We start from the raw sequence: 144,179 nt of genomic DNA, 5'->3' as shown, positions 1-144,179 counted from the left end.
GAGATCATCCGTGGTTTTGGGGTGAGTTGTCATCTATACGCTGATGATACACAGCTGTATATCTCCACCCCTAACCACCCCAACGAGGCTGTTGAAGTGATGTCCCAGTGTCTGGAGGCCGTACGGGTCTGGATGGGGAGAAACAGACTCAGGCTCAATCCCACCAAGACCGAGTGGCTGTGGATGCCGGCAGCCGGGTACAGTCAGCTAACTCCATCGCTGATTGTTGGGGGTGAGTCGTTGGCCCCCACGGAGAGAGCTTGCAATCTGGGCGCCCTCCTGGATGTACGGCTATCTTTAGAAGAACATATGACGGCCGTCGCCAGGGGGGCTTTTTATCAGGTTCGCCTGATACGCCAGTTGTGCCCCTTTCTGGACCGGGCTTCCTTGTGCACGGTCACTCATGCCCTTATTACATCCCGCCTGGACTACTGCTATGCTCTCTACATGGGGCTCCCCTTGAAGAGTACCCGGAGGCTCCAACTGGTCCAGAATGCGGCTGCGGGGGTGATAGAGGGAGCACCTCATGGCTCCCATGTGACACCTCTCCTGCGCAGTCTGCACTGGCTCCCGGTGGTCTTCCGGGTCCAATTCAAGGTGCTTGTTATCACCTTTAAAGTGCTCCATGGCTTAGGACTGGGGTATCTATGGGACTGCCTACTGCCACCAGTAGCCTCCCACCAACCAGTGCGCTCTCACAGAGAGGGTCTCCTTCGGATACCATCAGTCAAACAATGTCGGCTGGCGACCTCCAGGGGGAGGGCCTTCTCTGTGGGGTCTCCTGCCCTCTGGAATGAGCTGCCTCCGGGGCTCCGTCAACTCCCCGACCTCCGGACCTTCCGCCGTGAGCTGAAGACGTTGTTGTTTCGACATGCAGGACTAGCTTAAACGTAGTTTTAAATTGGGGTTTTACATTGGGGTTTTTAAATGGGCTTTTTAATCGTATTTAAAATTTTTAGGCCATATATTGAATTAGTTTTTTATACTGTTTTTAACCTGTATTATATGTATTGTGGTTTTTACTGGCTGTGAACCGCCCTGAGTCCTTTGGGAGAAGGGCGGTATACAAATGTAATAAATAATAATAATAAAATAATGAAAAGATGAAAGGTGGGGTTTCTTTAGGTTGCAACTCCATGTATGGGCTGTTCTTAGGCTGTATATTGAGCTAGTCAGGAGACTTCTACCCTTTGGTTTAGATGGGATTGCAGGGAATTGTCTGGGGCAGGGAGGGTCTGATGCGATTAGTGTCAGGGTGCCGATAGATGCCATAATTAAATCATGATTCTCGAGCCAAGCTTCAAAAGAAATCCAGTTACTTATTCGGAGCTTCATGTCGGCAGGTTCCCAAGTGAAGCCAGCTCTGACCCAATGTATTTACGCTCCAATTATGACCCTGTTTCCCCCCTCCCCCCAGGGTGTGTCCTCAATCACATTCGCCAACGGAGCAATTTCGCAGGTTGTAGAGGTCACTCCCCTTGCTACTGTAGGTAACCCTGGGATACAGCCTTGAGGGAGATAAGCGTGGAATGTCCATCTGTTTTTGACTGCTGTGCAGTTTTGCCGGTTTCCCATCCCCCCCTGGCTTATGGCAACTCAAGAGCAGGCCAGGGATGCTTTGCGAATTGACAATCAGGCAAAGAGAAGAACTGAGTTTGGCCCTGGTAACGTCTAAAGGACAGGAAGAAAAGATGGGTGCCATCTCCCTTTTGGTTTTGATAGCCAAATCTGGCCTTAGGTTGTGCCTCGGTTCACCTTCTCAAAAAGCAACTGAGTCGGAAGATCATTTAGAAGCAGTTTATTAGGGTACCCTGATAAAGTGGGATCTCCCTCTTTATCTCCCTCGAGACCCATCTTACATTTCTTTTTATAGTTAACACAACAAAGAAAAATGAAAGAGGAAAGTTGGTTGGGGAAGATAAGAATAACCTCGCTTCGCACAGTAAATCAACCACAAATTTTTTTGAGGTCAGTTAACCAAATGCCCATTGACACTAAGAATTTTTTTTTCCTATCAGGATTTAGGATCCAGCCATCCTTTTGTCACTTATCATTTCAGTTTAGGAATGTTAGAAGCTATCTAATCCATCCACACAACCATAGGATAAAAGTTGTCCTACATTCCAGTCTGTAATGAGCCTGAATATAGAAAATAAATCAAATTAAAATGCAAAGTAATTGTGTTAGTTAACAAATTACAAAATCCATGTCATGCTGCCACTTCGTTGTTAAGTCTGTTTTTCTCCATTGTAGAGACATGTCAAAACTTCCTCTGAGCTTTGTTCTTGCTCTGTCTTCACAAATTCACACTGGACAGGTTAAAAGGTAAAGGTAAAGGTTCCCTTCACACCTATGTGCTAGTCGTTGCCGACTCCAGGGGGCGGTGCTCATCTCCGTTTCAAAGCCGAAGAGCCAGCACTGTCCGAAGACGTCTCCGAGGTCATGTGGCTGGCATGACTCAACACCAAAGGCGCATGGAATGCTGTTACCTTCCCACCAAAGGTGGTCACTATTTTTCTACTTGCATTTTTTACGTGCTTTTGAACTGCTAGGTTGGCAGAAGCTGGGACAAGTAACGGGAGCTCACCCCGTAACACAGAACTAGGGATTCGAACTGCTGAACTGCCGATCTTTTGATCGGCAAGCTCAGCGTCTTAGCCACTGAGCCATCGCATACCAGACAGGTTATGGTTCTACAAAATTTGAGCATCTTTGGGATATACAATCATTTCATTATTTAAAGGGGTATATTTATTTCTTGTTCAATCCCGGCCCTAAAATGAAATATTTAGCTTTATTTCATGGGTGGATTGCACAAATTGATTTAGCATTTGTGGTGTGGGTCATTGTATGGTACTTTGAGAGCAACTGTTTTAGCTGGATTTAGCATGAACCAAGGAAAATCAGAAATTGTCAAAGAAGTCCTTCAGCATATCAAATGGAATATCTTAGCAATGTGAACTTAGATGAACTAGAATGAGTGACACATGAAATTGTGTCATTCGGGGAATGGATCCATAAGAAAGAAAAGAGTGGAATTATACTCAAAAAGGATGTCATTAAACACATATGTGCTCAGCGATAAGTCAATAAATTACAGGGTCATACATACTAATTTTATTAAATATCCAGTAAATATCATTATTATACAATCATAAGCACCTTTTGCAGATGCACTACGGGGAAAAATCTTGAGTGTTTCTGTAACAAACCTTAAATGCTAAATTTAATATAAAAAAAGATGTACTACCAATATATAATTGGAATGTGGAAATGGAATATCCTGGAATCACAGAAAGATTTGGACTGGGTTGATGCAGCGATGCAGGAGATAAGTTGTGAGGACAATTCCTTCTTTTATTGCCAACCAGATGAACAGCATCAGAATCAAATTATTATTATTATTATTATTATTTATTAGATTTCTATACCGCCCTTCTCCCGAAGGACTCAGGGCGGTTTACAGCCAAATAAAACACAAACAATATACAGTTAAGAACAAAATTAAAAAACTTATTATACAGTTGGCCGAAATTATAAAAACATTTAAAATCTAAAAACCCACTAAAATTCATCTAGAAATTTAGAAATTTAAAAATTTAACAAAAAACTTAGGCCAGCCCCGCGCGAGTAAATAAATACGTTTTCAACTCGCGGCGAAAGGTCCGAAGATCAGGTATTTGGCGCAAGCCAGGGGGAAGTTCGTTCCAGAGGGTAGGAACCCCCACAGAGAAGGATCTTCCCCTGGGGGCCGCCAGCCGGCAGTGTTTGGCGGACGGCACCCTGAGAAGTCCCTCTCTGTGTGAGCGTACGGATCGGTGGGAGGCATGGGGTAACAGTAGGCGGTCCCGTAAGTACCCAGGCCCCAAGCCATGGATAATATAAATAAAATAAAGTAATAAGAAACAGACAATAGATAAATATTGCATCTAGCTTTGGTCACCACAATGTAAAAAAAGATGCTGAGAGTCTAGAAAGAGTGCAGAGAAGAGCAAGAAAGATGATTAGGGGACTGGAAGCTAGAACATATGAAGAACGATTGCAGGAATTGGGTATGTGTAGTAACTAGTTTAATCAGTGGTGAAATCCAAGTGTTTTTACTACCGGTTCTGTGGGCGTGGCTTGGTAGGTGTGGTGTGGCTTGGTGGGTGTGGCTTGGTGGGCGTAGCAGAGGAAAGACTCTGCAAAATCTCCATTCTCACCCACTTTGGAGCCAGCCCGAGGTGGTATTTGCCAGTTCTCCAAACTACTTAAAATTTCCACTACCGGTTCTCTGAACTGGTCAAAATTTTCACTACTGGTTCTCCAGAACCTGTCAGAACCTGCTGGATTTCACCCCTGAGTTTAATGAAAAGAAGGATTAGGGGTGACATGATAGCAGTGTTCCAATATCTCAGGAGTTGCCACAAAGAAGAGGGTGTCAAGCTATTTTCCAAAGCACCCAATGGCAGGATAAGAAACTATGGATGGAAACTAATCAAGGAGAGAAGCAACCTAGAACTAAGGAGAAATTTTCTGACAGTCAGAGCAATTAATCACTTGCCTTCAGAAGTTTCGAATGCTTCAATACTGGAAATTTTTAAGAGGGGATTGGACAACCATCTGAAATGGTATAGGGTTTCATGCCTGAGCATGGGTTGAAGAGAAGACCTCTAAGGTCCCTTCCAACTCTGTTATTCTGTATGCTGTAAATATGGTACAATACCATCAGGATATTTTCTGATGTAATTTTTGGAATAGGCCAAGAATTTGTCGCATCCAATACATGGATCATTCTAATCTAGAGCATTAAAAAGAATAGCTGTGCCAGCAACATTTGACTTAGAGGAGCATTAAGGTGACCAACTTTTTTACAATGAGAAGGAGGACACAAATAAATTGAAGGAAAATAAATATTGTAAATAAAAGAAACATTTTATTCATTGCAACAATAATACAGAATACACTATAATATGATAAATGCATATAAATGCCAAATACTTTGGCCACCTAATGAGAAAGAAGGACTCACTGGAGAAGAGCCTAATGCTGGGAAAGAGTGAGGGCAAAAGAGGAAGGGGACAACAGAGAACGAGGTGGCTGGATGGAGTCACTGAAGCAGTAGGCATGAGTTTAAATGGACTCCAGAGGATGGTAGAAGACAGGAAGGCCTGGAGGAATGCTGTCCATGGGGTCGCGATGGGTCGGACATGACTTTGCAACTAACAGCAACAACAACAATGATAAATGCATAATAAAAAAACATTTGTAACAACATTTTATGTTGTATTTATGCTTACATGCCTACTAATTATTATTTAAATAAGTACTTTTCCATTGAGTGAATATTTTTTGTCAATGTATCATCTTCTAACAATATATTGGAAATATCTGAACAAGAAATATCCTTCATATTGAATTTTAGGGCAAGTGCTGCAGCTAGAGTATCAACATTCAATCTCGATTTCTCACTTTTCCAAAAATCATTAGCAATTGAATAAATAAAAATAATCATTAAAACTTAAACAATAACATAAGAGAATAAACTTGTAAATAAAATTATACATATTTGGAAATTATTAAATGTGCCATCAAAGAGGGCGCTGCGTGCCATCTCTGGCATGCGTGCGATAGGTTCGCCTTCACAGCACTAGATAAAATACCAACTGAAATGTTTAAAAGGAAATATGCAGGACAAATAAATAGTTAGTGTACTAACAGTTGTGCATCAACCAATACAGACCACAGCTGTATGACCAAGATATTGGAACACACACACAGACAGTACCTATAGCAAAGAAAGGAAATGCTAGAAAATATGCATTGAATGAAATTACTGAACCATTTCATTAAGTCCTCATGTTTATGAAGTTTTGCTTAAGATCTTACAAAGAAAAATAGAACCAGACATATCAGCAGAGAGTAATGCCAAAAGAACAGGCAAGTTGCAGAAATGGTAAACAATACCAGATACCTAATCAGATAAATATGAAAAATGAAAAAAGCAAGACAATGCAAGAAGAATTTTATTTTTCCTTCATCGAATACTGAATACACACAGAATCATGTATATTCATGTAGAGATCATGCCTAAACAGTGAATTCATTCATTTGTAGGTTCATTCATTCATTCATTCATTCATTCATTCATTCATTCATTCATTCATTTCTCTAGATATAAAGGGCAATTTCTTGGGGAAAATAGAGAAAGAGTCAATACCATCTATCAGTCTAAACCAGGAATGGGCTGCTGGGGGTTCGCAGGGGTTCAGGAGAACCTCTAGCTAAGATTCTGTGCAGTTCGGAGAACCCCCAAATCCCACTCCTGCCTGGCTCCGCCCACCCCGCCCCTCCTAGGAGTCCCCATGTGGCCCATTTTGGATGCAGGTAAGTGCAGGGTGTGCACAGAGCCTCAGGGAGGGTGAAAAATGGGCCTAGCCTCCAGAGGGCCTCCGGAGCCTCGGGAGGGCGTTTTTGCCCTCCCGGAGGCTCAAGGAAAGCCTCTGAAGCCCAGAGAAGGCAACCCCCATCCCCGCCGTGATTCAGGAGGCTGACTAGGCCACACCCACCATGGCCACACCCACCCAGCAACCAGGCAGAGAACCCCTTGCTAAAAATTTTGAAGCCCATCCCTGGTCTAAACTGCTGCTCGTGACTTTCTTGAATAATTTTTCTTTAATTCTTTACTTTTAGTACATCTTCATTGGTGAAAATATGGTTGCAGAGAGACCCCTCCCCATCCTCCTCCTCCCTTATTTATACCAGGGGTGAAATCTACTTACCTTCCTTACTGGTTTGGAATGCACACACTGCTCATGCGCACGCACGAAGCGAGCACATGCGCACACCTTCTGCGCAAGTGCAAAAACTTCTGTGCATGCGCAGAAGGTAAAAAACACATTACTTCCTGGTTAAAACCAGGAAGTAATGACACCCAGGCGGGTGGGTGGAGCTTGGCTCCACCATCGCTACCGGATTGCCAAACCACCAGCCAGGATTGCTACCGGATGGTGAGATTTGGTCAGAACAGGGAGCATTTCACCCCTGATACTATACTGTTATGTGGAGATAAATGAAAGCCCTTTTTTGTTGGGAAAGACTGATTGCTGAATTCTCTGTCTATGATATTCAGAAGTACTCAGCAAATTTAAAAAAATGAAGAAATCTAAGAATTTTTTTTTAATTGGCCAAGTGTGATTGGACACACAAGGAATTTGTCTTGGTGCAGATGCTCTCAGTGTACATAAAAGAAAAGATACCTTCATCAAGGTTTTTTAAGCAATTTAGATACAGAGGAGGAGGTGGAGGAGAAAGAGGAGAGAGGAGAATAGAATAGAATAGAATAGAATAGAATAGAATAGAATAGAATAGAATAGAATAGAATAGAATTTTTATTGGCCAAGTGTGATTGGACACACAAGGAATTTGTCTTGGTGCAGATGCTCTCAGTGTACATAAAAGAAAAGATACTTTCATCAAGGTACAACATTTACAACACAATCTAGCTTCCTAACATAGCTTGGATTTATAACAGCACAGTGCAGGGTTTTTCTTTACCAGTTGTACCTTTGTATAGATTCCCATTTATCCAGGTCTCTCGACATGGGAGCAATTTATCAGATACTTTGGGAGGCAGGACTTAAATCACAGGCTGACATCTTAACTTTATTTATCTCCCCTTACCTGGTGGATGACTCATTGGAAGGTGTTCACCCGTAGGAAATGTTCCACAGCTTTTTTTAAAGATGCCATGCTAGATCAGATGAAAAGTTGATCTACTGTAGGAAAAGATGAGGCAGAGCTGGAGGACAGAGTTAAATGCGTCATCAGTTTAGAGTCCTTGCATTGCCGCAAGAGATCCCAATTCCAACCCTCTTGATACCTGTTGACCCTTATCTAGAGCCAATTTGGTGCTGACGGTGAGTTAACCAGATTAATGTTAGGCACAAAGAAGGGGATCATTCATAAAGTTGCACACAGAAACATTTATTTAAATTTGTACGCAATAATTCAGTCAACTAACCATCCACCACTAATTCCGAGGCTAGCTTTTCTTGTAGCAAGACAAGGATTCTAAACTGATGATGCATTTAACTTCACCCCCTCCCCCAGCTCTGACTGCTGTGCTTCCATCACTATGTCAACAAGGACCCTGGAAAGCTTCTAAATATGGCATTGTATAAAGACCTTCTACAGTCTTCCAGTATTATACAGGAGTAGAATGTTCACCCATTTGAGCATTCCTTTTTCAAATGTCTATTCTCTTCCTCTGGAATATATTTAATAGAAAAGAAATATGTAATATCACTGTGCTAATTTTCTAAATAAAATCTACATGGCAGATTTTGAATATGCAGAAAATGTGATTTGTTTATAAAGCAAGCAAACATTTCAACACCATCCTTCCTCCCACTCTCGTCCTAGGGTAGATTCTAACTACAGTTAAAATGAACAAATAAAAACGGAACATTTAAAAACCAGGAGAAAAGTGTTGCAGTCAATATATAACACGATACATTTAAAGCGGTAAAATGCACAACCTACAGACCTGCTGATACCCTTGCCTAGCAGTCTGGGGTACAGGTTCTTGAATAATGTATTTAAGAAAAATATTTCTTTAGCATATTGAACTGTGTCAGTTAATAACCGTTGTTAGATTGTCATGAACTTCCTTTAAAAAAAAACAAACCCTGATCTAAACTAATGACTATTATGACACCTTGTGGCAGTGAACTGTATAAATGAACCAAGACATCAAAGGAATCAGCAAACCAGAACTCTAAAATGATTTAATTGCCATCTTTCCCTAAAGAATCCTGGGAAATGTAATTTAGGGACAGGGAGCAGAGGTTTGTATGTCAGAACATAATGAAGGTGCAGTTTTCTAGACTCCTTGGAAAAACCATGCTAGTAAAATCTTGGGTCAAAAATCCTTGCAAATTTCCTATATATAATAGGATACTACACTGTGCTTTTCTGACTTGAGGCAATCAATAACTTCCTTTAAGAATAGTAACCCAAAGGTGCCTTTTTTTCCAAGAAACAACTGGACTTTCTTGTTTTTCTTAGAAGATGTTTTACTTCTCATCCAAGAAGCTTCTTCAGATCTGACTGGATGGTGGAAAATGGAAGGATTTATATACCTTGCAGAGAGCTGGTCATTTGCATCCTTTTAGAAAGTCGTTGAGGCCACTTGGAGATTTGTCTATGTCCTCAGGGTCACCTGAGTAGTGCGTGAAATTTGCATTACCCATTTGCACTACTCAGGTGCCCTAAGGACACAGACAAACCTCCAAATGGCCTCAACGACCCTCTAAAACAGGGCTGGTCAACCTTTTTATACCTACTGCCCACTTTTGTATCTCTGTTAGTAGTAAAATTTTCTAACTGCCCACTGGTTCCACAGTAATGTGCCGTGTATCGTCATCTGCGCATGCCTCTCGCGCATCGTGGACTGGGTTTGGGGGGGGGCGCCGGCTACCAGCTCTGCTTGTCTGTTACAGCTGGGTGGTGTGGGGGGAGATGCGCGAGCTATTCTTTATTTTTATTTATTTATTTATTTTGTCACAACATCATACAAAAAGATTATATAGTATATAAACATATATATGAGTAAATGTTAGGAGGTATAAGCATATATATATATAGGAAGAAGAAAAGAAAAACAATAGGACAGGAATGGTAGGCACGTTTGTGCACTTATGCACGCCCCTTATGGTCCTCTTAGGAATGGGGTGAGGTCAATAGTAGAAAGTTTTCTGGGACAAGGCTCTTTTGTTTGCGGTCGCATTATAGCGCCATTTAGTTTCACTTACGTAACGTGAACTAAACTTATGCGCGGGCGATACAAATAGTATATTTTCAGAAATTTAAATTGTCACGGGGAATTTTATGAAAACATAATGAAAATGTTTTTAAATAATGCTATGAAAATTTTTTAAAAAGTCAATTAAATTTTAAAAAAGGAAAGTGCTTCAGTATCAGACAAAACCCCTACCGCCCACCATGAAAGCTGGAATGCCCACTAATGGGCGGTAGGGACCAGGTTGACTACCATTGCTCTAAAAGAATGCAAATGACCAGCTTTCTGTCTGCAATTCCCCACCATCCAGTCAGAGCTGAAGAAGCGTCTTGGATGAGAAGTGAAACATCTTCTAAGAAAAAACAAGAAAGTCCAGTTGCCTCTTGAAAAAGCACCTTTGGGACAACCATGACCTGGATTGTTGAGGATCTCCATAGTCCTTAAGAATATTGAGTTTATTAATATGCCCAACATCTATACTAAAGATGGATGACATAATTTAGATGAAAAAATCACTAATGTATCAATAGAAGAGAATATCTGTAACTCAGGCATGAACTGTATGATCCTCGATGCTCTCTGAGCTTGGTTGTTTTTTTAATAGACATTTTGTTTACCCAACTAGGTAACATCCTCAGTGCAAGACGAGAAATGGGTTTTACTCTCTGTCAGTGGTGAAATGTAAAATTTGTTACTACCGGTTCTGTAGGCGTGGCTGGGTGGGTGGGGTAATGTGACTAGGTGGGCATGGCCAACTTTTTAATTTTTTTTTTACTTTTAAAAGCATTTTTTCTACCACCTCTTCAGCCAAAGAGATTGTAGAAAAAAGGCTTTTAAAAGGCTCTGACAATCCCAGCTGAGCTGCATGATCATCAGAGGCTTTTTTTTTAACTTTTAAAAGCATTTTTTTGGCTGAAGAAAAAATGCTTTTAAAAGTAAAAAAAAACATTCTCTGATGATCGCGTGGCACAGCTGGGCATGGGCGGGGGGGGAGGGATTTTTGCTACCGGTTCTCCAAACCACCCGCTGCCATCGCTACCGGATCGGGTGATCCGGTCCGAACCGAGAGCATTTCACCCCTGCTCTCTGTGTATATACAAGTGACCTGCCCTGTCAGTATTTGTGGGAATGTTCAACAGCTTGATTAGGCTGTTGTTTACTGTTTGATTTCTTGTCTTGTTGGTAGTTCCTTGTCTGGGATTTTGTTTACTGCTTGATTGTTCATCTGATATTAATCCCTACTGGCTCATATTAATCCAGGATGGGTATACCAGGGTTAATATCCACTGTAGGCAGACAGAAAGCAAACCCCACTGTAGAGCGCGCACAGAGACTTGGGGAGGGTGAAAAATGGGCGTACTGGAAGTTTGGGAAGGACGGAAACAGGCTCATTTCAAGTCTCCAGAGGTCTCCAGAGGCTGGGGAGGCCATTTTTGCTCTCCCAAAGGCTCGAAGAAAACCACCAAAGTTCAGGGAGGGCAAAATGCCCCCACACCGTGGTGCAGGAGCCCAACAACCATGGCCATACCTACCCAGCAACTAGGCAGAGAACCCCTTGCTAAAAATTTTGAAAGCCACCCCTGGTTACCTAGTTGAGTAACGACACATTGAGTAAAGACACATCTGCAAGCAAACAGCCAAGCTAAGAGAGCACCAGGATCTTACCTAATATATATTTCTGGAAATCTGTTGTGACACTGATGCTCTGCCCTGAACAAAGCAACTGTTGTGGTCCATCAGCAGCCTACGGAGCTAGCAATGGAGTCGGACAGCGATGAGGCTGAAGTGAGGCCAGGGCCATTGGGAAGTGAGGTGCAGACTCCAGAGCCTCCAAAGACCGATAGTAGTGAGGCAGAGGAACAGGAGGAGCCTGTTCCTAATGCACGCATGAGAAGAGCTGCCAGAAGGCAAAAGCAGCTCAAGCAGAGACGACAACTTGGGAGTAGGGCCAAGAGATGATTGGCCCTTCCCATAAGGCTTAAAACAGACCAGCACTGGTATTTCAGTTTTGCCAGAAAACAACATTGTAGCTGCGTCTTCTGCTCCATCTTCTGCTTCGTGTACGTCTTTGTTTTTGTGGCTTCTGGACATTTTCCAGAAAGGGCCTTTGGCAGTTTGCCTAACTGGACTAAGGTTTGTGAGATAACTGAGGAATTTGTGTTGGGAGGCATTTGTTTTGAGTTGAACGTGGCTGGGAATGAAGTAATTCCCAGCTGTTCGAATAAAGTTTGTTTTTCCATGGACTAAGTTTATTACTACCTACTTGGGTCTAGGTCACAACAACAACCCAAGGCTAGGAGCCTCCAACCCTGGCAACTTTAAGACCTGTGGACTTCAACTCCCAGAATTCCTCAGATAGCTGTGCTGGCTGGAGCATTCTGGAAGTTGAAGTCCACACGTCTTAAACTTTCCAAGGTTGGAGATAATGGCAGTAGAGCATTATTTCTCAACCTTAGCAACTTTTAAGATATATGGACTTCAACTCTCAGGATTCCCTAGCCAGCCCAGCTGTAGAGACCAGTGTGGATAGATAGTCAAAAAGATAGCAGAGCTGAAGACCTAAATTAGATTTCCTGACATGGAATATGCAAACCAAAATGTAGTTGTAATTCTTGTTCAGTTCAGCTGGAAGAGAAATGGGACTCGTACCCAAGCACTCCAGCCGAAGAGTCTGTTGAAAGGATGTTGAGTTGATTAGTTCGTTCCGCTGTCTCTTGAAAATCGTGCCACTATGTCAGACAAACAAGGATCAATCTTGAAACGGCAGTAGCAGCACCTGTTCTTATTACAGCTGTGCATGAAATATTCGTGAAACTTCCCCTTCACGTTTTAGTTAGCATCTTTCTGCGCATGTCAACCAAGTAATTTCCTCTTGATATTTTTTTCCCTCACAGCTGTGTCTTATACTGCTCGGTCACAGCTATCTTTCAAGGTCTATCCCCTTCTTTAAGGAATGGATGCAGGGATGCGCTCGTATCTTTCATTTTCTCGTTTTTTTCTTTCTTTCTTCTTGTCTTAATAGCGGTGGCGGCTGTGTTCGCTGGTTGTTTCTGCATAATGAAGTACTACTAAACCGAAGAGTCACTTGTGGCAGGTAGCACAGAAATTTCAATAAAGTAAAACTCTCAGTATTATCAAAATTATACATTTAGTGGTGCTAGCGTGGCCTAGAAAACGATGAGGACAGGCTCATCACATTAAATGAGAAGAAATAGTGGAATTAGCCTGAATCTAATTACAAACCACACTATCTAATGTAAAAACATATGACTGTTTTTTCACTCCCATTCATTTGGGCTAGTAATTAGTTTTGGCCTCTAAAATGCCACCCTTTAATCATCCAAACACAGATGTGATTTGCCGTGCTATTTAATCTTGCTTTAATGAAGAACTAATGGACGCATCGCAAATTACTTTCCCTGTTGGAGAAAAATTCTATTTCCTGCTTTTCAAAAGATCAAGAGTATCTTGCGATAATAGCCCAAACTGCCCTGGCAGCAGCATTGGGTAGAGCAAACAAGCTCTTTTTTTTTTTTTTTTACTCAACTCCCAATTCAATGGAGAAAAAGAGGCTACAATTAGCAACAAAGCAGGGGAAACGCGGCTTTACAGCCGAATCGCTTTCTGTAGCTCAACCCCCGGCAACCACTGCCTTGTTAGAGCCAGGTCTAAAGTGTCAGGCGCGAACAATGTGGCGTGATAAATTACTCTCTTCAAACAGCTGCACTGCTAATTTTCAATTATACATACAAATGGCTCTCAGATTGGGAGAAAATGGAGCCCATGGTGGGGGGGGGAACGTTTGTACGTTTCTGGGTTGGGTGCGGAGTGTGAAGGTGGGAGAGTAGAAGGACCCCAAAAAGGAGGTCGGTTTTTGGATGTCCAGGTTTCAAGGACATTAGGGGACTGGAGGCTAAAACATATGAAGATCAGTTGCAGGAACTCGGTATGTCTAGTTTAATGAAAAGAAGGACTAGGGGAGACATGATAGCAGTGTTCCAATATCTCAGGGGTTGCCACAAAGAAGAGGGAGTCAAACTATTCTCCAAAGCACCTGAGGGTAGAAAAGAAGCAATGGGTGGAAACTAATCAAGGAGAGAAGCAACTTAGAACTAAGAAGAAATTTCCTGACAGTTAGAACAATCAATAAGTGAACAACTTGCCTGCAGAAGTTGTGAATGCTCCAACACTGGAAATTTTTAAGAAAATGTTGGATAGCCATTTGTCTGAAATGGTGTAGGGTTTCCTGCCTGGGCAGGGGGGTTGGATGAGAAGACCTCCAAGGTCCCTTCCAACTCTGTTATTATGTTATCCCTTGAGATGCAACCAGCCTCCATCAGGGGATGGAGAACTGCTCCAACCGTCATAAGTACTTGTTGATAGACAAGCATCCCCATTTTGACCATGGGGATGCTACAATAGTTGTAAGTGAGAGAACTGGTCATTTCTTTTTTTCCCCCAATGCTGCTGTAACTTCGAACAGTCGCTAAACGAATGGCATTAAGTCGAGAGCTACCTGAACACCACCACAATTTAGATCTCAAGATGGGAAATGATTCTCCGTCCATCCGTGCTCATAAAACATGGATGTTCATGGCTCGATATCATCAATGCTTGCTGGAGGCAAGGTTCAAACAAATAATAGATGGCAGTTGCAGCAGAGCGATCAAACCGTTGACTCCTTTCTACATGTCTATAGAGATTCTCAGTCAGGGTTGTCCCAAAGGTGCTTTTTCAAGAGGCAATTGGACTTCCTGGTTTCTCTTTGAAGACGTTTCGCTTCTCATTCAAGAAGCTGAAAAAACATCTTCAAAGAAAAACCAGAAAGTCCAGTTGCCTCTTGAAAAAGCACCTTTGGGACTCCTTTCTATGTACATCCATGTTTTGTTCACTTCTAGAGGGTTATGTTGCTGTGACTGCTATCTTCAACCCTGCTCATATCATTATGGGCTTTACTTAGCACCAAAACTTTGATGGCTGCACTGAACTATACCTAATAGTAAATTGTTCTTCCTTGTTATGTGAGATTTGGTCAGCATATGTACATGGGTTCTTGTTGTGACCCAGGCCCAAGTAAGTAGTAATAACCTTAGTCCGTGGAAAAACAAACTTTATTTGAACAGTTGGGAATTACTTCATTCCCAGCATCATTCAAGTCAAAGTAAAACAAATGCCTCCCAACACAAATTCCTCAGTTATCTCACAAACCTTAGTCCAATTAGGCAAACTGTCAAAGGCCCTTCCTGGCAAACGTCCAGAAGCCAAAAAAACAAAGACATATATGAAGCAGAAGACGGAGCAGAAGACGCAGCTACAATGTTGTTTTCTGGCAAAGCTGAAACACCGGTGCTGGTCTGTTTTAAGCCTTATGGGAGGGGCCAATCATCTCTTGGCCCTACTCCTGAGTTGTCCTTTCTGCTTCAGCTGCTTTTGCCTTCTGGCAGCTCTTCTCATGCGTGCATTAGGAACCGGCTCCTCCTGTTCCTCTGCCTCACTACTATCAGTCTCTGGAGGCTCTGAAGTCCGCAACTCACTTCCCGAAGGCCCTGGCCTCGCCTCAGCTCATCACTGTCTGACTCCATTGCCAGCTCCATAGGCTGCTGATGGACCACAACAGTTCTTTGTGTAGAAGTTCCTGATCCTTCAATATGTGATATCCCCAGCAATATGGGCCAACTATCCAGAGTGGTCCGCTTCTTGTTAGTGACACATTTTACCTTTTATCTCAGCAACTATGCCACTTGACAGGGAAAGTACACCAGTGACATTCACAGAAGGAGGGATCAACTAGCATGACAGCTTGTATTTTGCTGTAGGATTTCAGCAAGATAATCTTGGAGGTCTTCAAGAGGAACATGAAGGGGAACAAGTTTGGCCTAGTGGTTAAGACAACAGGTAGGAAACCTGTGAGTTCTAGTCCCACCTTAGCCATGAAAGCCAGCTGCCTGACTTCGGGCCAATTGCCAGAATAGAATAGAATAGAATAGAATAGAATAGAATAGAATAGAATAGAATAGAATAGACTCTGCAAGAGACCTTGGAGGTCTTCTATTCCAGCATGCATGGAACCCATACATGCCCCTCCCCTCCCCCGAAACCCAAAGACCAGCTGGCCGGTAGGAGGCGGGCGAGATGCGTGGTGGAGCTGAACTGGGGTGACGGCTCATGTGCCTACAGCGTGCCATAGGTTCGCCATCATGGGCCTATGCCATTTCAGATAAGTGACATCTTCTTAAAAACCTCCAGTGATGAAGCATCCACAACATCTGGTGGCAAGCTGTTCCACTAGTTAATTTGTCCTCACTGTTAAGAAGTTTCTCCTTAATTCCAAGTTGCTTCTCTCCTTGATTAGTTTCTTGTCCTGCCCTCTGGTGCGTTGAAGAATAATTTGACCCCCTCTTCTTTGTGGCAGCCCCTCAAATCCTGGACTGCTGCTATCATGTCACTCCTAATTCTTCTTTTCTTTAGACTAGCCAAACCCAAAACATGCAGAGTTCTAGTCCTGCCTAAGGCATGAAAGCCAACTGGGAGACTTTGGGCCCATCATTAGGAGGCTGTGAATTTTAGTCCCACCTTTGGCATCATAGCTAGCTGGGTGACTTTGGATCAGTCACTCTCTCTCAGTCCAATTCACCTCACAGGGTCGTTATGGTGTTACAAATTGGAAAAGGGAGGAGCATAAGCTATGTTTGTCGCTTAATGTTATTTATAAAACAATAATATAATATATAATAATATAACAACAGAGTTGGAAGGGACCTTGGAGGCCTTCTAACCCTACACCATCTCAGTCAGATGGTTATCCAACATTTTCTTAAAAAATTCTTTAAAATTTCCAGTGTTATAAATAAATAAATATGTTATAAATATGTTATAAATATGTTATAAATAAAGAGAGGATAAAAATAAAAAAGTAAATAATATTTAGGGTTCATCGGACTTTGCCCACCCATGATCTAAAACAGTCCCCTACATTAAGTACTGTTAGGCTGTAGGAAGTTAGCACCCACTGTTGTGACCCAGGCCCCAGTAGGTAGTAGGAAACTCAGTCAGTGTAAAAACAAACAAACTTTATTCAAACAGCTGAGAATTACTTCATTCTCAGCATAGTTCAATTAAATTAAAGCAATTCCTCCCAACACAAATTCCTCAGTCCTATCCCCAACCTTGGTCCAATTAGGCAAACTGCCACAGGCCTTTCTTGTCAAAAGTTCAGAAGACACCGATACAAAATAAATGCAAGAAGACGAAGCTATCAACGTTGTTTTCCGGCAAAGCCCAAATGCCATTGCTGGTCTTTTAAGCCTTATGGGAGGGGCAAATAATCTCTTGGCCCTACGCCTGAGTCATCCTCTTTGCCCGAGCTGCTCTTGCCTTCTGGCAGCTCTTCTCATGTGTGCATTAGGAACAGGCTCGTCCTGTTCCTCTGCCTCACTACTGTCAGTCTCTGGAGGCTCTGGAGTCCGCACCTCACTCCTTGATGGCCCTGGCCCCACTTCAGCCTCCAATGCAGAGCCCTCATCCAGGCCTTTCCCAGCCTCCAGGACTGGCCCATGCCCTTCCTCAGCCTCATCGCTATCCGACTCCGTTGCCAGCTCCACAGGCTGCTGGCCAACCACAACACTAATCCCTCTCCTAGGAAAATGAGATATTTTAGGAAATATTAAAAGGGCAGAATATTTCCCCCAAAAAGCGAGGCAGAACCTCAGCCCCCTCCCACCTTTGTCAATGGGCCATTAAGACCTGAGCCAGTCCATTATACATAATAAAGATAGGATTAGCCCTCTACCCATCTCGCAACAGAACTCACCACATGGCACCTGGGGAGATTGCATCACCCAGCAAGGCTCAACCAAGCTTGGGACACAGGACAGAGTACAGAGTTACCCCTGCATGGCCCCAAGGGAGTCTGACAACCAATCAGAATACAAGCTCAAATTTCAAAGCTCAACAGAGGGCATAAAGCCAAGGCACTTTCAGCATCTCGCCCCTTTTTCTGCTCAGGAACTCAAGCCATGTGATCCTGTCCACCATTAAACCATCTTTCCAAGCAGTCTCCATGTTTCCAGTGTCTTTTTCCCCACTCGGAACTGAACCCAAAAGGATATTTCTTCCAACAAGGCCTTCAGAGACATTGGCCCAAGTGTTGTACCAATACTTGTGCAAACTCCCAGCGTTATATCTCTTTTCTGTAATCCCAAACTTTCTTATGAATTTCCCATACATTTAGTTTCTCCTTTTGCCTCTAGTATATAGATTAGTTGCCAGAAATCAAGTACTATAATTTCATTATTCCCTTCCTGTTTAAGACTATTTTTTTCTTTCTTCTTCTTTTTTTTTTTTAAAGTAAGCTTAACCAAAATTAAACAGGATGTTTTTTGATCATCGCCGGCAAGTCTCATTTTACATTTCTCATGTTGATTTGCAGCTGATGGCTAAAAACATCTTATACTGATTTTGTTTGTTTGGAGGGCAAATGATAAAACGTTCTACCCCAATTAGTAATGACAATTTTTATCCCCAGAAATGTATATGGCTAATGTAATGGTATTTGTTGTCGTTTCAACATCTTGGCCGTAATTGAAACAGGACAACCAGTACTAATTCTTGCTGTCATATTTTTTTTTAAAGGGAAATAAAGCTTTTAAATAATCGTCAAGGTTTTCATTCATTGCTGGCACACTCCTTGGAGTGCACCCTCATCAAAACAGCTAAACAAAAGCTAACTAAGGTTCTGGTTTCTAATCTTTTTAGGAAACACACTCTCTGCCTTCTGTGAAAACGTGTTCAGAATGCTGGTTTGCCAAGCTGTCAAGTTGCTCAAGAAATTGCCGTTCCAAATATGCGGTGGGCACCAGGTTGGGGAAATGGGTCCGTGTAATTTTTTAACTAAAAAGAATGTCTCTAAAATTCAGAGAAGCATTAAAAGTAGATAAAAAGAAGGTGTGTGTGTGTGTGGGGGGGGGGGAAATGGCATTAAATATTTTCGTTCCTTTATCACTGATCTTGAAGCAGGACCCCAATGCTTTATAATACAAGTGCTTTATGTTTATTTGTTAGGATTATAACAAGATGTATTAGAGATAGAAGTCGATGTGTCACGTAAAAGCGGAAGTATATTGCTTTTTTTTTTTTTTTTTGCGTTTATATCCCACCCTTCTCCGAAGACTCAGGGCAGCTTACACTATGTTAGCAATAGTCTTCATCCATTTGTATATTATATACAAAGTCAACTTATTGCCCCCAACAATCTGGGTCCTCATTTTACCTACCTTATAAAGGATGGAAGGCTGAGTCAACCTTGGGCCTGGTGGGACTTGAACCTGCAGTAATTGCAAGCAGCTGTGTTAATAACAGACTGTCTTAACAGCCTGAGCCACCAGAGGCTTGGCAGGGGTGTGGTGTTGCAAGCTTTCTGTAAAGCACAGGAATATTTCTACATGCTGTTCTTTGTAACCTGTTCCAGTAACTATATGTGGTAAGAAAGGAGCATCGATAGCAACGTATGCATCAACATATGTATCCGGATGGTGTATGATAATAGTAGTCCATATATGGGCTTTTGTCTGTGACAAACAGTTAGGATAACTTCTTCTTTTTCTTATGTGATACCTGTAACCAAAGGTATAAAAGATTATGCTTGAGCCTTGCTCGAGGCTCAGACCTTTGTTTTCCACGTGAGTGGGGGGTCTGTGTCCTATTTGCGCAAATAATAAATTAATTCTTGTTTCTCAAATCCTTCGTGGTCTTGTCTCCTCATTTTAAGACAAAAGTTTTCTATTACAATCTGATTTTACATTTCAAGTCCAATAAGCATTCATGCTTTCCAATACTGTTTACCAACCAAATACCGAACAGGGTTCAGGTTTAAAAAAAAAATTACAGAATAACAGACGTGGAAATGATCTTGGAGGTCTTCTAGTCCAACTTTGCTCAAGAAGGTTGGACCTTCCCTATACCAGGGATGTCCAAACTTGGCCCCTTGAAGAGTGGTGGGCTTCAACTCCCAGAATTCCTCAGCCAGCAACTTGTTCATATTTATAGCTCATGCTGGCTGGGGAATTCTGGGAGTTGAAGCCCACCACTCTTCAAGGGGCCAAGTTTGAACACCCCTGCCCTGTACCATTTCAGACAAAGGCTGTCCAATCTCTTCTTTAAAAACTCCCCTGATGGTGCAGTCACAACTTCTGAAATCAAGATGTCCCACTGATTGATTCTTCTCACTGTCAGGAAATTTCTCCTTAGTTCTAGGTTGCTTCTCTCCTTGATTAGTTTCCATTCGTTGTTTCTTGCTCCATCTTCAGGTGCTTTGGAGAACAGCTTGATCATTCTTCTTTGTTGCAACTCTTTAGATATTTTTTAGATAAGAGGGTTTTTTTTTACTTGAATTTTATTTAATTTTGCACCAAGGAGGAGCCATTGCTAAAGCCAACCATGCTGGAGAACATTTGTCCAGAATTCAACATTCCCCTTTTAGGGAAGTTGTTGAAAAGATAGTTGTGCAGCAACTTCAGAGGATCCTGGGTGAAGCAGATTATCTGGACCCCTTTCATTTGTTTTTCAGGCCTAAAACAACAATGGTTACACTTCGAATGGCCTCTGAATTGAATAGAATGGGATCATTGTTCTACTCTACACTGAGCCATGGTGGCGCAGTGGGTAGAGTACAGTACTGCAGGCTACTTCTGCTGATTGCCGGCTGCCTGCAATTTGGCAGTTCGAATCTTACCAGGCTCAAGGTTGACTCAGCCTTCCATCCTTCTGAGGTGGGTAAAATGAGGACCCAGATTGCTGAGGTCAATATGCTGACTGTGTAAACCACTTAGAGAGGACTGTAAAGTACTGTAAAGTGGTATATATGTCTAAGTGCTATTGCTATTGCTATACTTTTAATGGCCTCTGGACTGAATGGGATGGGGGAAGCGCATCCATCATTGCTCTGCTTGACTTCTCAGCAGCCTTTGATACTAATATGGACCATATTATCCTTCTGGATCGGTTGAGGCGGTTGAAGATGATTGTGTTGCTTCGCTTTCTTCCTCTGTGACAGGCGCACCTAGCTCAACGCACATCACATCTCATCCCTGCACCATGAACTGCACTGGTTACCAGTTTGCTTTCAGATTTAATTTAATTTAAGGTACTAACAATAACCTATAAAGCGCTACCTGGCATGGGGCCAGTGGTGGGATTCAGCCAGTTCGCATCACTTCGGGAGAACCGGTTGTTAACTTTCTGAGCAGTTTGGCAAACTGGTTGTTGGAAGAAATCATTAGGGCCGGTTGTTAAATTATTTGAATTCCACCACTGCATGGGGCTGAGTTATTAAGTGACCGCATCTCCCCAATTCCATCTCCCCATTCCATCAGGTACAGCAGGAAGGGCATGTTATAGGTTCTTTCCATGAAGGATGTCGTTTGATGGGATCCAGGAGGAGAACCTTTTCAGTTGAGGCCTCCAACTTTTGGGACATCATTCCTCCTGAGGTCAGATTGCCCCCAATTTTGTTGGTCTTCTTAGAAGAATCTGAAGATGTGGCTTTGTCATTTGGTCTGGGGAGCTGATAATGGTGGTACGGACGGAGCTTGTAAAATGAGCGGTGATGACACAATGGTTAGAATGCAGTACTGCAGACCGACTCTGCCCACTGCCAGGAGTTCGATACTGACCAGCTCAAGGTTGACTCAGCCTTCCATCCTTTTGACGTCAGTAAAATGAGGACCCAGATTGCTGGAGGCAATGCGCTGACTCTGTAAACTGCTTAGAGTGGGCTGTAAGTACTGTGAATGCTTTTGCTATTTTTTTATAGCAAAAATGCTATTTAATAGCTAAATGCTATTGCTCTTCTGTTTTGATGCTTCTGACATTTTTTATTATATTAACCTTTTCATGCTTCTTCTTGTCATGAATTTTGTTACTTTTGTGTGGGGTTTTTTTTTTTTTCATTTTGTAAGCCACCCAGAGACGTATATGAGACAGGTGGCTATATAAATAAAATAAATATAAATAAATCTCAATTCCTTATGTCCCGATAAGGAAAAGCGTGTACATTTACATACTTCCCCATATTTGTTTTGCTTGCATTTGTCATATTTCTAAACAGAGCGAAGTAATTAAGAAAATAATGAATTGGCAATCTGTATTAGCCGTGCGGTTTTTTTTGAACAAACTTTCATCCTCCTTGTGGCTACTGATTACATGATAAGGAAGGAAGGAAATGTATCAGTGGATGCACTTGTTTTTAATTAGTATTTTTAATGAGCCTCAGGTGGTATCTTTCTATGTTGGAATCAAAGTTTCATTCTTCTGTTTGCTGGGACAAATCAATGACCTTCTCCACTATCTTTAAATCAGGGGTCTCCAACCTTGGTCTCTTTAAGACCTGTGGACTTCAACTCCCAGAGTTCCTCAGCCAGCAAAGCTGGCTGAGGAACTCTGGGAGTTGAAGTCCAAAAGTCTTAAAGGGACCAAGGTTGGAGACCCCTGTTTTAAATGGATGAGTCACGTACCAGGAAGTTTAATATGCATATCAGTATATTATAGGATGAGGAGGTAATCTTTCTGTGATTTATTTATTTTTAAAAAAAAATAGTCATCAAGAAAACAAAGTATTTTTGCACGTGCAAAATATAACATTTAATCTCATAAGGCCAAAGCATGCATTAAAATAACGAGAAATGGACATATTGTGCCATGCATGCTTGTAAGTATTGTATCAGGACCAGTCTTTTCTTTAAAAAAAAACCCCAGTGATGAAGCACCCCCAACTTCTGGTGGGAAGCCGTTCCACAGGTAAATTGTCCTCAATGTTAGGAAGTTTCTCCTCAATTCCAGGTTGCTTCTCTCCTTGATTAGTTTCCATCCATTGTTTCTTGTCCTGCCTTCTGGTGCTTTGGAAAGTAAGTTGACCTCCTCTTCTTTGTGGCAGCCCCTCAAGTACTGGAAGACTTCTATCATCAGTGGTGGGTTTCAATTTTTTTTACTACCGGTTCTATGGGTGTGGCTTGGTAGGCGTGGCATGGCTTGGTGGGTGTGGCTTGGTGGGCATGGCAGGGGAAGGCTACTGTAAAATCTCCATTCCCTCCACAATCAAGGGGAAAGATACTGCAAAATCCCTATTTCCTCCCGATCAGCTGGGACTTGGGAGGCAGAGAATAGATGGGGGCGGGGCCAGCCAGAATTTTTACTACCGGTACTCAAAATTTCTGATACCGGTTCTCTAGAACTGCTCAGAACCTCCTAAAACCTACCTCTGGCTATCATGTCCTTCTTTTCTCTTGACTGGCCAGACCCAATTCCAGCAACGTTCTTCATATGGTTTAGTCTCTGGGCCTTTAATCATCTTAGTTGCTCTTCTTCGCACTTTTTCCGAAGTCTTCTTTTAAGGGCTTTTTAAAAGTCTTTTAAAAAATCTTGTTAAAGGGCTTCTGGCTATTCCCTTCAAGGCCATCTTCAGCTTGTAGCTCCGTTTTATGGCTCTATCAGCATGGGCTAACCGGTCCTTTAGAAATAAGAATTGTAGGACGTTAGCACCCACCACTCTCCTAGAAGAATGAAATATTCTAGGAAATATTAAAAAGGCAGAATATTATATTTCCCTGGATGAGAAATGGAGAAACATGTTTTGTAGGCTGGAAGCAGACTCACTCTTAATAGCCCCCACCCTCCTCAATAGCCCACAGCAGATGTCAGCACTTAAGAGATAAAGACATAGCTAGGTCTATTCATAAGCAAATGCCCTCACCCAAGATCCAACAAAGGTAGGTTTAGCCCTCAGCCATAATAGGAATCGCCTCAAACCCTCTTCGTTACATCATCACCCAGCAAGATTCAACCAATCCTGGGACTTAAGACAACCTACGAAGTTACCCCTGCATGGCCCCATGGGAGTCTGACAACCAGTCAGAATACAAGCTCAAATTCAAAGCCAATCAGAGGATCTAAATCTCTCTCTCTCTCTCTCTGTCTCATCTATCTATCTATCTATCTATCTATCTATCTATCTATCTATCTATCTATCTATCTATCTATCTATCTATCTCCCCCTCCTTCCCCCTCCCTCCCACTCTTCCTCCCCCACCTGTACTTTTTTGCCCAGGACCTCAAACCATGCGGCCCTGTCCACCATTAAAAACCATCTTTTCAATCAGTATAGTGACCAGACGTCCCGCTTTTGGCGGGACAGTCCCACTTTTTAATAATTTGTCCCACGTCCCGCGGCAATTCCAAAAAGTCCCGATTTTTTTTTTTGTTTCACTCCCATTCTGAAATTGGGAGGCGGCAACACAAGAGGAGGAGGCGGAGAAGGGGGAGTGGCGGAGAAGAGGGTGCGAAAGGGAGGAGAGACACCGCTTGACTTCACCCGAGAGGAAGAGAAGAGCCGAGAGGAGAGCTGAGGAGAGCCGAGCCTGCCTGGAAGAGCGGAGAAGCTCCTCCTCCTTCAGGAAGGTGGCAAGACTCAGCGCGCATGCGCAGCTTCCCCTCCCCCCGGTCAATGGTGTCGCGCTTTGCCATTGCTGAAATCTGATCACTTTCCAATCGGCCACCATGTTTCCAGTATCTTTCTCCCCACTTGGAACTGAACCCAGATGGACATTTCTTCCAACAGAACAATACCTTCCTATAAAGAAACCATCCTCTGGCAGCCTTTCAGGTAGTAGATCTCTTCAACAGGAGACTGTATTTGGTAAAATAGGACATAGGCCACCCTGTCTAATAGCCATGACTGAAGATGCAGCTGTAAACCCACTTAAGAGAGAATAAGACCTCTTGAACTCTTTGGAGCTTATATTTGAGTAAATATGCATAGGATTGCTTTGCATCCCCATTAAATATAAACTCTGCCACTGAATGCTGCTAAGTTGCCCAGCTAGCACTTATTCAGCACAATCTATGGAGCTCAGTGGCTGTGGTCCTGCTTACATTTAGCAGGAAATCTTTGCATTAGGATTAACTCCTCTTTTTACAATTATCAGGCTGATGTATTAGAAGCGCCACTAGAGCTTTTCAGGAAATTTCCATTTTGTTTTCTGCACCAACCTCTTGATCAGTTCAGAGACAATCCCCTTCTATATTAACTCCTGGAATTCTTTCAGAACCTCCTTCTGTTTAAGTAAGCACTTCAAATAGTGTGCCGGGTTTGTTATTCAGGTGAATATGCAAGACTCGGCCACTCTACGCCCACCCTACTGTGAGCAAATGGTAAATAGCGTTGTTTTTGAATGATTTTGTTGCTCATTTTTGCATTTTAAGGAGATTAGATAGTGCTTCTCATTTCAACACCACCACAATAACACTTGATAGGCAATCTTAAAGCCCCCACAATTATGGGAAGACGACTCGAATTAAGGCAACCAGAAACACACAGCCCACCATCCGAAGGCATTTCTGCCCTGAAAACCTGCTCGGTTCAATTGTAACGACAAAGAAGCACAAGATGGCAAAAGATGAGTCCATAAATAGTTAATATGAGCGATCATCTGATCGTGGGAGATATATATTTCTTAATTTATTAATGATAGTACTTCTTTCTAATTTTGTGTAATGTGAAGATAGGAAGTGATATGCTTACTTAAAGAGAAGAGTTCGCTCTTGAAGAATTGTCAAAGAAAACGCCTCTCTTTCAACATAATCTCTGTTTTAAAAGACTCTCTGATCCAAATTGGTGTTTTAGAAAAAGGGTGACAAGAAGTGGGTCACAACTGCCAATCAATTGTTAGTATTACAGAATCGGTATTGGTATGAAGAGGACCCAGGTCATCTGGTAGCTGACTGTCCCTCAAAGTCACAGCATTTAATTTAAATTGATTATTTATAAAGTTGCCTATGTAAACTTACACTAACATGTTCAGATTGTCAGCAACTAGGAAATGTATGGATTAGCACATTAGCCACCAGTTCGTTGCCTGCGCATGCGCAGTGTGCGCCAAACACACGCAGCATGTGCACATGTGGCACCAAATGAACGCTGTGTGTGTGTGTGTGCATGTGCAGTGCGCACTAAATGCACGCTGTGCATGCATGCATACACAGTACGTACCAAACACATGCTTCGCATGGAAAAAGGACACTTAACAAGTAGAACAACAAGGGGGAGGAACAGCTGCGCTGCGCGATTTAGATTTGCTCAAAAGCAGGATTTCCTGCTTTAAATTGCGCGGCATAGCTGATCGTCAGAAATATCAGTTCGGACGAACCTGTAGCTTTTTTTTAAAATACCGGTTCACCTGAACTGGTAGCTTTTATCACTACCGCTTCGCCCGAATCGGTGCAAGCCAGTAGGATTTCACCACTGGATTTGCCCAAATCCATCCTCTATGGATGGGTGCATGGTGGGGCACTTTTTCACATCTTCCATTTCACTGATTTTTTTTTCACTGATTAAGAAAGAATAGTCTCTATTATTGTTCATAGCTTTTATTGCATATTTCTGTAAGATATGTTGCTTTTTACATAGATAGCCCAGATGCGCCTCTGAAGTATATATTTATCTGTTGTACCTTTTTTTCAAAAGTATATGTTTTTAAACAGACAGGTAACCCTAAGATACACAATTATTTCAAACTTAAGAGTCTTTTTTTCCCCAGATGTAAATCTTGCAATTAATTATCGCCCAACCCACCTTTGGATTTTGAACCACAGAATGTTAAACTCTGGAAAGCTGCATGTGAGCCTGCTGATCTGTGCCATGAGAAAGACCCTTTTAGTGAATTGGGACCATTTAATTAGGACACAGATTCATACAAGTTCTTTTTCACGCTCCCTAACGCAAATCTGCATTTCCTTCATTGGTAAAATGGCCATTTCATGGTGCCATTTTTCCCTAATGAGTTCCGAATCTTCAGAGGTGAATTTTTAAGTTTATGTAATCTGAACTGAAATTGCGGAATAAAATCAGAGAAGTTGGCAGACATGAAAGTGAAAAGAAACTTCCAAAGGCCAAGAAACAGAAAAAAGTAAAAATGGATGTCAGAACAAATAGTGGAAATTGAAGAAAGAAAGAAAGAAAGAAAGAAAGAAAGAAAGAAAGAGAAAAGAAAAGAAAAGAAAAGAAAGAGAAAAGAAAAGAAAAGAAAAGAAAAGCCAAAGCCAAAGGCAAATATATCAGGGAAGAATTTAACAAAGAATTTCAGACAGCCGCTAGAAAAGACAAGAAACATCATTACAAATACATCTGTAAAGACACTTGAAGATAAAAAAAAAAGACATAGAAAAGCAAGAAAACTCTTCCAAAATATCTCTAGATTTAGAAGAAGGTTCTGGCCTCAAACTGGTATCCTAAAAGACACCAGTGGAGAGATAATGACTGATTCAAAAAAAAAAAATCAAACAAAGATGGAAGACTGTCTATGGAGATTCTCAGTCGTCCAGATCATGGTTGTCCCAAAGCGCTGAAGAAGCTTCTTGGATGAGACATGAAACGTCTTCAAAGTAAAACCAGAAAGTCCAGTTGCCTCTTGAAAAAGTTCTTTTGGGAAAGATGGAAGAAATATAATGAAATCCTGTGCAGTAGAAATATCAACATCCAAAGTACTTTAAAACAGTATTACTCAATCTTGTCAACTTTAAGATGTGTGGACTTCAACATATTTTGTGGAGTTGAAGTCCACACATCTTTGTTGTGTCTCGTCCAATCTCACCTCAGCCGGAGTCTTCTTATCTGCTTCCGAACACGGAGGAATGTTCTAGTATGCCTCCCGGCCCCAGCCCTGGCTCCATGCCCAGACAGGCTGAAGAGGAAGAAATACCTCCAGCCCCCAGCTCTGGCTCCATGCCCAGGCAAACGGAGCAACTAGACCCCTCCCCCTCCTCCACAGCATGTGAGCCTGAGGGAGGTCAATTACCAACAGCTGCCGACTGGAGTGACCCTCGCGTCAGAAGACTTGATAGGCGGAGGCAACAGAAGGAAGGGAGGGGCAGGCCTGGATAAGTGCTGAGTCATGGAGCCACACCCCATGGCCTATATAAAGGATCTGCTTTCTGGCATTCTCTGAGTCAGGCAAAGTCTAAACATATCTTGCTGAAGTCACTTTCTGGTCTCCTGCCTGCCCTGAGGACTTTGCTAGGACTTTGGCAGAGCTGCAGAGGCACGCCTGAGTCGGATTTCCTTGACCCGGCCGTCAGAGGAGTGGGACACGACAATCTTAAAGTTGCCAAAGTTGAGAAACAATGTCTTAGATTAGAAGATATTGGTTATTTTAAAAAGCATCTAATATCAGAAGGTGAAATTAGATCTGCACTTTGGTGTTTTCCAAGTCGGAAGGCTACAAAAACTGATGGAATATCTACAGAGGTCAAAACAAATGCAAGCTGCAAAAGAAGAAGCTGTGAAGATTTTAGCGATGCCAGTAACTCTGATACAGTGGCCAGTTAGTTTGGAAGAGGTCAGTCAACATTACAATCCAAAAAAAAAAGGAGACTTAACAAAGAATGCACATTATTGCAGGATATAAATTTCAGATGCTAGCAAAATAACACTCAGGATCATCCAATGAGAATCAGAGACCCAAATGGAAAAAAGAGATGGTAGATATTCAAACTGGCTTTACAAAAACTGATAAACACTATAGATTATTGCTGATGCACGCAGGATCATTGAAATAGTCAACAAACGCCAGAAATAAATTGATATGGCTTCATTGATTATGAAAATGCCTTTGGCTGTGTCAGTTACAGAAATAGCAATAAGTGCTATTGCTATTTCTGTAACTGACACAACCAAAGGTATTTTCATAATGCCTTCACAGTGCTTTACAGCCCTCTTTAAGGGGTTTACAGAGTCAGCATATTGCCCCCAACAATCTGGGTTCTCATTTTACAGACCTCGGAAGGATGGAAGGCTGATTCAACCTGCCAAATTTCAGGCAGCCGGCAGTGGTAGCCTGCAGAAGTAGCCTGCAGTACTGCATTCTAACCACTGCACCACCACAGCTCTGTTGCGTCAAGCTGTGGAAAATGGAAATCCTAGGACTTCTCATTGTCCTTACGTAAAACCTATACCAGTGGTTCTTCACCATGGACTCCCTTTAAATATCTTTTGTGGCCATAGATCATGGCCACACCCACCCACGCACCAAGATTCAACTCAAGATTTAAGTCATCATTAAATCCTTTAAATCAGGGGTCTCCAACCTTGGCAATTTTAAGACTTGTGAACTTCAACTCCCAGCTTTGCTGGCTGAGGAACTCTGGAAGTTGAAGTCCACAAGTCTTAAAGTCATAATATTTCTTCAAGCCTTTGTGGACCCCTTGTGATGCTTTTAAAATTGAGGACAGTATACCGACGATACTACTTGGATAGCTGAAAATGCAAATGTTCTGCAAGTTTAAGTACAGGGAATCCCTGATTTCAAGGTAAAGGTTCCCCTCGCACATATGTGCTAGTTGTTCCTGACTCTAGGGAGCAGTGCTCATCTCCGTTTCAAAGCCGAAAAGCCAGCGCTGTCCGAAGATGTCTCCATGGTCATGTGGCCGGCATGACGAAATGCCAAAGGCCCACTGAACGCTGTTACTTTCCCACCAAAGGTGGTCCCTATTTTTCTACTTGCATTTTTGATGTGTTTTCGAACTGCTAGGTTGGCAGAAGCTGGGACAAGGAACGGGAGCTCACCCCGTTACGCGGCATTAGGGATTCGAACCGCTGAACTGCCGACCTTTCAATCAACAAGCTCAAAGTCTTAGCCACTAAGTCACCTTATGTCCTTGACTTACAGCCATTCATTTAGTGACTGTTCCAAGTTACAACAGCATTGAAAAAAGTGACTTATGGCCACTTTTCACACTTACCAACTTTGTGGCATTCCTATTGTCACATGAACAAAATTCAGTCAGTTTGTAAGTGGCATGCATTTATTTTTTATTTCATTTTATGTATAAATTGTATTAATTTTTTTACTAATTACACGTAACTGGCATGTATTTATGATTATGTATTTATACCCAGTATCCTGGGATCATATGATCACCACAATTGGGAGGCTGTGAGTTCGATCCTAAGTAGAAGCCAATATTTCTCTCTCTCTGGGCACAATGGAAATACATCTGCTGAACAAAACTCCACATGGACAAATTAACGAAAGAAATTAAAGAAAAGGAAGATAGAGAATATTATGTAATATGGGATAAATGGTACAAGTAGCTAGAGACTAGAAAATATGAATAGTGATGAAAGGGGAGAAACAATAAGTGCAAGATGTATGTAAGATAGTGTATAAAATGTACAGATTTAATATTATAAGTGATAGGAATTATAGAGTAATAAGGGATAATGGGACAAGAAGGATATAAATATTATAAAGGGAATTGGGAGAAAATGTAAATATCAGGAGATCACCCCTATGAAACAGTGGTAAAAAGGGAATGTACGTTATGTGTTTTGTGTTTGTTATGTTGTGTTGTGTTATAAATAAAAAACTTATTAAAAAAATAGAAATAAAACTCATTAAAAAAAATAGAAATAAAACTCCACATCGGCGACAGGAAGGGCACCCAGCCATTGAAACACTCTGCTAGCTCCATTCAATTCCCCAGACTCCACCCTGCAAGGGATTATGGGGTGGTTAAATGATGATGATGATGATGATGGTGTGATCACCTTTTGTGACCTTCTGACAAGGAAGGTTAATGGGGAAGCCGGATTCACTTAAGCACATTTTTAAAAAAAAAAAGTTTTTTCTTTTAAAATTACTAACTCATCCATATTATTTTAATACTTCCCCAAGTAATCTCATCTCTTAACTAAGCAATTGTTCTTTGGAATGTAGAGCAGGGGTCTCCACCCTTGGCAACTTTAAGCCTGGAGGACTTCAACTCCCAGAATTCCCCAGCCAGCTGGCTGGGGAATTCTGAGAGTTGAAGTCCTCCAGGCTTAAAGTTGCCAAAGTTTGGAGACCCCTGTCGTAGAGCATAATTGCCAGACAAAAGTGGGAGGGGAGCTTCAAATGAAATTTGAAATTTATTGGGGGGTGGGTTTCAAATAAAATACTATTCTGACTTCTGTTGTCTTTTCTCACCTATCCCCATAGCAATATAAAAACAGGAAAATGGAGGGTGGGGGAAGGAAAGAAATAGCAAATTGTGAGATGCCTCTTGGGGAGGGGAGGCTGAAGTGGGATTTTATTCCTTCTAGTTTATAATCATTACAGAAATTTAAACCTCAAGCCATTTCATTCCAGGCTTATACTAAGCTTGTTAGTGGTTTCTGATGCCGGGTGTGATAGTGCCCAAGTATTACCATAAAGCAGCAGAATTAACTATGATCTTCAGAAGCTTGAAAGTGGGTGACAGAAGTCTGCAATTTGGTGCACTGAATATTATGATAACATTCTACATTAAATGTTTATAATCTACTTACAGCTGAGCTTCACGTATATTTGATACATCTGCGTTTTGCCCGGTACTGAATATCACAGCTATTATGGCTTTCCAGAATGACAACATTCATAAATTTCTCCTCTCCATTTTTTATTTTTTATTTAAAAAAAAAAAACACAGAAAGGAAATCAAGAAACAAAAACAGAGAAGTTTTATTTCATCCCAATAAGGAAAGGAAAGGCTAATTTGTGGATGCAGCCACATTTTAAGGAAATATGCACAGAGTGATAGACTCAAGATCACGTGAAGTGTTAATACCACTTTATAATGCCTTGGTAAGACCACACTTGGAATGTTGCATCCAGTTTTGGTTGCCACGATGTAAAAAAAGATGTTGAGAACCTAGAAAGAATGTAGAGAAGAGCAACAAAGACGATTATGGGACTGGAGGCGAAAACATATGAAGAACAATTGCAGGAACTGGGCATGTCTAGTTTAATGAAAAACAGGACTAGGGGAGACATGATAGCAGTGTTCCGATATCTCAGGGGCTGCCACAAAGAAGAGGGAGTCAAACTATTCTCCAAAGCACCTGAGGGTAGAACAAGAAGCAATGGGTGGAAACTGATCAAGGAGAGAAGCAACTTAGAACTAAGGAGAAATTTCCTGACAATTAGAACAATTAATAAGTGGAACAACTTGCTTGCAGAAGTTGTGAATGCTCCAACACTGGAAATTTTTAAAAAGATGTTGGATAACCATTTGTCTGAAGTAGTGTAGGGTTTCTTGCCTGGGCAGGGGGTTGGACTAGAAGACCTCCAAGGTCCCTTCCAACTCTGTCATCATCATCATCATCATCATCATCATCATCATCATCATCATCATCATCATCATTATTATTATTATTATTATTATTATTATTATTATTATTATGTGCTAAGGGACTTTGCAAACTGTCTCAAACCACTGTCAAGTCATCCCCTCCTATTGTTGAAATTTAGGTTGTGGGAGCTTTGGGGAAGCACAAAACACTAGTTTAATATTTCATTAAAATGAAATTAAAAGCAAAACTGGCTGGGGAATTCTGGGAGTTGAAGTCCACCAGGCTTAAAGTTGCCAAGGTTGGAGACCCCTGTTTTAAAGCACTTTGCACACCAAAAGCACAAGGAAATTCTTACGATAACATGCAGGTGGGATAGAAAAGTAAAGATGGCAGTCTGACCCTTTGACCCTTTGTATGTACAGTACATGAACACATGTAAACAAGAGGCAGGATTTTGATCACACATCTGTAGTTGCTGTCATTGATCCTTCTCCAAGAAGGCTCTGGACTGGATGAGTAGAGTAGACCAACATTTAAGAGCAGTGGTGGTGCAGTGGTTAGAATGCAGTACTGCCGGCTGCCTGCAATTTTGCAGTTCGAATCTCACCAGGCTCAAGGTTTGACTCAACCTTCCATCCTTCCAAGGTGGATAAAATGAGGAGCCAGATTGTTGGGGGGCAATATGCTGACTCTTTAAACCACTTAGGGAGGGCTGTAAAGCACTGTGAAGTGGTAGATAAGATACACTTATACACTTATACACTTATACTTATACTTATACACTTATAAGATAAGTGGTAGATAAGTGATAGCTATTGCTATCTCCCATTTCTCTTGGGTAAATGAGAGTTTTGTGTCTGGGCACACTTTCCATGGCAGTCACTGCGGATATAGGAAGTTCAAAAGAGTTGCAAAGATGGCATTCCTCTTGAACAGTGGAATTTAAAAACAGTATTTCTTCTTCTTGTGTGATATCTTTGTGTTCTGTCCCCCCTTGCCTCAGTCCGAGCGATGACTTAATTAGCCGGCACTATCAGCTCTGGCAGCAAACTAGCGAGCGTCTACCAAGTGTCTCTGTTATCTCTCTTGATGAGTCAGCCAGGAACAAACAGTACTTCAGCTCTAGTTTAAGCAGTTGATTTGCTTGCTACAAAGAGGTATAGCAGCTGCTTTTATATCCTGTGGGGTGTGGCTCCATGACTCAGCACTTCCTAGGCCTGCCCCACCCCTGCTTCTGTTGTTCCCGCCTCTCCTGCCTACAAAACCTAGGGTCCAGCCAGGCCTGATTGCCATCAGCCACGTCTGGAGGCGTGGCCTGGGGGGGGGAAGAGTCAGGGGACAGAGGCCTCATTATCTCTTCCACCTGGCCTGCCTCTGGCTCCTGGAGCTGAGCCAAGGAAGCCGGTGCTCCCAAGGTAAGTCCTGATGGCCCTTCCCCTCACTTTCCGAGTAACTTTCTGGCAGGGAGCCCGGCTCGGGGAGCGCAGACACAACACTTTGTGTTTGTCAAGTATTCATGCATAGGGGTGGGTTCTACTTACCTTTACTACCGGTTCGCATCATGCCCACTTGCGCTCACACATGCGCTTTTCTGCGCATGCGCAGAAGAGTTTTGATGATGTTTGGGTCAGTGGGCGGAGCCTCCCACCGGTTTTACTTCCGGTTCTATAGAACCAGTCCGAACCAGGGGCAACCCACACCGTTCATGCATGGAGAAAGAGGAAACCCTTATAGTAGCAATAAAGGAGAGTAATGAAGGAGTGGAGTTTTAATTTCACCATTTTGACTTTTTTTGAGACCTTCTGTAGACTGCCCTGATCTGGCTGCACCTGCTTTTAACCACTACTTGTCAAAGGTTCCTTCCTTCTTTCCTTCCTTCCTTCCTTCCTCCCTCCCTCCCTCCCTCCCTCCCTCCCTGAGCACCTGAACTTAGAAATAAAATACTGAGATTCAGCACTCTTTTAATTTTCTAAGAATGTTTATGAGACCTACAAATGTTCCAGAGGTGGGTTTCAGGCAGGTTCTGACCAGTTCTGGAGAACCAATAGCGGCAATTTTGAGTAGTTCGGAGAACCGGTAGTAAAAATTCTGACTGGCTCCACCCCCACCTCTTCTCTGCCTCCTGAGTCCCAGCTGATCAGGAGGAAATGGGGATTTTACAATATCCTTCCCCTGGTGTGTGGGGGGGAGGGAATGGAGATTTTACAGTATCCTTCCCGTGCCACGCCCACCATGCCACGCCCACCAAGCCACACCTCCTGAACTGGTAGTAAAAAAAATTTGAAACCTACCACTGAGATCTTCCTACATATCTTTAGAAATAAATAGGATGCAAAAACATTTTGGAGGGTACCACACATGCTGCTCTCTCTTTCCCCCCTCTTCCCTCCCTCCCACGTCTCATCAGTGGTAAGGAGCTTTGCTGGGCATTGCTGACCGTTTTTGTTGCAAGAAGTTCATCTTCGCTGTAACCAAGCCTGAAAAGAAATTAACTTGCTTCCTACTGGGAAATCCTATAGCAGAATTAGTTCCCCTGAAATCTTATAGGAACAGGGATTTGCTGAAGTGTTAATACAATGAGCCCCATAGATGTAAATAATATGATTTATATCACTTACAGCAGGTGGCACCATGTACTTGCCCTTGGCTGATTTTGACCAAATTAAGCAGGATCCGATTTTGATTACTTCTCAGGTTGGAGGCTACTAGGGAGATCTTAGGATAGTCAATTAAATTGGGAAGCTGAGGAAAGAAATCTCAAAAAAATGGTGATGTCAAACTACTGCTATATTCTTGCCCAGAAAATAATGTATGTCGCATTCATCTTATTTCTCTAAGAACTGAACTTGCTTCAAATATCTTACATCCCAGAGTTGCTCCATTACTAACGTGACCAGATTTCAGCGATGGCAGAGTGGGACACTATTGACGGGGGAGGGGGGGGCTGCGCATGCGCACTGAGTCTTGCCACCTGCCTGAAGGAGGAGGAGTGGCTGCTGCTTCTCCGCTCTTCCAGGCAGGCTCGGCTCACCTCTTGGCTCTTCCAGGCAGGCTCAGCTCTCCTCGGCTCTCCTCTTGGCTCTTCTCTTCCTCTCGGGTGAAGTCAAGCGGCGTCTCTCCTCCCTCTTGCGCCCTCTTCTCCGCCACTCCCCCTTCTCCGCCTCCTCCTCTTGCATTGCCGCCTCCCATTTTCAGAATGGGAGTGAAACAAAAAAAAAATTGGGACTTTTTGGAATTCCGCAGGACAAATTATTAAAAAGCGGGACGTCTGGTCACTATATCCATTACTAGGAAATTTTCAAAAATAGACAGCAGAGTTGGGTTTCAGCAGGTTCTGACCAGTTCTGGAGAACCGGTAGCGGAAATTTTGAGTAGTTCGGAGAACTGGTAGTAAAAATTCTGACTGGCTCCCTTCTATTCTCTGCCTCTCAAGTCCCAGCTGATTGGGAGGAAATGGGGATTTTGCAGTAACCTTCCCCTGCCATGCCCACCAAGCCACACCCACAGAACCAGTAGTAAAAAAATTTGAAACCCACCACAGTGGGTTTCAGTGGCCCTGGTCCTTGGTCAGGAATGATATAAGATCTCCTGCCTTGAGCAGGAGGTTGGACTAGGAGACCCCCAGGTCCCTTTCGGGCCTACAATTTTGCTGTATGTTCAAACAAACCATAAGTTAGTCTTTATACAAACTCTATACCACAGAGAGTGGATTAATCTCTGAAACGTCTTCCTTTTCAGCAGAGCCACAAACTGCTCAAAACTTCTTACTGCTTGACTTAGACTTAGAATAATTGTATTGTAACTTTGAATGTACAATAATTGGCATACATTAAAATGAAATTTCATTGCATACGGCTCTCAAAAGGTCACCACCTCCAACATACACAAAACGTGACCAAATAAATAAATAAATACAAAATTATGCCAATATCCACATATATCATACGACACAGAGAATAGAATAGAACAGAATTTTATTGGCCATGTGTGATTGGACACACAAGGAATTTGTCTTGGTGCATATGCTCTCAGTGTACACAAAAGAAAAGATACGTTCATCAAGGTACATCAAGTAAAAGATACGTTCATCAAGTTCTGTGCAGTTCGGAGAACCTCTAAATCCCACTCCTGGCTGGCCCTTCCCACCCCGCCCATCCCAGGAGTCTCCATGTGGCTTGTTTTGGATGCAGGTAAATGCAGGGCATGCACAGAGACTCGGGGAGGGCAAAAAACAGGGCTACCGGAAGTTTGGGACGGCCAGAAATGGGTCCTTTTCCAGCCTCTAGAGGGTCTATGGAGCCTGGGGAGGCCATTTTTGCCCTTCCGGAGGCTCGAGGAAAGCCTCCGGAGCCCGGAGAGGGCAAAAACAACCCCTGCTGGCTGTGGTGCAGGAGGCTGAGGAGGCCATGCTCACCATGGCCACGCCCACCCAGCAACCAGGCAGAGTACCCCTTGCTAAAATTTTTGAATCCCACCCCTGGTTAGTAACTATGTTACTTGTGATGAAATATCCGCAAGAAAACAACTAAGCTCAAAAACAGCAAGAACTTAGCAGTTCAACACTGAACTAATTGAATTTTGTTTATTTGTCCCACTGAGAAAAGAAGAACTAAGGGCGACATGATAGCAGTATTTGAGTTTTTGAGGGGCTGCCACAAAGAAGCGGGGGGGGGGTGTCAACCTTCTTTTCCAGAGCACCTGAAGGCAAGACAATGGATGGAAACTACCATCCATTGGAGAGAAGCAACCTGGAATTGAGGAGAAACTTCCTAACAGTGAGGACAATTAACCCAGTGGAATAGAAGTTGCCTTCAGAAGTTGCGGGTGCTTCATCACTGGAGGTTTTGAAGAAAAAAATGGGCAACCATTTGTCTGAAATGGTATAGGGCAGGGCTGTCAAACTCCCGGCCCGTGGTCTGGATGCATTTCGCACTGGTCACACCCACGCCTGATTTAGTGAAGGTGAAAAAAGTCCCGATACGTCACATGATGCTGTCATGATGACGTGATTTTAACACCCTGGTATAGGTCTCCTGCTTGAGCAGGGGATTGGACTAGAAGAGGTACCTTCCAGCTCTATTCTGATTGATTTATTGATCTTAGTGGACCTGCAATAAGTATGAATAAATCTAGACCCAACGTATCTACTTGGAAGAGAAATTCTTTCCTCTGTCACTGTCACATCTTACGAGACGCTTCTTCTTAAATAATCAAGCACATAGAAATACCACCTAAATAAAAAATAGATTGACACGGGTTGAATGGTTTTATTGTTTTCTGACTGTCCCCCATACAAATTGAATGTCAAAAAACATGCAATCCCATCAGTTTAAATTTCTTAAAGTAATGACAAAGATAAAAACAAATATAAGTGCTATGGCTACCATGCATTGGCCCTCTCCCTCTTCATAACATCATTCTGCCACTGATGACAGGATAAAAAAAGCCGTATCATTATTCTCATTTGCTCTTTATGACAGTTGAATGACTCTAGAAGATCTATACTTTGCTAGCAGAGAATTTGTCTCTCGGCATATGCTTCAAAGTTTGACGATACAAGTCTAATGGGAAATTGTTGCCAGTTAACATCACCTGCTGTCCTCATTCTGAGCTCCTAAGCAAGGTGATCTTAAACCAGTGGTGACTGAAAACAGGTTGTTTTCTTGCAGATGTTTCATTACCCAACTTCAGAAAATGTTTACCTGAGGTTGATGATGGGTAATGAAACGTCTGCAAGTAGACAACCAATCTCAGAGAGCACTCCGTCATTTGAATGTTCTGATCTAGATTTCAGAGAAACTATAGTAATTAAGAAAGATTGGAGATTTCCGGCTGATGTCACAGTGAGATCAGACATGAGGAGCAGGTGTCCGCACTCCTATGCCGAGTTCTCCCAGTTGGTGGGCTCTGAAAGGAGCCAAAGCCTCCCTGTAGGGGTGGCGAAGCAAAGAAGGGTGCCCTGTGAGGTCTTGGAGAGTTGCAACTCTCCTGCCTGACCTGAGGCTTTCTTTTCCCTCTCAGCCACAGTGAGGAGAAGAGGCAGCATAAAGATGGCTGCCATGAAGCTGGAACATCCAAGGAACAGCTAAGAATGTCCTGGAGCGGAGTAGGTGAACAGTGTCTGGAACTGGGTGAGAGGATTCCCTTTTATTTAGAACCTAACCCCAAAAGGAAAAATACAGAAAAACTATTTGTTAAAGTATTGATTAAGCACTTTGAGAAAAATTCCAGAATTGAAAGAAAAGAATCAAGGAGAGAAAAGCAAAAAACTTTTAAAAAACAAAGAAAATTGGACTTTTAAACTGGGTAGGCATTGTTTTGGAAAGGCATTTTAAAATGCTGGAACTATTTACCTAAAAAACTAACTTCGTTTTTATAGTTTGAATTATTATCAGACTAAAAACTGGTTGGATCTGTGACAACATTGAAATCTAAGCTAAGAGTGCCACCTGCTGATGAAAGGAAAATATAGCATATTACTAAAACCCTGCAAAAAATTTTTGACAACGATGTGTTATATGCATCACATATATGCATGACATGACTACTGGAGATTTAAATGTGAGAACAAGGAAGATATGAATGCTATAATATATGATTGAACTCATAAAGGGGATTTAAACAGGTTCTGGAAAGCTTCTGGGAATTGATTGATTAATTATGGGATACAAAGAATTATGAACATTGTATTCTTTGGGGAGCGACTTTAGATTTGAATCAGCAGTGGGTTTCTACTGTTCCCCCCGGTTCAGTAGGGGCAGCAGCAGGAGACTCCACCCACCCACCTGGATGTCATCATGGACACTCTGAGCATGTGAAGAAGGTTCTGTGCATGCACAGAAGCACCATGTGCTAGCGAAGCAAGCGCATGCTCACAGTTCTGAACCGGTAGCGAAGGTAAGTGAAATCCACTACTGATTTGAATAAATGGTTTTTGGACTATTGGACAAGAGGGGCACTTACTAAAACAAGATGAGATGCTCCACAGTGAGGAAATTAGTGGAACTTTGGAGGAAATGGTATTGATGTTTCAAAGCATCAAGGACATTCTAATAAGAAGCCAGAGGAGATAAAGAATTTAATGCATGGTATAGATGTAAAACTGGGAAATATTATACAAAGGATGATGAGGGACCAAGATGCCCAGGAAACGGAGGAGCCAATTGAAAGAGCAGATTGGAAAAACAGAACAGATAAACCAGGAAACAAACAAGACGACAAGAAGGAGACCACAATAAAAACAATAACGACTGACGAAAGAAACCAAGGGGAAAATATTTTAAGAGATTTAAAAAGAGAACCGGAAATGCAGGAAGATATTTTTGAAAGGGAGATAGGGACATGGGTAGATATCCTGGAAACTAGGCAGTGCAAGAGGCATTTCATCTTGATGACCCCCTTGATCCTAGCAATGGGGTGAAGAAACTGTTTCCAAATGACAGAAGATTTCCTGCTCTGCTTCATCCACCATCAACTCTACTTCTATGCAGCAAAAGCATCTTGGTATGACATCATGAAGACCCATCAAGGAACCCTATTCTTCTGTTACCCTCCTAGAAATGAACCATTGTCATACAGTATTCTTTCATTCTGTTTCATGTTCTTCAAAGATAACTTCAGTAGGATGTGTTGATTGGGATTTACTCAGCTGTAACAGGAAATTGAAGCTGGGAAGGAACCGCTGGAAATCAATTCACTGTTAGAAGAAACCGCCTCGTTTTCTTCTCCATATCTTTGGCTTAACATGATGAACTTTGAAACTGGCATAATTTTTTTTCCTCTTCTAACAAATTCTAACTTTGTGGTCTCTTCCGAAAATCCCCAAAGCTTCAACCAAAAACTATCTACCATTGACCTCACCCCATTCCTAAGAGGTCTTTAAGAGGGGTGCATAAGAGCACAGTCATGCCTACCATTCCTGTCCTATTGTTTCCTTTCGTTATATCCAATTAATATATTTATTACGTACTCATATATATGCTTATATATTGTATAATTATTTCATGCTTATGCGTATTTTGTGTGACAAAATAAACAAATAAATAAAATAAATAAATTTGTTTGTTTGTTTATAAAGCCTAAGAGTTGATACATCCATTGGTCAGGGGAAGTTTCAGGATTCCATGAAAGGACAGTCAATTCTAATATATTTCCCATACTTTGCTATGGTATTTTCATTCTCAGCAGAAGCATTTAGTTTCTCTATGCCTGGCTCAAAGTTGCAGGCCAACTTTAATTGCTTAAGTAACACAGTTTGGCTGATGTTGTTTTCTGCATAATGATTGAGATAAAATACAACCCAGATACCATAATGTGCAATAAAAAAAAAAGAGAGAGAGAATACTTGAAAGCTTCAACTTGTATATAACGTGTTTTGAAAGTTAGGGGAGATGGAGAAAAAGCCAGAGATGGGGAAATGATTTTTTTTAATCATTTTTTCTCATTAGAGCAGAGAAGAATCATTCAAAGCATGTCAAAAATGGGAAACAATTTACTCGGGACGGTTTCCTTAAGTGCCACAAAACTCTGGCCATTGCAACATTCTCTAATGATATTACAGCTTGTGGTCCCATCTCATCTAATCTGTTAGCAAAATCCGAAAGTCACTTATGTCAGTCTCTAATGCAAGCTAAATGAGTCTTTCCAATAATAAGAAGCTTCGCAGAATTAGTTTTCGTTTGCAGAAAATTGCCATTGGGCCTGGCACTTTTATCTAAAAATTTCACTTGTGCATAAGCAAAAACCTCATATATTATTTGGTTACATTCCATCAGTATGAGCAATAACATTGTGAGAATTCAATGCATGCTAATGATATATAGAAATCCACCTGCTTTCTGATAAAATGAGTTTAATTTTCTGTTGCCCACTGCCTGGTTGGCCTTTCATAAATTACTTATGCACAGCTATTATTAAAATAGAGGGAAAGCAAATTAGAAAGTCCGCATATCTCTCTACTGGATTTAACCAAGGCAGGACTGTGACAGCTAGAGTCAGCGTTTTTGAAAAAAAAAAATTCTGCTCTCTTGAAAAATTTTGCATCTCTATACAATTCTGGGCCACTGTTGTAAACGTCCTGACCTGCCTTCTTACCAAATTAACCTAAATCCTTTCTATTTTTCAACATTAATGGAATCCTCTAGAGCTCTGCTGATATATATTAAAATATATTTATTGGTTAATTTGAATTCCAGCTATTTTTTCTTCTTCTTCTTTTTTTTCCCTGCACCTCATTTCCCAGCACTTCTGTTATATCTTTCCAGTTTGGAGGTTTAGCATTAGGAATTTACAAATTAAGATAAATGCATGTGACAATTATCAGATCAAAAACAACTTAACTTTCATCAGAATACATGATTACAATTTTCCATTCCTGATGAAAGGGGGGGAAAATGAGGACTTTCTCCTTGAAACAGTTAATTGGATTTTGAAGTACTGTACATTTCAGGCAAGTGGTAGAGCTTTCGGCTGGTCTCTGACTGTCTGACAGTTTGGCTTTGCAACAGACAATGTGTTTTCTTTTCTTTTTTTTTAAGGTCTTTCAAGTCCATAGTTCATGGTGACTTTAACTTTAATTTCTGTTAATGATATTATTTTGCTCTCTTTCGGATCAAGCTTTCATATGATGGATTTGAGAAACAGTGGCAATCCCATTAGCTTTTCCAATTGCTCCCTTTTAAAGTTGCTTGGAGCATTATTTATTTTATAATGTCTTTACTCTCAACATCCAGGAAAAAGAGCGAGCGACAATTTGAACCTGCTGTTTATTCTAGGAAGGTTCTTATGCTCCCCAGCTCAATCTGTATATTTGATTCAAACTCAGTACTTCTATTTTCTGTTTGGCAGAATATTAAAAGACAAACACATTTTTTAGCTGTGATCTGCAACATTAGTTTAATTTTCTAAGACCTGGTTTTTTTCCTTCAAAAGTTCACACTAGTCCTTCATACAGTAGTGAAATCAAATTTTTTTTTTACTACCGGTTCTGTGGGCGTGGCTTGGTGGGCGTGGCAGGGGAAGGATACTGCAAAATCCCCATTCCCACCCCACTCTGGGGCCAGCCATAGGTGGTATTCTCCGAACTGGTCAAAATTTCTGCTACTGGTTCTCCGAACTGGTAAAAATTTCCGCTACTGGTTCTCCAGAATCTGTCAGAATCTGTCAGAAAGGATTTCACCCTTGCCTTCATACCTGTGAGTTTGGGGACAGCTAATACTACAAAAAAAACTAACGTTGTCTGAAGAAAGAGGTGCAAACTTGAAGTGACACCCAGCTCCAGAAATATTTGGCAGTGGTGCAAAGTGATCTCTGCAAGAATTTGGCACAAAGGAGAGTGTTACAGATGGAGCACAAAGGAAAATAACGTGGGAAAATATAATTAACTTTCAGCTTGATAAAAAAAAAAAAGTAAGACTAAGTAATTTTCTACAGTAATTTCTCTTCCAAGTAACGTTTTTCTAAGTAATTGATAGTTCAAAGCCAAGAGCAGGTCAACCCAAATGACAACAGCAATATTCAGTGATAAAAATAAAGCAGATTTTTTTTTTTCAGTTCATAAAAATTAGTTAAGAACAATGCACCACTAATTAAAAAAAATATACCTCACATTGCTAGTTTAGCACAAGAGTTTGTTTTCTTTTTCTTTTTTTTTTAAGAAAACCAAATGGCACTACAATATCATTTACTTGGTATGAAATGTCCCCCAAGTCTTCAATTTTGTAGTTGTATGTTTCTCAAACACATATTTTTCAGAGCCAGTTTGGCCCAGTGGTTAAGGCCCCGCCGAGAAAGCAGGAGTTTATGAGTTCAAGTCCTGCCTTAGCAATGAAAGCCAGCTGGGTGGCTTTGAGCCAATCACTCTCCCTCAGCCCAACTTACTTCACAAGGTTGAAAAATAGGAGGAGGGTATGTTTGCCACCTTGAGTTATTTGTAAAAATAATAAAAAGCTAGATATAAATAAATAAAATAAAAACAACTGTGTTTGAACTTGTAAAGAGTGGCATTGACTTGGATGGGGAGAATTTCGCCATGGTCTTCAAAACTGATCATGTGATGTCACACTTAATGACAGTGGGTGATTCACTTAGTGTCCACAGCAGAACTGACATTTAAGTCTGGCACAATCACTAGTTGTTTCACTTGACCGCGATGCTTAGCAATAGCACTGCCAGTCCAATTGCAGTCATTAAATAGGATTTTTTGTAAATCATGTATACACTGTCATTGGAAAACTTATTTATAGAATTCTTTTTCTGGTTATTCCTCATATTTCCTCTTTTCACCAATTAGGATCTTATTTCACTACAGAATCCACTGGAGATTTTTTTCAGAACTGACACCTGGCAACCACCTGGAAAAAGTCCTGAAGTTTTCTTGGCGAAGTTTTTTTTGGAAGTTATTTGCAATTGCCTCTTTCCTAGGGCTGAGAGAGGGACTGCCTGGCTTTGTACCTAAGGGAGGACGAGAATTCAGAAATTCCCAATTTTTAGCCTGATGCCTTAATCACCACACCAAAACGAACTCCTGGGAATCCACTAGCACTCTAATTAAAGAAAGAAGAGATGATCCAGACTGCACTAAAGTTTTTGCAAGGCTCACTTTGCAAAATGCATTGAAGCATTCAAGTCCTGCAGAACAAACAGAATAACAGAGTTGAAAGGGATCTTGGAGATCTTCTAGTCCAACCCCCTGCTCAAGCATGAAACTGATATCAGTGATGGCTAACCTTTTTGCCATCATGTGCCAAAAGCGGGGGGAACACGTGGGGGGTCACACGTGTTCCCACACCCATAATTCAATGCACCCCCCCGTGCATGCATATGTGACACACACACACACGCACACACCATGTTCTCCCTGCTTTTGGCACGTGATGACACAGTGGGCCCAGTAAGCCTGTTTTTCACCCACCCCAGGCTCCAAAGGCTTTCTTGGAGCCTGGGGTGGGCAAAAACTGCTTTCCCGACACCACCTAAGAGGCCCTCTGGAGGCCGGAAATGGCCAGTTTCCTGATTTCCACTTGGCCCGGAAGGCCCGAAAATCAGATGGCCAGCATGCACATGCACGCTGGAGCTGAGCTAGGGCAACACTTGCGTGCCCACAGATATGGCTCCGCGTGCCACCTCTGGCATGCATGCCATAGGTTCGCCATCACAGCCCTATATAATTCCCTTCTTCCTGTTGGGGCACTCACAATTTCTGGAGGCAAGTCATTCCACTGGTTTATTTTCTCACTGTCAAGGAAATTTCTCCATAGTTCCAGGTTGCTTCTCTCCTTGATTAGTTTCCATCCATTGCTTCTTGTCCTGCCTTCAGCTGCTATGGAGAATAAGTTGACCCCCTCTTCTTTGTAGCAGCCCCTTAGATATCGGAACAGCATTATCATGAATCCTCTAGTCTTCTTTTCCCATTAAACTAGACATAGCCAATTATTTCTGTTGTCTGTATGCGACCTAATCAGCTCTGCTGGAGAATGTAGGTCCTTTACCACGCAGAGAGGTTTTCTGTTTGCCTTAACTGAATAACATCACTGCAGACAGTGACTAGTCAGATGTGAAAAAGAAAGATAACCCAACACAAACAGAATTGTAGGTTTTTTGTTTTTGTTTTTTAAACAAAGACCAGAAATAAATCAAGATTGTCCTGCATGACTCCCGGTTAACGTTGCGGCAGGAATGGCTGGAAAATAGCAGAGCTCCATCGGGCTCCGTGAAATGCAGCTGGCAACTGCTTGCCAGGAGACCCTAGAGGGTCAAGCCGCCTGGAGGAGTGGTGAAGAAAGGAGGGGCACTTCGTCAACCACGAGGAAACTGCAATTTTCTCATTGATCTGAAGAAAGCTCTCCCGAACGGCAGCAGGGATGATGGCCATTTTGGTCAGTCATGAGGTGGGACAACCAGGACACTAAGACCTTGTGCTGGAGCGGTCTGTGGATAGAGCAGTGCAACTGGGTGAGATAACTTCCAACTTTTATCTTAGAGATTTAACCCAAGTAAAAGATTCCAAAAAAACAAAAACAAAACACCAATCTCCAAACATTAAGAAAGTGGTGATTGGATTTAGGGAGAAGAATTAAAGACTAAAAACTAAAGATAAGGATTAAAGATTAAAGACTCAGATGTAAAAGAAATATCTAAAAGATGCTTTAAAACATAGAAAGCGTGGAAAAAGTCGAACAACATTGTGAAAAGTGATTATTGGGAGAAATTGCTTTTCTAAACTCTATCTTTAACCCCCCTGATTGGTTGACAATCAGCTGTTTTGACTTTTACACTCTGTTGAATGCTGGAATTGGGAACAGGGGAGCCATCTACTGGAGGAAGAAGATTACTGCAATGTGGGAAATTTAAGGGAAAGTGATGAAAGGAAAGAAAGGAAGGCTATTTGACCTTGACTTTATCCTAGTAGGTGATTTGGATGCTTGGAAATATTTATTTTAAGACAAACTGAACTGTAAATACTAAAATTTTATTGGAACTGTTCATTGAAAGGTGGATTTGAAAGACTTGAGGAAACCTAGTGGGCCAAGCAGGATTTGGTTTACTAACATCACTTGATAGATCATCCTATGAGGCAAAAGAAGAAAAGCATAAAAGGGAAAAGAAAAAGAAAATTAAAAAAGACAAAAGACAAATAAGACTTTAAAATTTGGACAATTGGGAAGGTGTAAACTGGAAATTATAAAGACTGTAAAGTATAAATATATAGCTTTTAAGGATTAGAAAGGTAGGGGACTTGGAGGAATAATTCTGGGATTGACTAAATTTTATTAATAATTGACTTTTTAAAAGAGTTTTTAGATATTGGGGTACTGGAACATTAGAAATATACTGAGTAATTTTTAATATGTTAATTTGGTATAAAATGACTCAGCAGGAGTCAATAAAATTCTATGAAGAAAACCTACAATTGAAGAATGGACACTCAAAGTATCAAATCTGGCAGAAATGGCAAAAATTTCTGCTTATTTGAAAGACTATACACAAGAAAAATATATTTTAGAATGGAAAATGTGGATTGATTACATTCAAAATAAGTATCAGATAAAAAAATATCGAATAGCATATGAGTAAATTTAGGAAATATTTTGTATTAGATATATTTTTGAAGGAGAGGGGAATTGAGAGTGTGATTATGTGTGGGGTGACTAGAGATTATAATTTAGGAATTATTTTGGATTATGATTGTTAGTTTTGATACCCTGCATTTTGTTCTGGGAAATCGGGGTGGGGGTGGGGGTGGGGGTAAGGGGAGGGAATTGGGGGTTGAGGGTAAGGATGGAGTGATGGTTAATGTACAGGGATTATTGAAGATGTATAAATATAATTAATGTAGGGTCGGGTCTGCCCAGTTACCATTTTAGAACGATGGGGAGGGAGAAAAGAGGAGAGAGTAGGAGGTAGGAAAGAGGAGAAGAGGAAGGAAGAGGGGTAGAAGAGGGAGAAGGAAGGTGTAGGGTGGAGGGAGGAGAGGATGTAGATAAGAGAAGGAGATGAAGGTCTGGAAAGTAGAAGAAGGTAGAAGAGGGAAGAGTGTTAAAAAGGGGGGTGGTGACTGGGCAAGTCCGACTAATTGTATATAACTGTACATTGGATGAGCTGTTTGATATGATTGTAAAAATAAAACTTTAAAAAAAAAATTCTATGAAGAAATGTTAGTGATGGTTAAAAGTATTTATGACAATGTGACAAAGAATCATAAGGAGATGATGGGATTGTTACACAATGTAAACCGCCCTGAGTCTTCGGAGAAGAGCGGGATATAAATGTAAATAAATAAATAAAAAAGATAAAGATGTGAGAGTAGAAGACTCTCAACAAATGGTGGGCAAATATGAACATAATACTCAGAAGACAGATGAGAAATTAGAAGGAGTGGTGGAGGAGACAAATCAAAATAAGTTACAAGAAAACAAAAACACTGAAAAGACAGTAACAATAAATACTAAGAATCAAACAGATAATTCCTTAAGAGCTTATAATAGAACAGAGAGAGAAAAGAAAGATTTCCCCAAAATAATGAAAGGGTTATGGATGGGTATCCAAATGATCCAGCAGAAGGAGATAAGAGGCAAGGCAGAGGGAACATTCAGTCTATGCAAAAATGTTAGAAAGAAATATAGGATTCCAAGAGAGAAATATAAAAGAATCACCAAAAAGTGAATAAATGATGAAATTCTAAAAAGGCTGAGAGATGATGGATAGAGATATACAATAATATCTTGCAATATTGTGACTGTATTAAAAAAACCAATAGAAACAAATAGAAAGTATAAATTGGGAAAATAGTGGGTGAAATCCAGCAGGTTCTGACAGGTTATGGAGAATCGGTGGTGGAAATTTTGAGCCGTTCCAAGAACAGGCAGCAGAAATTTTGAGTAGTTTGGAGAACCGGCAAATACCACCTCTGGCTGGCCCCAGAGTGGGGTGGGAATGGAGATTTTGCAATATCCTTCCCCCAGGAGTAAGGAGGGAATGGGAATTTTGCTGTATCCTTCCCTTGGAGTGGGGTGGGAATGGAGATTTTGCAGTATCCTTCCCCTGCCACACCCACCAAGCCACACCTACAGAACTGGTAGTAAAATAATTTGGATTTCACCACTGAAAAATAGTAACACATATACAGATATATAATAGAATTTATTACAACCACAAATATACTAAGGTTAGGACATGGAAGACTATGATTTGGTATATTTAAATGTATTATTATGATTAACAGTGTGCAAAAAATATACTGGAATTTACAGCTTTCAAAGACTACAAATTCAGGGGACATAGAGATATAATCCCGGGACTGATTAAATCTTATTAATAATTGGTTTTATTGGTGTTTATATAGTAGAAAACTGAGATATTGGAAATATGGGGGAACTTTGAATCATATTTAAAATATTAAAATATTAGTGATTTAACAGGCATCAACAAACACATTGTATGAAGAAATGTAATTGATGTTTAAATATATTTTTGGAGAAAGTGATAAAGACTCATAAAGAGAGAATAGTATTGTTTAAAGATAAAGAGGTGAATATGGAAGAACCCCAACAAGTGGGGGGGAAAATAAGTACAAATTGGGAAAATAGTATTATATACATTGATACATAAAAGAATATATTATAATTATAATGAGCATATTAAGGTTAGAAGTTGAGAGATCAAAACTATGTATATGTAATTGTATAATTATTGTTAGCACTGTGTAAAAAATACATTGACCCAGTCATTACCCAGTCATTACACATTGACCCAGTCATTACAAACAAAATATGTTTGGTTGTTCAAAGAAAGCTACAAATAAAACACACACACACACACACATGTATATATAAATAAAAAGATTGTCCTGCATAAAACATTCGTAGCTGTGAGAAATTTCGCAATGTTTCTGGAGACGTTAAGTCCAATAATTATACATCAAATACATAATCCTTGGAATTTGTGGAGCTGCCCTTCACAAGCAGAGCTTTGAAAATCAGGTGCGAGGGGAAAGAATATTGAAGGAATATGTAGTTGAGAGTTACAAGGGCCTCCAAAATGCAACCACCAGTTTGCCAGCTTTTGTTCTGTCTTCTCTCTGGTATTGCAATATCTCCAATATCAAAGGCAGGCCAAAGAACTCAACAGTGTGATGAATACTGCATATAGGTAATTTGCTGGGATGAAGATTCCCCCCCCCCCGCTATTTATATTCACTAATATATCCCATCGTGCTTTGCGAAATGCCCCTTTTAAATATCTTCTACATCCCAATGAAAATATAAAGGCTTTTCCATCGATGAGCAGAAAACACAATAGGGCTCCCAAAATTTCTGGTAAGGTTGAGCTGCAGAGTCGCCCATCTAAACTATGGTCACACTAAATCTCCATGTCATTAATGGTCTCTGGCAATTCCCACTGGCTGCCCTTTGGTAAAACAGAACTCTTTTCTCTGCTTCCCATCATCTTGATAATGATAGAAGATGAAACCATAACATTTCTCACTATTCTCTTCCCAAAATCTCTTCCCCAAATCCCCAAAGCTTCAACCAAAAACTGTCTACCATTGACCTCACCCCATTCCTAAGAGGTCTGTAAGGGGCGTGCATAAGAGCACAAGTGTGCCTACCGTTCCTGTCCTATTGTTTCCTTTCGTTATATCCAATTAATATAGTTATTACATACTCATATATATATGCTAATATATTGTATAATTATTTCATGCTTGTGCTTATATATACTATGTGACAAAATAAATAAATAAAATAAATAAATACTTGTAGCAGCGTTCTTCGCAATAAGGGCAAAATGACGTCTCGTTTGCCATGATCTTGCACGTATATCCATACCCTCCACAAATGTCACAAAACAGCTTAAAACAGGGAGCGCATTCCTCCGTTCAAAAGATTTAGGAATAATCTTTCAGGAAATGTAGATACTGCCATCAAAAGGAAACATTCTAGTTTAGGAAGAGTTAATGTTTTTGTGACTGACTGTGGTTTTAACCATAAAGCTACTGTTCTGTCCCCCCTCGCCTCCGTCTGAGCGATGGCTTAATTAGCCAGCACTATCAGCTCTGGCAGCAAAATAGCGAGTGTCTGCCAAGTGTCTCTGTTATCTCCCTCGACGCCGATGAGTCAACCAGGAACAAACAGTACTTCAGCTCTTAGTTAAGCAGTTAATTTGCCTGCTACGAAGAGGCACAGCAGCTCTTGCTGCCTTTATATCCTGTGGGGTGTGGCTCCATGACTCAGCACTTCCTAGGCCTGCCTCACACCTGCTTCTGTTGTTCCCGCCTCTCCTGCCTACGAAACCTAGAGTCCAGCCAGGCCTGATTGCCATCAGCTGGGTCTGGAGGTGTGGCCTGGGGGGAGAAAGAGTCAGGGGACGGAGGCCTTGTTATCTCTTCCACCTGGCCTGCCTCTGGCTCCTGGAGCTGAGCCAGGGAAGCCGGTGCTCCCGAGATAAGTCCTGACGGCCCTTCCCCCTCACTTTCCAAGTCACTTTCTGGCAGAAGGCCCGGCTTGGGGGGCGCAGACACAACAGCTACTGTCAAAGAAAAATTGAGAAACAACACTCCTCCAGCAGATTGTACCAAAAATAACATCCCAGTCTGATTTGCATAAACAAGCAGATTATGGAAAAAGCTTTTTATTCCTCCCCCCACCCCACTTTTGGAAAGCTCACTTCACTAGTTTTGATAATTCATTGTGTTGTTCTTCTCACCTTCCAAGACCTAAAATTTCAATGTACAGGTATCGTCGTTACTGCAAAGAAGGAAATATCAGGAAGATGAGAGAGAGTGTGAAAGAGAGAGAGAGACAGACAATAGATGGAAGACAAATAGATAATAGATGATAGATAAAGCCAACACAGTTCTGGGCTGCATAAACAGAGGGATAAAATCAAGATCACGTGAAGTGTTAGTGCCACTTTATAATGTCTTGGTAAGGCCACACTTAGAATATTGCATCCAGTTTTGGTCGCCACGATGTAAAAAAGATGCTGAGACTCTAGAAAGAGTGCAGAGAAGAGCAACAAAGATGATTAGGGGACTGGAGGATAAAACATATGAAGAACGGTTGCAGGAACTGGGTATGTCTAGTTTAACAAAAAGAAGGACTAGGGGAGACATGATAGCTGTGTTCCAATATCTCAGGGGCTGCCACAAAGAAGAGGGAGTCAGGCTGTTCACCAAAGCACCTGAGGGTAGAACAAGAAGCAATGGGTGGAAACTGGTCAAAGAAAGAAGCAACTTAGAACTAAGGAGAAATTTCCTGACAGTTAGAACAATTAATAAGTGGAACGACTTGCCTTCAGAAGTTGTGAATGCTCCAACACTGGAAATTTTTAAGAAAATGTTGGATAACCATCTGACTGAGATGGTATAGGGTTTCCTGCCTGGGCAGGGGGTTGGACTAGAAGGCCTCCAAGGTCCCTTCCAACTCTGATGTTATGTTATGTTATGTTATGTTATGTTATGTTATGTTATGTTATGTTATGTTATGTTAAGATAGATAGATAGATAGATAGATAGATAGATAGATAGATAGATAGATAGATAGATAGATATACAGACAGACAGACAAAGATAGATAGATATAGAATAATAGTTGCATATGCATAGTATGGTCGGCTTTATCATGAGATCAAATAGATGAACCTACAGTGAATTTGACCTAAGAAAAGGAATATCTTTGATACAAAATTTTTAGCCTTCATATGAATATTTTGTCAGGGTTCCGACAGTTGCCCTAATTAATTAACTAACTAATTAAGAAATGCTTTGCGAGTTGACATATTTCTTGTTCCATATTATCAGCTTTGTTCTTTTTTTTTTTCTTCAAACATTTATTTACTTAATCATTGACAACATTTATGTTCTGCATCTATTCTGGCTGTAATATAAGCCGTTGCACTCAAAGGATAGGTTTCTATATGCAAATAGTCTGTGAGTATCTTTCAATCGATTGACCAGCGCACTAGATTTTTATTAAAATCCTACAGATGTGTCCACATGATTATCTCAGAGTTACCATTTTGCTCCTATTTCACCCAACAGGATTCGCTATACTATGAAAATGGACAGAATGTTTTTGTATTTTGCTGCCTTTTTAGGTCCCACCTAGCAAAATAAATTATCATTGATAAACCAGCATTACACTGTCCATCTGGGAATTCTAATAAGAGAGAAACACAGCTCCAGATTTGAAAGATTACTAGGCAAAATTATACTTCCATAGGCTTCTTATGACAGCTCATTCGAGACAGTGATGAATCTGCACACAGACCAGAAGTTGAACAACTGGACCTGTGGTGCGGCCAGAAGAATCTTGAGCTGAACACACCGGTGGTGAGCTGCTGTCGATTTGGACCGGTTCAGGCGAACTGGTAGTTGCGACCTGCAACCAAACAAGACAGACAATGGACTTCAATGGATAGTTAGGACTGCAGAAAAAATAATTACAATCAGCCTGCCTTCCATTGAGGACCTGTATATGGCATGAGGCAGAAAGTGGGCAGTGAAAATATCTACGGTACAGGACTTTCACATAAACTGTTTCAACGTCTTCCTTCAAGATGATGCTATAGGGCATTGCACACCAAAACAACTAGACACAAGGACTTTCCCCCACATGCCATCACTCTGCTAAACAACTAATTCCCACAACACTGTCAAACTAGCTAGAAGGGCTGTATTATTATTATCCTTCTCACCTTTCCTATTACTTATTTCCTTAGCTTCTTATGACTATAACCTTGTTGTTCGTATCTTATGATTTATGTTGATTGCTTGTTTAGTATCTTATGAATATTACTGGGTGTTGCATCTTATGATTTATGATGATTGTATTTTGTGATTATGATCATGATTTAACATTTGTTGCTTGTATGTACACTGAGAGTTTATGCACCAGAGATAAATTCCTTGTTGTGCATCACACTTCATCAATAAAGAATTCTGTTGTGTTCTGTTGTGTTCTGTTGTGTTCTATTCTCTATCCTATCCTATCCTATCCTATCCTATCCTATCCTATCCTATCCTATCCTATTCTCATAAAATCAGGTAGAAGAAGACATGTGTGTCATTGAATCCAACTGCCAGCTAACTGCAGGAATCCAGACAGCTATGATATCTGTAATAAATAATAGTCCAGTTTCTGATTTAAATGATCCAAGCACTGCCTGCAACTTTCTGAGAAACATCATCTGTCTGCATAAGACCAAACTCTGTATTCAGTTTATAATATTTGGACCATCATTTGGACCAATATTATCAATAATATTTGGACCATCATTTGTGTTGTAAATGTTGTACCTTGATGAAGGTATCTTTTCTTTTATGTACACTGAGAGCATATGCACCAAGACAAATTCCTTGTGTGTCCAATCACACTTGGCCAATAAAATTCTATTCTATTCTATTCTATTCTATTCTATTCTATTCTATTCTATTCTATTCTATTTTTCCAAGACCAAATATTCATAGTTCCATCAATCACCATGGGATTTTATTTTTGTTCCCAGATTACCTTTATCACCCATCTTTTAAAATGGCAGAGATTGTTTGAATCATTTTTAAAATTTGTTCCCAGAACTGCACTTAGAATCTATATAATGTCTAGGAGTGTCTTATGTCCTCTAGAAGTTAAGAAGAATCAGATCTCACCGCTGTCCAGCCAACATTTGACCTCTTGAAATGAATCATATATTAGTTATTACTTGGTACATAGTAGCACATTCATGTGGCCTGGAAGTCTATAATCAAAATTCTAAATGTGATCCCTAAAATTTAGTCATAATGTTATCAACCATACGTAATCCTGAGTCATGCTCCAAACTTTGAAATTTACAAGAGTTGCCTCTCTCCCTCCTTCCCTTCTCCCTTCCTTCCTCTCTTCCTTCCTCTCTTCCTCTCTTCCTTCCTTCCTTCCTTCCTTCCTCTCTTCTTCTCTTCCTTCCTTCCTTCCATCCCTATCCTCCCTTCCTTTCTTCCCTCCATCCCTTCTCCTGTCCCTCCCTCCTTTCCTATCCTTCCCTCCCTCCCTCCTCTCTTCCTTCTTTCCTTCCTTCACTCCCTCCCATCCCTCCTCCCATCCCTCACTCCACCTTTATTTTTGGAAGACACATTCCTCAGTTGTAGGAATTTGGTTCCTTAAGCATCCACTTTTTCCCTGCCAGTTCTAAAACCTTTTACAACTTTCTGATTCCATTTCACCCGAAAAGAAGAATTTTTAACGAGGTATTTGGTTGGGCAGGTTTGAGGTATCTGCTACTGGCTGTTGTGTACTTAACCAGCTCTTCAGTCATTTTTCAACTGACCAGTAGCCTTGATAATAATATGTTAAATAGATAGATAGATAGATAGATAGATATAGATAGATAGATAGATATAGATATATATATATGAAAGCACAGAAAGCTAAAGGTGACTAAGTTGAACACAGATGCATGCTCTTAATGGATGAGCATCTCCAAAGGGCAAGTAATCTTTTAGAAGAGTAATGAATACAGATTTTTGTCTTGCGCGCTGCATGAGACGTGAGCTTTTCATGCTTTCTCCCACAGAACTGCTAGGAAAATTAGACCCTAAGCAAGGCTGTGAGTCACAGATGAATACAGCTCCACGGCTTCATGCCGGGTGCTGCTGCGAGATCGGTAAAACACATTATAAGAACACAGAAGTAGGACAGGAATTGAAGGCAGATTATACCAGTTCGAATGTGGTTAACTCAAAACCAAAAGGCATTTTATACAGAATGGGTTCTTAAATAAAAACAAAGCAAAAAGATCCCAGTTTATTTTTATTTTTTTTAATAACCTATCATAACAACAAAGCCACCTATGGACTAGATTGCTTTTGCTATCAAGTTCCAGATTTACATCTAAAACTATAGTGCAAATCATTGCTTGTATTGTTATTTCTGACCTTCAACAGGGTGAGCAAGATTTATTCCATCACCTGAATAGATTTCCCACTAGAAATGTAGATTGTTACAAACATAAAGTTAAAACCAAATTAGTCATCTTCATACACTTCATACATCTTTTTTTGTAATGGGGTGACCAAAACTGGATGCCATATTCCAGGTGCGGTCTTACTAAGGATTTAGAAAGTGGTACTAATGCTTCGTGTGATTTTGACTCTCTGTCTCTGTTTATAGAATCAAAAACTAAACAGAGTTGCCCAGTACTCTAGCATTTGAGAAAAACAATTTCTTCATGTTTAAATATGTTCTCTGTCCTGAACTGCACCAGTTCATAACCTCATACACCTTACGGAATCAGAGCCATTACAGGCAAATTATTTAACTGACTCTTAAAAGTGGTATAATTGACAAAGCAATTGCTTATATTTTCTCTTTCTCTCAATGTTTGCTTTCCAATCAGCTATATTAAAACATTCTTTATAATCTTCATAACCGTTAAGATGGTGGTGTTTCATTCCATTCATGCACTCTGATAGTTTAAATTGCTTTCTTATTCTTACATTCTATTGCAAGCTGAACGACAATCTGGTGTTTTTTATTTCTACTGCATTTGGTAAGATTGTTTTCCCCCCTAAAATTTTTTGGAAAAAAGAAATAAAACAATAACTCTGAGAAATCTGGAGCATTGGAAAAATGCATATTAAGGACATTTAGCTGAGGTGAGGGATTTTTTAAAAAAAGAGTTCTTACAATTTCCTTATGTAAGCATCTCTACTTTTGTAGAAAGAAATGTTTTCCTGTTTAGCCAGAATGATCCTCTCATCTACAATACTGCTTCTTGTTTTGTTGTCATTCACCCATAGTTGTTTCCTCTTTTTTTGATGTTGTTGAATTTCAGCTGTCAACACATTTTTCCATTTAATCTTTAACAAAAGTCTCAGTGCTTCTCCCCATTATTACTTTCTGTACTCTTTATTATCTTAATAGCTTTTTCTCAGAATGCTTTCCAACTTAACTTCCTGGTTGAAGTAGGCTGTTTAAAACACAATGCTCCAATAAAGTATCACAACTGTACTGTAAAGTGTATCTCCTTTCCATTTCTTAGAAATAAGGCGTTCCTAGAGTCAAAAAATTTTTTTAAAAAAAATCAGGCCCTAAAAGATTTGTTTAGTAATAAAAAAAATTGGATAGGTATTGCTGTATCTACACAACGGTACTTTGAGTTTTCAAGTATGTTTACAAGCCGATGCCTCTGTTAAATATGAATTTTGATTCTATAGCAGCTTGCCTCAATGACAGAACTCAAGATCACGGTACTGCAATGTCTGTACAATATATCAATAACCCTCCAGGGTAATTAGTTCTCAACATTGTGTGAAATTCAACATTCTTTGGATCACAGGCTGTCGTGATAGCAGAAAACGGGGGATGTGAAACTTAAAAAAAAATATCAAGGATTATTGACTCTTGACTATGAAGAATTCAAACAATATTTTAAGTATCAATTGTATGTATTTGCTAGGATGATAGGTTCTAAACTGTGTTGGAAATGTGATCAAGAGTTTAAAAATATCTTATTGACTAGGAAAGTGCTAGTTTTTACCATCTCTTGAAGCTGATATTTTGAGTTGGGAAACAGATGAAAGCTGCAATAGAAACACTTAGATGAGTATGGTGAAAAACCAGCAAAAACACTACAAATTAAAAAAAAAAACTTCCTCTCATATGATGAGGTCCTATTCACTCTACAGCTCTCAGCCTCCCAAAAGCATTCTTCATCCTGGCATTCTTTGGATGTTCTGGTCCCAAATGTTTAGCCAACACTCCCGATTTTGGAAGCTGAAGTCCAGTATACCTGTGCCGAACTTTCTAGTGATATCTACAGTGAGACACTAATTCAATATGGCTCACAGTGCCATTGTGCAAAAAGTATCTTTTGTTTTCATATTTATACCTCTAAGACATTTGAATGTTATGTTTTTCATATCATATCACTCAATGTGAAAGAATTGGAATTGAAAATATGCAGGCATGCAGCACCATCTACTGGAATAGTGGCATTTTATATTAAGTGAACGTTAACATTCCCAGGAATGTTAATGTTCTTAATCACATGCCAAAGTGGAACATGTGACCAACTATCCCAATCTCCATCTTTCATATGGGTCACTCACATTGATATGTAATCTATGTTCCTTCCTCACCTACAGAATAGAATAGAATAGAATAGAATAGAATAGAATAGAATAGAATAGAATAGAATAGAATAGAATTCTTTATTGGCCAAGTGTGACTGGACATACAAGGAATTTGTCTTTGGTTTATATGCTCTCAGTGTACATAAAAGACATGTTCATCAAGAATCATAAGGTACAACACTTAATGATAGTCATAGGGAACAAATAAGCAATCATATCATATAGAATAGAATAGAATAGAATAGAATGGAATAGGATAGAATTCTTAATTGGCCAAGTGTGATTGGATATGCACTTGGTGCATATGCTCTCAGTGTACATAAAAGAAAAGATACATTCATCAAGAATTGTAAGGTACAACACTTAATGATAGTCAAAGGGTACAAATAAGCAACCAGGAAACAATCAATATCAATATAAATCGTAAGGATAAAATCAACAAAGTTACAGTCATACAGTCATAAGTGGAAGGAGATGGGTGATGGGAACAATGAGAAGATTAATAGTAGTCCAGATTTAATAAATAGTTTGACAGTGTTGAGGGAATTATTTGTTTAGCAGAGTGATGGCATTCGGGGAAAAACTGTTCTTGTGTCTAGTTGTCTTTGTGTGCAGTGCTCTATAGCGTCGTTTTGAGGGTTTGGAGTTGAAGCAGTTTATGTCCAGGACGCGAGGAGTCTGTAGATATTTTCACAGCCCTCTTTTTGACTCGTGCAGTATACAGGTCCTCAATGGAAGGCAGGTTGGTAGCCACTGTTTTTTCTGCAGTTCTAATGATCCTCTGAAGTCTGTGTCTGTCTTGTTGGGTTGCAGAACCAAGTTAGTCCATGACTTACAATAATTCATTTAGTGACCATTCAAAGTTACAATGGCACTGAAAAATGTGACTTATGATTGCTTTTCATACTTACAACCGTTGTGGCCTCCTTTTGGTCTTGTGATGCTTGGCAACTGATTCATATTTATGACAGTTGCGATATCATGTGATCACTTTTTGCAATCTTCAGACAAGAAAAGTCAATGGGGAAGCCAGATTCACTTAACAAGCGTGTTACTAATTTAACAACTGCAGTGATTCATTTAACAACTGTGGCATGAAAGGTCATAAAATAGGGCAAAAGTCTCACTTAGCAACATAAATTTTCAGCTCAATTGTGGTTGTAAGTCCAGGACTATCTGTATTTATTCTTGACATATCTCTTCTTGTTTTACCACACGTTTCTTAAACACACATTTCCCATTCCATTTAACTTATTTTTATGTTTCTTGTGACATATCCAACTCTCCTTAAATTGTAACACAGTGAGTAGAAGCACATTCTTATATGTAGTGTCATTTTCTCTTCTTTTATCCACCAGTCATTTCCTGCAACAGACTGCATGTTCCTGATTACTTTTCTACCAGCATTTGTTTTAAAATAACTTCACACAAACTCATATATTTTTTTACTGCCTTTCATTTCATTTGTTAATTTCTGCTCTTTATCATTTGCATTCTCTGAGTGCCGTCCTTGTCACCCAATGAACTAATTTGGTCTAGTGGTTAAGGCACCATACCAGAGATTCTGGAAAATGCGCAGAGAAGAGCAACAAAGGTAATTAGGGGACTGGTGGCTAAAACATATGAAGAATGGTTGCAGGAATTGGGTATGCCTAGTTTAATGAAAAGAAGGACTAGGGGTGACATGATAGTGGTCTTCCAATATCTAAGGGACTGCAAAAAAAAAGAGGGGTTTAGCCTATTTTCCAAAGCACCAGAAGGCAGAACAAGAAGCAATGGATGGAAACTAGTCAGGGAGAGAAGCAACCTAGAACTAAGAAGAAATTTCCTGACAGAACAATTAATAAGTGGAACAACTTGTCTCAAGAAGCTGTGTGCCATCCAACACTGGAAGTTTTTAAGAAGAGATCGGACAATCATTTGTCTGAAATGATATAGGGTTTCGTGCCTGAGCAGGAGATGGGACTAGAAGACCTCCAAGGCCCTTTCCAACCTATCTTATTCTGTTAGAACCAAGGAGACCATGGGTTTAAGTTCTATCTTAGCCTTGAAAGTCAGTTGGGTAACTTTGGACCAGTCATTCTCTCTCAGGCCAACTCACCTAAATGCTTGTCGTTCTGGAGAAAATAGGAAGAGGAAGGTGTGTCGGATATGTTCACCAGCTTCTGTTATTCGTAAATAATAAATGTTATGTATCTTTAAATATTTTGGCGGGAAACAAGCACGTTGCTGATTGGTTGAAGCCGCCGGTTAAACAGTATATAAGGAGAGGTTTTTCCCCAGCCAGGTTGCTGGGTTCACCCTATATTAAAGAGCTGTTGTCACTACCCTGGTCTCCAGTCTCGTTACTTCCCGAACTTAACACTGGCGACGAAGGTGGGATCTCGAGGCTAAGGAGCACCAGAACCGAGCTGAAGCACGGAAGAACCGAACCCAGCAAACCCAGGGCAGAAACGCGGAGATGGCTAGTTACACTCCGCCCGCGCCGTTTGACCCAGCCAGAGAGAAATGGGGAACGTACATGACCCGTTTCGAAAGCTTCCTAGAAGCAAACGAACTGCAAGGAGTTCCAGACAACCGCAAAAGGGCATATTTCTTGAGCCACTGCGGTCCCGAGGTCATCGACATCGCGGAAGCCCTGGCAGAGCCAACACCGGTACAATCGGTATCGTGGCAAACTCTGCAAACCCTGCTAAAAAACCATTTCGCGCCAACGCCGTCCAAATACGTGCGGCGTTTTGAATTTGGAGAGCGCCGACAGCTAGAGGGCGAATCCATCAGCGACTACATGGCCGCCCTGCGGAAAGCCTCCAAAGACTGTGGGTACCGAGACCTGGACGAGGCGCTGCTAGAGCAACTCATCCGTGGGGTCAGAGACATGCGTTTGCGGAGGCGGCTGCTATCAAAAAGCAATCTAACGCTGGCAAACGCCCTGGACGAAGCCAGAGCGCATGAAATGTCCACCCAAGCGGCGGAGACTCTGCAAAAGCCACTCACACCGAAGGCGAGCACAAAATCAACCCCGGTGCACCAAGAAGAGATCCAGACCGAATCAGACGGCGAGGATGAGGAAGGGGTTTGTCGAACCGAGAAACGTGGCAAAGAAGACCGGGACGAATGCGGAAGTTGCGGAGGTCAACACCAGCGCCAACAATGCAAGTTCAAGGACGCTACATGTCGGCGGTGCGAGAAGAAGGGGCACCTGGCTCAAGTCTGTCGAGCTCCCCAACCTTCCCGCCGAAAATTCAAATCAGCCAATCAGAGCGCGGGATCGGCAAGGCGACCCGTGATTGGCTCAAACAAAAAAGGCGCGAACTCGAATCAAACGACTGTGATCATAGGTCACACAACCCGGTGGAGAAGAAAATCTTCACCAAACCCAAAATAGAAGGAGTGCCGTGCCGACTAGAAGTGGACACCGGGTCAGCGATCACAATCATGTCCTGGGACACTCTCGTGAAAGATTGCCATCAGTCGCAAACGCCACCTGCAAACACAACGGCTACGAGTCCACGACTACCAAGGAATCGCATCCCTGTTCGAGGGACCACCTCTGTCCGAGTCGAGTACGGACCACACAAGAAGACCCTGCCCATCACGATCGTCGAAGGGACCCTGCCAAGTTTGTTGGGACTGGACTGGTTCGGGCATTGGGCATGGGAGTGACTGGCATCTACAGAAGTGACGTTAACCTTAAAGATGCCCTCATGAGTGAGTTCAAGATGTTTTCAAGGACTGCCTGGGCAAGTACAAGGGGACCCCTATTTCCTTCAACTTAGACCCCAGGTAGCCCCTATTAGGTTAAAGGCAAGGAGGGTCCTTTTGCCCTTAAGCCCAAGATTGATAGGAGATAGACAAGTTAATAAGGCAGGGATACTGGTGCCAGTCGACCATGCCAAATGGGAGACGCCAATCGTCACCCAGTAAAACCAGATGGGTCAATTAGAATCTGCGCTGATTACAAGGCAACGTTAAACAAAGCCTTACAGAAAAGCGCTTACCCAGTTCCGTGGTGCAACACTTGCTGCACTCTTTGGGGCAAGGGCAAGTCTTTGCTAAATTAGATTTGGCACAAGCCTATCAACAACTGCCCGTAGACGCAGCCACAGCGAAGCCCAAACGATCGTAACGCACAGGGTGCTTTTAAATGCACCCGGTTACAGTTTGGGGTGAGTGTGGCACCAGGTCTATTTCAAAACTTAATGGAGCGACTTCTGCAAGGGCTCCCGGGTAGTTCTCTATTTTGATGATGTATTGGTATCGGCAGAAAATTTAGAGGAATTGGGGAGCGTTGAGAAAAGTTCTGGGCATTTTCCGGTCAGCGGACTAAAGGTTAAAGTGAACAAATGCCAAATCGGGATAGAATCCGTAGAATTCTTGGGCTACAGAATTGACAAGAGGAATTCACCCCACTGAGAGCAAGGTCAAGGCAATAAGAAAGGCTCCAGCGCCCAAAAACAAAACAGAGCTACAGGCTTTCCTGGGTTTAGTGAATTTTACGCGGTCTTTTTAAAAAATAAGGCAACCGTTGCCGAGCCGCTACATAAGTTGCTGGGAAAGAATGCTGTTTGGTCTTGGGGAAAGCCGGAAGCTAGGGCTTTCGAAGCAGTAAAAAACCTGCTCTCGAGTGATAGCTTGCTAATTCAGTACCACAGCAGACTGCCATTGGTCCTGGTATGATCGCTTCCCCTTACGGGGTGGGGGCTGTGCTCAGCCACAGACTGCCAAACGGGACAGAAGCCCCAATAGCCTTCTACTCCAGAACGATGTCCTCGACAGAGAGGAACTACAGCCAGTTAGATAAGGAAGCCCTAGCGATAGTGTCCGGGGTAAAAAAGTTCCACGAATACGTCTTTGGTAGGGACTTTGAAATTGTCACGGACCATAGACCTCTGTTAGGACTACTGGCCGGCGACCGCCCAACGCCTGTGGCACTATCACCCGATTGACCAGATGGACTATCTTTTTAGCCGCTTATTCCTACAAGCTGCAGCACCGACCCGGAAAAGAATTGGGGCATGCGGACGCCTTAAGCAGATGCCCACTACCAGGGGCGATCGAAGACCCCACTCCGGGGACGCCCATCCTGCTAATTGACTCTTTGGACTCTGGCCCAGTAACATCTAAGGAGGTGGCTCGGGCATCATACCGGGACATTATTTTGAGGACTGTACTCGGTTGGGTACAAAGAGGGTGGCCCGCTGCACCGGGCGAGCGTTTTAAGGAATTTGTAAAGAAGCGTGGGGAACTATCGGCTCAAGGAGGTGTCTGCTCTGGGGGATAGAGTGGTGATCCCGGAGAAATTGAGGGAAAGGTATTGGACCTCCTCCACGAGGGCCACCCAGGGATCGTGAGAATGAAGGGTTTAGCAAGGAGCTATGTGTGGTGGCCTAATGGACTCAGAAATTGCTGAGAGGGTAGGAAATGCCTAGCCTGTCAGGAATCCAGACCACTACCCCCAACGGCCCCAGTCAGGGAATGGGAAAAACCCCAAGGGCCCTGGTCGAGAATCCACATCGATTTTGCTGGCCCCTTCCACGGCCAAACCTTCCTAGTGGTAGTCGACGCCTTCTCTAAATGGCTGGAAATCATTCTAATGAGATCCATGACAGCCGAGGCTGTAATCGCAGCCCTACGACACCTGTTTGCAACCCACGGGCTACCCGACACGCTAGTATCTGATAACGGCCCACAATTCACGGCAACACAGTTTGAGGAATACCTGGCAGATGCGGGCATCCGGCATGCCCTCTCTGCGCCTTTCCACCCTGCGTCGAATGGCCTTGCAGAGCGTTCCGTCCGGAGCGCAAAAGAGGCATTGTCAAGACTCAAGCCAGGTGATTGGCAAACAAAGATAGATTTCTTCCTAGCGGTCCAGCATAGAACCCCCAGCACCGCAACAGGCAGAAGCCCAGCCGAATTATTGATGGGATGGAAGCTCCGGTGCCCACTAGACCGTTTAAACCCCCAGTACACACCAGAGAGTTACCAGGGGGAACTTGGAAAAACTAGAGAAATGGACATAGGCGATCGAGTGTGGGCACGCAACTATGGGGACGGCCCAAGTTGGTTGGCAGGGCAAATCATAAAAGCAACCGGTCCAAAATCATACTTAGTTGAGTTAAAAGACAACCGAGTATGGAGGCGCCACATAGATCAGATAAGAAAACGAATAGCCGAACAACCCGAGCTAAATGAGACAGATCATGACCACACATTATTTGAACCCACAGCTGACCTTAACCCGGGAGAGGCGCAAGACTTAGCTGAGTCTCCGGAGGTCCAGCGACGCCATCAGGTTCCCGTTGGAAACAGCAGGGACGACTCTGCAAGTAATCCAAGGCCGGATGGCCTAGAAAAAGAGTCTGCAAGTAATCCAGGGCCGGATGGCCTAGAGAAAGAGCTGGGAGGAGCAAACAGCCCCTCCGACCAGCTCAACCCACTCCCAAGGACTGAACCGCGCAGGTCCGAAAGGATCAGGAGACGCCCAGGTTATTTGCGTGACTACGTCGAAAAATAACATGTAAATAATATGTAAATATAGGTAAAGTGTTTTCTGGGAGGGGAGGAGTGTTATGTATCTTTAAATATTTTGGCGGGAAACAAGCACGTTGCTGATTGGTTGAAGCCGCCGGTTAAACAGTATATAAGGAGAGGTTTTTCCCCAGCCAGGTTGCTGGGTTCACCCTATATTAAAGAGCTGTTGTCACTACCCTGGTCTCCAGTCTCGTTACTTCCCGAACTTAACAATAAAGGTGAGATATAAATAAATAAACCAAGCAACAAGCTAGAAGCTTTCCTTTTATGCACTGAATTGCTGCATCTCATCCAGCTGCTAAACGTTTAAGAGCCCAATTTGGAAATAATATGATATAAAATACCACAAAGTATCAAAGACATGGCATCTGCCCAGTTGATCTGACAGAGTGGGTACAATCCATATCCCATTGATGAAAAAGTGTTATTCATCTATTGGTAACCATGAACTATGCTTTTACTGTAGTGTATCTGCCTCTGGAATGAGGACCCTTCTCAGATCCAAACGGATCCCAACCTGATGGCATTCTGGAAGGCCCGGAAAACTTGGCTAGTGGGAGGAACCAAAAATCAAAATTGGGAGTGGTGGTGGTGGAGGAGGAGGAGGAGGAGGAGGAATATGCAATGACCTCCAGATTTCTTGGACTACAATTCCCACTATCCCAGTCAGAATAACTTTTAATGCCTGCAGTTCCTTTTTTCTCTTCCTTCCTTCTATCCTTTTCAGATTATTATTTAGATGTAAACTTGTGGTGGAAGAATTTGTTTTTGTTCCTCGCATGTAAGCCATTCTGGGAGATTTTTCATCACATCGTCAACATAAAGTAAAAATGCTCTAGGTTATTATGGTGCTCTTGATTTATTTTTGGTTTTTTTTTTTTGCAACCACAGATTAACCCAGCTCTTCTTCTGCATTTTGAGGAAGTTGTTTTACGTTTGTATATTGGTTTGTTCCAGGGATGAAATCCAGCAGGTTCTGACAGGTTCTGGAGAACCGGTAGTGGAAATTTTGAGTAGTTCGGAGAACCGGCAAATACCGCCTCTGGCTGGTCCCAGAATGGAGATTTTGCAATATCATGCCCCCTGGAGTGGGGTGGGAAGGGGGATTTTGCAGTATCCTTTCCCTGGAGTGGGGTGGAAATGGAGATTTTGCAGTATCCTTCCCATGCCACACCCAACAAGCCACACCAGGCCCACCAAACCACGCCCACAGAACCAGTAGTAAAAAAAATTGAACTTCACCACTAGTTTGTTCTGTTATTGTGTTAGTGAGTTGCAATCTTACCTAATTGTATTTAAAAAGAGGCAAAGAAAACTTAGTTAAAACTTAGAATGTTAAAAAGAATGCACGTGGTTGTATGATTTACTCAAAAGGTCTTTTCTCAAAGATATTAACTGATAAATCCCTTTGGAAAAGTTTTTGTAAAATCTGAATTCATTGAGCAGCTCTGCGGCTGGCTTGCGAAAATCTAAGATTCAGAGGCTGTTTGCAAAATCCAGTGCCAAATTGTTCAGATATTAAAAACAGCAAGATTCTTTTCCAAATTACTTTTGAAGCCCCATAGAACTGGTTGCTAATTGTCTTCTTTTGGATTTTTTTGTTTTTTTTGTTATTCCCCGGTAGTCTCCTATCTGGATTCACCTTAACCTACAGCTCTATCGTCCCCAGCTCAGATAAAACCGACCAGGGGCGGCCGCCTCTTGAGCCCGAGCACTACAATTCCCATCAACCTCGAAAACCCCAGCGGTGAGTGACAGCGGCTGCAACCAGTGAAGAGGCTGGGAAGGGAGGAGGGAGGGAGGAAGGGAAGCGCGCGAGCCAGCCGGGGTGGGGTGGGGTCGGGGGACACCGGAACTCGAAGAGCCGCGCGCGGCGGTTGCCGAGCAACGCATTCCGGCTGTTGCTAAGGCAACCAACGGCGGCCCGGCAGCCGCGACGGCCAAATTGAGACTGGGGCGCCATGAGCGATGAAGGCCGCGGAGGGGATGGCGGCGGCAGCGGCCCCGCCATCGGTTCGGCGGCTTTGGTGCTGGCCGAACTCGACTGGAACGATGGGTTCGCCATTCCCGTGGCTAACGAAGAAAACAAGTCGCTGGAGGAAGAGGCAAGGGACGGTGGAGAGGTGGGGGGGGGCACTCAAGTCACGCTTTATTTCGTTGCAGGGTCCGGCAATGGAGGCTGCAGACCAAAGAAGGAAAACAACAATAACAACAACAACAATCCTTGCTCCTCTCACGATGACTAAGGCGATGAGGCATTGTCCGTCTTCCTCATTTATGTTTCTGCCCGAGAAACGAGGGAGTTTCTCTGTCTCTTGTGTATCTCCAGGGAAGTTGTGTGTGGCTGTTAACTTGCCCCATTTTGCAGCATTTCTTCCTTGTAACTCAGGATATCCATTGAGATATCCTTATTATTGCCCCTGCTTTGCTTTCCCATTCTTGTTAGCTCCTCTGGAGCGCTCTCCTTCCAACCAGCTCTAATCATCATCATCATCATCATCATCATTATTACGGGGCAGAAGAGTCGGAGTTGGGTGGCACATGCATTGGTAATAAATCATCATCATCATCTGCACATTGGGAAACTTTTCATCAGTGAATTACAAGAGGGACACTGCTGTTCGGATGTGCACACATGTACTACCCAGGTCCATGATGATACTCGAGGTTCTTGGGGAAGAACTTTGTGCATAGGAAGGTTAAGGTCAGCTTAAAGAGCCAGTAGCTGTGATTTCACGTTGTTGGTTATATTATTATAATAATAATAATAATAATAATAATAATAATAATAATAATAATAATAATAATAATAATAATAATAATAATAATACTGTATTAAATGTTGCCCAGCTCTGATTCTACCCTATCTTGAGAGGCCTGGTGATGGAAGGCTCCTTCAATTTCCAGTTCACTAATCCAGACTCAGGTGGCAAACCCACCTTTCTCCTGGTTTGACATCAAAACAATTAAGACTCAGGGCACCGATTCAGAACATGGTCCATGTTGTTTAATTCTATGCATATATGTCCGTGTATGTCCCCATGATGTATACCTGTCTGGGTGTATTTTTATTTATTTAGCGTATGGCACCTACAGAGATCACTGATACACAAATTTGGTTTAAATAAATACACTTACACACACACACATATATGTATGTTTGTATATATGTGTGTATGTATAATATAATAATATTTATTTATTTATTTATTTATAATTTAATTTCTATACTGCCCTTCTCCCGAAGAACTCAGGGCGGTTTACAGCCATATTTAAAAACACAGAATACAAACAGCAAATTTAAAACAGAATTAAAACCAAATATTTAATAGGCCGAATCAAACTAAAACGGTCACAGACCGACATTTAAAAATTTCGATTTAAAATTACGCTTAGGCCAGTCCCGTTCACCTTTGAAGGTCCGGAGGTTGGGGAGTTGGCGCAACCCCGGAGGCAGCTCATTCCAAAGGGCCGGTGCCGCCACAGAGAAGGCTCTCCCCCTGGGGGCTGCCAACCGACATTGTTTGGTCGACGGCACCCTGAGAAAGCCCACCCTGTGGGAGCGCACAGGTTGTTGGGAGGCTATCGGTGGCAGAAGGCGGTCTCGTAAATAGCCCGGTCCTAAGCCATGGAGCGCTTTAAAGGTGATGACCAGCACACATATATAATTATATATGTAATTATATATATGTAATACAATATAATGTAATTAATAATATAATATAATATAATATACCCTGTTTCCCCCAAAATAAGACATCTCCTGATAATAAGCCCAATAAGGCATTTGAGAGCATGGCAATAAGGCCAAGCGCTTACTTCAGAGTTCAAAAAAATATAAGACAGGGTCTTATTTTGGGGGAAACACGGTATATAATGATAATACAATATATTAAATGAAGATGAAACCATAATAAAATCACCATAATATGGAGCCATAGAATTGGAATGAGATAGATGTTATAATTCGATAACTAAGAAAGCTAACAATCTAACTGTTTCTAGTGTGATTGCAGTGATATCATCCCAAGTGCCTTTCCTGAGGGTACATTCTTGACTATCTGGATGTATATCTACAGGTTGTAGATATATCTACAGGTTAGTAACATTAAATATATTGATCTTTGTTTTACAGTTGCAAAAGTTGCAAAAAGAAAAGGCAAATTTGCAAAATCAGTTGTCCGACTATGAAGACCGTATTACAGCAATGTCCTCACACTTGAAAAATGTCAAACAGGAGTTTGATTTGACCCAAGTAAGTGGTTATAGACTTTGATCACCTATACTGTAAAACATAATTTTATATGCATTTATTCTATTCTAAGCCTAAGATTTTTGCCATAAGCATTATTCATTGATCCAACTTTCTGTCATGGAATTTGGCAACATACATAAAAGTCTGAATCAATTTCTCACCCAAGTAATATCCAGACATAGATCTATTTAATTTTAGTAAGTTTATTGCGTTGCACAACATAATGAGCAGTTCTAAGCAGAATTACTATATGGTAATTTTAGTACATGCAATATGATTCAAAGCAAATATGCTAAGTTGATGTATGAAGTTGTAATCTTATGCATAAATATTTGAAATTAGTCACATAGTGATAGTGACTTAACTCTTTTAAAATGGAACTTCACTATCCCAAATCAATAGGAGTTATATTTTTTCCTCTTTATAAAGGCACTTATTATGTCTTTATTTTGCATTTATATTTAAATACTGGAAATATTCCCTTATTTGTATTTATAAAATCTATAGATTCATTTCTGCTTCATATTATTTAACAGGAAAGTTTATGAACAGAGTATATATTTTTGGATATGTATAATTTAAATTTTAAATATTTAAAAAATAAAACAAAAAGGAGTTAAGATTTGTTATGTTAGTTTTAGATAGATAACATCTGGGTGAATTTGTATGGGAAATGAATGTGGCTATTTGGCAATATGTTTGTTTATTTATTAAATTTATATGCTGCCCAACTTCCTATAAGGTGACTCTGAGCAGCGTACAGATTGTAATAAGATAAACAGTAAAACATTTAAAATATTAAAACTATGCAAATTAGAATATTTCATTTCTATATGCAGATGGAAAGAACACATAAATACCTGCTAATTCTTAAATCCATTAAAATCATTAAAATGTTCACTTGAATCTTGCTTCTTGGCTGTAAACTTATATGAATATAATTAATCCTATTTTTCCTCTGTTCTGGGCTACAGAAAGCTACAACAATGGATTGAAAATTGCATCTCGATTTTTTGTGTTCCAAGAATTGAAAACTGATCTGAGAGAGTCAGTGCTGATCTGTTCTTATAGAAGATGTATATGTTTATATAAATACCAATTAAGGGGCTTATTACAATTATACAACAACATTCCTTGGGTATTTTGTTTTAAATTTTACATCCTTTTTTAAAATTTCTAATACCTAAACAAGAGAATGAAACTTTAAAAGTGGTTTAAGATTATAATTGCTCGCTAAACTGGCAAAGTAATGAATAACCTTGTTTTTTAAGGGTCTTTTCAGAGCCAGGCAGAATGAAATAGAAACGGAACAACATTTTAAAGCTGTTGCAGAGAGAGAAGTGGGCCGCCTGAAGACAGAGATTCAAAAGCTGGAAAATGATTTGGTTTCACTAAGAGAGAAGAAAAATAGTCAGGAAGTACGTTTCAAATATTTCATTAAGCATCTGAAAAATACCTTGTCAAAGACTATTTTTTTCAGCTACTATTTTTCACCTGCGTTGCTGCAAAGAAAACAATACAACAGTGCATTTATTAATGGTTTTTGGAGCAGTCAGTCCAGTGTGCACCTCTAATTCAATAGAAGATGGAAAACTGACTCACAATTGGTTTAGCTGTCGCTTGGTCTTATTTTAATTGTCCACATGTTATCTGTTCTTTTTTAATTGGAGATGCCAGGAATTGAATTTGGAAGCTGGTGCAAAATATATTTTATATCATGGAGTTGTAGCTTATAGGAAAGAAAAATAATTGAATCAGAGAATCTTTAGGGAAACACATTCAAATTCAAATTCAAATTCTTACCAACGGGTTGCCTCTTGAATGAACTACATATCCCCACCTAGCGTGGAGAACATGAGGTTTGTAGTCTTAACATGTCTAGAAGATTCCAGTCTGGGGAAGCTGAATTTAAGTTTTTTTTTCTTGTTGCTTTCCTAATTCTAAATTTTTCCTCAGGAAAGTGACCTCAATTATATCTAATTACCTCAATCCATAGAAATCCTTCTTTGCATCAGTTTTTAATCCTTCATTTTAGAAAGATAAAATAAGGTTGGGAGTTCTAGAAATTCTAGAAAACTTTGGAATATTCCAGATCATGTCAATTGTAGTGTGTGATTTTGGAATAATGTCTGGATCACTACTGGAATGGCAAGTTCAGGGAACTCAGAAGAAGAAAACATTCTGGAGTTCCACAGTGTTTCCAGATAGAATGCGTTGCATTTTAAGTACTTTACTTATCTTGTTATATATATCTTTCATTTTGTTTAACCTCAGAATTAAATAGTGAAAAATAAATCATTCACACACTATGCATTCATATTTAATAAAGCAAAATTATATGACATGTAAAGTCATATAGTTTTTGAATTACTTGGTGACAATAGATACATTTAATTCTGCCATTGTGTAAGCTGAAGTTTTTAACCAGATACCACACATAAATCTGTAACAGGTTTATTGATTTAACAACAATATGAATATTCTCTTCACCTTATACATTTTTTTCCTTTCACCATCAATATTAGAATACTGTTTTCAAGCTGAGTCAGAAATTGGAAGCATTGAAGTGCCAAATGAACTGGGATCAACAAGCTTTAGAGGCTTGGTTGGAAGAGTCTGCTCATAAAGACAATGATGCACTTACAATCCAGAAATATGCACAGCAAGATGATGGAAAATTAAGAGTATGTATGTTATATTTCGCATAAAGTTATAAAATATGCCATTCTAATTTTATTTTGAGGGAAAATCTCTATTGTACAATAGCATCAGGTTGAGGCATGATATCAAATTAGCTAGGACATGGGAGAAGTGTGGATATCTAGAAACATATTGCTTTTTTATTTTATTTTAATGATAATGTTAAGAATTCTGAATTTGAACAGAACACCTGAGATTTAGAATAGTAAAACTTTTACCATTGAACCATTTTGAAAACCTGTTTTTTCTAACCAGGAAGAAAATAGCAGATTCTTTTTTCTTCTTTTTGCAATTCAAGAAAAATAATTGGAAGGATTGCCGGAATAGCCAGTGTGACCTAACTTGTTAAGTTGCTGGTTGAAAAAGTGGGTAAACTCAGATCCTAGTCTACCTCAGTCTTTGGTCATAACCTGAGTTATAGGGCTTTTGTTACAGGGAAATAAGCTCACCTAGGAATATAGTTTGTGTATCTTTTCCTCTATTGTGGTGTCTGGGTCAGTTTAAAACTGCCCATCACTATTTAGTTAAAGTCAAGGAAAATATGTAATTACCCAGCTAGACCCATAATATCCATCCTAAGGTTCCTTGCTTGTAATGAGCTAGCATGGAATAATTCATTTAAAAGGACTTTCTTTGTGAATTAAGCAGCCCTCGAAGTAACAATAACAGAGTTGGAAGGGACCTTGAAGGTCATCTAGTCCAACCCCCTGTTCACACAGGAAACCTTGTACTAGGGATTCGAACCGCCAACCTTTCTGATTGACAAGCTCAGTGTCTTAACCACTGAGCCAACTAGGGACCTGCCTAGAATTAATAGAAATCTCACTTAAATTTTACCTGCCTACACATATATATATATATATAGATACACATACATCATCACCCTGTCACACCCATCTTTTTGCACTCCCTTTCTTCCCAATGAATATTAAATGAACTGGGAGATAAAGGGAAGCTGTAAGGGTTCTCCCATGGTTATATATTATTTCTGTTACGGGAACCAAAGAACTTAAGAAGAATTTCCCTCCCAGTATTAAAGTGGAAGAAGGCTACTGATTTAGTCAGGATCGCTATTTTCAGCAGAAAACAATATCAAAATAACAAGTCTGCCCCCTCCTTATCAATAACCTATCCCCAAATCCATGGTTTCCTACTGCAGTTATCAGAAACAAGCAACAATTTAGGTTTTACCTTCCAAATATAGAGCTGGCGGTCTGGGACTAGATCAGCAGGGAATTTGCAGTTAGTTTCTTAATTGTCATCTACTTGGCAGATTGGTGGGAAATACAGGCTAATATGTTAATAGCTTCAGAAGCCATAGTTTTTGCAGACATGTTATGTATAAATTAGAAACTGCCTACTCTTGCAACAGATAATCCAGACAATATGAAATGAAGCACGATAACTGTTGGAAATATTTTTTACCATACATAATACAAAGCGCTGTTATTAAGTATTGAGTAGATTGATTGGAATAGCTCATCTCTTCAGTAGCTCTCCATTTAAAACAATATATAATAAGCTTCAAATAAGGAACTAAAATAGTCACATTGGCATAGGGCCTGGTTGCTTGAGGAACCACCTGTGTCCCATAGTATCTGCTGCCTGATTCAATCTTGCATGGTTGGCATGTTCCAGGTTCCTTCAATTAAACATTGCCATCTACACAAGACCCTATAAGCGCCCCTTCTCTGTAGCAGTACTTCCGTTTAGAGCAGGGGTTCCGAAACTTTTCTATACCTCACAACCCCTAGAATGCTTGATATATTCTCGTACCCCTTACAAAAGTAAATAATTATATGCATATAATTATGCATATACACTATAATTTTGAAACTTATAAACCCAAGTTTTCACACCCCCTGGAATATCGACTCGCACCCCCGGTTGGGAACTCCTGCTCTAAAGGTTACCCCTTAGATTTGAACCACCCTCACCCTACTGGTATTTAGAAGGGCTCTGAAGTTTCTTTGAAGGCCAGCATAATGGAAGCCCTCTTTTCTTCTTTTCACTTGGTCCCCTCTAGGCTAGTTATCTGTGATATTTTGTGGTGGTTTTTTGTTTTTGTTTTAAGTGTCTTATTTACTATTCTGTAAAGAGTCAATGTCACTGTTTCTTTGAGATTTCTTGAACCCATAGAATTTTATAATGGTCTTCTTTTGGGCGATATAACAGTTGGTAATGCTTAGCGGTTCCTAGTTGTATTTTATTTTTGGAGTTACTATTTAAAAGAATAAGCTTGATTATTCTTTATTTTCAGAAACTGAGTCTACAAATCGAAATACTGACCGTTAATTCTAATAATAAACGCCGGATTCTTGACAATGAACTTACAGAAACCTTAGCTGCTCAGGTTTGTTCACCAACGCATTTAGAAAATTAATGTTAATGTAACATTTTAAGGGTTGCTTATAAGTAAACTGTTTTGCTAACTGATACCGTTCTCTTTCAGATCGAATTGGACAAAACAGCGGAAGACTTCCGCAGAGTTCACCAAGAAAGACAAGACCTTATCAGACAGTGGGAAAACACTATAGAACAAATGCAGAAACGGGATCAAGAAATAGATAGCTGTGCCTTGGTAATTTTTTCCCATTGGATTTTGTTTCTGAATTATGGAATATCATCTGACCTAATGAACCTTCCTACATGTATATGCAAATGTATATAATTTTTGATAACTGCTTTCTTTTGTGACACAATTTGTCCTATAGCGCACAGACAAAAGACAGGGCTGCTTTCCTAACTTTCATTAGAATGTTTGAGGTTATTTGGTTTACTGCCTATTTATTCATTCACATTCTGTCGATAGCTTTTAGCACAGGCAAGAAGGGCAATCCGTGCAAAGGAAAGTGTGCTTAAAGACAAAGTCCAATTTTTGGCGAATGAGAGCGGGAACAATGTAGAGTATGAGAAGAGAATTTCCATTGCTGATCGACAAGCTGCCAAACTGAGATTAGAATACCAGACAGAGGAAAATAATAGAGATGCACTTCAAAATGAGGTAATTTAAGCATAAATTGATATATGAATAACGGTCTTCATTATCTCTTAGGTCAGAATCTATGTGTAAAAATTTTGTTAGTACTAATTCTGATTACAGCGTGTGGAAAGGGGATCACTTGGAATAGGAATAAGAATAGAATTTGAATAAAATTAATGTAAGGATTGTTTGCCTATTTCGCAATTCACACACAGTGTCAGCATTGGATGACAATGCTGCTAAAAACATGGATGCATGATAAAATTAAAGAAAATGTTTATGTTCCCAAAATATTTTTTCAGGTTTAAACTGCAAAATTGTTAAAATATTTAAAAAAATAAAATACCTATATTTCCCAAAAGAACAAACAGCATTGTTCTTTATGAACAACACAATTATGAACAACACAAATGTTCCTTATAACTTCATTTCTTTAATTGTTTAGCTGGATACACTGAAAGCTACTGTGGATGGGACAGCTTCTGAACTAGAATCAATGAGAACTACTGTAGCTAACCTTAAGAAAGAAATCCAGGACAAAACATTAAGGTATGCATTAATTAAATACTTTAAAAAATCCTGATAGATCTTGAAAATGCTGCACTAGGAAGGCTGGTTGGCATCTACTAAATGAGCAATTTATTTTGCTTCCTAATTTACAAAGCTAACTATCTGGCTATGTTCTTTAAACTTCTTATATTTATGACATAGCTTAATAGCTACAATCACAAAACATACTTAATTTGATTATTAACAGTACATTTTGGCATTAACACAGTATTTTTAACCATAAAATATTTAAGATGAATTTGCATAGCACAATAAGCTAAATCTGACTAGATTTAGCCTGCTATACTATATTCATGCACCATTTCATTTTAATTGGCTTAGTTAAATGTTGGGCGGCCCGTAGCTCAGCGGTTAAGATGTAAGCTAGAACAGGGATCTCCAGCCTGGCCACTTTAAGACTTGTGGACTTAACTTCCAGAATTCCTCAGCCAGCAAAGCTGGGAGTTAAGTCCACAAGTCTTAAAGTGGCCAAGGTTGGAGAACCCTGAGCTAGAAAGCCCGCAGGCCAGGTTTGAATCCTTAGCACCACACAATGGGGTGAGCTCCTGTCCTCGCCCCAACTCCTGCCAGCCTAATTCAAAAGCATGCAAATGTGAATAGATAAATAAGTACCACTTTGGTGGGAAGATCATAGCACTCCGTGACTTCATGCCGTGGAAATGTCTTCGGACATCACTGGCTCAATAGCTTTGAAACAGAGATGAGCACACCACTTATAATTGGCAATGATTAGCGGAGTAAAATCTGCAGGGACTCCTTTTTTTAGTAAAAAGTAGTGTACAAATCTAACCAGTATTTGAACTATAGATAGATACATAGCTAGTTAGGAAGGCTTTAGATTAGTTTTGATTGGGCATTTACCCTATCTCATTTACAGAATTTTACTAGCATTAGACAACATCTCCTGACAAATTTCTGTTTTCCTTTCATATTCCATCTCTTCTTTTTTCCATTAAGAAGGAGAGCCAGATTTATTACATTTATTAATAAAAATTATAATATTAGCAGCCCTTTGTGCAGGGAAAAATGTCTGCTTCAAGGTTCAGTGTAGTATGGGTCAACCACATAACATAAAATCTCACTCTCATAGAGCAGAGAAGTCTTTTGAGTTGGATTGCTGTAACTTTGACTGCTGATTTTAACTAGATGCTATCTCTTTTCAGATTACTGGGTTTTTTAATTAGCTGTCTTGAATATCCTGGGAATGGTAATAAATTGAAATTAATAATAATATCTAATTCCCCTTCCCAGAGTCAGTATTAATATGGCTTGCAAACACAAGCAGATTTCTAACAGATTTCTTTTAATAAACGTTTTTTTAGTTAATCATAAAATGGAATAGTACGTTTTAATATCGCTTTGTCATTAAAAAATATTTTTAAAATGTCCACTATTTGTCTTGCACCTAATAAGCAAGACAGTTCAGTCATACGTGATTTTTAACAATTATATGAATAATTTTAATTTCTCTGCAGGACTTAAACGTTTATATGTAATACACTTTTTCACTTAGGCTAAACATGATTAAGGACCAGAATGAAACTCTTGCAAATAAATTGAAATTTGTGACATACCAAGCATTAAGTGAAGAAGAAAAAGCCTGCAAAATGGAGGAACTATTAAAAGAGAAAGAAAAACATTTAAAGGTAAAAATACGCTTTCAAAAATTCCTGCAGACTGTTTTGTTATTTTTTTTTTAAGTCTGCAAAATACTATTTAAATAATTGTTTTCAGTTGATTTGGCCAACTGAAGGTGGGGAAGGTGGGGAAACCCGAAGCTCCAGATATTGCAGGCTGTGTAGACAGATGATGTCTACACAGATGTCACGTGATAGTAATAACAGATAGTAAAACCTACTATCTGTTATTACTATCCCGTGACATGTAACAATATTTTCATAGGAATTACTCGAAACGGTACTTTAGAATGTAGAATGTGCTTTAATCCTTGACTTGCAGACATGTAAAATTTATTTAATGTTTATTAGCTATCTATAGGTAATCCTTAACTTACAATAGTTCGTTTAGTGACTGTTAGAAATTACAATGCAATTTAAAAAGTCACATATGACTGTTTTCCACGCTTATGACCATTGCAGCATCCCCTTAATCCCCGTGATCAAAATTCAGACAGTTGCTGGGCAACTGGTTCATATTTATGACAGTTGCAGTGTCACGAGGTTGTGTGATCCCCTTTTGCAACCTTCGGACAAGCAAAATCAATGGGGAAGCCAGATTCACTTAACAACCCTGTTACTAAATGAAAAACCGAAATGATTCACTTAACAAATGAGGCAAGAAAGGTCATAAAATGGGGCAAAATTCACTTAACAAATGTCTCACCAAGATCAATTGTGATCGTAAGTCAAGGACTACCTGTACAGATCCTTAACTTTTAAAAATGAAATTCCTAAAACCATTTATATGGGTGCAAGTCAATTTAACATATAATGTGTATGTGTGTGTGTATGCAAATAATGTAGTAAAACCCCTGGATATGAGTGATTGATAACCCAAGATAATGCAACATAATAATTCCAGTTTAACAAAGGTGAAGCATTCTTGTTTCTACAGTGTTTTAGCTGGAACATAGCTTTTCATCAGAATCAATTACAGATGTTATTTGCCACACCTATTAATATGAAAAAAAAAAGCAGTTTGAAGATTATAAAGAGATGCCTGTGTTTCTTTTCTTAAGACAAATTTGGTTTGCAAATTAGGTAGATTTGATGTTTGGCCTGCATTGTTGCCCTCCAAGAAAATGAAGCAGCCAGAAAGTAGGAAGAGTTAAGCGAGGGGTGTCCAAAGTTGGCAAATTTAAAACTTGTGGACTTCAACTCCCAGAATTCCTCAGCCAGCTTTGCTGAGTTAGGCTAAAGGGATATGGCTCATCTGAGATAGATAGATAGATAGAAGGGAAAGGAAAATAACAACGAAAGAGGATCAGGGATAATAGAACGGAACAGCTCTATACTCAGCATAGAATTTGTCCAAGATACTGAAATAGCCTAAGCAAAACTTTTTTTCGATTCACGTCTGACTTAATCTTTACAACCCCAAATTTAGAAAAAAAAATGTATAAAATATTTATATGCATTAATGTATTGTAATTCTAATAATATCAGGAGAAAGAGGCGCAGGCGTTACAACTGAGAGAGGCACATTTCAAGAAAACAAAGGAGTTGCAAACACTTAAGGACAATGAAAAGGGCATCACATCGTTAATTGAAGGACGTTGTGGCCAGAAAAAAAATCTTCGGAATCGATTACGGCGGCTGGATATACAAGCCCTTAACCAGCAAGAACTCATGTATAACCAGGTAAGGTTTATATATGGATATATCATTGGTTCAGGTTTTCTTAGGCCTCACAGCCGTGAGAACTTGACTTAACCTTTTTCAGTGCTACATGACAGACATGATTTATGGTACCCATAGCATTGCATCCTCAAGTTAAGTTTCGCTTCCCCTGAGTTGGGTTTCTATTCCGCTGAACTTTCCCTGAGTTAGGTTTCTAGTTTCGCTTCCCCTGAGTTAGGTTTCTATTACGGTGAAATGTATGATTTCTTGTAAATCAGGTGGTATTTTGCTAACACGTATATTCAGACTCTCGCTGATTGGTAACTTTCTATATGCTGCTTGCTTGCTTGCTGTAGTTACCCCTCCCTGTAAAAACTGCTTAATAAAAGGGGACACAACATCACCCCGGGCACTCTTCGTGCTCTCTCATCTTGAAAAACTTCTGGTGTGGTGTCTTTTATTCGACTTCTTTCGTCCTTGCGAGGACCCCCTAAATTGTCTTGGCGAGGGCTGAGACTTGTTCCTGCGGGAACCCAGGACAACATCAACAGGGAACCTTGGACAACAAATACGTGTTGCAGACTCGCTGCGACATTTATGTGTACATCTGCAGATATATGAATTTCATTTAATCTTATAGCAAGATGGCAGTAAATCACAAACAATATGCATTAGTGGGGAAAAAAAACCCTAACAGAGCTGTAAAATCCATTAAGCCTTTCAGTTTTTGTTTTCCTAATTAATCCAACTGGTTTATAACTGATAGAATCCAAGGAGATCGTGCCAAAAGAGATACAGGAAAGATTAGGAAGCAGGATTAAAAAAAAAAGTTTAGATAAGGCCATGATAGTGACCTTTCATTCTCTAATTATAAACCTTTTGTCTATGGCAGGGGTGTCCAAACTTGGCCCTTTGGAGAGTGGTGGACTTCAACTCCCAGAATTCCCCAGCCAGCATGAGCTATAAATTTAAGCAAGTTGCTAGTTGGAGAATTCTGGGAGTTGAAGTCCACCACTCTTCAAGGGGCCAAGTTTGGACATCCCTGGTCTATGGCAAATAGAGGATATTCTGGAGGAGAGATTATTTAATCAGTCCCTTATTTATATGTATCCTCTGTGGAATAAATTAATGCCTATAAAATAAACTTAGAGTAAGGTTGTATGTTGAACTGTGAAATAATAAACTTCTTATTCTACTATTTACCTGAAATAATGTTTAATTGGTATCAGTGGTACCATTTATAACTAGGAAAGGAAACAATTTGCTTGAAATGGAATTCCAATTAATTTGAAATCAATATGTTTTATATTGGGTTGTACAATCCACAAACCAGCTTTTTGTAATCACTTCCCTTGCAGAGAAGTTACACATATAATTCTCATAACAAATAATAAGAATTGGATGCATTCATCTTTTCTGTTCTTTCAAAAATTTACCTTGACTGCTTCAAATTATTTTTGAAGGAATGTATCCAAATCTTGCTCTTATTTTATGTATAAATCATGTGCACCCACTTTGAAATCTCTGGTGGTCCTTGGATTACGGCCACTCATTTATCAACTGTTCAGACATGCCACAGCACTAAATGAGCGGGATTTATGACAGTCCTAGGATTTTTTGCTGCTTTATCAGACCTTGTGCTCACATAATGGCAATTTCCAAAGTTCCCTGCCTGTCACGTGACCATGTTGCTTAGAATGGCAATTCCAACTGTCTGAGTTGCCATCATTAAGTGAGGATTGTGCAGCTCATAAAGTGAGACTTCGTGTGACTGCAACTACTGACCGGTCTGCAGGAAGTTGGAAGTTGCAGGCACATGAGGTGCTCATTTAATGACCTTCATAATCTTTGCTTAATGATGGCAAGTGAGCCTGACAGAATTTTCATGCTTAGCGACATGATAATGTGATGTCATTATTATTATTATTATTATTATTATTATTATTATTATTATTATTATTATTATTATTATTATTATTATTTATTGAATTTTTATACCGCCCTTCTCCCAAAGGTCATCCCTTAGCAACGGCAATTCCAGTCTCGATTGCCATCCTAACCTGAGGACTACCTACTCAGCTAGAAGCCTCCCTATCGAGGAGTGCTTCATTATATTTTTAGAAGGGATTTTTCTAGCCCTTCTGCTAATTTCTTTCTTGCTTGAAATCTTTGAATAGGATTTTTACATACAGCAAGTGGAGAGACGGCTGTCACGTTTGAAGGGGGAACTTAACACAGACGAGAGGCAAATTTTAGAAGGCAAACTTGCTGAACTAATAAAGATAATGGACGAAAAGAAACAGGCATTCAATACTTTACAATCACAGGAGAAGAAACTTCAGGTAATGTGATTTTTTTTTTCCCCATGAGAAGATACTTTGGGGCATTGCAGTAATACTTAAAAGAATTATTCATCATCTACATTAATCCTGTTTTCCCTGAAAATGCCGCAAACGCCACTAAACTATTTGGAATGCAAACAAATCCATATTGCTAATAAAACTCTCGTACGTCTGTTTGATGGTTTGTAAGTTTCAACTGGGTGAAAAACTGCAACATTAGGAAAAACGTTGCCAACCTATGGGCTAACTTACAGAATGCTGGGAACCCATTATTCTCAAAGGAATTAAATTTGGAGATGTTTTTTAACATTGCCAGAGCTGCAGTGGTGCATGGTTAGAATGCAGTACTGCAAGCTACTTCTGCTGACTGCTGGCAGTTCAGTTCTTACTGGCTCAAGGTTGATTCAGCCTTCCATCCTTCCGAGGCCAGTAAAATGAAGACCCAGATTGTTGGGGCCAATATGCTGACTCTGTAAACTGCTTAGAGAGGGCTGTAAAGCACTGAGAAGCGGTATATAAGTTTATTTCTGTGCTGCTGTGCTGCTGCTGTTCATTGCTGTTGCTGTGCGGCGTGCAGTCAACTGGTCACATGATCCTGATTTTCATCATCCCCTGACAGCTTCTCAGAAACTGACGGGGAACCCAGAAGGAATCGATATGATTGTTGATGTTCCTTGCCACCTTCCTTTGCTTGTGGAAGGCTTATAGGGAGAAAGTCAGTGGAGAAATGGAGCATCTTCCACAGATCCCTCTGAGGTCACATGCATTCCCTCACTCACCCTCCCACCCCAAACAGCAGCCACTTCCTACTTCCCCCCTACTTGGGGAAAGGAAACAGAGGAGAGGAGGGAGGAGCAACAAGGGAGGGGAAGGAACAGAAGGGAAGGGAAGGAAATGGCAGAGAGGAAGGAGCAAGAAAGGAGAGGGAGGAAAGAAGGAATAAAGGAAAAGGAGGAGGACGGCGGGAGAGAAGGGAGCAAGGAAGGAACAGAAGAAGGAGGAGAGAGAAGGTAGGAAAGAATAGGGCTGGGGGAAGGAAGGGAACAATGAGAAAAGGAGAGAAGGGAGAGAAGAAATGAAATAAGAAAAAAGGAAGAAAGGAAGGAAAGGGGAGGAAGGATGGGAGGGAGGGAAGGAAAGAAGAAAGGAAGGAAGATTCCAATATTCCAACATTAGTTAAAGAATTATCTCCAAAATGATGACGCAGTGGGTCACGGATTGTCTAGTATAACCTAACACAAAAAACAGTAAAATGAGATATTGGAAACCGTGCCTCCTAACATGGATGACTTTTGTTTAACGCACTCTTGATTTCAACTAAAAGAAGATTTTGTATTTGTTTCTTTCCAGAGTGAAATCCATTTTAGCAAATTGGCCATAGATAAAACTGGAGAAGAAATGGTTGGTTTGAATACTAGACTGGATGAGATAAACCTTTTCACAGATAAATCGGACAAGTTATTAAAAAAAGCCAGAGCAGAAAAGCAGGTGCAGTTATTATTTTTCAAATGTTAAGTATAAGAGTTTTGAAAAAAGTGCTTAATATGTAACAACTTTGCTATCTGATATGAGTCTTTTGGCATGTGCTGTCAGATTAATTTGTATATTTCTGCGTCATACTTGTGGGCATTTACCCTCTTCAATGGTTTCAAAACAAAAGTTATATTTTTATAAGCCTGGGCATCTGAGGGGAGTTGGGTAGTGCAACTGACAACACGTGTGTTATGATGTCATCACCCCAAAGCTGTGACTTGCATCTGACCTCACGATGCCTGTGTTCTTTCTGTTCTATCAATGGAAGGATCTGATGATTGAAGACAACCTCTTAAAGCTGGAACTGAAACGGGTAAGAGATTTGTTGTACAACAAGGCAGAGAAAGTGCTCTCCCTCGAGAAACGGAAACAGCAATTAAAAACAGCAATGGAGGAGAGAATGGCTGATATCAAAGTTCATAAGGAAATGATTGAGACTCAGACACGACTCCTTGAGCAAGAGCGTCAGACTCTGAGGTAAATCACTCCATGAAGCTTGAGAAGCAGTGTCTGCTTTCAAGAGCGTATCTAGTATTCAGAGACACTGTAAGAATTGCCCAGGTCATGTATTCCGCCTTTGAGCATCTCCTAATAACTAACATTTCAACAGCCTCTTAAACTGCATGGAAGAACAACTTGTCCATTTCTTAGTGGTTAGAGAATGCTCAGCCTGTTTTCCACCCCATCGATAGTTTAGTGAACACAAGTACTCATAGTTCAGAACAACAGACAGTACGCTTTATTTTCTTACTGCATTATTCCATGTTGAAGAAGCTGCAAAGCCACTCATTTAATTTCTCAGGGATGTCATATCACCTAAGCCGTAGTTTCTTGCTGTGATTTAGTGAACAGGCCATAGAAGTCTGATTAACATAACACGCTAAGTCCAAAGCATGGAAGTTGGGTAAAAGACAAAGCTAAATGAAACACTTTCTAGCTTAGTATGAAATGTTGAACTCATTTCATTTCATTTCATTTATTAAATTTTTATACCGCCCTTCTCCCGCAGGACTCAGGGCGGTGTACAGGCAAATAAAAACAAACAAGACACTATATATAAAATATAAAATTAAAAAACTTATTATAATTTGCCTAAAAATTTAAAAATCTATAAAAAACTAAAACCCCGTTTAAAATTAATAATAACTATAAAATCCATAAAAATTAACCCAGCCCCGCGAATAAAAGATGTGTCTTCAGTTCGCGAAAGGTCGAAGGTCAGGTATTTGGCGTAAACCGGGAAGTTCGTTCCAGAGTGTGGAGCCCCACAGAAGGACCTTCCTGGGGCCGCCAGCCGACATTGCTTGGCGGACGGCACCCTGAGAAGTCCCTCTCTGTGAGAGCGTACGGGTCGGTGGGAGGCATATGGTAACAGTAGGCGGTCCCGTAAGTACCCCGGCCCTAAGCCATGGAGCGCTTTAAAGGTCATAACCAAAATCTTAAAGTGCACCCGAAAAGCCACAGGAAGCCAGTGCAGTCTGCGCAGGAGAGGTGTTACATGGGAGGTACGCGACACTCCCTCTATCACCCGCGCAGCTGCATTCTGGACTAGCTGAAGCCTTCGAGTGCACCTCAAGGGAGCCCCATGTAGAGAGCATTACAATAATCCAAGCGAGAGGTAGCAGTGCGTGAGTGACTGTGCACAAGGCATCCCGATCAAGGAAGGCGCAACTGCCGAACCAGGCGAACCTGGTGGAAGGCCCCCCTGGAGACGGCCGTCAGATGATCTTCAACCGACAGCCGCTCATCCAGGAGGACCCCTAAGTTGCGCACCCTATCCTTTGGGGCCAATAACTCGCCTCCAACAGTCAGCTGCAGCTGCAGCTGACTGAATCGAGATGCCGGCATCCACAGCCACTCCGTCTTGGGGGGATTGAGCTTGGGCCTGTTTCTCCCCATCCAGACCCGTACGGCTTCCAAACACCGGGACAGCACTTCAACAACTTCATTGGGGTGACCTGGGGTGGAGAAGTACAGCTGAGTGTCATCAGCGTACTGATGGTACTTCACCCCAAAGCCACTAATGATCTCACCCAACGGCTTCATGTAGATGTTGAACAGAAGGCGAGAGAATCGACCCCGCGGCACCCCACAAGTGAGGGCCCTCGCGGTCGACCTCTGCCCCCCTGTCAACACCGTCTGCGACCGGTCGGAGAGATAGGAGGAGAACCACCGATAAACGGTGCCTCCCACTCCCAATCCCCCCAGCCGGCGCAGCAAGATACCATGGTCGATGGTATCAAAAGCCGCTGAGAGGTCTAATAGGACCAGGGCAGAGGAATAACCCCTGTCCCTGGCCCTCCAGAGATCATCCACCAATGCGACCAAAGCTGTCTCCGTGCTGTAACGGGGTCGGAAGCCGGACTGGAACGGGTCTAGATAGACGGATTCTTCCAGGTATTGGGGTAGCTGACGCGCCACAGCACTCTCTACAACCTTCGCAACGAAGCGAAGGTTGGAGACTGGCCGATAATTTCCCAAAATAGCCGGGTCCAAAGAGGGCTTCTTAAGGAGGGGTCTCACCACCGCCTCTTTCAAGGCGGCAGGGAAAACCCCTTCCAACAAAGAAGCATTTATAATCCTCTGGAGCCAGCCTCGTGTCACCTCCTGAGTGGCCAGCACCAGCCAGGAAGGACACGGATCCAATAAACATGTAGTGGCGCGGAGCCTCCCCAACAACCTGTCCACGTCCTCGGGAGCCACAGGGTCAAATCCATCCCAAACAGACTCAACAACTTTAACTTGCCATCGTCCGGCTCGTCATTGACGGCAGCTCGGGAGTTCATGGCTTCCATGACGGCCTTGGACCTGACCCAAGTAATTGATGGCCCTACTCACATTGGGGGTGGCACCCTGGACCTGATTTTTGTCTCTGGTCAGTGGTTGAGAGATCTGGACTTAAAGGAAATAGTCATTGAACCTTTGTCATGGTCAGATCACTCTCTTCTTCGTCTGGACTTTCTGACCGCCATTCACCGCCGCAGGGAGACGGAGCCGACACGTTGGTTCCGTCCCAGGCGCCTGCTGGACCGGAGGGTTCGGACGGAGCTTGGGCCATTTCCTGAGGGTCTGGCTCACGGCTCGGCTGAGGAACTTGTTGCGGCCTGGGAACGGGCCGCGGGGCCTTAGACCGGTCGTGCCTTTGCGACCTCTGACCCGCGCAGGTCCCAACCGCCCTTGGTTCTCCGAGGAGCTGAGAGGATGAAGCGCCGGAGAAGACGCCTAGAGAGTTCCTGGAGGTTCAGCCGTTCAGAAGCTGATCGCACACTAGTGAAGTCCTATACTAGGGCTTACCTAGTGGCAATGAGGGAGGCGAGGCGCAGCTACGCCTCCTCCCTCATTGCATCGGCAGATAACCGCCCAGCCGCCCTGTTTCGGGTGACCCGCTCCCTCCTACACCAGGGGGAGCGGGATGACCCGGTGCAGGGACGTGCTGAGGAGTTTAACGGTTATCTATACGATAAAATCGTTCAGCTTCGGGGTGGTTTGGACCAAGATTGCGTGATACGGGTGAGACGGCTGAGGGTGGTCTTGGTGACATTTTATGGGATGAGTTTGACCCTGTCGCTCCCGAGGACATGGACAGGTTGTTGGGGAGGCTGAATGCCACCACGTGTTTACTGGACCCGTGCCCCTCCTGGTTGGTGCTGGCCACGCAGGAGGTGACACGAGGCTGGCTCCAGGCGATTACGAGCGCTTCTTTGGTGGAGGGTGTCTTTCCCGCCGCCTTGAAAGAGGCGGTGGTGAGGCCCTCCTCAAGAAGCCTTCCTGACCCGCTGTTTTAGGTAATTATCGTCCGGTCTCCAACCTTCGCTTCGCGGCGAAGGTTGTAGAGAGTATGGTGGCATATCAGTTTCCCTTGCACCTGGATGAAACTGTCTATCTAGACCCGTTCCAGTCCGGTTTCCGGCCCGGTTACAGCACGGAGACGGCTTTGGTCGCGTTGGTGGATGATCTCTGGAGGGCCAGGATAGGGGTTGTTCCTCTGCCCTGGTCCTATTAGACCTCTCAGCGGCTTTCGATACCATCGACCATGGTATCCTGCTGCGCCGTTGAGGGATTGGGAGTGGAGGCACCGCTTATCGGTGGTTCTCCTCCTATCTCTCTGACCGTCGCAGTCGGTGTTGACAGGGGGCAGAGGTCGCCCCGAGGCGCCTCACTTGTGGGGTGCCGAGGGATCGATCCTCTCGCCTTCTGTTCAACATCTATATGAAGCCGCTGGGTGAGATCATCAGTGGTTCGTGTGAGGTACCAGCTGTACGCGGATGACACCCAGCTGTACTTTTCCACACCGACCACCCCAACGGTTATCAAGTGCTGTCCCGTGTCTGGAGGCCGACGGGTCTGGATGGGGAGAAACAGGCTCAAGCTCAATCCTCCAAGACAGAGTGGCTGTGGATGCGGCATCCCGGTACAGTCAGCTAAATCCGCAGCTGACCATCGGTGGCGAGTCATTGGCCCCGATGGAGAGGGTGCGCAACTTAGGCGCCCTCCTGGATGAACGGCTGTCTCTAGAAGATCATTTGACAGCCGCTCCAGGAGAGCGTTCTACCAGGTTCGCTTGGTGCGCCAGTTGCGCCTTTCTGGACCGGGAGGCCCTATGCACGGTCACCACGCCTCGTGACGCCTCGCCTGGATTACTGCAACGCCTCACATGGGGCTCCTTGAAGGGCATCCGAGGCTACAGTTAGTCCAGAATGCGGCTGCGCGGGTGATAGATGGAGCCCCTCGTGGCTCCCGTATAACACCTATCCTGCGCGGTCTGCACTGGCTACCTGTGGCTTTCCGGGTGCGCTTCAAGGTTTTGGTGACCACCTTTAAAGCGCTCCATGGCATAGGGCCGGGTTATTTACGGGACCGCCTACTGCGACCAGATACCTCTCACCGACCCGTGCGCTCTCACAGAGAGGGACCTCAGGGTGCCGTCAGCTAGGCAGTGTCGCCTGGCGACGCCCAGGGGAAGGGCCTTCTCTGTGGGGGCTCCCGCCCTCTGGAACGAACTCCCCCCAGGACTCCGTCAACTTCCGGACCTTCGAACCTTCCGTCGCGAGCTCAAGACTCATTTATTCATCTGTGCAGGACTGGCTTAGTTTTTTAGATTTTAAATTTAGAGGGGTTTTTAAATTGATTTTAATATCTATATTTTTTACTTTTAATTAATTGGGCAGTAGAATAAGTTTTTTAATGATTGTTTTAATTTGTATATTGATGTTTTTATATGCCTGTGAACCGCCCTGAGTCCTTTGGGAGATAGGGCGGTATATAAATTCAAACAATAAATAAATAAATAAATAAAAACAAGACGTGCCTCCTCTCCCTCGCTTGGATCATCCCAATTTCGGTCCAGACCATCCCGGAGCTGAGCGATTTTGTCATATAGATAACCACTAAACTCCTCGGCACGTCCCTGTAACGGGTCATCCCGCACCTCCTGATGAAGGAGGGAACGGGTCACCCGAAACAGGGCGGCCGGGCGGTTATCTGCCGACGCAATGAGGGTGGAGGCGTAGGAACGCCTCGCCTCCCTCATTGCCACTAGGTAGGTCCTAGAATAGGACCTAACTAGTGTCCGATCAGCTTCGGAATGACTGGACCTCCGCGTTTCTAGGCGTCTTCTCCGGCGTTTCATCTCTCTCAGCCCCTCGGAGAACCAAGGGGCCAGACGAGATCTGCGCCGGGTCAGAGGCCGCAAAGGCACGACACGGTCCAAGGCCCCAGCCGCGGCCTGTTCCCAGGCCGCAACTAGTTCCTCAGTCGTGCCGTGGGCCAGATCCTCAGGAATGGCCCAAGCCCGCCAGGAACCTCTCAGGGTCCATCAGGCGCCTGGGACGGAACCAACGTAGGTTCCGTCTCCCTGCGATGGTGGGTAGCGGTTCGGAAGTCCAGACGAAGGAGAAAATGATCTGTCCATGACATTGGTTCTGTTACTAAATCGCCTAGTATCAGATCATTTAGCCACTGACCAGAGATATAAATCAGATCCAGCGTGCCTCCCCCCATGTGCGTAGGGCCATCATTTACTCGAATCAGGTCCAAGGCCGTCATGGAAGCCTGGAACTCCCGGGCTGCAGTCGATGATAAGCCAGCTGGTGGCAAGGTGGAATCCCCCATAACTATCAGTCTGGGGGTCTCAACTGCCACAGTGGCAAATAACTCCAGCAGCTCGGGCAGGGCTGTGGTCACGCAGCAAGGAGCCAGGTACGTGATCAACAAGCCCAACTGATTCCTATGGCCCCACCTCACATAGAGGGATTCACAGCCGGCAATCTGAGGAACAGTGGCCTCCCTCGGCTCTAGATCTTCCTTAATGACAACCGCCACCCCTCCACCCCTACCCTGGGCCCTCGGCTGATGGAATGCTCGGAAACCTGGGGGGCACAGTTCAACGAGGGGAACCCCCCCCTCTGGCCCCAACCAGGTCTCCGTAATGCCCATAAGGTCCGCGGACTCCCCCTGAATAAGATCACAAATCAAGGGGGCTTTATTTGCCACGGACCGGCATTACATAACATCAACCAAAATCCAGGCTCTGAGGACCATGGCCGCCTGAGGAACGGGTAGGGACTAAGGGGCCGGAGCACGTGATCCCTTTCAGACATCGAGCACGTGCTCCCCACACTCGATATGGCCCCCCCTCCGCCATATCTGCCTCTCCCACTTACCCTACAGATTGACCCACCCTCTAGTCCTGGAACGAACCCTCCCCTGCCTTCAGACCAGATGTAATAGTGCCGCGAACTGGTACCGGGGCTGGATCCCTCCCCGACGGGTTCTCCCCCACACCCGTCTTATCCCTCCCCCCCTTTAAAAAACCCTTATTTAAAAATCTATTTAAAAAACCCCATACATTCTTCTTAGCAGCATGCCACCTCTCTGGGTCCCAAAACCCTTCGTTGAGGTAGGCCCTCGATAACTTGGAGGGCCATTCCTGCGAGGCGGGGGAACCTCGCAGTCGAAAGAGGTCAATAGGCGAGTATCTCATGGAGAAGAAATAATAAAAGGCAAAAAAGGGGGTCCATCCCTAACTGGTGTAGGCATCACAATCCTTCAAATGACCCGGTCAAGACACGCTGTTAGTTGTTAAAAATTTAGAAAGTTCACTCTCGCCAAGCTGTTAATGGTGATAAAAATGTGGCCCAAAAAGCCACTAGCGTGCTTAACGCGGCCGAAGATGACGCAGCAGAAGAGGGTTAGCGCGGCCAAAACCAAGGCCGTCATCGATGTCGTCGATGGAAATCGTGGCCGATAACGGGGCCACTACCATACCTCCACTGCAATTAAAGTTCGCAGGCCGCGGCCAGGAACAGGCTAGGAACAGGCTGGGGGGGCCGGCCGATGTCCAGGTGGATTAGAAGTCCGAACTCATACCGCCGCTGATGGTAGCCGCGGCGCAGGCTGGGGGTCGGCCGATGTCCAAGGCCGGTAGGAAGTCCGGAATCAGCTGATGGTAATCGCGGCATGGATGCCGCCGATGGGTGGGCCTCAGGCGCAGGCTGAGGGGTCGGCCGATGTCCAAGGCCGATAGGAAGTCCGGAATCAACTGATGGTAGTCGCGGCACGAACGCCACCGATGGGTGGGCCTCAGGCCACACCAGGCCGGCAAGCCCCACCCCCCATCGCCCATCGCCCGAAACTGGCCGCCGTATCCGCTGCCCGTCCACGGCTCCGTTCTCGGCAACCGAGGGTCTTCCAAAGCCCGAAGGCCTCTCCCTCGGTTGCCGACATGCTGCTCTCCCGGAGCCGGAACCAGGCCGGAACACCCCCCCATCGCCTGAGAATGGCCGCCGCCATCCGCTGCTCATCCGCGGCTCCGTTCTCAGCAACCGAGGGGCTTCCAAAGCCCAAAGACCTCTCCCTCGGTTGCCGACATGCTATTCTCCCGGAGCCAGCGATCCAAGCAGCCCGGCGGTCGGCAGAAGCAACGCCTCGGCCAGGGAATGCCCCGCTTGCCCTCTCCACGAAATCAGGTCGCCGCCATTTCGCGCATGCTCTGCTATTATTTGGTCAAAGGTCTGCCAGTGAACTCTTTGAGGGTAGGCTTAAACCAGGATGTGCTTGCTCTTCATCTGCAAACTTTTTTTTTGAAATTGCATTTATTCATCTTTTTATAAAACATTTTTATTTATTTTATTTATTTTTATTTATTTTTCAAATTTATATACCGCCCTATCTCCCTAAGGACTCAGGGCGGTTCACAGGCAGTTAAAATACATATAAATACAGATTAAAAAACACCAATTAAAAAACTTATTCTATTGCCCAAATTTAAAATAGTATAAATAATAAAAACCCCTTAAAACCCATAACTTTAAAATCTAATCCAGTCCCGCGCAGATAAATAAGTGTGTTTTAAGCTCGCGACGAAAGGTTCGGAGGTCCGGAAGTTGACGGAGTCCTGGGGGGAGTTCGTTCCAGAGGGTGGGAGCCCCCACAGAGAAGGCCCTTCCCCTGGGTGTCGCCAGACGGCACTGCCTAGCTGACGGCACCCTGAGGAGTCCCTCTCTGTGAGAGCGCACGGGTCGGTGAGAGGTATTCGGTAGCAGTAGGCGGTCCCGTAAATAGCCCAGCCCTATGCCATGGAGCGCTTTAAAGATTGTCACCAGCACCTTGAAGCGCACCCGGAAGGCCACAGGTAGCCAGTGCAGTCTGCGCAGGAGAGGTGTCACACGGGAGCCACGAGGGGCTCCCTCTATCACCCGCGCAGCTGCATTCTGGACTAACTGGAGCCTCCGGATGCCCCTCAAGGGGAGCCCCATGTAGAGAGCATTGCAATAATCCAGGCGAGACATCACGAGGGCGTGAGTGACTGTGCATAAGGCACCCCGGTCTAGATTTTGCAGTCCCTCAGATTTCCTTTACCTTACATTAAAATGCAGAAGTATGGGTACTCCTCGACTTACGATCACAGTTGAGCCCCAAATTGATGTTGTCAACTGAAAAATTTGTTAAGTGAGTTTTGCCTCATTTTACCACCTTTCTTGCCACAGTTGTCAAGTGAATCACTGCAGTTGTTAAGTTAGTATCACGGTTGTTAAGAGAATCTGGCTTCTCCATTGACTTTGTTGGTCAGTAGGTCACAAAAGATGGTCACATGAGCCCGGGGACGTGGCCAGCATCGTAAATATGAACCAGTAGTCAAGTGTCTGAATGTAAATCATAATGACCCTGGGGCTGCGAAGGTCAAAAGTGTGGAAAAAGGCCATAAGTCACTTTTTTTAGTGCCCGTTGTAACTTCAAAGAGTGTTCGAATTAAATGAACTGTTGCAAGTCGAGGACTACCGGTAGGGCCGAAGCAGATGCCTACTCTCAAAATTCTCTCCTGCGGAATTCTCTTAAATGTATAACAGAAAAGACTTTAAAACCCTTGACGGTAAATTGCCAGTCATAAATTAGGGTCGAGAAAGCCCTGTTTTCTCCAACTTTAAATAACAAGAAATAAGACTGTGCACAGCGGGTGGTTAAACCCAACTGGGAAATGAACAACTCAGCCAGCTGATCTGGCAGCTTTTTCCCCACCCTCCTTCTCCATCCACAACCCACGCAATAGGAAATTAGAGTGATTTAGTAGGACTGGAGCCTACTCTTTCGCCAAAGAGGCAGACTCTATGTTTTTCCGTTGATAATTACATTACTAATTGGCACTTGCATATAATTTGATTTGAGGTTGTTTCCTGCTGTTGCTCATTCTCTTCTAGCCGTGGCAATATTAAGATATAATCAGCAGGGGGCAGCTTTTGCAGCTGTAGGACTGAAATGCCAATCTTTAAATATTTGGGTAAGATTCACTAGACAGTTAGTGAATCCCCATGATGCAGAGATCTGCCATGTAACACTGTTTTTTTCCTTCCTTGAAAAAGTGGGGAGAACCTTAATTATTGCTGTATCACTCCCTCTGCTTTAGGGTTCATCAACTGCCTTATTGGAAGCAAAACCTATCTTCATCAGAGTTGCTTTTTATAAAATTTGGGACTCACCATTTTGTGGAAAGGCAGTATATATATTGTGTCTTGTCCCTCCATGTTACCTTTTGGTCCTATTGAACTATCAAATAGTATTTTGATGATTTCCTCTAATAACATTCATGATTAAGGACTACTATGTGTTCCCAATTGCCCTTCTCTAATTTGTTTTACAGGCTTCCATGTTTTAGCCAGAATTTAAGGACACGGGATCTAATGAAAGGAAGGCTCACTACAAAGATTTTAAAAGATTTGATTGAAAAGGATTTAGTTACAAGCTTCACTGCTAACCATGTTCTGTTTTACAAAAATGAAAAGGAGACTAACAGACCTAGGGTTTTTTATGGAAAATCATCTCAAGTTTGAGAGGCATTGAGAACTGTGTACCATGTTTCCCCAAAAATAAGACCAGGTCTTATATTAATTTTTGCTCCAAAAGACGCATTAGGGCTTATTTTCTGGCTAGGTCTTATTTTTGGAGAAATACGGTACTAAATGCATCCATCTGGCTGACAGTCTTAACGGGCTTATTTGGGGGTAAGGCTTATATTACGAGCATCCTGAAAAATTATGCTAGGACTTGTTTTCCGTTTGGGTCTTATTTTCGGGGAAACAGGGTAGTCTTAGCTGATGCAGCTTGTAAGTTCATAAAAAAAAGTAAAACTGGTTTTTTTTCCTATCAAACAGCCCAGTTGGCTTATTTTTCAATCTCTCCTTCAATTAGTTCAGAATTTCATGAGCGACTGAGTAAAATTGAGAAACTGAAAAGCAGATATGAAATTGTTACCATTGTCATGATGCCTCCAGAAGGAGAAGAAGAGAAAACTCAGGCTTATTATGTTATAAAGGTAAACTTCTTACTTGGATTTGATACGATAGCTTGAAAACCCTGGGGTTTTTTTAGAAATTCTAAAAATTGTAGAATTTTTTGGGAAGTTATTGGGATGCTGACTATAGTCATGAAATAAAGAGATGCTACTTAAGAGAAAGGTTGACAAGTTGGGATAAAATTAAAGTGAAGAATTATCTTTCTGACAACAAGGAAGTAGGAGGAACTCCATGGTTTATTTCAGTTATAAAAATAGGATTGTAAAATATGACTGACCATCAAGAAGGCTGAGCAAAGAGAAATAATGGTATTGCAGAGAAATTAAATCCTTTAATTCTGGTACTAGAGCAAATATTTGAGAATTCCTTGAACTGCACGAAGAACAGATAATTTAGTATTAAATGAAAGTAAGACACTACCTACAATGGAAAGGTTAACAATAAAACTAAAAAGTTAAATATGTTGGATACATAATATGATGGCAAGAGTCACTGTAAAAGCCCGACGCTTGGAAAAATGAAGGCACTTGAAAAAGAGGCCAACAGAAGAGAAGATTAAATGCTGTCACTGAAGTTGTCACTAAACACAAACTTAGAACTTAAGCATTTAGTCACAAAGTAACTTCAGCTTTTCTTTTTAATATAAATGTTTACATTATTTCAAGGCTGCCCAAGAGAAGGAAGACCTTCAGCGTGAAGGAGATACCTTGGATGCAAAGATCCAAAAAGCTGAGAGAGAATGTATAGCCCTAGAAAATACTCTGCATGTACTTAATAACTGTAACAGCCAGTACAGGAACTCATTCAAGCAAGTTGTAGAGAAAAGTAAGTAAGTACATTATGGCTTTATGTGCGAGGCGTAAGAGCAAAGAAGGAGAAGGAGCAGTATTGAGTATGGTACCTGCATAGGTAAATAGAATAGCCTTTATACTAAATCTTTGGGGATTAGAAAAGATCCAGATAGGACAGCACTGTTGGGATACAATCCCAGTTTTGGTGGAGAAGATAGCTATGGGCATTCTGGGAATCCTGACTTGCTGGATAGCTTTGGGCAAGCCATTATTAAAAATATAGCTTATCTCCTAGAGCTGTTGTATGAAAATATGCGTTTGTAAAATACTTGCGACTACAAATGATTTTCTTTGGGTATAGAAATTGTGTTTCACTTTCCAGTTCAGTTGCATTCATAATTTTCAAGATTGAGTAATACTATTTAACTGCATGGTCAGGCAACCACGTCCCCTTTTTCCCCCCTTTCCTCCTAACTGCAACATATTAGGATGGAATCTTCATTCACATATAACATATAACAGATATAACAGAGTTGGAAGGGACCTTGGAAGTCCTCTAGTCCCTGCTCAAGCAGGAAACCCTGTACCATTTTAGATAAATGGTTGTCCAGTCCCTCCTTAAAAGCCTCCAGTGTTGCAACACTCACAATTTCTGAAGGCAAGTTGTTCCACTGGTTGATTGTTCTTACTGTCAGGGACTTTCTCCTTAGTTCTAGGATGCTTTTCTCTTTGTTCAGCTTCCATCCATTGCTTCTCGTCTTGCCTTCTAGTGGTTTGGAAACTAGGTTGACCCCCCTCTTCTTTGTGGCAGCCCCTCAGATATTAGGACACCACTATCATGTCATCCCTGGTCCTTCTTTTCATTAAATTAGACATACCCAATTCCTGCAAATGTTCTTCATATGTTTTAGCCTTCAGCCCCCCCCAATCATCTTTGTTGCTCTTCTCTGCATTTTTCCAGAGTCACAACACTTTTTTTATATTTGATGACCAAAATTGGATGCAATATTCCAAGTGCAGTCTTATCAAGAGGCATTATAAAGCAGAAATCCAACGCTGAGCTGCAAATATTCTCCTTTAAAAATGTAATCACTTGAAAACAACCAGAAACGAAGCAGGCTGGGTAAATCACAACTGCAGGGAAAGGAGGAGCTGATTGTAAAGGTTTCAGAAACATTTGTCTTAATATGGCCCACCAAATTTTTATGAAGGAAGACCCTTGTAAAAAACGCATGGTAGCTGGGAACTGAAATACAAATGGCTTTTGGTAGTTGGGAACGGAAACAGAAATGGCTTTTGGCAATCTTTTTTTTCTTTTGATTTGAGAAGCAATTTTTCATATATTAATCATTACCAAAAGAAAAAAAATTAATTTACAGTGAAGGACAGCAAATTCTGCACTTAGAATGGGACAGAAAATATTTAATTGAAAGATTATTTAAAACACAAAACCTTCCCTTTTCATTGTACCCTGATACTACAGTACAACTTCAAAATAATGTAGTCCTGGAAAGCTATTTTCTTTTAACTTTTGCTCCCTCTGCTGGCTCTATTATTTATGTTCATACATCATTACAATTAATATATAAGATTTCTTAAAAGAATGTAAGCATGAAGAAAATTATTTTTTTAAAATGAAAGTTTATCTAAACAATTTGGAACTAAACGATAATTAAGTAGTGGCTCAAATGTCTTCAAAAGCCCATTAACATTGAATTCATTGCATTATCCATTCATTTGCATACATTCATTTGCATACAAATGCAAGTTTCTATAATGTATTCCATATTGGAAGTGTTATTGCAGGCTAGCTGTATCCATTTCATTATGTTAGAAAGTAGACCTAAGTAGCCTCCACATAGTGTCTTCAATATCCAGTAATATTTCATAGGTGAAGAGTATAAAGAGAAAACAAAACTGGAAGAAGAAAAGAGAGCTACTGATGAGAAATATCGATATAAACGAAGGCAGATCAAGGAGCTTCAAGAAGATATTCAGGTAAAGAGGTGACTGGAAGACCCTTTTCTTCAGATCCAGATTTATTTTTCCTTAGAACACTCTATTCCTATCTGTCTATATTCTCACACTCCTTTGTATATTATGATATCACACAAACATGAAAGCGCTAGACTTGTATCACAGAAGGGATGTTTTTTTGACATTCCTACAGGTGGCTTTAGAACTGCCTCATGCCTGGTGCAATTAAGGCCAAAATCAATGTGCAGGTTGCATATTTTAGGCGGGCGTTTAGTAGTAGTAATTGTAGCAATAGCAATAGCAATAGCACTTAGACTTATATACCGCTTTACAATGCTTTACAGCCCTCTCTAAGTGGTTTTCAGAGTCAGCATATTCCCCCCAACAATCTGGGCCCTTATTTTACCCACCTCGGAAGGATGGAAGGCTGAGTCAACCTTGAGCCTGGTGAAATTCGAACTGCCAAATTGCAGGCAGCCGGCAATCAGCAGAAGTAGCCTGCAGTACTGCACTCTAACCACTGCGCCACTGTGGCTCATGCTGTGGGAAATATGACAGTAAACTGCAGTTTCAAACGTGTAAAGATGATATATATTCTCTCACACCAGAACCGCCTAAATACTGTTACTTATGTGCATTTTATATTTTATACATTTTTATTCCTAAATAGATTTAAGTAGTCCTTGATTTAACGACCACAATGGAGCCCAAAATTCCTGTTGCTAAATGAGACATTTGTTAAGTGAGTTTTGTCCCCATTTTATGACCTTTCTTGCCACAGTTGTTAAGTGACTCACTGCAATTGTTAAGTTAGTATTTATTTATTTATTTATTTAATTTGATTTTTATACCGCCCTTCTCCCGAAGGACTCAGGGCGGTGTACAGGCAAAATAAAACCAACAATACAAATATACACAATTTAAATACCCTTAAAAAACTTATTCAAAATTAGCCTGATGTTAAAAATCATCGTCAATTAAAACCCCATTTAAAATTGGTAAAATTCCCTTTTAAAATCCAATTAAGCCAGCCCCGCGCGAATAAAAAGATGGGTCTTCAGTTCGCGACGGAATGTCCGAAGGTCAGGTATTTGACGTAAACCAGGGGGAAGCTCGTTCCAGAGAGTGGGAGCCCCCACAGAGAAGGCCCTTCCCCTGGGGGCCGCCAGCCGACATTGTTTGGCGGACGGCACCCTGAGAAGTCCCTCTCTATGGGAGCGTACGGGTCGGTGGGAGGCATGTGGTAACAGCAGGCGGTCCCGTAAGTACCCAGGTCCTAAGCCATGGAGCGCTTTAAAGGTCGTAACCAACACCTTAAAGTGCACTCGAAAGGCCACAGGCAGCCAGTGCAGTCTGCGCGGGAGGCGGTGTTACATGGGAGCTACGCGTAGCTCCTCTATCACCAGCGCAGCTGCATTCTGGACTAACTGAAGCCTCGAGTGCACTTCAAGGGGAGCCCCATGTGAGAGCATTACAGTAATCCAAGCGAGAGGTAACGAGGGCATGAGTGACTGTGCATAAGGCATCCCGATCAAGGAAGGCGCAACTGCGGACCAGGCGAACCTGGTAGAAGGCCCTCCTGGAGACGGCCGTCAAATGATCTTCAAGCGACAGCCGATCATCCAGGAGGGCGCCTAAGTTGCGCACCCTATCCTTTGGGGCCAATAACTGCGCCTCCGACAGCCAGCTGCGGCTGCAGCTGACTGAATCGGGATGCCGGCATCCACAGCCACTCCGTCTTGGAGGATTAAGCTTGAGCCTGTTTCTCCCCATCCAGACCCGTCGGCTTCCAAACACCGGGACAGCACTTCAACAACTTCATTGGGGTGGCCGGGGTGGAAAATACAGCTGAGTATCATCAGCGTACTGCTGGTATCTCACCCGAAACCACTGATGATCTCACCCAGCGGCTTCATGTAGATGTTGAACAGCAGGGCGAGAATCGACCCCTGCGGGACCCCACAAGTGAGGCCCCTCGCGGTCGACCTCTGCCCCCGTCAACACCGTCTGCGTCCGGTCGGAGAGATAGGAGGAGAACCACCGATATCGGTGCCTCCACTCCCAATCCCCAGCCGGCGCAGCAGATACCATGGTCGATGGTATCGAACGCCGAGAGGTCTAATAGGACCAGGGCAGAGGAATAACCCCTGTCCCTGGCCCTCCAGAGATCATCCACCAATGCGACCAAAGCTGTCTCCGTGCTGTATCCGCGTCGGAAGCCGGACTGGAACGGGTCTAGATAGACATCTTCATCCAGGTATTGGGGTAGCTGTCGCGCCACGGCACTCTCTACAACCTTCGCAACAAAGCGAAGGTTGGAGACTGGACGATAATTACCCAAAATAGCTGGGTCCAGGGAGGGCTTCTTAAGGAGGGGTCTCACCACCGCCTCTTTCAAGGCGGCAGGGAAAACCCCTTCCAATAAAGAAGCGTTGATAATCCTCTGGAGCCAGCCTCGTGTCACCGCCTGAGTGGCCAGTACCAGCCAGGAAGGGCACGGGTCCAGTAAACATGTCGTGCCGTGCAGCCTCCCCAACAACCTGTCGACGTCCTCGGGAGCCACAGGGTCAAACTCATCCCAAATGGACTCAACAAAACGTGCCACAGTTGTTAAGTGAATCTGGCTTCCCCATTGACTTTGCTTGTCAGAAGGTCACAAAAGGGGATCACGTGACCCTGGGACACTGCAACTGACATAAATATGAGTCAGTTGCCAAGTGCCTGAATTTTGATCATGTGACCATGGGGATATTGCAGTGGTCGTAACTGTGAAAAATGGTCATAAGTCACTTTTTTCAGTGCTTCTGTAACTTCGAACGTTCACTAAATGAACTGTGGTAAGCCTAGGACTACTTGTATTGATATAGTCCCATGATAGCGAACCTATGGCACGTGTGCCCAAAGTGGCACGCGAAGCCATGTTGCCTGGCATGCGCTGCCTTGTCTGTGTGTCTTCCAGGTTTCTGGCGCGCATGTGCATGCGATGATAAGCTGTCCTTCGCGCGTGCGGCAGGACCAAAAGTTGGTGTGCGCATGTGCCAGCTGATCATCGGGCATGCATGTGCACTAGAAACCCGGAAATTCGGCCTTTCTGGAGTGCAGCCCAACAAGCGTGCATGCGTGCGACGCTTCTACACAATCTTTTCAGCCCTCGGTGCCGAAAAGGTTCGCCATCAGTGAGTCATAGTCCATCAAAAGCAAGTTTTCAAAGTTGATACATGAAGAAAGCATTTTTTTTTAGTTTCACCTAAAAAATAATAAAAATAGCGGGTTGTTTTTATTATTTGCTTCTGGGTTATATCTTCTAGGGAGAGGTGGTAATGCATATTCACGCTATTTTGTCTATTCATATTTATTTTTTGTAGTGATTGCTGATTGGATAGTTTCAAAGAAGTTTCTAAACAGACTTACATATACATTTGTTTTTCTAGACGATGCAAACTAATCTTGATACTCTTGTGAAAAAAGAGACCCTTCTCCAGGAAAAAATGAAAGATAAACATGCAATTTTTTTGAAATTAATCAGAGAAATAGATGATCAGAAGCCCAGAATAGAAAGAGTCTCAAAACAGGTTAGTTTAAACTGTCAGTTTTGGAAGGCAATTTTCTTTTTGCTTCTTAACTGCCACATATTTTAGCAGGGGAAGTTGGGAAGGGGTTGTTGTTGGAGCGGTAGAAAGTTAGTCATAACAACATTCCGTATTCAAAGACATCCTACATCTGATGGAGACTGCCTGAAGATGGTATCCAATTGAGTGTGAAGAGTTGATTGGACAATGTGATGAACTTGTGGATGTGGGGCAGAGCTGTGAACTGTCAACTGGGTGTGGAAAGCCTGGAAGCTTTCAGTTTCGGGTTTTCCCAGCTGTGCCAACATGACATCTCTAATAAATTGGAACTTTGAGGAACCTCAAGCCTCAGAGCTTTATTTTGTTGGGGGTGTTCCTTGGAACCCTGACATAACTACTATAATATATCCAGTTTAATTTAGAACTCAGTAAAATCATAGTTAGGGTAAATATGATTGGTTGTAGCTAAAATAAAACATTTTAATATAAAAGTTAATTGGTATTTTAACATCTAATATTCTCCTTTAACTCCTTTTCTGCTTGTCTAAAAAGGTTTCCCGATTAACCCGAGAAATCCGAACACTACATAACACTCAGTCACAAACCCCAGAAGAAAAAGACATTGAACTTCGTGCACTGAAGGACTTCAGCAAATACGTAGATAAAATGCTGATTGATGCTTCAGAAGCACATCCAGAATTACATAAAGTCTTCCAAAAATACTTCGGACAGGTATCGCTTTAGTTGTTTAATCAATCTTAATTTAATGCAAAAATGCATATGCTGGTCCCTTGGTAGCAATGTGTGAATATCACTCTGGATCAGTATTAATAAGTATCTCTAATGTGTTCATCATAGCAATAGCACATAGACTTATATACCAATTCACATTGCTTTATAGCCCTCTTTAAGCAGTTTACAGAATCAGCATGTTGCCCCCAACAATCTGGCTCCTCATTTTACCCATCTCGGAAAGCTTGAAGGTTGAGTCAACCTTGAGCCGGTCACAATTGAACTCTTGGCAGTGAGCTGTGAGTTAGCTTGCAGTACAGGTAATCCCCGGGTTATGAGCATTCCCTTAGTGAACGTTCGAAGTTACGCAATAAGCCCCCCCCTAGCATTTATGAACAAGTCCCGAAACTACGAATCTTGCAGCACCATGGCAGTTGTTCGCCTTTACGAACAACTGCAGAGGATCTGCAACATTCGTCCTGCATGTTGCTGGCCAAAATGAAGCTCCATTTCAGCCAGAAACATGCTGGGCGAGGCCTGGGGAGGCCTGGAGAGTCAGAGGGGCGCACGCAGCTGAGACTGGAGAGGAGACTGCTTGCTGGATCTTCACAAGGTAAGTGACCCGGTGTGGCAGGTTGGGGGAGGAAAGCAATTGTGGGAAGCATGAGGTATTTCAGTGGGTCGGGGAGGCCTTGAGTGGTCTTAGGCAGGTGGCCTATTCTATCACTAGGCGCCCCATGGCCTTTCCCACCCTGAAATACCTCATGTGCAGTTAACAAACTTCGCATTCGGTTAGCAAGTGCGTGGGGGAAAGGAGGGAGTGATCCTGTTCAAGGTATGAGATTCACTCCCACGAACCCTTAGGTCACGAATGGAATGGGCAGGCTCCATTACGTTTGTAACTCAAGGACTACCTGTACTGCATTCTAACCACTACGCCATCATGGCTCCTCGTGCTGGCTGGAAAATCTGGACTTTTAACCTCAGCATACAGTATTTATAGGCCATCAGATTGGGGAATGCTGATTTATGAAATGAAAGAGATTCTGCTTTATAATAATTGCAGCCTGCCGTATCATCAATATCTGATATCACCTAATTCTAATTGGTGATAAATCAACTTGAAACCATATTCATTTTAATGTAGCATAGTAAAGATGAAGCAAAAGTTAGCAGAATCATTAGAAATGAAGGTAGTAGAGAAGCTGGAATAACTCCGTACTTTTCTAAGCAATGCAGCCATTTTAATTAGCAGCGTAAAATAAAGGCAGTGTTTTTATTCCTATAGGTTTATAGCAGACTTCATCAATCCTCTGTTTATTTGTTGGCAGGCTTCATTACAACTTCCTACAGTTTCCGTTTCTCGCCTCAGTGCTCGATCTGTTCACGGCTCATCTTCCAGCGCGTGAGTGATACCTCTGAGTCAAATAACGTAGCCACGAATATGCTTAGAGACGGGGGGTTATAAAGAGGTTGCCCATGACTTATTTGTTCCACGAATTCTGGAAATTCTGAATTGGCCAGTAAATGCTGCAAACAAAGCAAATATAATTTGTATGTATAGGTACCTGCTGGGATGATCCAGGCACATGTCACCTTCCAGAAAGCCTTAATCAACTAGGAGAGGTGTTGGTTTAGCACACAGGTGGCCTTAGGATCAATCCGCTCAAACTCTTTCCAGTTAACAGGGCTCAAGAGTTGCCTGTCATTTCCAAAGAATCTGAAGAAAGTTGAGCGACTGACAGATGCTGAGATTATTCCTAACAGCAGTCCCCCCGCCAGCTCCTCCTTACCAAGGAGAGACTTGGTCATCCGAAACAGGGCTAAGTGGCTATCTGCAGATGTAAAAAGAGCGGAGCATGCTTTTCCACCCTTATCGCCAAAGTTAGTCCCAATATAGGCTCTTACCTGTGTGCTATCGGGTTCAGTCTTTGCCTTCCTGCGGTGGTGCTCCGTACTTCTCTTGTGTTGATTCATCTCCAAGCTACTCAATAAACCATGGCACTCTACAAGATCCGCATGTATAGAGAGTCCATGCAGGCACAATTCAGTTCAGCATTCATCTCTTGCTCATTCCTAGCAGCAATGAGGGTCTTGGCCAAAACACATGCCAGGACTTCTAGAAAACCTTCTGAAACCATACTGGACCAAACAGGTGCCTAATCAAAATGGCCAGATAATTGTGAAGAGTACGAGAGAGAAAGATTGAAACCTGGAATAGCTACTTCCCGATCATGTTTCTATCTACCTATTGTAAATGAGTTTAAATCTTCAGGAATAGATAAAAGTGTATCTTAGATAAGTGAAGGAACACAAACAATTCCATCTTTAAAAATAGGGGAAGACGGGACAATCCAGGAACTACCATAGAAATTGAACTCTAAATATGTTGAAAACAGTGTAATAATTACGAGACTTGTTAACAGGTTTTATCCGACTATCCTCACAGACTCTGATGTCGAGTTCAGAAACATTCCGTACATTTTGGGGCAAAAGTGGGTTCCATTGGCAACTGAAGAAATTTAAAATAGCTTACCATTAATATGATAATTTGACAATGCATTCTTTATGGTGATAAGAACATGGTGTTTTATTTTGTATTTCACTTGCATGATTTTTGAGTAATGTAATTGCATCCTTGTTTTCTAGGTCCTTTAAGAGCTCATCTTCCAGTCAACCACATGCCAAAGTTGTATCTCTGACTTTGGACTCCAGTCCTGAACCTCCAGGTCCGGCTTCTCATCCTTCTACCCAGAGTAGCCCCGCCACATCCTCTCGTAGCAAAAGCCCAAATTAGTTTTTTTTCCCCTGTTGCATTCAAAGTTTTTAAGAATCAGTTATCTGCTAAGCTACAGCATGTTTGACTACCCAACTAAAATTAATTTATCTAATAGTGAATGAATTATTTTCACTTGGAATAAATGTTTTAGGATGAACTCAGTTTTATTTTTATAGCAAAACCTAAGCCTTAACAATAAAAACTGGTAACAATCTTTGTAGAGAGTCACTCTCTCATTGCTCCTCCATAATTCATTTATCATATTTAGAAATGAGTATTTAACACTTTTTCAGTCCTCCCACTTGAATTTGAACTAGAGCACCCCTAAATTTCAGGTGTTGCTGAACAGGAACTCCCATAATTCCCAGCAAACATGTCTAAGATAACAGCTGCTAGGACTTCTCCAGGACCATCTAAAGCAGGGGTGTCAAACTCACGGCCCACGAGTGATGCGTCACGCACTGGCCACGCCCACCCCGTTTAGCAGAGGGGAAAGAAGTCGCAATAGCTCACTGATGACATGACGCTGCAAGTTTGATACCCCTAGTCTCTTTCAGTGTTATCCAAGAGCCAATAAGCACTGCCTCTATGTGCATTTTATCTTATGAAGGGAAGGAATACATCAAGAAAATATACTCTGGGTATCTTCACAAAACATGCCCAACCAGAATTTGTGTTTGGCTTCACACATTATCCAAAACTAAAAAAAAGCTCAGACAAGCTTTGTGTGAACACACCCACTAGTTCATAAAAGTCCCTTAGTCTTGAGGGCCTGTGGACACATTTTGCATTTTTATGAATACCACTGTTTCCCCAAAACATTGATCACTGGCCACTTAAGAACTTTTAACACCTTTCAGTCTCCCATTATATATTCTCCATCTTTCCATATGGAATTCAGATTGAGTTTCTCGAGTCAAGTTTTATTAAAACTAAAGTATAGGGGAAGATTTTATTTGAAGGAGATGCAATTGATCTGAGGCATCAAAGTTCCATCAAATTGAGAGTGAATCTATGGCTTGCTGGTTTTACAGAAAGTTAACTTTCCTCCCGTTAAAAGACAAAGCTGAGGGGCTTCGTGATCTCTCTCAGAAACTGCTGTGATCAGCCAGTCGCTGCACTCGCATAACAGTTAACCCGGTTGCAAAATGGACCCATTTTCAAAGTTCGCACAGTTCACTAAACCAAATGGTTTAACAAAATATGCTAATACCCATCATAAAAAGAGGGGGGAAATGTTTTGAGTGTTTCGTTCACAAGAAATTTATTTCCTTCATTTCACTCCAGGATCATAAGAACAGAAGAGATAAGGTAGCAGTTCATGCTAAATGCTACCACTGCAGGAAATTGGCAGAGGGGGGAATAGCATTTAAAATACTTTTCAAAGTTGCTGAGTAGGCGTGGAACTTAAAAGGGCCGAATGTGTCCGGCAGTTTGCTTTTAGGTGGGGGGGATGGATAAAGGGCATCTTCATTTCAAGCACAAAGGTCAGTGATTAGTGGTATTATACTTACTGGTCCTTACGAAGTCCCAGGAGTCTTTGGAGCCCTGAGATGCCAGCAGCCTGGAGGCCCCATGGGAAAAATATTGGATTGGTGGTCAGCTTAGAGATGACTTTGATAGCATAAGAGAGGTGAGGAGCCTCCGCTTCTACAAATAGGCTACAGCTATTGTGAAGACCAAAGATTTGTTCCTTCTCTAGGGCAGGGGTCTCCAACCTTGGCAACTTTAAGACTTGTGGACTTCAACACCCAGAGTTCCTCAGCCAGCTTCGGGAAGGCTGGAAACGGGCCTCCGGAGCCTGGGGAGGCAGTTTTCACCCTCCCGGAGTCTTAAAGGAAAGGCTCCAGAGCCCAGGAAGGGCAAAAACACCCCCCTCCGCCATGGTGCAAGAGGCTGACTAGACCACGCCCACCATGGCCACGCGCACCCAACAACTGGGCAAGGAATTCCTTGCTAAAATTTTTGAAGCCCATCCCTGGTTGCCAGTAATGCCACATGGCATTTTAGAGGCTTTTCTTACTCAAGCCAACCTCACTCCTTGTCTCTTCTGTTCTATATATCGGTGAATACCAATTGGGAAAACACAACCTGTACAGGAACAAAGCAACACATACACACACTTGAATGCAAAACCTTTGGCCTTTTGCGTTAGCCGAGACTTACCACGAGCATAACTGCCGTTATCATGCCCCCTTACTTTTTGCAAGTTCTGAATTAAAATTTGGGAAAGCAGTCATATTTTTGTAAAAAAATTTAATAGTAAGACAGACTATATACACTGATGATATACATTAAAATATTTTCAATTCATTTATTTTATCAGTACATGGTTATATTATGAACAGTACAAAGTAACAGTCATCTGTACCTTGTGGGGGAGAAAATGTTTTAAAGTGCAATTTTGATGCCGGATAGCACAGGTGGCAGCCTTCGAGGTTGTTTAGCGAGGTGTGCCACCATACCTTAATACCCTAACAGCATAAGAAACTCAATTGGGGAAAAAAAAATTCAACTCTTGCATATTTATCAACCTTGACAACCATGAAGACTTGTGGACTTCAACTCCCAGAATTCACCCAGGCAATTCTTACGCCGGCTGAAGAATTCTGGGAGTTGAAGTCCACAAATCTTAAAAACTTGCCAAGGTTGGACAACCCCCCGTTTTAAATCGATACCTAACAAGCAAATTTAAACGAAAAACTTAAAAAAAGAGTATAGACTTCCCAAGTGATTAAAAGCAGATGCTTTCCCACATCTGACTTTTAATGTTTCAACTCACTGATTTTTCTGCTTGCTTCCTTTTTCCCTTTCAAATTCAGCAATCTGATTAAAGATATTGAGTAAGTTCTGAGGCAGCTGTTTTTTAGCACCACTGCCTAATGGTTCTTTCCCGTTCAGCAGCGCTTCCTCATTTCCTCCTTTGGCTCTTGCAGCGTCTCTTTCCCTGTTTTTGGATTCTTTCTCACGTTTACCCCTGGCTGCCTCGGCTCTACCATCTGCACTGTACCTACTAGGTTCGTTCATCCATCGGCTGGTATAATGTTTGTAACGTTCGGCGGATTTGGAAGAATAATCCGATCCTGTGGGAGACGTGGAGTACTTGGCTTGGCTTGGGCTGAATTTGTAATAACCCTCCCTCCTGCCGGGTTCTCTTTCCAGCCTTCCTGAATCACTTGCCTTGTTTCTGTCATCCAATTGTCTGTGGTAGGAGCCCGTGCTATCCCTCCGATCGGATGAAGCTCGGTCTGATCTACTCTGTCTTTCAATCTTGCTACTACTATTTGCCCGAGTCTTGGAGCGATGGCGGGAATCTCTAGAGTCTTCAAACTTACCTCCACAGAGGTCATCGTCGGCATACCTCTTTAAAAACGTGCACTCCCCTTCTCTGTTCCTTACCTCGGGTTTTTGATTGGCTAGCCTGTCTTGCCTCTCTAACAATTTTTCCACTTCGTACTTTTGGTTAAGGAAAGAAGCAGAGGTATTGGCGGGGGGAGAATAGCTGTCCTCTTTCCCACTCGGATGGGGGAACATCCTCGAGGTGTGCTTTTTAGAGCTGGAGGAGGATTCAGACCGGTTCCGACTCCTTTTCTTACGCTTTTCGTTATCAGAAGAGGAGGAGGAAGAGGAAGAAGAGGAGGAGGAGGAAGAAGAGGAGGAAGACTCGTCTGATGAAGGATCACAGGAGGAGGAGGAGGAACTTGACATTTTTCTTTTCTTCTTCAACCTAAAAGTTTTAATTCATCATGAGGCATTGCGATTAAATTTTACAATGGGGATGTGCGAAAGCTTCAGCTTCTGAGCTAATAAAAGTTTGGTTATCAACAGGAAAAAAATAAGAGGGTATCGTTTGACTAGAAGGGCAAAATTGGTTTCTTTCAACTAAATGAGTATACAGGTTAGTTTTAAAAGTTTTCAGGCAGACATACCTGAAAACTCAACTATTAGACTTCATGTAGAAGAGGGTACACATAGCTCAGGGTTGAACTGTGAAGTCCTTGGTACACTCTGGGCTTGCTTGCTTGCAGATATTCCATTACCCCACTAGATAACATTATCAGTGCTATTGAGTGTTGGGTTTGCTCCCTGTTTATAGACAATAGCTTGCCCTGCTACTGTGAGCATCCTAGACCAAGCTTAATTCAAAAGTGCTATAGAATTTCTGGAAGTTTAGCATTCAGACCAATCAGTTATCAACATACATATAGAAATAAACCATGTTTACACATTATTCAAAACACATAATTAAAAAACTAAGAGTAAAACCAAACAAAAAGCCAGAACAGATCCCCTCCAGCAGCCAATACCCAGATAAGCGGGGATTAACAATAGACAAACAAGCAGAACACAATATCCTAATTAAGGAACACCAAAGAGGAAGTCACACCTCCAACACTGGCAAAGCAAGCTACTATATATAAACAAGGAGCAAACCGCACACTCACCAGTACTAAAGATGTTATCTAGCCAGGTAATGAAACATCTGCAATTAAACAATCAAGCTCAGAGAGCACCAAGGATACCACAGACTTCACATTTTTACTACTACACAGAATCTATCATAAGATCAACATTTCCTATCAGAGACCGGAACTACACTGTACTGTTGCATATACATACATATGTACATACTAGACATCCCTAGTATGGCTGCATCCTGAGGACTATCTGTACATTAGCTAGTGTGCAACCCAACAAATTCCATAATAGCCTAAAACTTCAGTACAATAGCAATAAAGACTTATAACAGCCATGCTGACACTGGTTAGAACGCAGTATTTGCAGCGGCAATCTCCTGATTGCCGGCTGCCAGCAGTTCAGCAGTTCAATTCTCACCAGGTCAAGGTTGACTCATCCTTCCATCCTTCCGAGGTCGGTAAAACGGGACCCAGATTTTTGGGGGCGATATGATGACTCTGTAAACCGCTTAGAGAGAGCTGTAAAGCACTGTGAAGCGGTATGTAAGTCTAAGTGCTATTGCAATATACCGCTTCACATTGCTTTTACAGCTCTCTAAGTAGTTTACAGAGTCAATATATCGCCCCCAACAATATGAGTCCTCATTTTACCGACCTCAGAAGGATGAAAGGCAGAGTCAACCTTGAGCTGGTCGGGATTGAACTGCTGAACTGCTGGCAGCCGGCAGTCAGAAGAAGTAGCCTGCAGTACTGCATTCTAACCACTGTGCCACCATGGCTCTTCAGGGGTCTATGACAATTCACCATGGCCAACTTTCCATGGCCAACTCGACACAGGACAACTCGCTGCGGGACAAGAGTTACACTAATATCAAAGAAATGGTGAAATAGAATCATTAAAAAACGGGTGCAAAAGGAGGGACAGAATGATATGCGAATGGTAAAAATTAAAATCATTTTTCATTTATCTGAAATAATTAAATATAATTGTTAAATTGTCGTGCAGTGAGGTGTCCAATGGCAAGTTGGCCATGGCGAATTGTCCTGTGACAAGTTGGCCGCAGCAAATCGGCTGTGGCAAATTGTCCCATTCTGCTCCTCAGGACAAGTGATTATACCCTCAATACGTACAAAGCAGCAAGAGAAGAAATTAATTCTGCTATTATTTCTGAGTTGAAATCCACACATCTTAAAAGTTGCCAAGTTTGAAAAACACTGCCCTAGAACTACTCTCTCATTGTAAAGTAAATTGCTTGCAGTACCTTCTTTATAAATAAATAAAAAAGCATTGAGGAAAAAATATCACGAGAAAACAAAAAAGCAGCATCAACAGTGAATTGTTATTATACTTACAGCATCAGATTGCTCTATGGTTTATGTAAGAAAAGCTGCATGGACACACACAGGTAGATCTGAGGCACTAGATAGATTAAAATAGGTTACCTTTTTTCTTCTTTTAAGAGTTTACGCAGTTTTTCTGCACTTGTTTCTACTTTCTTTTCTTTCTGCCTCTCTTCTTTCGCAGCTTGTTTCTCTCTAATTTCCAGAGATTTCTTTTTTAAATCCCAACATCAAAAATATGGTATTAACAAGTTATAAACAAATGAGCCCCATCCCAACCCGCAACATACAAAATTTACAAAGATCCCAAAGGAACCATGTGCAAAAATAAAATAAAATAAAAATAAAAACAGAAATATTAAAGGAAAAAAAATAATTACAAAGGATGGTTAAGCGATAGGGATGAATGAGCATGGTATTTACGGTTCATGTTGTCGTTTGTAACCCAAATTTTAAAAGGCAAGGAGAAGGGGGGGGGGGAAGTACAGGTTATTTGGTATCCCGTAACCCAACGTTAGCAATCCAGGAAGTATGAATGGAAGGTTAATAGGGCAACCAGCAAAAATCGTTGGTCACAAAGAATAATCAACCAAACAGAAATTAATAAGGAATGTGCCATTATTCGAATTTAGACGTAAAATGCGATTCCCACCAAAACAGAATTGAAAAGGGCCATGTATGAATACAAACCATGTGGCAACGGTATCAGAGCCCAGTTTGATGCACAGTTTACACACGGAATCGTATTCCACAGGGGTGGTTGGTGACGAGCAGCACCAGAGAGGTCAGGCACAGCAGCAACAGTTCCAGTTCGGAGGAAAATGCATTGGAGAGAAACGTATCATCAGTATTACAGGAGAACACCTGGCCAGGCTTTGTATGTGCGTGCTCAGAAGGACGGTCTAACTAGTGGACCCCCACCAAGGAAAGCGGAGCAGAAGTGGGCATTTCCCCCCCCCTTTTTTTTTGTATTCAAACACTTCCATTCACCCATTACTTTTGGCTGTCACATTAAAGGGAAAAGTTTGTGGATAAAAAGACATGACCCCTTAACACGTCTCACATGCACCTCTCTTCACCTCACAGAAAAGAAAATTGCCTCTTTCCAATACGCATTATAATAATTAACAACAACAACAAAAACACCTCTGATCCACAATTCCTGGTTAATAAACAGCAAGAGCACTTAGACCAGGAGTTGGCAACCCGCGGCTCTGGAGCCGGATGTGGCTCTTTCATCCCTCTGCTGCAGCTCCTTGTCACCGGTCGTCTCCACAATTGATAGGGTTTTTGGACAGGTAGAGGAAAAAGGACGCTGCACTAGGAGGAGACTCTATGGTGGGGGGAACCGGATTTCCGGTCAGCTCCAGAATTGACGGGGGACTTCTGGTTCGGACCTTTGTGGCTCTTTGAGTGAGGTTGCCGACCCATAACTTAAGACTTATATACCGCTTCACAGTGCTTTTACAGCCCTCCCTAAGCGGTTTACAGTCATCATGTTGCCCCCAACAATTTGGGTCCTCATTTGACCCACCTCGGAAAGATGGTAGGCCGAGTCAACTTTGAGCCTGGTGAGATTTGAATTGCCAAATTTGCAGGCAGCCGGCAGTCAGCGGAATTAGCGTGCAGTACTGCACTCTAACCACTGTGTCACCATGGCTCAAATTTTGAAGGCATTGCCAAAAGTTAACTGCGTAGGTCACACATCTTTATAAACCATATTATGGCCACAATTAAAATGCTTCAGGGCTGTGTATTCCGCTTGTTTGCTCCCAGTCAGGCATCCCTTACCAAGGCCATGTGAGATAAAAAAATTTTTTTAGCTTTGACTAGTACAAAATGCTTCCTCAGGCGCAAGGGATTGCACACCAGGGGGGGAAAAATGTTCAACACGTAATTTGCTTCTTGAGTATGACATTGGCGATTTACTTTAGTCAACTAGCAGAAAGTAAAGAATCACCTGTATCTGTTGACGGAGCTTCAACAAGGCCTCTTCAGCTTCTTGAAAGCTTTCATCTATGTTTAAAGCCTTCTTGTAGTAACTCTCGGCGTTCAACAACTTATCTTCCTCTTCCAACCTGACAAATGATTTTAAGCGCACGTGAACCTGAAGTGCTTTATGCTTAATACATTTTTAAGAATGCTCTTCTCTTAGCCTGACTCAACCTTTCCTCGGATGGGGAACGCAATTCAGACCTCAATACGGACAAAGCGGAATAGGACAGATCTACTCCTGTAATGTGGAAGGTTTGTGGCTGTTTTGTTTCAAATTTGCAAACTCCCCCTTTTTTTTGAAACAGCTGCTCAGCTAGTCCTCGGCTTATGACCACAATTGGGACCAGACTTTCCATTGTTAAGCAAGGCAGTCGTTAAGTGAATCGCAACCAATTTTACGAAAGTCGCAAATGTGATTTTACATTACCCAGGGACGCTGTAGCTGCCTTCATATATGTCAGTTGCCAAGCACCCGAATTTGGATCACGTGACCATAGGGATGCTACAATGGTCATAAGTTCAGGGACTGGTTGTAAGTAATTTTTTTTCAGTGGCATTGTAACTTTTGAACAGTCACTAAATGAATGGTTGTAAGGAAAGGACTACCTGTATTGCAATGCGGTGCATTGTATTCCTTGAATTACGCCACAATTGAGCCCAAAATTTCTGTTGCCAAGCGAGACATTTGTTCCCCATTTTATGACCTTTCTTGCCACAGTTATTAAAGTTAGCTGCATGGTTGTTAAGCAAATCTATCTTCCCCATTAACTTTGCGGGTCAGAAGGTTGCAAAAGAAAATCCTATGACTTTGGGACACCATCATAAATACATCCCAATTGTCAAGGGTGTAAATTTTGATCATGTGACCATGGGGATGCCACAACGGTCGTAAGTACGAGAAATGGTCGTAAGTCACATTTTTCAATGCTTCAAAGGGTCACTGAATTGAAAATCAAGGGCTACCTGAAATTTGTATTCATCAACTACTATTCCAAATTTATTTTCACATGCAATATTACCAAACAAATGTAAAGGGATCTTAGCTATCAGTTGGCTAACCAGGGAAAAGATTTGGGATTAGGAATAATAGAAGAATAAAGACGTGTTCGGCAGCAGTAAAGCATCCACATTCCATTCAGGTAAATCATTACGAAAGGAACTAAGAAAAGGAACTAAAAATAAAACTGCCAACAAAATAATATCTTTTTATAAAATGTTGGAATAGTCACATCTAGAGTACTATGTAAGCTAGTAATGACTGCATTTGATAAAGGATGGTTAACAGGGCTGGAAAAATGCAGAAAAGGCAGCAACAATGAACATATGTCTCAAAATACTTTCACTACAAAAAAAAAAAAAGATACGAATATTTGGGTTACTTTAGTTGGGAAAAAGCAACAGCAGGCATAGGCTACATCTCCTATCTGCAAGCACCTTACAGGCATATACCGTATTTTTGGGAGTATAAGACGAACTGGAGTATAAGACGCACCTTAATTTTTGGGGAGGAAAATAAGAAAAAGACTGATTGGCAGGTGGATCGGCCTCCCAGAATACCCCCAATCAGCTGTTCCCAGAGGTGAATTTTAGCAACAGGTTGTGAGTTTTATGCCTTGCTTTTTTTTCCCTGCCTCTGAAACTTCTGAAACTCTGTTTCAGAAAAAAATGTTTTTCTGCCTCTGAAAGCCTCAGAAACAGAGCTTGAGAAAAAAAGCCTCTGAAGTTCTGTTTGGCGGCTTTGTTTCTGAAGTTCCATTTGGAGGCTTTTTTTCTGAAGCTTTTTTTCTGATGCTTTTTTCAGCCTCTGAAACCTCCCTTTGAGAAGCTGGGCGGGGCTACATTCGGAGTATAAAATGCACCCAGACTTTCACCCTCTTTTTTGGGGAAAAGGTATGTCTTCTACTCTGAAAAATACAGTAGTTTATAATTGAAAGAAACATAAAACCAGACTAAGGTGGATTTCAGCCTGACCCAGCGAAGTTGTTATGTTCGTAACCAACTTTGCTGCATCTCAAAACCTGATTAACATTCCTCCTTATCTCCGGCTAAAGGCTACGGGATCCAGGCTCTTTTGGCATCCACTCAATACCACTTTGATAGGGGAAACACCGATGAGCACAATTTTTGAGCCACCTCTATAGCCGCTTAATTGCCACACAACCCAGTCGACGCTTAACCGGCTTGCTAACCAGAAAGTTGCTTTTATTTCGAAGCACAAAACAGATGGCGGTGAACAGAGCAAGCAGATAGAAGTGGGGAGGTGAACAGATGATTCCACATCAAGCTGTGCTCCTGAATTAGCTACACACACAGGTCTACCCAAGTTGTCCTTTATCTTTAACCAGGCATAAAAATATAGCTGAGGGAAAGACACGTAAAATGTTACGGAATGGAGAAACTATAAAAAAAACACAAGGCAACACTTACTGGCCTCCACGTTCAACAAGCGTTTGACAAAGGTATTTTCTAGCGTTTCTGTGCGTGGGACAGTGCTCTAAAGCAATTTCGAAATCTTCAATGGCTTTATTCAAGCTTCCCTTTGTTGCATAGCTAGAAGAAGAAGAAAAATACTTTTAAGTATATTTACTTTTCACCGGCTTGTGAAATTATTGGGTTGCAGATATAAAGCAGATACTTACAGTGCTCCACGGGCTACTAAGGCTTCGACATTTTGGCCATCTATTTCCAATGCCTTGTTGTATTCATTCATGGCATCAACGTGGCGGCCCTCTTTAAAATAATCAACACCAATTTTTACACTAAAAATAAAATTAGTTAAGTTAAGTTTTCAATAAACCAACAAATGCCTTTATGAAGAACACAAATTAATCAATCGCAGCATTAAAAACAAATGCCAATAATTTATTTTACAACTGCTTTTCTCTATCAGACTGGCAGGGTTTTTTTTCCCCCCAACACTATTTAAAAACCAAAATTCAGAAAAGACAATAAGAAACAAGGAGGATCTTTGGGAAATTAAAATTGAGTGTTTATCATTAGCCTACAGTTGAAAGACTGAACAACAAATTACTGCTAATGAAGTACAGGTAGTCCTCGACTTAAGACCACAATTGAGCCCAAAATTTCTGTCGCTAAGCAAGACAGTTACGTGAGTTTTGCCCCATTTTGCAACCTTTCTTGCCACAGTTGTTAAGTGACTCAGGCTGCTTGTCAGAAGGTTGTAAAATGTGATTACCATGATCCCAGGGCATTGAAGTCATCATAAATGACTTCATTTATGGGGCCTCTGTGGCTCAGACTGGTAAGACAGTCTGTTATTAACACAGCTGCCTGCAATTACTGCAGGTTCTAGTCCCACCAGGCCCAAGGTTGACTCAGCCTTCCATCCTTTATAAGGTAGGTAAAACGAGAACCCAGATTGTTGGGGACAATAAAGTTGACTTTGTATATAAATATACAAATAGGATGAAGACTATTGCTAACATAGTTTAAGCCGCCCTGAGTCTTCGGAGAAGGGCGGGATATAAATGCAAATAAAAATAAATAAATAAATAAATGACTCAGTTGCCAAGAACCCCAATTTTGATCAAGTGACCATAGGGATGCTTGCAATGATTGTGAGAAAAACAACCATAAGTCACTTTTTTCGCTAAACCATGATCACTAAACCAAAGATTGTAAAGTCAAGGATTACCTGTAATATCCACTTCTTAGCACCACATGAACCTTTAATATGTCTGAATGATAAAATGGTTATCTGCTTCCAAAATTCAGGCAATGCTTTTATTGCTCTGGAACAGTGGTCACCAATTGGTGGTCCGTGGACCGCTGGTGGTCCGTGAGAAAATTTTGGTGGTCCACAGAAAAATTATTTGCATTTTTTTAATATTGCACTAAATTAGGGGTCCTCAAACTACGGACCCTGGGACAGATATGTGCAATGAACGTCTGTGTTGCTGCAGAGAATCTCCCCCTTCTGGGTCTTTTTGTGTGGGTTGGAGTGGGGGGCAGAAATTCCAACTTGGGGTCTGCTTCGGCCTCCTGGTGTGGGGCTTTGGGCGAATGCTGGAGGGAAGTGTCGCTTATGGCAAAGAGCCGGAGGGCATCGTTCCAGTGGGACTGCATCATGGCCTGGAACTGGCTGACCATCTCAGACCGCTGAGCCTCCAGGCGCTGGTATCTGATCTTGCACTCCCACAGGTCTTCCCTCTATTTGGAAAGCCTATGCTCCTAGTCCTCAGTGAGGTGCTTCCGCTGAGCCTCCTTCTCAGTCAGATCCAATTTGAACTGAGCTGTTTTGCCAACACTTTCTCATGGTGGCTGCTTAGCTCCAACGACGTCTTCCCCGGTTGGGGCCCTAAGGACCTGGGCAAGGAGGCAAGGAGTGGCTGGGAGAGGAGGGGCAAATAGAGGCTGGTGAGGCACCCCTCAACGTGAGTGACAGTGAATTGGCCACACCCACCCAGTCACATGACCACCTAGCCATGCCCACCCAGCCGGTCATTAGACAGACCATATTAGTGGTCTGTAGGATTTAAAATTACGAATTTAGTGGTCCCTGAGGTCCGAAAGGTTGGTGACCCCTGCTCTGGAAGAAAAGGGTTCTTTCCCAACTTCTACAACAGAGGTCTTTAAACTTGGCAGCTTTAAGGCTTGTGGACTTCAACTCCCAGAATTCTCCAGCCAGCATAGCTGGCTTAAAGCTGCTAAATTTGAAGACCTTTGTTCTAGAACTATCTTGTAATGAAAACAAAAGAGTGTGTACCATTTTAAGGCCCACGAAGCAGATTGTCTTTTCCTCAATGCAACAGCAAAATCCTCTTCATTGAAATTTTTGCTGGGGGGGAAAAAAACAAAAACAAAATGTTTAATCAACTTGTAGCCCGTCCAAATAAATAACAAATTTACTGGAGTTGTCTCGCATCGCATTTGTGACAGAAGCATTAAGGCACTTCGGGGTTACAAGGATTAGCCGGTGACATCACTGTTGCCTGGCAGATGTCTAGTTGGGGGCACCTTTCATATCCCTGGCAGGAGCTGGAGTGAAGGATGGGAACTCACCCAGGCTCTGGCAGCACTTGGGTCTTAAACATAGGCTTGTTAACCTCCAACCAGTGTCCTCATCACACGAGCCACTATACTCAGGAACTGCCTAATTCTACAGTCAGGAATGTTAATCAAACAGCCAAATTTAGCTTATTTCCACCTGGTTAGATTATGCTCAAACTTTCAGTGGTACGAAAACTTGCTTTGTTCTGGTAGTATAGATGAAATAGTCATTAATGCTGATACATTGTTTGAGCACTCTTTTCCCAGCAAATGATGGAAGTGTAATTTTTAATCAGCTCTTCATTGAAGGAATTACTTTTCGGTTAAATTGCTATTTATATACCTTTGTAGTCCTCTCATTAAGGAGGGGGGGCTGGATTCCTCTAGTCCTAATTTGCTTCCTAGGAACTCCACTACAGCAGGATTGACAAAGCCCAAAGAATTATGCAAAACCTTTTCATATGTTTCCAAACTACTGGCTATGTCAATACTCCTCCTGAAAAAAACAAACAAAAAGACAATCGTGAACGGAGATAAAACAGTATTTTCTCTGTTCCATCTTGCATTACCAACGTAAGAAGAAATACCATGGGAAGATTTGTAATAAAGTCCTTCCCTCTTTAGATCGGGGGTCCCAAACTCTTCCGCTCACCTACCCCTCCCCTTCAGGAAATTTTGCAATGTTCCTCGAGGTACCAAGCATTTATGATATGAAAATCGTCAGCTATCAAAACGGCTCTAACTGAAGCCATAAAAGTTTCTTGTTTCGTTTCTCAGTTGCCATGTTTGCGGAGGGGGCAGGAGGGAGATTTGTGGAATGTAGAATGCTTCCTTGCAGAGTGCCAGACATGTGGGAGCTGAAGCTGACCCAGGGTATTCTAGCAACGGCAGGAGGGGAGTACCGACAGGCTCATCACCTGCTTGGTTGGTGGTGGGGGCCAGTATCTATCTTCTAATTATGCCAAAGCATGGGAACTATTCTGAGTTGGCTCGACTTTTGAACGTGCCGATAGGTTGTACCCAATAAACAAGATCTTTGAAAAAGCAACAGCCTCAGAGTCTTGAACTAATTGGGAGCATTGCTCAGAACTATGACAAAAATACATTGATAAATACTTCTTTAATAGTGCTACAAAATAATCATGATCAACCCCTTGGATAATCCTATCGGTCCTTGTTGATCGATATTGACCACTTTGGGAAACTGTCAGAAGACTGCAACCATCATAAATATGAGCCAGTTGCCAAACATCCAAATTTTGATTAAGTGACCAGAGAAATGCTGCAGTGGTTGCAAGCATGAAAAAGAATCACAAGTCACCTTTTCCCCCCCAGTGTTGTTGCAGCTTTGAATAGTCACTAAACAACAGAACGGAAGTCAAGGACTACCTGTAATGTACTTCTCTCAGAAGACAGTTAAATGTGACAATAGAGATGAGATTATATTTCTGAATGCCCTGATACTGCCGTTTATTAGGTTGAGGTGCCTTTTATCATCTAACATTTTTCTCTTTTTAAATTTTTTTAAAAATTAGTTTACTGAAGTATAAAATGCAAAAGGAAAAAAGCATGGAAAAGTAAAAAGAGAGGAAGGGAAAAAGAAGGGGTATAGTGTACACCAATTTCCGACTCTCTTTGGCACAGTCAAAGGTAACAACATTACAACTATAACGTTTTGCTTTTACACAACAGTATGTACAATCCTTTATATGGTAGGTAAAATGAGGACCCAGATTGTTGGGGGCAATAAAAGTTGACTTTGTATACAATATACAAATGGATGAAGACTATTGCTTAACACAGTTGTAAGCCGCCCTGAGTCTTCGGAGAAGGGCGGGATATAAATTCAAATTAAAAAAAAAAGCCATCTAATCTAATATCATCTAATATTTCTCACATCAAAGTCAAGTAAGCCCAGTTGCCCAAGCTAAGAGCCGCGGTGGCGCAGAAGTTAGAGTGCAGTACTGCAGGGTACTTCTGCTGCCTGCTGCCTGCCTGCAGTTTGGCAGATCGAATCTCACCAGGCTCAAGATTGACTCAGCCTTCCATCCTTCCGAGGTGGGTAAAATGAGGACCTAGATTGTTGGGGACAAGAGGCTGACTCTGAAAACCACTTAGAGAGGGCTTTTAAAACACCGTGAAGAGGTATATAAGTCTAAGTGCTATTGCAATTGCTATTGCTACAATCTTCAGAAACTATGTCTATGGAGATTGTCAGTCATCGAGGTCATGGTTGACCCAGAAGAGCTTTTTCAAGTTGCCTTTTGAAGAAAACCACCTTTGGGATTTCAGAAACTATATTCTTAAAAGGCCAAACAACAGGAAAGTGAAATTTTCCATAGTATATGGATATGCTCCCTGTCCATCTCTGAGAGACTGTAACAATTGTAAAAAACTGTAAAAAAACCCACAAGGGCCTCTGGTGGCTCAGACTGCTAAGACAGTCTGTTATTAACACAGCTGCTTGCAATTACTGCAGGTTCAAGTCCCACCAGGCCCAAGGTTGACTCAGCCTTCCATCCTTTATAAGGTACGTAAAATGAGGACCCAGATTGTTGGGGGCAATAAGTTGACTTTGTATATAATATAGAAATGGATGAAGACTATTGCTTAACATAGTGTAAGACGCCCTGAGTCTTCGGAGAAGGGCGGGATATAAATGCAAATAATAAAAAAAATTAATTATGGTGTAAAAGGCCAACAGTATAATTAACACCTGAATAATTAATATTGCACTCATTAGCAACAGTAGCCAATAATTTATAGAAAAACTATCTAACCACACAGTGCCAAGTGTCAAAACGAAGCCTAAAATGGAGATTTCGCTTCTTTCTCTCGGCTATGACAAATGAAATAAAAATTATATTTGCAACTTAGATATAAGTTTGTAATCCTCCTGTTAAGAGTTCATATTTTATATTCTGTTTTGTATTTTACCCGTGTTCCTTTTTATTGAAATACAAACATGATGTGAATGTACTATGCGATAAATAAATATAAAACAACTAGGGCCCTTATAAACAGATATGGGTACCTAGTGATCCCTATGTTGTTTTTCTTAGAAAATAGATTGCTCATACGTGAATGATAATATGTATTTTAAAATGTGTAGAACAATTGGAACATGGAAGCAAATACCTTTTCTGAAGCATGTTACAGTACTCTCAAATATTGTATCAATCTTCTGATATAATCAAGACAGTCAGGGCTGTGAAATTGCACCTCTGTTCTTGTCAATAAAAGTACTATATTTTATATTTTTAAAAACTCGCTACAGGAAGTCCTTGACTTACAAAAGTTCATTTTAGTGACTGTTCAAAGTTGCAATGGCCCTAAAAAAGTGACTTTTTTTTTTTTTGCATTTATATCCCGCCCTTCTCCGAAGACTCAGGGCGGCTTACACTATGTCAAGCAATAGTCTTCATCCATTTGTATACTATATACAAAGTCAACTTATTGCCCCCCAACAATCTGGGTCCTCATTTTACCTACCTTATAAAGGATGGAAGGCTGAGTCAACCTTGGGCCTGGTGGGACTTTAACCTGCAATCTTGCAAGCAGTTGCTGTTAATAATAGGCTGCATTAGCCTATTGCGCCACCAGAGGCCCTTGACTTATGACCGTTTTTCACACTTCCGACTGCCGACTGGTCATGTGATCAAAATTTGGAGGCTTGGCAACTGACTCATATTGATGACGGCTGCAGTGTTCCAGGGTCACGTGATCAAGGTTTAAGACCTTCTTACAAGCAAAGCCAGATTCACTTAAGTTAGTGTTACTAACTTAACAGCTACAGTAGTGGCCAAAATTGTGGAAACCTTTTGGGAAAAGTGTATTTTCTAAAACTAGATAATAACACCACTTTTTCTCCTAGTAGTACCATAAAATTATATATCAATGGAAAGATAATTTAATCAACAATGCAATGCAATAACTTTTATAAAGGATTTGCTATTAGAATACAGCAGTTATTAAGAAGAAAAGTGAAACGAGATATACAAAAATTATCACCATAGAAAAAAAATGAGACACACAAAAATTATCCCCATGTCAGTTAATACTTAGTAACTTTAAGGAGTAAACTTTACTCCTTAGTTACTTAAGTAACTAAGTTAAAGTTAAGTTAACTTAAGTTTACTCCTTAAAGTTACTAAGGAGTAAAGGGTAACCTTTAGCATGAATTACGACCTTACAATGTCTTCCCATGGAGTGAACCAAGTCTTTTAGTTCTGCAGCAGTTATAAAGTGAAACCAAGATTGAATGATTGCTTCTATTAACTGGATTTTATTGCTGGGTCACTTCTGACTAACAAGTTTCTTTAGCCGGCTCCATAGATTTTCAATTGGGTTAAGGTCTGGGCTATTCCCAGGCCATTCCAGCAGTGGAATATAATTATCTTGAAACTCTAGAAAAAAGTGGTGTTATTAGGCATCAAATCTCAAATATACACTTTTCCCAAAAGATTTCCACAATTTTGGCCAATACTGTACAGTGATCCACTTAAGTTTGGCAAGATACAGCAACATTCACTTAACAAATGTTTCGCTTAGCAACAGAAATTTGAGGTTCAATTGTGATCGTAAGTGGATGACCACCTGTATGTAACAAAAGGGTTTCTTTAAAATCACACAAAAAAAGTATACCTCATTTCAATTTCCTACCTGTAATGCACAGGCAAATCTTCAGAGCTGATGACTCCTAATTTGATATTTGCTAAGCTGGGAGATAAAGCAGACTTGTGCAGTGATACACTCAGCTTTTCATGGTAGCGATCAATATCCTTGATTGCAGCTATTGAAAATGGGAGGAAAAAAAAAAGACCAGGCTTAAAAGAGCAGAAAACAACGTAAAACAGGGGCCTCCAACCTTAGTAACTTTAAGTCTTGTGGACTTCAACTCCCAGAGTTCCTCAGCCAGCTCCTTAAAGTTACTAAGGTTGGAGAACCCTGATGTAAAATATACTTTTGGGCCAAATCTAAGAGTGATGATCTACACTTGCCTTGGATAAGGTCACCATTTTGATAATATGACAAAGGATCCCCATGGCTGCTTTGGGAAGGCACATCTCTTAATGGACAAAGCGCCTAAAATAGAAAACAGGTAATTTCAAAAAAATTAGAGACAGACATACTCAAGTCTTGTTTCACAAAGGAATACTGAAGATTTGCAGGACATTCATGTAGGAGTATTACAGAGGTGGGTTTCAGCAGGTTCTGACCAGTTCTGGAGAACCGGTAGCGGAAATTTTGAGTAGTTCGGAGAACCGGTAGTAAAAATTCTGACTGGCCCCACTCCCATCTATTCTCTGCCACCCGAGTCCCAGCTGATCGGGAGGAAATGGGGATTTTGCAGTAGTCTTCCCCTGCCACGCCCACCAAGCCACACCCACAGAACCGGTAGTAAAAAAAATTTGAAACCCACCACTGGAGTATTTAGCTTTTAAAGTTTTAAAAGCTGAATTTTTAATTCCGAAGTTTGAGCGGATAACTTGGAAGAAGGGTACTCCTATCCTGTGTGATAATCACCATCTCGGCTAGCTCGGCCACAGTTGTGTCAGATGCTGTGAGAAGAAACAAGCTGACTTGGTTTTCTTTGCCAATCGTGATTTCATTTATTGGGTCTGCTACAAACCGGGTCTCAGTAATAGTCGAGGTCTCTCGGTACAAAGTCAGTGCTGAGAGCTTCTGCCTCTCAGCCCCTTTTAAACATCCCGCGCTGCCCATGGCTGAACTGCTCCATTGATTGCAGCGCTCTCTCCTTCGTCTGACAGCCTCAGCTGCCACGTCATCTGCCAAATCCCGGAACTAAAGCAGCTCTTCGTGACACCAGCCCTGTTCTGTCTCCTTCCCCACTTCAGACCCACGAGCTGGCCTTCAGCCAGTGGATTCACAGCTCTTATCAGTCCTGGCAGAGAAATCGCAGCTGCCTGCCAAAGTTCAAACAAACGACTCACGTTGCAAGACTTTCAGCTCTTTTTGAAATGGTTCAGCTAAACTTTTGCTTCCCGTGGAGTGAGAGCAGTCCCAAAGCTCCTTATATATCCTGTTGATGACGCCGCCTCTCTAATCTTCTGAAGCGCGGGTCAAGCCAAGCTTGATTATTATTATCAGCTGGGTCTGAAGGCGTAGCCTGAGGAAGGGAGTAATCAGGGGATGATTCCTCCAACTGGTCTGGTTCTGGCTCCTGGAGCCGAGCCACAGGAATCGGTGCTCCCGGGGTAAGCCTTACCGGCCCTTCCCCCTCACTCTCGGAGTCACTTTCGGGCATGGGGCCAGGTTCGGGGGCTGGAGTCACAACAAGCCCTCATCTCCCTCTATTCCGGCCACCAGTGTGATGACCCCCTTCCCATGCTTCCCAAACGCAGATCCCTTCACCCCTCGAACAAGTCTTTGATAAGTCATCCTTCTGGATCTTTGATTAGGGGCTGCTCCCATGATCCAGATCTCTGTAGCGTCGTGTGTCGAGCCAGAGCTGGGCTCAACACACCATTTGAATTCCATATAAAACTCCTACACTATTCTACATAGAGCACCAGTAATAACGCAAATTCAGTCTGATGAGGACTAAATCAACAGGCAGTACAGCTGATTGTTCTTACCACAGTCTAATGTATAGAAATATATTCTTTATTGGCCACCTGTGACTGGACACACAAGGAATTTGTTCATCAGCTTTTAGTGTACATACAAACAACAAAGTGATAAGTCACCGATCATAAATTGTACGATAGACTCATAAGATACGAACACGTGATAAATCGTAAGATACTAATAGAAGAAGGTAGTAGGGAAGATGAGGAGAGTAATAGCAATACAGCCTACTATAAGCCTACTAGTCTACATAACTAGAAATAAGTAAGTGCTGTGGGAATAAGGTGTTTAACAGACTGGGGTGGGGAACTCTCTTTGTGTCTAGTTGTATATTTTACATTAAGTATAACATATATTTTGCACAATTTTGTGTTCAGTAATTGAACCCTTTCCTGATCGGGAAGCTCCTATTCTCAGCTATTCATGCCCTGGTCGCGTCCCATATGGATTTCTGTCTGAGTCACACTTGATCAGAAATGCAGCCAAAGCCCTTACACAATTCAGTTCAGAACCTTCGTAACTGTAACCTAATCCTTGAGTATAAGAAAGGTCATTTTTTTCCTGACGGGAGCTGATTCTGAATCAAGAGCTTCGTTAATTTCCTCGGATCAACTCAGCCAATTCCGCTGCACAAGAGGCCAAAAGAGAAACCCTTCAGAAAGCAATATCTCCGTTCCTATTAATGCATTGTGGCCTGTCGACCACCAGCCCCGCTAGCAGCCAAATCAGAGGAGAAGGCGTGGGAGTCAGGGTCAGCAACAAGGCAACCTGAGAGCTCCGAGGGGGAAGAGGGAATGGAGCTGGCAGAGAGAGAGAGAGAGAGAGAGAGAGAGAGAAGCAGATCCTGGGCCTCCCTTCAGCCCTCAGATGGAGAGTCAACAGACCCCATGTCTGGAGGTGGTTGATGAGGAAGAGGAGACACAGCTGAGTCCAGTGCCTGACGTGCGGATGCGCAGAAGGCAGAGGAGAGGAGAGCAGTGGAAATCTATGGGCCGATCCTTGGGAAGGAAGAGCCACCGCTGCTAGCAAAGCCCCACCCTAGCTCTGGGGATAAAAGGCAGGGGATGGAGATGACTAAATCTTTTCTTTTATGTACACTGAAAGCATATGCACCAAGACAAATTCCTTGTGTGTCCAATCACACTTGGCCAATAAAATTCTATTTCTATTCTATTCATCATCCAGCCGGCCAGACTTGTTAGCCTGCGGTGAGAGAGAATCTTTTTGCCGGGGCTGCTGGCGCTCCTAATAAAGGAATCTTTGAGTTAACTTCAGAGGGTTTGTCGTGTTTGGGAAGCTGGGTCAGAACATAACGTCTCTGACTTACCGTGATTTCTAAATCTGCTATGTCTCGCACAACGCCACTCCGCAGACAGAACAGCACCATGAAAAAGCCAAATTCGCGAATAGAACTAATCCTTCCAATCACGATGTCACCGCGTTCGATATCCCGGAAAAAGAGCTCTCGCCTCTCTGCGCTGGGGACTTCCATAAACTGCTCCAATGGTGGCATAATAGCATAACAATCTTCGATAGATGCAAATTTAAAAAAAAACTGTTTTAAATACCGAAACGTTACAGGGATTGCCAGATAGTTTAAATGGTAACGGTCATGCACGTAAATCACTTGCAATCCCATTGGGATCCAATCCTATCAACTTACATGAGTTCACTTTTGAACGGGCGTGCTTTAAAACTATGAAATGTGCCATTACGTAAAAACATTTAGAGAGCGTTATCCAATCATCTTGAAAATCTGCTGGGGAAGACAAATGCAAATCTAACAAATAATACATACTGCTGAAATAGATCTGCTTCTGACTTTCATAAAGACATCTACCAACTCACTGTGGAAGCAAATAGACTTCTGAGTTAATCTAGCCAAATTCTTACCTTTCCATTTTTATTATTATTGCAATTACTGGATGAAGAACATAGCACAACAGACATTTTCTGCAAATCTTTCAAAAATTAACATACTTTTTTATTTTATTGAATCAGTGATAGTCAAAAGTTTCGGAAATTGTTTTCACCGAAAAAGAAACTCAACATTTTAAAGATTAAAAAATATATATAATAAAAATATGTTTATCAAACCTGGTAATCATTTATTAATTGCAGTTATCAATTTTGTTGATAATTTTAATTAAATTATACCAAAAATTGAATATGGAGTTAAAAATTGATTATTTTTTACTTTAAATTCACATATTCTTATATATGTACACGAATGCATTCTTTACAGAGCATTTTTTAAATTTTTCTTCTTAAAAATTTTTTTCTTCACTAATTTTTTGATTAAAAATCAAAATAAAAAGTAAGCATCCACTGAGGGTTTTCTTTTTCAGCTGTCCAATGAAATGCTCCGATGTTAAATCTTTTTTAAGCTTTACATCTCTAATACCAAGCATTGCTCATAAGATGCACATTCATAAACGTGTCTAACCATCGTCTGACGTCATTCTCTTACTTTCATTCTCTTCATTTCCATCTTTTACTATTGTCACATTTGTTTTCCAAGATTGAGAAAAAAGAAGATCAGCTTTTTTTGAGATGAATTGTTGAATCTCAATATTTTCAATCCCTCTTTCTTTCCTGAAACAGAAAACATATTAACATCCATAAAAAAACATGCTTTTGCCAAGGACCTGGCAATTTATTTGATCACCAAAGCATAACTATGAAAAGAAGTATATCGTATTCAAAACCATTGTTATGCTGCTTCTGGTAGATTCCAAATAGCTGTTTCGTCATAACTTATTTTGCTTTGAGGCATATTTGCCCTCAAAATACACTGTCTCATATCCAGCTATCTGGAGAAGAATGCCTAGTTAGGCATTCAGAATTGCATAAAACATATGCTTTTGTTTGGCACCATGACAAGCAAAGGGAGAAGAAAGATTCGCTTAACAACCGTCTTACCAACTTAACCCCTGCAGTGGCTCAGTTAATAATGGTGGCAAGAAAGGTCATAACGTGGGACAAAACTCACTTTAGGACAGAAATTCTAGGCTAAATTCCAGTCGTTAAGTCGAGGACTCCTTGTACGTACGTTTATTCAGGCTCCTTGATTTTAACCATCACATCTCTAAATTTAAAATAAACTTGGGCCGTGGTAGCTCAGGCTGTAAGAAGCCTGTTATTAGAACACAGCAGCCTGCAATTACTGCAGGTTCAAGCCCGGCCCAAGGTTGACTCAGCCTTCCATCCTTTATAAGGTAGGTAAAATGAGGACCCAGATTGTTGGGGGGGCAATAAGTTGACTTTGTAAATATACAAATAGAATGAGACTATTGCCTTATACACTGTAAGCTGCCCTGAGTCTTCGGAGAAGGGCGGGATATAAATGTAAATAAAAAAAAATATATTAAGAAATGAGGCAATGGGGAAAAATGGAAACCGCTGTCAGCTCCCAGCAGACTGCCTGAAAGCAGGTTGGGTGGAGCAACCTTAAAAACAGCTAATAAGGGGATGTCTGCCATCATTGTTATCACAAAGGTGCTTTTATTCTTTTTTTTTTCAGGAGGCAATTGGACGTTCTTGTTTTTTCTTTTGAAGACGTTTCGCTTCTCATCCAAGAAGCTTCTTCAGTTCTGACAGAATAGTGGGGGATGGAAGGATTTATATTCCTTGCAGACAGCTGGTCATTTGCATCCTTTTAGAGGGTCATTGAAGCACTTGGAGGTTTATCTGTGTCCTCAGGTCACTTGAGTACTACTCGGGTTCCTGTAGTCTGCAATTTTTCCTCTGGAAAGCCATCCCTCCTCTTACACCATTCAAAAGGTGTTCACCCCAAATTGTATAGCTAAAAGACTGTAGAGACTCTATGTCATCCAAGTCATGGTTGTCCCAAAGGTGCCTTTTTCAGGAGGCAACTGGACTTTGTTTTCCCTTTTGAAGACGTTTTGCTTCTCAGCCAAGAAGCTTCTTCAGCTCCGACAGGATAGTGGGGAAGGATATATATTCCTTGCAGACAGCTGGTCCTTTGCATCCTTTTAGAGGGCTCTTGAAGCACTTCTTAAGAGGGTTGTTGAAGCACTGAGGACCCAGATAAACCCTCACATCCTGGACATAAACTGTTTGAACTCCTACCCTCAAAACGACGCTATAGAGCACTGCACACCAGAACTAGATGCAAGAACAGTTTCTTCCCGAACGCCATCACTCTGCTAAACAAATAATTCCCTCAACACTGTCAAACTATTTATTAAGTCTGCACTACTATTAATCTTCTCATCGTTCCCACCACCCATCTCCTTCAACTTATGACTGTATGACTGTAACCTTCTTGCTTGTATCCTTACGATTTATACAGATATTGTTTCCTGATTGCTTATTTGTACCTTACGACTAACATTAAGTGTTGTACCTTATGATTCTTGACGAACGTATCTTTTCTTTTATTACACTGAGAGCATATGCACCAAGACAAATTCCTTGTGTGTCCAATCACACTTGGCCAATAAAAAAATTCTACTCTAAAAAAAATTCCTTCCATTTCCCACTATCCTGTCAGAGCTGAAGCTGTCAGAGCTGAAGAAGCTTCTTGGAAGAGAAATGAAACGTCTTCAAAGAAAAAAAAAAAAACAAGAAAATCTTGTCAATCAGAAAGGTCGGCGGTTTGAATCCCTAGTGCAGGTCTCCTGTGTGAGCAGGGAGTGGGTTGGACTAGATGACCTCCAAGGTCCCTTCCAATTCTGTTACTGTTACTGTTGCCTCCTGGAAAGAAAGAAAGAAAGGAAAAAAGCCCCTTTGGGACAATAAGGGGATGCTACCTGAGTTACCTGTGAAGAAGAGTCACTTGCCAATCCTGCAGGTCCATGTAAGGCGAGGCACAGCTGCGAACAGACGTTGCACTCTGCATATGATCAGAGGCACCCTCACTTCGCGAGGGCTCCAAAGGCTGAGAACGGCAATTGCCCCGCCTCCCCCGCGCCCCGCCAAAGGGAAGCAAAGCAGCCGCCAAGAGCAGAGCGGACTCGCCCCTTAAGCATGCTCCGCCCCACGTTCTCAAAGACACGCCCCTCCGGCGAAGCCCCGCCCCCTCCTTCCACCGAGAGGGCGGGGCCGCAGGCATCGGCTCACCTAGCTGACGACAGCGATTCCAGGCCGGCCCCGCCTGGGGGGAGCAGGCCGCCGAAGTCGGGATTGTCCTGCTGTTCGGCGTGGAGCAGGGAAAGCAGCGGCGGCCCGTGGAAGCCCAGTGCCTGGCGAAGCAAATCCCGCTCCATCTGTCAGACTACCGCCCACCCGCTGCACCCTGAGCAGCGGCGGCGGCTACTCCCCCTCACGCAGACGGATCGCCTTGACCCGGAAGTTAAACCTTTCGCAGCGTTTCCCTTTTTCCTTCCTCCCTCCCACCCACCCCCGGTTCCTTGAGCAAGGGTTGACGCATGCGCCTTATCGGGCTACCCAAGACGAGGCGGAGCTGACTAAGAATGGGCGGAAGAAGCCTGAAGGGAGGGGGGGGAGCAGGGAGATTGGGCGTTTCTGGTCGTGCTTTTTCATGCAGCCCGGGGAATTTTGGGAGTTGAAGCCCGCACATTTTTCAAGCTGCCAAGGGTGGTGTAAATCAGGGGTCTCTCCAACCTTGGTAACTTTAAGCCTGGAGGACTTCAACTCCCAGAATTCTCCAGCAAAGCAAAGCAAAGCTGGCTGGGGAATTCTGGGAGTTGAAGTCCACCAGGCTTAAAGAGGCCAAGGTTGGAGACCCCTGGTGTAAATAACCTCTTAGGACAGGGGTCTCCAACCTTGGCATCTTTAAGACTTGTGGACTTCAACTCCCAGAATTCCCCAGCTAGCTGGCTGGGGAATTCTGGGAGTTGAAGTCCATAAGTCTTAAAGTTGCCACGGTTGGAGACTCCTGTCTTAGGAGATGCGTTTGCACAAGATGCTGACCTTGCTTGTGACTTGAGCGTTTGGCACAATTCCATTATGTAAACTCTCCAAATGGATCGCTTCTACTGTAGGAAGTAATGGCTGGGAATATTAATATTCTGTATTAATATCTACTAATTAATTCTGTATTAATACATACTAATACAGAATATGTATTAAGCAAAGGACTTGTTGGAAGAAATATCCATCTGGGTTCAGTTCCAAGTGGGGACAAAGACACTGGAAACATGGAGGCTGCTTGGAAAGATGGTTTAATGGTGGTCAGGATCACATGGCTTGAGTTCCTGAACAGAAAAGGGGTGAGATCCTGTGCACTCCCTAGCTTTATGCTTTTTCTGAGCTTTGAATTTCCTGAGGCACAAAAAGAGTACCCTGATTAGCTGTCAGACTCCCAGGGGGTGGGGGTCTTAGCTAGCCTTGCTGGCTGATGTAATCTTCCCAGGTGTCATGTGGTGAGTTTCTGTTGCTAGATGGGTCCTATTATGTTGCAGATGATGATGGCCCATTGACAAAGGTGGGGAGAATGAGTTTCTACCTCTGACCTATTGACAAAGGTGGGGGAAAATGAGTGAGCTTGGCTGAGGCTTTAATGGCCCATTGACAAAGGTGGCGGGTGGCAGGAAGTTGCAGGGAGCTGCTTTGTCTTTAAAACATGTTTCTCCATTTCTTATCCAGGAAAATATATTCTGCCTTTTAAATATTTTCTAAAATATTTCATTCTTCTAGGAGGGGGGTGGGTGCTAAATTCCTACAGATTAATTATTGAAATAATGTCCAACACCTTGCCTCTCTTTTGGCTGATCTGGGAAAGCTGAGTAAGGTGTTGAGTCAACAAAGCAACAGCTATGCCAGGAACGGAGCAAGATTGGAGATTATTTGGGAATAAACACAATCGGTTCCCAGCAAAATGCCTGCAAAGTCACATTCCCTGACAGCCTTAAAAGTGAAAGCTTAGAAAGAAATAACATGATGTTTGGAGCAGAGGATTTAACATGTCGTGGCATAACAGAAGACAATGATATACAGGATGAGGCAAAAATCTGTTTATAAATATATCGGCCTGGAAATGAAAACATATGAAGAATCTTTGCAGGAGTTGGGTATGGATAGTCTAGACAAAAGTGTGTGTGTGTGTGTGTGTGTGACATAATATCAGTGTTCCAATATTTGAGGGGCTGCCACAAAAAAGAGGGGGTCAGCCTGTTTTTCAAAGCATCAGAAGCAAGACAAGAAATGATGGAAACTAACCAAGGAGAAAAGCAACCTAGAATTATTGGAAGAAATATCCATCTGGGTTCAGTTCCAAGTGGGGACAAAGACACTGGAAACATGGAGGCTGCTTGGAAAGATGGTTTAATGGTGGTCAGGATCACATGGCTTGAGTTCCTGAACAGAAAAGGGATGAGATCCTGTGTGCTCCCTAGTTTTATGCTTTTTCTGAGCTTTGAGTTTCCTGAGGCACAAGAAGAGTACCCTGATTGGCTGTCAGACTCCCAGGGGGTGGGGTCTTAGCTAGCCTTGCTGGCTGATGTAATCTTCCCAGGTGTCATGTGGTGAGTTTCTGTTGCTAGATGGGTCCTATTATGTTGCAGATGATGATGGCCCATTGACAAAGGTGGGGAGAATGAGTTTCTACCTCTGACCTATTGACAAAGGTGGGGGAAAATGAGTGAGCTTGGCTGAGGCTTTAATGGCCCATTGACAAAGGTGGCGGGTGGCAGGAAGTTGCAGGGAGCTGCTTTGTCTTTAAAACATGTTTCTCCATTTCTTATCCAGGAAAATATATTCTGCCTTTTAAATATTTTCTAAAATATTTCATTCTTCTAGGAGGGGGGTAGGTGCTAAATTCCTACAGATTAATTATTGAAATAATGTCCAACACCTTGCCTCTCTTTTGGCTGATCTGGGAAAGCTGAGTAAGGTGTTGAGTCAACAAAGCAACAGATATGCCAGGAACGGAGCAAGACTGGAGATTATTTGGGAATAAACACAATCGGTTCCCAGCAAAATGCCTGCAAAGTCACATTCCCTGACAGCCTTAAAAGTGAAAGCTTAGAAAGAAATAACATGATGTTTGGAGCAGAGGATTTAACATGTCGTGGCATAACAGAAGACAATGATATACAGGATGAGGCAAAAATCTGTTTATAAATATATCGGCCTGGAAATGAAAACATATGAAGAATCTTTGCAGGAGTTGGGTATGGATAGTCTAGACAAAAGTGTGTGTGACATAATATCAGTGTTCCAATATTTGAGGGGCTGCCACAAAAAAGAGGGGGTTAGCCTGTTTTTCAAAGCATCAGAAGCAAGACAAGAAATGATGGAAACTAACCAAGGAGAAAAGCAACCTAGAATTATTGGAAGAAATATCCATCTGGGTTCAGTTCCAAGTGGGGACAAAGACACTGGAAACATGGAGGCTGCTTGGAAAGATGGTTTAATGGTGGTCAGGATCACATGGCTTGAGTTCCTGAACAGAAAAGGGCTGAGATCCTGTGTGCTCCCTGGCTTTATGCTTTTTCTGAGCTTTGAACTTTCTGGGGCACAGGAAGAGTATCCTGATTGGTTGTCAAACTCCCAGGTGGTCTAGGGGTCTTAGCTAACATTGTAGGTTGTCCTTCAAGCTTGCCTGAGCCTTGCCATTCAGTTGCTAGATGGGTCCTATTATGTTGCAGATGGCCCATTGACAAAGGTGGGGGGATTGAGTGAGCTTGGCTGAAGCTTTAATGGCCCATTGATGAAGGTGGCGGGTGGCAGGAAGTTGCAGGGAGCTGCTTTGTCTTTAAAACATGTTACTCCATTTCTCATCCAGGGAAATATATTCTGCCTTTTTAAATATTTTCTAAAATATTTCATTCTTCTAGGAGGGGGGTGGGTGCTAAATTCCTACAATCCCTACTTTTTTTTTTTTTTTTTGAAAACATGAGTTTTGAAACATGCTCTTGGCAAAAATTAAAATTGATCAAATCAGTCGGTGCTTTTAATTTTCCTGATGCAAAGGAAGCCTTTGATAGAGACAACAGAAAAAAAGAAACCTTCAGTGGCTCCCAAAAGCTTTCAACCATGAAGGTCTAGCAGCCAGGGGAAAAGTTCTGGTAAGAATTTTACAGTATCCAATTTTCTATGCCAATTAATTTCAGCTGTTAGATATCACTTTCTGTGAGCTTCCAGTCAGGTTTCAAGCAAGCACACATCCCAAAATTTTCACAGCCATGGTTTTCCTTTAAATTACAGGCTGCCCATTTCCAAGGGTTGGTTACTGAACCTGCCCTAGTTCTTACTTTAGTGCATTCAGATTTTTTTTTTGTCCAAATTGAGGTTAATCAGTGTGCAATCCAGGCTTTTTCCTTTCTTTTTTTTTTTTAAAAAAAATTACACACAATGAGCCCTGGGACTTCTACTCATGAGACCACCAGTGCAACATATCTTGCTTTACTGGGCAACTGGGCAGCATCATTTGTGAGTCATAGTCAGGGCTTGGGTTTTGGATATCACTTTTTCTGCTATCTCTTCAAGAGAGGAATTGCCTGAGGGGGATGCCCCTCCCCCGTGGAACTAGCAGGGAGATCTGACTCCTTGGGCTTTTAGTGCCACAGAGCAAAATCAACCTAGGGGAAGCCTTGTGTGGAGGTAAGTGAAGGGAATAGTTTCAGTCTAATTCTGAATGGTGTCTCTCTCTGTGTGTGCCTGTGTATGCAGCTACCTTTACAATTCAGGCAATACAAACAATACAAACATGCTGGACAAATTTCCCTACCATTAGACAGAAATCTCAGGTGTTCAGAACTAACTGTGGCAGCCACTTTCAAATACAATCCTTACATGAATACTTTAGACTGATTACAATATAAAGGAGACAAGACAGAAAACCTTACAATGAATTTCCACCCTGCCGCCATAGTCTTTCCAGCTGTCTTCTGGGAATTGAAAAGAGCCTTTTAATCTTTACTTGTACATCTCATGGTCCTTTCTTTCATGTCTGCTGGGTAGCATGCTTGGTGATAAGGCTGGTTAGTCAGGCTTGGAAGGTCTGCTCCACTCTGGTTGCTGTGATGACTTTCAGTGGGGGCTGGATTCAAACTCAATTCCTGGTTCCAACAGATGGAAGGTCTCCTCTGGGGGCAGCATCTGGAACCATGTGCTCTGCTTCCACAGTTGCAGAGCCATCTTTTCAGGGCTGAAAGACATTAGAACAGGATCTCCTCCCCCTTTTTTTGTGGGTAATCTTCTCAGGAAAGGCATTGTAATAGGATTAAAGGGGGGGGGTAGATATCTTGCAGGCAGAGTTTGAAAAGAAACAACACATCAATATTGCAGTTACTAAAAGGTAATGCAGTTTTAACAAAATGGAGACACAACTGATGAGAAAGAAAAAACTGGATTCACATGCTTCAGGAAGAGGATGAACAGGTAAAATCATTTAAACACACAGTAAATGTAAGACTGAATTTTTTTTCCTCTTGTAAGTGAACTTAAAACGTTTCCTTATAAACTTATCTTGTAAGTGAACTTAAAATGTTTCCTTATAAACTTGAGTTGTTACTTTAAGATAAAGAGAGGGAAGGAGACAAAAGCAGAAATGAAAAGTTCTCTGTACCCAGTTTCTGTCGGCCACACAAAAACAGGGTAAAGGCTCTTTCTTTCTTTTTTCTCTCTCTTCCCATTTTCATTGTTTCAACCTTTTGTTTTTGTTTTTCCCTAACAATTTAAAATTCTTGTCTCTAGAGATCAAATACATTTTACAGTTACAATTACCTCAAGGGCCCACAAAGACAGACATACACACATAAAAAACAAGGAGGACAAAGAGTGGAAAACAAAATTGAGATTTAAACAACACACTGATCATTCCCGCCATAAATCTCAGTTAAATTAGGGAAGGCACAAATCTTAACAGACAGACCACGTGGTTCCATAGAAGACAGAGAAAGAGACAAACAAGCAAACAAAACAAAAACCCAAACATTCCTATTTATATATTTCCCTTTTCTTTTAAGTACCTTTATTTAGCCAAATTTGTTTCCTATCCTCATCTCTTAGCAAAGCCCATTTATTACACAATTTCCTCAATTTCTTTTTCCGCATACCAGGCAAAACTGGCAGCCGCCGGGCATCCCAGGCCCCAAGCAGGTCTCCTAGGGGATTTCCTGCCACCCTCGAGCTACTGCTTCCCATGTTTCCCTCTCCGATGTGAGGTTTTATTTTTCACTTTGGCTTAGCCGGGTGGTCCCTCCTACAGTTTTCAGAAAAAAAAGGTTCTGGGAAGGATTTCGACTCCCTTCTGTCGAAGTATGGGCCCCTTCCTGTTAAGGGAGCTTCGTTTTGGATCAAAAAGGTGATCCCAGAGGACCTACTGCCCCTCCAGCAGGTACGAGCACCTCCTCAACACTGCTTCCTGCTTTGCTTTTGTACTCTCTTAATTGCTTCATTCACACTTACTTTCCTCTCGCTCGGCTTCCATTCCCAATAAACACAAAGTTCCACGTTTGGCTTCCCCCCCTTGCTTTCTCTAGCCTACCGGTCACGGCTTGGTGGAGCTAGCAGTAGGCAGAGGTGCGGCTAGAGGTTGCTCAAAGAGGTGGAATCAGATTGTTTCCTCAGGTGGAATCCCACACACACACTTCCTCCTTCCCTAACAGAAGGTCCTGTGCTCTGGCAAAACCCCCATGCTCTCCAGACTTTTGGTCTTTCTGCGGTTAGGAAATACACAGAGGAAGCAAGATCCAGCTGTGATTGGGAGAAGGGCCCTCTCACTCACACACATGCAGGCATACACATATTTCCCATGCTTTTCCATGCTTTAAAATTAAGATTTAGAGATACTCACCTTCTTTCCAAGCAGCCTTTGAGCTCAACACTCAAAACCCCTTTAAAACCTAGTTCCAAATGGCCAAGGTCCAGGAAAACTTACCCACAGACTCAATGGGTCTGCTGCTAGCAAGGGAGGCTTACCTGGGCCAGGTCCATTGGTTAGGTTAGCTTGGAGTCCCATCTGGGGTGCCAATTATTGGAAGAAATATCCATCTGGGTTCAGTTCCAAGTGGGGACAAAGACACTGGAAACATGGAGGCTGCTTGGAAAGATGGTTTAATGGTGGTCAGGATCACATGGCTTGAGTTCCTGAACAGAAAAGGGCTGAGATCCTGTGTGCTCCCTGGCTTTATGCTTTTTCTGAGCTTTGAACTTTCTGGGGCACAGGAAGAGTATCCTGATTGGTTGTCAAACTCCCAGGTGGTCTAGGGGTCTTAGCTAACATTGTAGGTTGTCCCTCAAGCTTGCCTGAGCCTTGCCATTCAGTTGCTAGATGGGTCCTATTATGTTGCAGATGGCCCATTGACAAAGGTGGGGGGATTGAGTGAGCTTGGCTGAAGCTTTAATGGCCCATTGACAAAGGTGGCGGGTGGCAGGAAGTTGCAGGGAGCTGCTTTGTCTTTAAAACATGTTTCTCCATTTCTCATCCAGGGAAATATATTCTGCCTTTTTAAATATTTTCTAAAATATTTCATTCTTCTAGGAGGGGGGTGGGTGCTAAATTCCTACAGAATTAAGGAGAAATTTCCTGACAGTAAGAACAATTAATGAAAAGACTTGTCTCCAGAGGTTTTGGGTGCTCCAACACTGGAGGTTTTCAACATGAGATTGGACAATTATTTGTCTGAAATAGTAGGGTCTCCTGCTTGAGCAGGGGGTTGGACTAGAGGACCTCCAAGGTCCTTTCCAACTCTTGTTATTCTGTAAAATAGGAAGGTCATAAGTGGTACAGCAACCAGCTCTTTTGCCCAACCAGCAGGATCCAGGACAAATCTCCATAGCACATGCAGTGATGCAATCATGCATGTGTCAATCTGATTATAACAATTGTAGAAGCTTCTCTTCTGCAGAATGCAGGACCAAGTGCTTTTATCTTATTATCAGCACTGACCTGTGGAAGTATTTTGGATTTCAATACGGAGTTTCCAACCTTATAGCAAAGTTGCATCTATGTGGCGTGCAAAGTAGAAGGGCTTATGCCATTACAGTTTATTTATTTGTTTATTTATTTTGTTGAGTACATATTAGATAATATATATAAGAATAAGCATGAACTGAATACATAAAGTGAATACAATTAAAGGGAACATTAGGAGAGGTATGGTAGGCACGTTGGTGCTCTTATGCACGCCCCTTTCAGACCTCTTAGGAATGGGGTGATGTCAATAGTAGGTAGTTTTTGGTTGAAGCTTTGGGGATTTTGGGAAGAGACCACAGAGTCAGGTAGTGCATTCCAGGCATTAACAACTCTGTTATTGAAGTCATATTTTCTGCAGTTGAGATTGGAGTGATTCACTTTAAGTTTGTATCTATTGTGTGCTCATGTATTTTTACCTGGTGTTTACACAATTGTGGATGTAGGACTATCTGTTAATATTTGCAACATAATTGTGAGAGACATGCCAAGACCTAGTGATCTCAAGCAGAAGATGTTTGAAAAATTGTGTGTCTTTTCTTACCTATTGGGTATTTGTACCATTTCCCTTTCTTCCAGTCAGACAAATTCATGGCAGTACATTACCCTTTCAGCCAAAAATCCAAGAAATCCGCATATATGCAGAAGTAGGAGCTTTGAAAAGGATACAGGGAGAAAGCAAATATATCTATCTATCTATCTATCTGTCTGTCTGTCTGTCTGTCTGTCTGTCTGTCTGTCTGTCTATCTGTCTATCTATCTATCTATCTATCTATCTATCTATCTATCTATCTATCTATCTATCTATCTATCTATCTATCTATCTATCTATCTATCTATCTATCTATCTATGATTCTTTTAAAACCTATCCCTATGACCATTTGGTAATTTAACTGAAGCAGCAAATTTCTTCCTGTCCAAGGAATTCTCAGTACCATAAGGCACAGCTCAGATACTGGCCCATAAAAATTGAGGACTCTCAGATTTTAAAATATTTACCATTTGTTAATTTTTTTACAATTAAGGGAAAAGTGTAGGTCAGGGGTGTCAAACTCGATTTCATTGAAGGCCCATCAGGGTTGTGTTTGACCTTGAGGATGGGTTGTGGGGTGTGTGTGGCCAGAGTGGATGTAGTCAGCTTGACAGCACTCATGTTGGCGCCTGTGGTGGCCTGAGTGCTCTGCCAGCAAAAACAGGCTCCTGAGCTCCATTTTTGGCTGAGACGGTCTCCTGCAACCCTGAGCTCCGTGCAGCCCTCCCGAGCTCCATTTTCACTGGCAGAGGCACTGTGGGCCAGTCCTTTGCGGTTTCCACAGGCAGGCCCACAGGCCAGATCTAAACAGCCCGCGGGCTGGATCTGCCCCCCGGGCCTTGAGTTTGACACCCCTGGTGTAGTTTGAGGCAATAACATTCCGATACTTCTAAATCACTAAATATAGTGATATTCCACTAGAGGGTGAAATAAGATCACTCTGACTAAAATCTTGACTAGCTAATTAAAAAACCCAAGTCCTCCATCTGTTTGAGGGCAATTTGATCCTGTACTTACAAAATTCAAGGGGGTATATTTGGAATCGCAATTTCAAATTGAGCGACTCAAAGATAAATGATGAAGGGTGGTACTTCAGGGCAAAAATTGCAATTCGATTTAGTTGACTATATTAAAATAAATGTTACAAATCACAGCAAAAAAAAAAAAGTTCTTTCAGGCAAAACAGAATTTTCCTCTTGGCTGGAAGAAGTAGATCTTGTCTACGGTGTATGACAGTAGAAGTGAGAGATGCCCCCATCAGATTTAGAAACAGACTACGGTTTCCCTGTCATGGGCAATGAAATTAGAAGAATAATATTGTCTTAAATTCTGATTTAAAAAAAGATGATGTCAGGGTTCCGAATAACATCCACAACCAAGTAAGACTCCAAGGCTAGACGTTCCTCAAAGTTCCACTTTATTAGAGATGTCATAGTGGCACATCTGGAAAAACCTGAATCTGAAAGCTCCCGGGTTTTCCCCACCCCAGGGAAAGTCCCTTCCCCTGCACCCACATGTACATCACATGGTCCAATCAATCCACAGTCCCACTGGAGATGCTTCCCAGTTACACCACTCCAGGTGCAGGTTGAATGTCCTTGACACCCAAAGAAAAGAATGTCGTTATGGCTATATCTCTCTACCAACTCCATGCAACCCCCCTCTCATTTTCCACAGCATTAAATGTGGCGGCGTTGAAGATCCAAAGAGAAAGATGGCCTCCGGGGCTGACAAGATGATTGAATCATTTGTTCAACTTAATTTACATCCAGCAATCCCATCTAATAGGATAACCAGAAACTTGCTGGATAACAACTTCAATCTGCTTTAGGCCTGGATGCAAGAATGGTCCCTGTTGCTCTTCCAGAGTGTCACAACATTCCCTGCTGTTGTGGCCCGCTGGCAGCAGAGTCGGACAGTGAGGAGGTTGGGGAGGAACATGGGCCAGTCCTGGGGGCTGGGGAAAGCTCGGACGAGGGCCCTGCATTGGAGGCAGAGAGGGAGCTAGACAGCAGTGAGGCAGAGGAACAGCTGGAGCCTGTTCCCAGTGTGCACATGCACAGAGCTGTCAGAAGACAAGAACAACTAAAAAAGCAGGGTCGACTGGAGTGAAGCCATGCCTTGGAGATGATTGGCCCCTCCCATAGGAAACAAAAGAGAAGTGAACGGGGAAACAATTTGTTCGGTCGTTTCAAGAGTGGAAATTTCTGTTTGTGACTCTGAGAGACTCTGTGCCAAGTTTGGCCTTACTCTGCGTTTGGAAACAAGTTACACGGCAGCTTGCCAAGTGAGATAAGGTGTGTTGATAAATATTCCTTTGAAAAACTGTTTGGACAAGCCTTACTGACTGTGAATGAAAGTAATTCACAGTCTTGTAAATAAAAGAGGTTTTGTCAGGACCAAGCTTCCTGCTTTTTAAGGGAGCCTAGATCAGCACACCTGCTTTGCAGCTGAACCAAAAGGATTCAATCTACCCTGTAAAACCTGGTCAAGCTTCAATGTGATTATGACTCAAAATGGCATCTGGGCTAGCCCCCTCCATAGATGGGGAAAGCTCTCCTCTTCGGAATGCAGCTGTGTTGCTCCAAAGCGGACAGTGTGACATATTGTGGAATAGTGACCATGGAAGCACATATCAGGGAAACCTCAGAGACTCTTTGTATGCAAACATACAATATATTGCTGATATAAATGTGGGGTATCAAACTCGATTTTACTGAGGGCCGTATCAGGGTTGTTGTGTGACTTCGGGGGAGCTGGGTGGGCATGGCCAGCTCAACATCCCTTTGAGTTCTGTTTTTGCTGGCAGAGGCGCTTCACTGTTTCCAGGGCGGTCCCCCAGACCAGATCCAAAAGTGGGATTCAGCCAGCGCTGTCCGGTTCAGGTGAACCGGTAGCGGCGACTGCGGGAGGCTCCGTCCACCCGCCTGGATGTAATGCGCGGCTGCTGTGCACGCGCAGAAGGCTGTGCGCATGCACAGAGATGGCACACGCTCACATTTGCGAACCGGCAGGGAAGGTAACTGCATCCCACTTCTGCCCAGATCTAAGCATCTCACGGGCCACATCCGGCCCGCGGGCCTTAAGTTTGACACTCCTGGTATAAATAGTCTACCTTAGAATTTGTAGATAAAACAGTTTCGTGTTGGCTCATTGAGAACGTAATTGTGATGTGCTTTTGTCATACACTAGATCAGGGGTCACCAACCTTTCAGACCTCGGGGACCACTACATTCATAATTTTAAGTCCCGCGGACCACTAATATGAATTTTTTAAAAAGATAAATAGTATTTAGGGCCTCTGGTGGCTCAACGGACTAAGTCTGTCTGTTTTTAACACAGCTGCTTGCAATTACTGCAGGTTCAAGTCCCACCAGGCCCAAGGTTGACTCAGCCTTCCATCCTTTATAAGGTAGGTAAAATGAGGACCCAGATTGTTGGGGGCAATTAAGTTGACTTTGTATATAATATACAAATGGATGAAGACTATTGCTTAACACATTGTAAGCCGCCCTGAGTCTTCGGAGAAGGGCGGGATATAAATTCAAATAAAAAAAATATGCAAGAAATGCAAATAATTTTTCTATGGACCACCAAAATTTTCTCGCGGACTACCAGTGGTCCATGGACCACCAGTTGGTGACCACTGCACTAGATAAACACATCCCTCTTTCCTAATCCTATGAAATACTTATGCTTCCTTAACTCCATGGAATAACGTAAAGGGGTGGGGAATTAGTATTAATTGGGCAAGCTCTAACACATTATTACCTCAGAAGACAGGATCTCAAAGAATAAATGGCTGCTCTATATTCTCCATAAAATGGAATTTGGGACAAAGCTCATCGCCTTTCCTCTCACGCAGAGTGCAACTTCATATACGGCTGCTCAGAATTCAGTGACTTAATCCCAGATAAATTGTAATTACTGCAGAGCGCTCCACTTTTGTGCATCTGGGGACTGGAGGTTCATTTTTAATTGGAAGCCAAGGGCAGGTTAGGGTTGCCGGGGCATCACTAAAGGAGGTGATTTGGGATTGCCAAGAATAGTCTTGCCCGATCAAGCCTTCGCCTTTTGTTTCCGACAGTGGCCGACAAAATGCCTCTGAGGCAGAAAATGCAGACATACTAAAAAGCTAGTAGACTCAGAATTGTCCTAAAAATTCTAGCCTTGGAGGCAGCGATGAAAAAAACTCTATATGTTTGCTGCAGAAGACAGTTTGATGGAAGGTAATAAAGAAGGGGACAGTTTCTGCCCATTTCCTTCATTTCTTCCGTCACTCATCATTTCCCGTTAGTTTAGTCTTTCCTCAAATTAAATGGTTCCACAGAAGATGTTATTGAATCAAGTAGAGTTGGACATTTTACAAAATCAGTGAATATAATTTGATTAATGCATGACAGATCACTCCCAAGTATTCCAAAATTCTTATCTAGTTTGAAAGCAGCAGTGGTGATTAAGACGAACTAAGCTGGGAGGAAGTGTCCCTAGGGAGATAGGGCGGTATAAAAGTACGAATAAATAAAGTACGAAGTGGGGATCTTGGAACCCAGGAAAATAAAATCTGTCACTACCTCCATTTCCCCCCCATCTATTTGCCAGGAATTGAGAGGGCCAGATGCCATGATCTTACAACAACAACAACAACAACAGAGTTGGAAGGGACCTTCTTAATGCTGAGTTTCAAACCAACTTTTGCACTCTCCTTCTTCACCAGCATCAAAAGGCTCTTTAGTTCCCCTTTGCTTTCTGCCACTAGAGTGATATCATCTGCATATCTGAGGTTGTTGATATTTCTCCCGGCAATCTTAATTCCAACTTTTGATTCATCTAGCCCCATCTTTCTCATGATGTGCTCTGCATATAAGTTAAATAGGCAGGATGACAGTATACAGCCTTGGCAGACTCCTTTCCCAATTTTGAGCCAATCAGTGGTTCCGTGTCCAGTTCTCATTGTTGCTTCTTGACCCTTATATAGGTTTCTCAAGAGACAAATAAGATGGTCTGGTACTCGCCATAATTTGTTGTGATCCACACAATCAAAGGCTTTAGCATAGTCAATGAAGCAGAAGTAGATGTTTTTCTGGAACTCCCTAGCTTTCTCCATGATCCACCGTATGTTGGCAATTTCTTTTTCTATAAGAGTGCATTTTCTGGTCAAATGGATTCCCTCATGAACATAAAGGTTTCCTCTGTCCAGTCGTGCCTGACTCTAGGGCGCAGTGATGATCTAGCTGAGGGAGCCAGCATTGTCCAAGGACACATCCGTAGTCATATGGCCAGCATGACTATACGCTGAGGCCAATTTTCCCTACCAGTTCTGTGGGTGTGGCTTAATTGGTGGGCATCGCCAATAACAATAAATAAAAATAATAAACAAAGTATACAAAACAATAAGAGGTACCAAAAACCAACTTTCACATTTTACACACACAACACAACACAACTGACTCACAATGTAAAAGCAGTTGCACTTCACCCAAAATGGCCCCTGCAACCTCACACAGCCATAAAAAGCTCAAAAACCAACTTTCACACTTTACACACACACAACACAACACAACTGACTCACATAAACACAAAGTGCCACATACAGCTTTGTGAGATTTTGTGTGTTTGTGTAGTTAGAGTGAAATACTACAGAAACACACCAAATCTCAGAAAGCTGCACAAATATTTTATTTTATTATTTTATTTTATTTATATTTTTAGATAAAAGCAGCTAAATTTAAAACTTCCTTAACTTTAAATTGCTATGTCTAAAAAAAAATAAAACTTCTAAAAAAAACCAATTAACTATTTTTTTAAAGCTCCTCCCCCAGTTACTTACCCAATTGAAGGGACAAGGCAGGCAGATTGAGTTGCTCACTGATGAGATGGATTGCAGACAGGCAGATTGAGTTGCTAACTGATGCAATTGATTGCAGCAGCCGAAGGAAGGCAGGAGTGAGCCTGAAAGAAGCAGCAAGCTGCCAAGTAGGCAAGTGGGGACCAGGCGATTGGGTGGGCATGGGTGGGGGGACAAGGATTTTTGCTACCGGTTCTCCGAACTACCCACCCCCATCGCTCGATCTGGTCCGAACCGGGAGCATTTCACCCCTGGCTAAGACACATGGAACACTGTTACCCACCCAGTGAAGTGGTACCTATTTATCTACTTGCATTTCCATGCTTTCTAACTGTTAGGTTGGAGGGAGCTGGGGCAAGAACCCCGTTATATGGTGCTTGGGTCTCAAACTGCTTGACAAGTCCAGCATCTTAACTGCTAGGCCACCATACCCCTTTTTATTAGTAATGAACAGATCCAATTATTTTATTTTACATGAATGATATAATCCATGAAATCTCACAAGAAACTCTTAATGTGTATAGTACAGTAATCATTCTTGGCAGCTGATATTCAATGGCATTCTGATCGCCTTTAAAAATATCCGTCAAGACCTGTTGGCTTCATACGATTCTTGAATACATGTAGTTGCAGTAGGAACTAGGATACTGTATTGACACAGATAAACCTTCAGGTGAGCTTAATGACTCGTTAAAAGAATGCAAATGACCAGCTGTCTGCAAGGAGTATAAATCCTTCCATTCCCCACCATCCAGTCAGAGCTGAAGAAGCTTCTTGGATGAGAAGCAAAACATCTTCAAAGAAAAACCAGAAAGTCCAATTGCCTCCTGAAAAAGCACCTTTGGGACAACCATAACCAGATTATGAGAATCTCCATAGACATAAACTGTGTTAAATGGACAAATGCTCTTATCAAGCAAGACTCTTCTATGCTGTTTAGAATACAGTGATATTTAAATCTGAGTATTTATGAAACTCACTGGAGAAGAGCCTAATGCTGGGAAAGATTGAGGGCAAAAGAAGAAGGGGACGACAGAGAATGAGGTGGCTGGATGGAGTCACTGAAGCAGTCGGCATGAGCTTAAATGGACTCCAGAGGATGGTAGAGGATAGGAAGGCCTGGAGGAACTTTGTCCATGCGGTCGCGATGGGTCGGATACAACTTTGCAACTAACAACAACATTTATGGAATTGCTCTGATCATCTTATTTTTCAATCCCCTGCAGATTTCTTTGGCAGAGATGGACAGTCTGGTTCTCCAAATGTTGATGTTCTACAAAGCCCTCACTGTTGGTCATGCTCTCTAAATTTAATGTGATTTGAAATTCAACAGTTATCAGAAAGACCATATGCTGCCCACCTTTGTACCTTTATTATACTGAAGTATTTAGGTATTTTAGAGTAATACGTTGCTTAGGAGATTCACTCACCCTTGAATAATTAGCTTCCCCCAGGCTCTTTGTTGTTTTAATCAATGTCCCAATTTGTGCAGCGTGCATTGCCACGAGTCCCTAAAGAACAATTAAAACAAAGTGCCCTCTGAACATTTAATGAAGCAGATGTTCACACATCACCCCAAAGTCATTAGCATCCCCCTTTCTTGTTTGCCTTAAATCCTATTGCAGTTTAAATTGAAGTACCTGGAGAACTATTTTTATTTATTTATTTTATTTATTTGTCAATCATATAAGATAACAGGTTAGAAGTATAAACATAATTTGGATACATGAAAAGAGTAAGTAAAAAGGAATATTAGGACAGGGACAGTAGGCACACAGGTGCACTTATGCACGCCCCTTACAGACCTCTTAGGAATGGGGTGAGGTCAACAGTAGACAGTTTAAGGTTAAAGTTTTGGGGGTTTGGGGAAGAAACTACAGAGTCAGGTAGTGCATTACAGGCATTGACCACTCTGATACTGAAGTCATATTTTCTGCAATCAAGTTTGGAGCGATTCACCTTGAGTTTGTATCTATTATTTGCTCGTGTATTGTTGTGGTTGAAGCTGAAGTAGTCATTGAAGGTAGGACATTGTGGTAGATAATTTTATGTACTATGCTTAGGTCAGATTGAAGTCTGCGTAGTTCTAAGTTGTCTAAGCCCAAAATTTGGAGTCTGGTGGCATAAGGCATTTTATTGCGAGCAGAGGAGTGGAGGACACTTCTTGTGAAATATCTCTGGACTCATTCGATTGTATTAATGTCCTATATACTGTGCGGGTTCCAGACAGATGAGCTATATTCAAGGATTGATCTAGCAAATGTTTTGTATGCTCTAGTTAGTAGTACAATATTACCAGAAAAGAAGCTACGCAAGATTAGGTTAACAACTCTTAGTGCCTTTTTGGCAATGTTGTTACAGTGGGCTCTGGCACTTAGATCTTTAGAAATGAGTACTCCAAGGCCTTTGACAGAGTGAGGGTCATCTATAAGGTCATGTCCATCTAATTTGTATTTTATGTTTTGATTTTTTTTGCTTTTTGTCAAAATTGTATGGAAGGAATTTTTCACGAAAAAAATATAATCTAGTGTGGCAATCACATGTTCACGTTAACAAAAACAACAACACCTCACCCTAACTCTTAAGAGACATAGCTGCAAACAGTCAGTCCTATCAGGGTGTAAATTCCTGATAGGACTGAAGGAAATGAAATTCAATGTAGAGAAAAGTAAAGTCCTACATTTAGACAAGAAAAACCAAAAGTATACGTACAAACTGGGCGATACCAGGCTTAATAGCAGTGATTGTGAGAGGGATCTTGGAGTCTTAGTGGACAACCAGTTAAATATGAGCCAGCAGTGTGCAGCGGCAGCCAGAAAATCCAATGCAGTCCTAAATTGCATTAACAGAGGGATACAATCAAGATCAAGTGAGATACTAATACCACTCTATAAAGCCCTAGTATGACCACACCTAGAGTACTGCATCCAGTTTTGGTCACACTATAAAAAAAGATGTTGAGACTCTAGAAAAAGTGCAGAGAAGAGCAACCAGGATGATTAGGGGACTGGAGCAGTGACGGGATTCAAAAATTTTTACTACTGATTCTGTGGGCATGGCTTGGTGGCCGTGGCGTAGCTTGGTGGCCGTGGCGTGGCTTGGTGGGCATGGCAGGAGAAGGTTACTGCAAAATCCCCATTTCTTCCCGATCAGCTGGGACTCGGGAGGCAGAGAATGGATGTGGGCGGGGCCAGTCAGAGGTGGTATTTACCAGTTCTCCAAACTACTCAAAATTTCCGCTACCAGTTCTCCAGAACTGGTCAGAACCTTTTGAAACCCACCTCTGGACTGGAGACTAAAACATATAAAGAACTGTTACAGGAACTGGGCATGGCTAGTCTAATGAAGAGAATGCCCAAGGGAGACATGATAGCAGCCTTCCAATATTTGAGGGGCTGCCACAGAGAGGAGGGGGTCAAGCTGGTTTCCAAAGCACCTGTAGGCCAGACAAGGAATAATGGATGGAAACTGATTGAGGAGAGATTTAATCTGGAAAGAAAGAGAAACTTTCTGACAGTGAGAACAATCAACCAATGGAACAGAAGTTGTCTTCGGAAATTGTGGGAGCTTCATCACTTGAGACTTTCAAGAAGAGATTGGACTGCTCTTTGTCAGAAATGGTGCAGGGTCTCCTGCTTGGGCGGGGGGGTTGGACTAGATGGCCTAGAAGGTCCCTTCCAACTCTGTTAATCTGTTAAATGTCATTGAAGCCAGTGGGCTGAATTGTACCAATAAAAGAGAATAATTGCATCTCTGGGTTGAAATGAGGGGTCATTGGTGTTCACTGAGCTTGGCTGGTGTTTTTTTTTGCAATTGTTTCACTGGATAGTTCAGGTAGTGAAATGCCTGCAAGAAAACAACCCAGCTCAGAGAGCACCAAGGGCTGTATTTGTATTCATATAAAACCAGTTCCGGTTTTATACTTATTTTCCACAAAATAAAGCAAACGAAAGATTATATTTGTCATTATAATAGTTTCTTTTACTGTCATTTCCTAAGAAAAGGGGAACAACTGAAACCGACTACGATTATAACAGTTAAAAATGAAAGGAATGAATATAGAATTCTAGTCCTTTCTTATTCTCATTTTCCCATGGCATTCAAGGGCGGGTGGGGGGCTGATGTTCGAGAAGTTGGTTATATTTTGTCAGTGCAGTATTAAATCCCTTGTTCCATCCCACTATAACTGGGCATTTGACTGCCCAACCTTTCCTTTTCC

At 42.0% G+C, this 144,179-nt stretch overlaps 2 protein-coding genes across 3 annotated transcripts; one reads left to right on the top strand and one right to left on the bottom strand.

The window, feature by feature from the left end:
* Positions 1-64,923: 64,923 nt before the first annotated feature.
* Positions 64,924-101,605, top strand: CCDC39 (coiled-coil domain containing 39). Its single transcript, XM_058187504.1, has 20 exons — positions 64,924-65,165; positions 67,196-67,315; positions 68,587-68,733; positions 69,841-69,999; positions 72,276-72,368; positions 72,468-72,596; positions 72,828-73,019; positions 73,444-73,547; positions 75,082-75,214; positions 76,694-76,888; positions 79,045-79,209; positions 80,560-80,697; positions 81,011-81,219; positions 91,426-91,549; positions 92,195-92,354; positions 94,212-94,318; positions 97,729-97,869; positions 98,419-98,598; positions 99,930-100,003; positions 101,248-101,605. Exons 1-20 carry the CDS (start codon positions 65,022-65,024, stop codon positions 101,393-101,395), a joined length of 2,862 nt encoding a protein of 953 aa, XP_058043487.1. The 5' UTR covers positions 64,924-65,021; the 3' UTR covers positions 101,396-101,605.
* A 2,072-nt stretch (positions 101,606-103,677) lies between these two features.
* Positions 103,678-126,068, bottom strand: TTC14 (tetratricopeptide repeat domain 14). Of its 2 annotated transcripts, none has more exons than XM_058187505.1 (12): positions 125,818-126,068; positions 123,179-123,327; positions 122,060-122,259; positions 119,142-119,226; positions 118,804-118,933; positions 114,485-114,637; positions 113,858-113,929; positions 111,771-111,890; positions 111,559-111,681; positions 109,097-109,214; positions 107,239-107,348; positions 103,678-105,104 (listed from the first exon to the last, which is right to left on the bottom strand). In XM_058187505.1, exons 1-12 carry the CDS (start codon positions 125,961-125,963, stop codon positions 104,156-104,158), a joined length of 2,355 nt encoding a protein of 784 aa, XP_058043488.1. In that variant the 5' UTR covers positions 125,964-126,068; the 3' UTR covers positions 103,678-104,155. The 2 variants fall into 2 exon arrangements, with proteins under 2 accessions (XP_058043488.1, XP_058043489.1); XM_058187506.1 differs by having other exon boundaries at positions 123,203-123,327.
* Between the last annotated feature and the right edge of the window lie 18,111 nt (positions 126,069-144,179).

This window comes from Ahaetulla prasina, chromosome 6, assembly GCF_028640845.1.
Source record: "Ahaetulla prasina isolate Xishuangbanna chromosome 6, ASM2864084v1, whole genome shotgun sequence".
NCBI classification, from domain to species: Eukaryota; Metazoa; Chordata; class Lepidosauria; order Squamata; family Colubridae; genus Ahaetulla; species Ahaetulla prasina.
The sequence above is the reverse complement of the archived record's forward strand: the minus strand, read 5'-3'. Positions and strand labels throughout refer to the sequence as shown.

What these genes read in the sequence shown, in the direction of transcription:
- CCDC39 (XM_058187504.1), top strand. Translation starts at nt 65,022, where the DNA reads ATGAGCGATGAAGGCCGCGGAGGGGATGGCGGCGGCAGCGGCCCCGCC. An exon ending in AGGCTTATTATGTTATAAAG is followed by an intron (nt 91,550 to 92,194) that starts GTAAACTTCTTA and finishes CATTATTTCAAG; the next exon opens with GCTGCCCAAGAGAAGGAAGA. An exon ending in CACGGCTCATCTTCCAGCGC is followed by an intron (nt 100,004 to 101,247) that starts GTGAGTGATACC and finishes CTTGTTTTCTAG; the next exon opens with GTCCTTTAAGAGCTCATCTT.
- TTC14 (XM_058187505.1), bottom strand. Translation starts at nt 125,963, where the DNA reads ATGGAGCGGGATTTGCTTCGCCAGGCACTGGGCTTCCACGGGCCGCCG. An exon ending in AAATGGTGACCTTATCCAAG is followed by an intron (nt 118,934 to 119,141) that starts GCAAGTGTAGAT and finishes CATTTTCAATAG; the next exon opens with CTGCAATCAAGGATATTGAT. An exon ending in CTTGTTGAACGTGGAGGCCA is followed by an intron (nt 109,215 to 111,558) that starts GTAAGTGTTGCC and finishes ATCATTTGTCAG; the next exon opens with GTTGGAAGAGGAAGATAAGT.